The 144,179-nt window shown below is 41.1% G+C and overlaps 4 protein-coding genes and 3 long non-coding RNA genes across 14 annotated transcripts in view; 4 read left to right on the top strand and 3 right to left on the bottom strand.

Moving 5' to 3' along the window:
• LOC120736601 (sulfotransferase 2B1-like) overlaps positions 1-7,121 on the bottom strand; it is an 11,470-nt gene extending 4,349 nt beyond the window's left edge. Inside the window, exons 1-2 of one of the 3 annotated variants that reach the window (XM_040036842.1) lie at positions 6,820-7,121; positions 134-345 (exon numbers count right to left, since the gene is read on the bottom strand). In XM_040036842.1, the coding sequence (XP_039892776.1) occupies positions 134-345; positions 6,820-6,958 (351 nt within the window). In that variant the 5' untranslated portion in view covers positions 6,959-7,121. The other 2 variants (XM_040036843.1, XM_040036844.1) reach the window with 2 other exon arrangements.
• A 19,369-nt stretch (positions 7,122-26,490) lies between these two features.
• Positions 26,491-65,148, bottom strand: si:ch211-176g6.2 (ras-associating and dilute domain-containing protein). 2 transcript variants are annotated; one of them, XM_040036807.1, is made up of 18 exons: positions 64,373-65,148; positions 58,614-58,819; positions 57,188-57,362; positions 54,819-55,051; positions 53,415-53,836; positions 47,442-47,738; positions 46,929-47,321; positions 46,349-46,386; positions 46,037-46,263; positions 45,701-45,813; positions 41,775-42,039; positions 37,706-37,878; positions 35,516-35,660; positions 35,269-35,435; positions 30,183-30,678; positions 29,911-30,107; positions 27,389-27,528; positions 26,491-27,312 (listed from the first exon to the last, which is right to left on the bottom strand). In XM_040036807.1, exons 1-18 carry the CDS (start codon positions 64,498-64,500, stop codon positions 27,219-27,221), a joined length of 3,909 nt encoding a protein of 1,302 aa, XP_039892741.1. In that variant the 5' UTR covers positions 64,501-65,148; the 3' UTR covers positions 26,491-27,218. The 2 variants fall into 2 exon arrangements, with proteins under 2 accessions (XP_039892741.1, XP_039892742.1); XM_040036808.1 differs by having other exon boundaries at positions 58,614-58,816.
• Positions 48,086-63,987, top strand: LOC120736575. The gene is made up of 3 exons (XR_005696535.1): positions 48,086-48,268; positions 52,022-52,024; positions 63,977-63,987. It is a non-coding gene; the product is annotated as an uncharacterized LOC120736575 (long non-coding RNA).
• A 5,594-nt stretch (positions 65,149-70,742) lies between the features above and the next one.
• abcc3 (ATP-binding cassette, sub-family C (CFTR/MRP), member 3) lies at positions 70,743-129,249 on the top strand. Of its 5 annotated transcripts, none has more exons than XM_040036536.1 (31): positions 70,751-71,089; positions 91,667-91,843; positions 92,545-92,658; positions 98,272-98,409; positions 101,156-101,281; positions 101,527-101,588; positions 103,093-103,227; positions 106,080-106,328; positions 108,914-109,091; positions 109,256-109,417; positions 110,081-110,173; positions 110,300-110,503; positions 111,569-111,715; positions 111,808-111,895; positions 112,071-112,137; positions 112,217-112,343; positions 113,627-113,803; positions 114,026-114,193; positions 116,046-116,229; positions 116,324-116,432; positions 116,680-116,836; positions 117,013-117,220; positions 118,787-119,100; positions 123,278-123,477; positions 124,685-124,811; positions 125,775-125,876; positions 126,399-126,545; positions 126,636-126,794; positions 127,573-127,739; positions 127,821-128,015; positions 128,439-129,249. In XM_040036536.1, exons 1-31 carry the CDS (start codon positions 71,054-71,056, stop codon positions 128,548-128,550), a joined length of 4,629 nt encoding a protein of 1,542 aa, XP_039892470.1. In that variant the 5' UTR covers positions 70,751-71,053; the 3' UTR covers positions 128,551-129,249. The 5 variants fall into 5 exon arrangements, with proteins under 5 accessions (XP_039892473.1, XP_039892474.1, XP_039892475.1 ...); XM_040036537.1 differs by lacking the exon at positions 118,787-119,100 and adding an exon at positions 117,698-118,008; XM_040036539.1 differs by lacking the exons at positions 124,685-124,811; positions 125,775-125,876; positions 126,399-126,545; ... (2 more) ...; positions 127,821-128,015; positions 128,439-129,249 and having other exon boundaries at positions 70,743-71,089; positions 123,278-124,074.
• On the top strand, positions 77,731-83,780 carry LOC120736453. The gene is made up of 2 exons (XR_005696508.1): positions 77,731-81,073; positions 82,246-83,780. It is a non-coding gene; the product is annotated as an uncharacterized LOC120736453 (long non-coding RNA).
• LOC120736454 lies at positions 124,366-127,661 on the bottom strand. The gene is made up of 2 exons (XR_005696509.1): positions 127,550-127,661; positions 124,366-126,827 (listed from the first exon to the last, which is right to left on the bottom strand). It is a non-coding gene; the product is annotated as an uncharacterized LOC120736454 (long non-coding RNA).
• Positions 129,250-134,843: 5,594 nt separating the features above from the next.
• wfikkn2b (WAP, follistatin/kazal, immunoglobulin, kunitz and netrin domain containing 2b) lies at positions 134,844-138,084 on the top strand. Its single transcript, XM_040036542.1, has 2 exons — positions 134,844-135,410; positions 135,916-138,084. Exons 1-2 carry the CDS (start codon positions 135,225-135,227, stop codon positions 137,458-137,460), a joined length of 1,731 nt encoding a protein of 576 aa, XP_039892476.1. The 5' UTR covers positions 134,844-135,224; the 3' UTR covers positions 137,461-138,084.
• Positions 138,085-144,179: the final 6,095 nt, after the last annotated feature.

The raw sequence follows: 144,179 nt of genomic DNA, 5'->3' as shown, positions 1-144,179 counted from the left end.
TGCCAATTATTTATTATTAAGGAGGAGAAGCTGCTACTCTATAGCAGGAATTAAAGAGACCCATAAAACATCCCCTTTCACATTTAAATAACAGCTTTAATGACCCACGAACCAAACTATGTGGCAGACCTACCTTTGGTTTAACTTCAAAGAAGGATGGCGGCATCATGCTGTAGTGGAAGTGAGTTGTAAACATGCGTGGAGACGGCCTCTTTTCAAGGTTGAGGGTGAGGGCTCGATTCTCCTCCAGCCATGGAACACGGTCCCAGTTGTGGAGAGTCTCAACGGAGGCCGGATCCCCTCCGCTGATGATGAGAGGGAGCATCTCCTGCATCCATGTCGTACCTACAAAAAAGAAACAATCTCATGTTTTGATTTAGCTTTTATTTGGGCCTCCCAATATTAGAGCTATTAAAGTGTCATTGTACACCAACTTCCTAAAATACAGTGTCAATTTTGATTAAGCATGCCTCACTGCCACCTTGGTAACAACTTCAAGTTGTTATTTTGAAGCCCCTATTTCAATAAACAGAAAGAAACCATGGCTGTCACTGTCACGTCTACGCTGGCAGACGTGGAGTGGAGAGAGTGTGAGGACCTAAATGCAAGCATTGGAGAGAGAACAGAACTTGAACTGAAAGTGAGCCTTTGTTATGGCAGAGCAGAGCACAAACAAAAGCAAAAGGTGACAATGACTAAACTAATAAAACCTGAAAAAGAAGTACAAAGAAACTAAAGACCTGAGCACCTGAGATGTGGAAAATGGAACATCGAAACCTGGAGCATGTAAAACAAAAGCAATGGGAAAATGTGAAGCAAAAAAACCAAACCCACAGAGTCTACAACAAGACACAACAAGTCTACTCAGGAGGTCACCCGCAAGACAGTTCAGGGGGGCCAACTGCGTGGGAAGTGGCGGCGGCAGAGACGAAGTAGGTCAGGAGGCCGACTGGGTGGGAAGTGGCGGTGACAGCAGAGCAGGTCTGGAGTCCACCTTTCTATGGTATTAAGTGTGAGTCTTTGCCATCAAAGTGGCTGGTGTTGACATGACTTGGTGGATGGACGTGGACGGGCAGGTGTTAGGAATAACATGAGTGCAATGAGCACACATTGCGATGTGCTCATTAAAGAGTTGGCGCTCTGTTTTGAGGGTCAAATCTTCACTCAGCGCTTCGACTGAATTGAATTATCTTGATTAACATGTAGAGTGCAGAGGGTTTTTGCAACACGCTTACACATCATACTGGGCTGAGGGTGTCCGAACAGAATTTCCCAAACTTAAATAATAAATAGAATCAGTAGCATAATATTAATAATCAAGGCTAGTCAGGGAGGCGTCTTCTGTTATTCCAGGAAGAGGAGCAGATACGAGTTGAGGTCAGACGAGGAGAAGAGGAGAAGATCCGGCAGTGAGACAGCAAGACTGAAGAAGATAGTTATAATAATACATTTTATTGTTGTGGTATAAACTGTATGGCGCGACTTGAGGCAGGCAATGGCTGAGCGGGCTCACTGTGAGCCTCCAGCTGAAACAGGAGGCTGCAGGGGCTCGGCTGAGGCGAAACAGGGCCAGCAGGTGCAGAAACCTCTGGCTGAAGCAGAGCTATCTGGAGCTGTGCAGGGCACACAGCTGGCTCAGGATGCAGCAGCTGGGGCTGCGCAGCCCATGCAATCTGATCGGGATGGCTGGCTGGATGAACTCGCCTAGCTCCCAGCTGACGGAGGAGGAGAAGAAGGCTGCACTGCCTCCAGGAGTGCAGAGCCAGCTGAGGTCACAGGCTCAGCCTCTGGGGGGAGTTTCAGTTTCTGAGGAGCCCAATTTCACAGTCACACAGTCTCAGAATAAACAATCTTTGGAATTATTATTCCAGACCAGGGAGGAGTGGGAGTAACACAGTTCTTTAAGTCCTTAGAGCAGATGATTCTGTTTCTGAAAACACAGACTTTAAATTTCCAGGCTCAGGAGAAACGTAATCAAAGGTCGGAGAAAGTCCACTACAAAGAGGAAGCCGGAAACCAGGCTTTGTAGCCGGCTAGCTACAATCTTTATGACCACGACGGTATTCCTTATGAGTGAGAGGACCCAAACGCAAGCATTGGAGATGGAACAGAACTTGAACTGAAAGTGAGCCTTTGTTATGGCGGAGCAGAATTCAAACAAAGCCAAATGTGACAATGACTAAACTAGCGAAACCTAAACTGGGAGAAACCTTAAAAACAAGTACAAAGAAACTAAAGACCTGAGCACCTGAGACATGGAAACCTGGAGAATGGGGAAACACGAGACATAGAAACACAAGGGGAGATACGCAGATAATCCGGCAGCAAACAGAGGAAGACAAATGGCTTAAATACACAAAGGGATAATGAGGGAATGAGACACGGGAGGACAGCACAGCTGGGAGTACTCAAACATAACGAGACAGGGAGGAAGCAAACCTAAACACACTAAGCACGTACTACACAAGGAACTATCAAAAGAATCCAGGAAACATGAGACACAGACTAAGGCTACGTTCACACTGCAGGTCTTAATGCTCAATTCCGATTTTTTTGTCTGCTCGTTCACACTACAAATAAAATGCGACAGCAAACGCGCTCTAGTGTGAACGCTCAAAGCGGCTCGCATGCGCAAAAGAAGACGTCACACACAACGCGCTCTGTTTAGACCCAGAGCAAACAGTATTGTTTGACTGATGGCCTTAATATAAATACTTCGGATTTCACGTTTCCCAATTTTGTTATTTCCATAATAATGTAAATAACCTAATAATTATCCTTATTGCTGTTTTAGAGGAGCGGTGCTTCAAAGGATAGCTGCAGATTTCTGTCAGAATCTGCAGATTATGCAGTACAAATAAAATGTTCACGTTTCTCCAACGTTGTCTTCCCAGCAGTTTCACCGGATGGCCAGGAAGCGTTCACGATGTCTTATCGGGCGCTTCTCCGGCGCTGATAATTGGCGTCTGTCTTGTGTCAGTGACGTAAAAGACGGATTTAATGCGACTTGACCGTTCAAACAGCAGTCGCTTTCTGAAACATCGGATATGTATCGGATTCAGTACCACATAAGTGACCCAGATCGGATTTGAAAATATCGGATTTGTGCCGTTCACACTGTCATAGCATGATCGGTGTGAACGTATGACGTGGATTTGACACTGAGACCAGGAGATATGACTGACTAGGGAGAAGGATGGAACATAGTCTGGACTGAACACTGAGCTGCATGAACATAGAGAAAAGGGTGACTAGATATGAAATGTGGAATACAGCAAAGGCATAGAAACACAACCTAAATCCTAAAAAATACAGAAAATAACTAAGAAACAAGAAATACAAAGACTATGACATGAATAACACTAAGTCAAAGAATATTCAAAAACCAGAAAACATAAACCCTGCGTCCCCAGACCCAGAACCGTGACAATAACCGGGGTTTAGAAATGAGCGAGTTCCAGAATCTTTCATCTTAATGTAGTAGACCAGATATATGTTTCACTTACCTTGTGATTGTGCATATGGTCCGGACAGTCTGTGGGCATTTTATGTTCTACTCACGAGTCTGTTACTAAAAGATCTTTCTGTACAAAGCGAGCTTAATGCAGTATTCAAATATTTACTATAGGCCCACAGTAGTCAGCAGAAACTCGCTCACCTCATTTCATGACACTGGCAAACTTGAGTGTCAAATTTAAAAAAGTTGATGTCAAACATTTGTGCTGGTTTGTGCTGCAAAAAGTTTCGTTTGTGCTGCTCAGATCTGTCCTGCCATTCTAGCAAAACTGAATGCTGGCTTGACAATGAACCAGTTGTACACAGTTCCCTAAATATGCATTCTTCTCTTGTAATAATGAGAAAGCTTAAACTAAAACTACAATAAGCCATCCATTTTCTTCAGTTAGCACTGTATTTATTTAACTTTTTTAATTTTATCCAAGCTAAAGTCCCTGTCTAAGACAGAGCTGATCTAGTCCACTTCCTGTCTGTCCTTTTAAATCCATCCATCGCCTGCTGATTGTTTTTGGTGTTCACAAATACTTTGTAGAAAATATGTCCAAACTCTAATAAAACTTCACTTGTATTCCTCCGTTTTTGCAAGTAAAAAACACCATTCTGGTACTGAACATCACATTTTAAGTTGTAAATACACTGATTCTTATATCGTACTCTTCCAGAGTGCTCAAAGGACTCCATACAACATTCACCTATTCTCACAAGCACTCTAACTACATTCACACTGATGGATGCATCAGAGAGCAACTGGTTAGTTAACAGGAGTTAATATCTTGCCCATGAATACTTGATATGCAGACTGGAGGAGCCGGGGATCAAACCACCAACCTTCTGATCATTAGGTGACCTGCTCTACTAGCTGAGCTACAGCCACCCCCGGCTGCTGGTAGAAAAGCTCTGCTGTCTGTGGCTTTATGACTAAAACTCAACCGGATGTGGTGACATGATTCATTGTGTTAAAAGGGCAAGTAGCATGTAAAGTCATATATCTATTGTCACAGCATCTTTAACAAAAACATAAAGAAAAGTGCCAGAAGACATTTTTGAGCCTTAGTACCACACAGCACATTCATAGGGTATATAGGGTCAGTCTCTTCAGAAAAACCAGCCAAAAAGTGATTCTGTGATTTTTTTTTTTTTATGTTATTGCTCATCTTGATAAATAGAATGTACTGAAATTATTTTTACGAGGGGTTTGTACATAACATGATGAAAGGATGCAGGTATAATGCACTAATACAGGTACAGCTGCTCTGTGCCACGGTAACTGTATTACACTGTTCCAAAAAATAGTAATGTCAAATTATTTTACTGTGTATTTTACAGTTGTGTACTGTTTTTCTAGAATATCGTTACATTTACATAAGTAGACTGTGATCTGACACGTCACATGTAAAATAACATAACATCACTGTAAATGTAATAAAACACAATTTACTTGTTTTTTAGATATATTTTTTTATGCATATTTAGATTGTAAAAATACATCCAGAAATGTCTCCCATCATGCCTTGGGACATGTGCTGCTGTTTAGATGTTCTTGTTTCATTGTTTATGGTTACGTTACTTTAAACTGTTATCTTGAATGTTGTGTTTACGCTGTGGTGCAGCGTCACTGACAGTTGTTGTTTTGTAGAGAGAGTGCTGTACCATGAGTGACTTCTGTTGTGCTGTTGTTGAACCTTGAGGGACATTGTTGCACCGGCAAGTGTTTTAATAAAAAGCTCCTCCTACCAGCTTGGGGTTAAATAACAAGCTCAATCTCTCTCTGTGAGCTTCTTTGTTAAGATTTCTCTGCATGCCACAATGTAAAACATTGCACGGACGCGCTGTGCTAATTAAATATTTTGAAAAAGAAATGTAGAGGTAGGAATTGCAATTAATATAAATAACATGACGCTAAGCATCGGCCAATGAATGTGAACTAACAACAAGGTCGCGGGTATGGCTGCGACCGTAGGAAAAAACTCTAATATGAAGGCATTTTACTGTGAATTTCACAGTAATGTTCTGTTCTTCTAGAATATCATTAAAGTTACGTAAATAGACTTTGACTTCACATTTTGAATGTAAATTAACGTTAAATCACTGTAATGTAATACAACATAACTGTCATGATTATTAAATGTATCTGTCTGTGCATATGCATATTTAGATTGTTAAAATACATTCACAAATGTATCATGATCTCACAAATATCTGTCCGTTATTTGAAAGATTGAACTGTTGAATTCAAATGTAATGCTATGGAAAAGTATATAACATGATCCCTCTAAGCTTGTGTTTCATCACATAAGTATTATTATCATTGCTAGTTAGGCCGTTCGTGGCTCAAGAGTTGGCAGTTCGCCTTGTGATCAGAAGATTGCCGGTTCGCGCCCCGGCTCGGACACTCTCCGTCGTTGTGTCCGTGGTCAAGACTCTTCACCTACCGCCTACTAGTGATGGCCAAAGGGGCCGATGGTGCGATATGGCAGCCTCGCCTCTGTCAGTCTGTCCCAGGGCATGCAATCAATTATTATTTAAACCAACTGTTAACTGTATATTTCTGTACATTTATGTATTATGATTGATATTTCCACATTCAGTGACCTTGTTTATAGGTAATTTCATTGTTTGATCACGTAAAAATGTTCCTAATTTAATGTCTAAAAGCACTTGGAAAAGGCAGAATCCCATGTCAAATTAGCGCAACTAATTGTATTTTCATTACTGGAAATAACCGTATTTTTATGCGGGAGTTATTTTCTGTAATTATACGCTCGTATTTTGGCGCCCCAGCTGCCGGAATATTACCATTTTTTCAAGATGCTTTTTCTAACAGTGTATAAAACAGGTAATTTATGTATTTTATAACCCTCATACATTGCTTCTATAGACTGTAGTCAACTCAAAGACATTAGGCATAAATACACATGGAAGCATCGTCAATAACTTTGTGGCAGACGGTCACTGGTGATCCAGAGAAATGAGGTTCTCAGGTTTGGAGTGAATTGCATATATTTAGACGCCGGGCATGGACAGACCTGTTTCTGCCGGAGACTCAACGGACAGTCGGGGATGAGAGCTTTCCAACAAGGTCCCCACATTTAAAATAAACCCCACAATGAAATTTAATGCTAAATACATACCATTAACGTGGTCGCATAAAATGGAAACGAAGAGCAATCCTTGTTTTAAACGACGTGTTATTGCTGCTTATAATAAGAAAACGACAGGTTGAAAAATCCTCTTCCAGCCTACTGAAACAAACCCCTCTTTAGCATAAAAGAAACCATTTGCAGTCGAACCGCGATCACTCACCAGACTTGGGGTACGTTACAATAAGGATGTCATCCGGACGAAACGCAAACTCCTCGTAGTACCTGAGGCTCTCGGGCGGATGGAGACTTGAAGGCACATAGACGCCTTTGTACAGCGTGTATAACTCTGTCTCAGTCATGCTTCAACAAGCAGAAGCAGCTCACTGAAAACAGCTCTGAGAGCTTCGAGCTGAAAAACTGCTGGACTTTGTCTCAACTTAACGCACTATCACTGTTTTTGTAGCTCGAGACTGTAGCGCAACTCCCGCTTCTCCTGTGGTCTCGCGCTGGCTTCTGTTTGCGTCACTTTCCAACAAGTGTGCGATTCTTTGTCAAAGCCCAAGCATTCATGACCAAGTAATCATTGAACGATTCGTGTAAAATCTACGGACTTAGCAATACACAATATATTTATTTATTTTTCATTGTTTGTTATGATAATAGAGCTGTTATTAGAGCTGATAACAGAGCTTATAATATTCACAATTATAAGTCAGAGAGCCGAAAATAAAACACTGCCACGCAAGCTAAGACCCAAAACTTTATTTCACAGCTGGCACTTTAAAACGAGGATTGCAAACAAAGGCTGAAGGGAGGCCACCTCTGTACCCGAGGGAGGGCAAAAAACAGCACACTTCAAAGGGATCTATACACTGCAAACAACCGCATGTAAATGATTGGCACTGCAAGCAGTGAAAACCATTCTTTAAAAACCAAAGCTAGGTTGGAGCTCCGATTACAGCTCCCAGCCTGAACTTGGATCATCTCTCCCTGTCTATGTTCCCTCCGACAATAAAACAACGATACGGATCTTACAGAAACACCAGACCTCCCTTGGGATCTGATCTGGTCTGTGTTTCAGTGTTTTTTATGTGTAATGTCTTTACTTATATTTGTAAAAAGACTTTAGTGTACATGATTTGCAAAGGGCTTATATATAAAAATAAAAAATTACATGTTTTTAAAATATGTTTGTGTTATTGTACCTAACCAATCCCGTCCTTTTTGGCCACTTAAAATATCTTTATAGATCTATTGTTATATTTCTGCTATCCTTTGGCCGGATTGGTCTTAAAAAATACATTTTTAATGTCAATCAGATGTTGTATGGGTTAAATAACGGATATATTAAAGTCACTCTGTCAAAAAACTGATTGTGGCTTCTACCTTGTGACAGGAATGTTGTTTGTGGTTCAAGATAACTTGATATCATTCATGATGGATACATTTAATGTACGTTTCACATATACATAGGCTTAAAAGTTATTTATAGCAGTTTAAATTCAATCAATGACTTTTTGGCGCTACAATGGCAACTAAAGTCCGCAAGGACTTATAGGTGGCATCTTATTCCCAGCCCTATACTAAGTAAGGAAGGGAACTAGCCTCCCCTCGTCACACTAGAACACCAGTCCCCTTTCTATCTATCTTCGTCACCTCATCTATGAATGCAAAACTACCATGTCTGTCAAATGCGTTTGTTAGGTTTTGTGAGGTCAAAACCTCACAAAACCTAACAAAACCAAAAGAAATTAGCAACTAGGGCTAAAGAGTCAAACTAACATACTGACAACCCCCAAGAATATGCTTAGCCCCCCATTTTCTGCTCTTCACTTCCATTACTATACTCTTGCAAATCAGATCCCCCCTTAGTAATACAGAACCAAACTGATTTAGGTATAATGGAATATGATTTCCCTGTAATAACCAATACAAACCCACCTAATTTACCATCGATGCATTCAGAACCTTCTTTAGCACTTTCCAAGCCTCTGACAGATACCAAAAGGGTTGGGATGGACAGGCATTGGGCCCTATGCACGCCTCCTTTCCTGGAAATAAGGGCAATTTCACCATATGTGTGGACTACAGTCACACTACCAAAACCCTTCTCCTGTTACTGGAACTAGCAGGCTGAGGGAGAAGAGTGGGAATAACTGGGAATATGTCTGTGAAGGTTCTCAGTCATCCAGGTCATCGTAGTCTAAGGAGCTTGGAAAGAAAAGTAACAAGCAATGCTTCTGATTGTGCCAGAGCACATTTTGAACAACACCATGGGAATTTCGGATTTTACACAGGTGGTTGGATGTTACACTCTGGAAATGGAAGGAAGGTGAGTGTTATTAACCCTCTGTGGTCCACGCTGCACCTGCAAATCACATGACTGATATAAGCTGACATAGCAACAAGCTGCAGCCACCCTGAGTCTCTATTTCAGCCCACATTGAAAGTTCAGACTTTAAAGTTTTTAAATTTTAATTACAGGCCAGTAAATCCAGAGTTGTGATAATATATATAAGGCACGCTTTTTTCTAAATACTGTCATCACGTTTTTGTGTGTGTGTGTTTTAAGCGTTTTCTAAGGAAAGCACGAAAACAGTAAAGAAACACGTTTAGTGTGGAGTGGATTCTTAGTGTGTTGTGTTGTCTTGTGTAGTTGTTCTGTTGTGTAGTCGTTTTGTTTTGTGTGTCAGTGAGGGCACTAACTAATGTCACAAAGGCACATTTGCAACGTAAACACTGTCACTAAGTAGAAAACCAGCGGAGTGATACACCTCCTGTTGTCAGGCCTGCAGGTTTATCCCTGTGCTGTTCTCTGTCTTTTGGTGGACAAACTTTTTTTTTTTACTGGCACACATCATTTGTGGGGCATCTTATTGCAACACCTGATTGTTCTCTCATTTTAGTTTTAGTAATATTTTTAAATGGTTGTAGAAAAAAAAAACGGCAGGTGTATTGGCTGCATTTTTAGATAAATAGTTGTAAATGTTTACAAAATGTACAATTATTTTATATTTGCATTTCAAGTTATAAAAATTTACTCAAGATGTCTGTGGGGGTTTTTACAGTAAAAAATACTACTAGGATTTTAAGTTCTTTGTGTGATTTCAGATCAGTAATAGTACTATTAATAGTAATAGTAGTACTAATGCAGTATGTCAGTGAAAAACAACTAAATTCAGTTGAGCTGAAAAGAATGATACCAAACAAGGCGGGGGGGGGAATTAAACAATCTGAGGGTGAAATACAAAAGTAAACTCCAAAGGACTCAAAAGTGTCCGGTTGTATTTCAGACCTCAGTGGGTTAATCCAACAAATCATGAAAAATTAGGTTTAAATTTTTGTTCATGACAGTGCAGATTTCTGACATTTTGTGTAATTTAAGCTGTAACAATGTGACTGCTTTTCTAACAAAAAACAGTGTGAAACTTAAGTTAGATTTGTGTTTGTAAATGAACCGCCCCATGTTGTGTAGCTTTCTGGATTTTATACTTATTGGGCTACATATTTATTTATTATACAGGCTACACAGTACATAACATCAAAACTCACATGTTTTATGTAACTAAAGTGTGTAATTATGTGGGCTACAGACAATAATTAAGTTATAGTCTATATTTATATGAAAAACGTGTATACTTACTGCATTTGAATCATTTTAACCATATATAACCACCTACATGTGTGTTTGAAAAAAAAAAGGCTTTGATTTTGCCACCCCATTTGATTTCTTTGCCACCCTCATGCCACCCTAAGAAAATTTCTCTAGATCCGCCCCTGCTTAGAACTGAAGAAGCTTCTCGGATGAGAGGTGAAACGTCTTCAAGCAACTCAAAGAAGTCCAGACGCTTTTCTTTCCAAGCTCCTTAGACAACTGTGGGAATAGAAGCAAAATGCATGGGCTCCAATTTCAGGCACTGAACCGCTCTCCCTTCCACTACACCAAGTAAAACTTCCAGCTGCTCATCCCTCTTTGACTTTTGTTCTACAACTACATTACTATCCTGAGCCAAGTGGCCATTTCGCAAACCTCTAATAAGTTCCAATTCTGCAGTCAAATTTATTGCAGCCGCTAATGTTGCTGGTTTAGAACTGCTAAGAGTAACATGCAAAATCCTACATCCCACATGTGTAATAAAATGATCCCTTGCCAGCAAGTCTTGTGTCACATATGTGTATCATTATCAGTAGAAGTGTACTCTCCACATACCAGCCTATGTGAGGCAATGCAAAATTCCTGGACTGTTTCATTATGTAACTTCCTCCATGTAGAATAATTCACACAGTTCCAATCTTCACTATCACAAGGATCCAAACACCTCCTCATAGCATCTTTCAGGAGAGTATAATTAGTTTTAGATTAAGCGGACAAACCACTATAAACTTCATGAGCCTGTTCCAATTTTAACTTCTTCACATCTTCACGGTGAATATCCCATACGTTAATGCAACATCTGCATGCATGTCCATTTCATGTTTCAGAGAGTTAAAATATGAAATTGACACGGTGGATGCGATGGACTTGGCGTGTCTATTTATACGTTTTGCTGTGATATATATCCTACAGGATTTTCAATAAAATGTTTTTGTTCACAGTAAAAAATATTTCAAATTGTTGCTTAACACTCGAAGAACATTCCTGAAGGATGACTACACACGCATTCCTATTGGTGGAAAACACTGAGCTGAACAGATCTGTTTCGTTTGTGTGTTTGCCTGTCTTAATACGTGTGCCTGTATTTACATTGATGTTGCTGTGCATAGTATAGACAGGATATAGTCTGTGGCAATTTTATTTGTTTATTTATTTACTTTACTGATAGGTACTTTGACTTTATTGGGTATTCAAATATTTACTAAAGGTATTCAGTAGTCATCAGAAGGTCCTTAGTTTTCGGTCAAAGTACCCTGTCCCCATATACCTCATTTCAGGGTTACTGGCAACTCTGTTGACCCTTGTCCTTTGCTCTTTTCAGCTTCATCTGTGCCTTCTTTATTAAATTTCCATCTCTTCAAGTGCTCTCTGAAATTCCATTAATTCCCTCTTTGCACAGATGAATACATATACAGTGTTAGGGATGTCGCTGATGAACTAAACAGAAGCATTTGTTTTACAGTAGCCACAGCATTCCACACATTTCTCTTGCAGTGCACTGACAGAAAACTTTTCAGTAGAGCGTACAGCCCGATTTGATCCGGTGGGGGGATGCCAGATCAGGCGCCCCCATCCGGCTCTCCTCTCTCCTGTCTTGTCAGTTGTCTTACTTCTCTCTATTACCTTTTCTATCCCTTTGAAGAAGTGAGGCTCCTTAAATATTAAAGGGTAAGTATTAATTTTCATTTTGAACTGATAGAAGAAAAAAAAATTGTAGTTAACTAAATAGAAGAAAGTAGAAGAGAAATAACAATCTAACGTAAACCAGTGACACACTCTTGGGCCTGATCAACCTTGGCAGGGCCTTCCTGGATGGTGTCTAGTGATAATGGCTGAAACACCCAATGAATCCAAGGTCCACTACTGATGATGTGTCCCAAATTTAATCTTATAATAAGTGCTGTCAGCGTTAATCTCGTTAAAATGACGTTAACGGCATAACTGCATTAACATGGCATATCTCTGTTAGCGAGTTAGCACAGATCGCCCCGTGTGGGGCTGCATGGCGCTAACGCGTTAACGAGCTAACCGCGCTAACGCCTTCACACCTGCACAGACTATCCACAGTAAGGCTATACCTGAACAGAAAAGTGTGTCAAAGTGTGTGGACCGTGTGTCAAAATGACAAATGCTACACTGGTTTACAAAGGAATTCCAAGTTTACGTTTAATTTCGTAATTCTTATGTTTTGCGTGACTAGCAATCTCCGTACAGGTGTTCAGAATGTATTCTCCTGGATAAGACTTTTGATAATCTACAACCATTTTTTATTAAACTATGTGAGGTCAAAAGTATTGCTTGGCGACTGTCAACATGTTCTCTAAATGAGTACTTCTTTTCTTCTAGCAAACAAATCAAATCAAATCAAATCACTTTTATTGTCACATCACATGTGCAGGTACATTGGTACAGCACATGTGAGTGAAATTCTTGTGTGCGAGCTTCACAAGCAACAGAGTTGTGCAAAATACAATAATGTAAACAAGCAAAATACAAGAATGGCTACATCTGAAACTAATAAATATATGTACAATATATAATAGTATATGCATTTCTGGATGTGTATACTAAATATTTTTCTACGTGTGTGTGTGTGTGTGTGTGTGTGTGTGTGTACACATATTTTCCAAATTAAATAGAGTAAACAATAAATAAAATATATAAAATAAAATATACAGAGTTGAGACATGTGCAAAACAGTGGCGTTACTGTACAGTATGGAGTGCATAATGTTAAAGTTCCAGTAGTGAAGTGAAGCTGAGGTGTCTATGAAGTGTTCAGCAGTCTGATGGCCTGGTGGAAGAAGCTGTCTCTCAGTCTGCTGGTACGGGACCGGATGCTGCAGAACCTCCTTCCTGATGGAAGTAGTCTGAACAGTTTATGGCTGGGGTGACTGGAGTCCTTGATGATCCTCCCCGCTTTCCTCAGGCACTGCTTCCTGTAGATGTCTTGGAGGGAGGGAAGCTCACCTCCAATTATCCGTTCAGAGCACCGCACTACTCGCTGGAGTAGTGCAACAACAAGATGCAGGTTGTAAGGAAAAGTGAGGGGTAAAAATCGCCCTCCTCCAACAAGACAAGCTCCAAGTAAGTGAAGTACAGAGTGAGACTTTGTGTCGCCCACAAGGGATCAACAATGAACGCAGAGATTCATTTAAGCAACCAGGCTGATGTTGCCTGAAAGGTTCAGTATGTTTTTTTTTTGGTTATGGTGGTGTACTTATGTGGATTTTTAGCATGCGTACAAATGATTACACAACTCTCCAAATATCAGAAATACTAGAATATATATATGTACATGTAAGGAAGAGGACTCCCTTACTATATTTATTTATATTATATTATCTGTATAGCACTTTAGAGCACACCTTTCACTTTATTAAAAGCACCTTATCAAGCACTTTATTTAGCATGGCACTTTAAGCATGGATTTGCACACAAGAAGTTTAAATATTTATTGACTATTTATTGGGAATTTTAAAATCAGTTGGTAGCCTTATTTCAGATCCTGCACAGCTGCTCCTCATCAAGGAATGTGGTGGTTGTCTGTCAGGAGAGAAGAATGGTGATTGAGATTTTGATTAAGGTTTACCAGTAAGGAAAACTAATGCAAGTGTGTGTGAAATCTAGGGATAAAAGTGGTGCAAATAAGTGTTTGTAAGATAATGATTACTCACCTTTCTTGCCTGTGTCCTCTTCAAGGTGTTTGGGCAAATGTTTCCCCGGGGGTCCAGACACCATTTAAAGGTTCCGGGAGAGACCATTGGTAAAGAGAGTGTGGTGAATCTTGTTGTGCTTGGGTTTCTGGGTTTTTATAACATTGGGTTTGGTGTAACATTAAAGTGTGAAATATTTATTAATATGTAAATGTGAAAATGTATTTATGTATTTATTTATTCTTACCCCTCCTTGAATCGCTACCTTATCGTGGTGGAGGGGTTTGTGTGTCACAGGGATCCCAGGGGCTATGTTGTCTGGGGGCTTTTGCCCCCTGGTAGGGTCTCCCATGGCAAATTGGCCCTGGGTGAGGGACCAGACAAAGAGCGATTCATAAGACCTTTATGAAAAGGACATCGAGGGAACAGTTTACCCTGCCCGGGACAGGGTTACCGGGGCCCCGCCCTGGAGCCAGGCCCGGGGAGGGTGCCCGAGGGCGAGCGTCTGGTGGCCGGGCCTTAGTCCATGGGGCCCGGCCGGGCACAGCCCGAAGAGGAGACATGGGCCCATCCTCCCGCAGGCCCACCACCCGCAGGAGGCGCCATAGGGGTCGGGTGCATTGTGTGCCGGGTGGCGGCCAGGAGCGGAGGCCCTGGCGGACTGACCCCCGGCTGCCAAGACTGGCAATAGGGACATGGAATGTCACCTCTCTGGTGGGGAAGGAGCCTGAGTTAGTGCGTGAGGTTGAGAGGTACCGGCTAGATATAGTCGGGCTCACCTCTACACATGGCTTGGGCTCTGGAACCAGTCTCCTGGAGAGGGGCTGGACTCTGTCTCAGTCTGGAGTTGCCCCTGGTGAGAGGCGGCGGGCTGGGGTGGGTATCCTAATATCCCCTCGGCTTGCTGCCGGTACGTTGGGGTTTTTCCCGGTGGACAAGAGGGTTTGTTCCCTGCGCCTTAGGGTCAGGGAACGGGTCCTGACTGTCATCTGCGCTTATGCGCCGAGTGGCAGTTCAGAGTACCCAGCCTTCTTAGAGTCCCTGGGGGGGGGGGGGGTGCTAGAGGGTGCTCCACCTGGAGACTCTGTTGTCCTGCTGGGAGACTTCAATGCTCACGTGGGTAACGACAGCGAGACCTGGGGGGGCGTGATTGGGAGAAACGGCCTCCCTGATCTGAACCCGAGCGGTGCTCTGTTATTGGACTTCTGTGCTAATCACAGTTTGGCCATAACGAACACCCTGTTCGAACATAAGAGTGTCCATAAGTGCACGTGGCACCAGGACGCTCTAGGCCGTAGGTCGATGATCGATTTTGTAATCGTATCAGCAGACCTGCGACCATATGTTCTGGACACTCGGGTAAAGAGAGGGGCTGAGCTGTCAACTGATCACCACCTGGTGGTGAGTTGGATCAGGTGGCGGGGGAAGACGCTGGACAGACCTGGTGCACCTAAACGCGTAGTGAGGGTGTGCTGGGAACGTCTAGCAGAGGCCCCAGTCCGCGAGATCTTCAACGCACACCTCCGGCAGAGCTTCAACAGCATTCCGAGGGAGACTGGGGACATTGAGTCCGAATGGACCATGTTCAGCGTCTCCATTGCAGAAGCTGCTGCATTGAGCTGCGGCCGCAAGGTGGTTGGTGCCTGCCGTGGTGGTAATCCCCGAACCAAATGGTGGACACCAGAGGTGAAGGGAGCCACCAGGCTGAAGAAGGAGTCCTATCGGGCTTGGTTAGCCTGTGGGACTCCGGAGGCAGCCAACAGGTATCGACAGGCCAAGCGGAATGCGGCTCGGGCAGTGGCTGAAGCAAAAACTCGGGTGTGGGAGGAGTTCGGAGAGGCCATGGAAAAAGACTTTCGGACTGCCTCGAAGAGATTCTGGCAAACCGTCAGACGTCTCAGGAGGGGAAAGCGGCGCTCCGCCTGCACTGTGTATAGTGCTGGCGGAGCGCTGCTGACGTCGACTGAGAAAATTGTCAGGCGGTGGAAGGAATACTTCGAGGACCTCCTTAATCCCACTGACACGTCTTCCGAGGAGGAAGCAGAGTCTGGGGATGAGGGGAATGACCCGCCAATTTCCGGGGGCGAGGTCACTGAGGCAGTTAAACAACTCCTTGGTGGCAGAGCCCCTGGTGTTGATGAGGTCCGCCCCGAGTTCCTGAAGGCTCTGGACGTTGTAGGGCTGTCCTGGTTGACACGCCTCTGCAATGTTGCGTGGAGATCAGGGGCAGTACCTGTGGACTGGCAGACCGGGGTGGTGGTCCCCATCTTCAAGAAAGGGGACCGGAGGGTGTGTTCCAACTACAGGGGGATCACACTCCTCAGCCTCCCTGGGAAAGTCTATGCCAGGGTGCTGGAAAGGAGAGTTCGTCCGTTAGTCGAACCTCGGATACAGGAGGAACAATGCGGTTTTCGTCCTGGTCGCGGAACACTGGACCAGCTCTTTATCCTCTCCAGGATACTTGAGGGTGCATGGGAGTTTGCCGAACCAGTCTACATGTGTTTTGTGGACTTGGAGAAGGCATTCGACCGTGTCCCTCGGGGTGTCCTGTGGGAGGTGTTGCGGGAATATGGGGTGTCTGGCCCATTGCTACGGGCCATTCGATCCCTATACAACCGTTGCAAGAGCTTGGTTCGCATTGCCGGCAATAAGTCGGACTCGTTCCCGGTGGGTGATGGGCTCCGCCAGGGCTGCCCTTTGTCTCCGGTTCTGTTCATAATTTTTATGGACAGGATTTCTAGGCGCAGCCAAGTGGCGGAGGGCTTTCGCTTTGGTGGCCTCAGAATCTCATCTCAGATTTTTGCAGATGATGTGGTTCTGTTGGCTTCATCGGGTGAGGGCCTCCAGCTCGCACTGGAGCGGTTCGCAGCCAAGTGTGAAGCAGCGGGAATGAGGATCAGCACCTCCAAATCTGAGGCCATGGTTCTCAGCCGGAAAAGGGTGGAGTGCCCACTCCGGGTCGGGGATGAGTTCCTGCCCCAAGTGGAGGAGTTCAAGTATCTCGGGGTCTTGTTCGCGAGTGATGGGAGAAGGGAGCCGGAGATCGACAGACGGATTGGGGCTGCAGCTGCAGTAATGCGGACGCTGCACCGGTCCGTCGTGGTGAAGAGGGAGCTGAGTGTAAAAGCGAAGCTCTCAATTTACCGGTCGATCTACGTCCCTACCCTCACCTATGGCCACGAGCTGTGGGTAGTGACCGAAAGAACGAGATCGCGGATACAAGCGGCAGAAATGAGCTTCCTCCGAAGGGTGGCTGGCCTCTCCCTTAGAGATAGGGTGAGAAGTTCGGCCATCCGGGAGGGGCTCAGAGTAGAGCAGCTGCTGCTCCACATCGAAAGGAGCCAGCTGAGGTGGTTCGGGCATCTGACAAGGATGCCCCCTGGGCGCCTCCTGGGTGAGGTGTTCCAGGCATGTCCCACCGGGAGGAGGCCCCGGGGCAGACCCAGGACACGCTGGAGAGATTATATCTCTCGGCTGGCCTGGGAACGCCTTGGTATTCCCCCGGATAAGCTGGAGGAGGTGGCTGGGGAGAGGGAGGTCTGGGCCTCTTTGCTTAGGCTGCTGCCCCCGCGACCCGGCCCCGGACAAAGCGGATGAAGATGGATGGATGGATGGATGGATGGATGGATATTTATTCTTATTGATATATTGGATAATGTGGTGGAAGGTTGGGATTTAAGAATTTACCTGAGAGTGGAATAATGGTTTAGTCTGTGACAGCTGAACATATTTAAGGCTGCCAGTTGTCATTAGAGTGTGGATTTTTGTGCTGTGAAGAAGCTTGACAAATTAATTGTGGTAAGGAGAGCTGTATAGGAAATAAATTCTTTTTTGTTCCACTACACTTGCCTTGGTCCATCTCACTGTGTTTCCAGCTGCTAAGGGCTGCCCTGTTACAAGTGGTGTCAGAAGTGTGTCACTCATGCCACAGTGAGAAGATGATGACAAGAGGTGGAAGAAAGCCAGGCCAAGAGGAGCAGCCTGATGAAGGAGTTGGAGCTTCATCTGAGCTAGAGGCCATGGCGGCAACAAGCCCTGAGGACAAATTGGAGGAGTTGACAGGGTTGGTGAAATCTCTTATGTGGTCTCAAGCAGCCAGAGACCAAAAGTGGGAGAAGGATTTGTCACGTCAGGAGCAAAGGTGGAAAGGCATGCAGCATCAATTTCAGCAAATCCAGCTACAAGTTAACGCTGTAATTGATAAGCCTGATCCACCAGAGGTGCCAGCGCCCCCTACAACATCTGAAGAACAAGAACTTGGATTCAATGGTGAAAACATTCCAGTGGCCAGTGGGTCCAGGTCTTTAAGTGAACCAAAACTTTTTCCTCTGTCAACAGAAGATGACATTGAACATTTTCTGACTACGTTTGAAAGAATGGCAAACGTGTGTCGATGGCCCAGAGATGAGTGGGCTATTCATCTGGTTCCACTGTTGGCAGGTAAAGCCCGCACAGCCTACATTCTTATGGATTTAACAGACTCTGAGAATTATGATAAGGTGAAAGAGGCAATTCTGGCAAAATATGAGATCACTGCTGACACCTACAGACGCCGCTTCAGATCTCTGAAAGTTGAACCAGGTGAGACGCCACGTGAACTTTATGTAAGATTGAAAGACCTGTTTTCAAGATGGATTAAACCTGAAAAATCAACTGTAGAAGAAATATCTGAGCAGATAATTCTGGAGCAGTTTTTGAGAATGGTTAACTCAGAGCTGGAGATCTGGATACGTGAGCATGACCCGAAGACGGCAAAGGAAGCAGCTAGCCTCGCAGAGGTTTTTACTTCAGCCAGAAAAGGAAGCAAGAGCACCTACTTCAGCCGGGAGACCCACTACACCCAACCAAGTAAGTCCATTGGGGGTGAACAGGGTTCTGGTCAAGTTCAGGCTAGAAATCTTTCTAGTTCTAGGCAGCTCCCTTCTCATAGACCTCACAATGTGAAGAAATCCTTTAAGTCTTCAGTTCGGGATATTAAATGTTATCACTGTCATAACTTTGGCCATACACAACAATTTTGCCCTGCCCTTAAGTCTTTTGTGTGCAGTTCCAAGACCAGCCACAGAGCCGGTAGGAAAGAAAGCTTGTACTGTCCCTGTTTTAATTAATGGGCGTAAAGAGGAAGCTTTGCTTGACTCTGGGTGCTTCCAAACTCTTGTACATTCTAGCATAATTTCAGGAGAAAAGCTAAGTGGGGTTGGGGCTACAATAAGTTGTGTGCATGGAGACGAACACAGGTGCCCCACTGCTGAGGTTTACCTGACAGTGGGAGGTCAAACCCACTTGTTACTGGTAGCTGTGGTTCCCAGTTTGCCATATTCAGTGATACTTGGTAATGACATCCCCACTCTTTTTGATCTAATACATCAGTCAGATTATGACCCTCAAGTGAGTGCTGAGAAAGACATTCAAGGCTTAGGTGATGAATCTGGAAGCTCCCTTTCTCTAGATATGACAGTTGAGCCATTTAAACCCTGTCATGTAGTCACAAGGGCACAAAGTGCAAAGGAAATGATGCAAGAGCTACCCTTTTTTTTTGAGGAGTCTCTCGAAACAGAGGCAGGGAAGATTAGGAAGTCTAGGGCTCAGAAAAGAAGAGAAAAGTTCAAAGGCTCAGGGGAAAAGGGTACAGCATTGTTCCCTAAGCCAAATAACCAACTTGAGTTTGATGTTCCCTCAGATTTAGGTGCACTCCAAAGAAGCGACCCTACTCTAAAACCCTGGTTTGAGAAGGTAACAGAGGTAGAGGGGGCTAGTCAAGGTCAGGTAAGCTGTCTTGCAGACACTGTTTACTTGATTAAAGGAGGCATCTTGTACCAGAGAAAGGGGAAGTGTGAAGCTGTAGCACTCCCACAACAGTTAAGAAACAAAGTTATGGATTTGGGTCATTCAATTCCATGGGCAGGTCATATGGCTTTTCACAAAACACTGAATAGGATCAGCAGCCGTTTTGTTTGGCCAGGGATGTATGTCCAGGTTTCTGAGTTTTGCTGTTCCTGTGAAAATTGTCAGTTGACCTCAGGCAAAGGAGTAGCACGAGCCCAGTTGCAACCACTGCCAATTATTGAAACACCGTTTGAGAGGCTAGGCATGGATATCGTGGGCCCTTTAGAGAGGAGCTCCACAGGTCATCGCTACATATTAGTCATATGTGACTATGCGACACGGTTTCCTGAGGCCTTCCCACTCAGATCAATTAAAGCCCGTCACGTCGCTAATTGTCTTCTGCAGCTTTTCTCTAGGGTAGGCATACCAAGAGAAATTCTGACGGATTGTGGAACGAACTTTCTATCCAAGTTGTTGCAGCAGGTTTATAAGTTGTTAGGGATAAAGGGACTTAAGACCACCCCTTATCACCCCCAAACGGACGGGCTAGTGGAGAGATACAACCAGACTCTCAAAAGTATGCTGCGTAAGTTTGTCTCTGACACAGGTGCTGACTGGGATCAATGGCTGCCATACCTTCTGTTCGCCTACCGGGAGGTCCCGCAGGTTTCCACTGGCTTCTCGCCTTTTGAACTTTTATACGGTCGCCAAGTGAGAGGCCCCCTGGATCTGCTTAAGGACTGCTGGGAGGAATCCAAAGCAGAGGGCGAAAACATCACAGCCTACGTCATCACCATGAGAGAGAGGTTGGAGAAAATGGCATCATTGATGCAAGACAACAGGTCAACAAAACATCAAAAGACATGGTACGATCAGAAGGCCAGGGATAGGGTCTTCCTTCCAGGTCAGAAAGTACTGTTATTGCTTCCCACCAGCGATAACAAGTTGCTGACAAAATGGCATGGACCATATGAGATCGTCAGACAAGTGAGTAAAGTCACTTATGAGCTGAATATGCCAGAAAGAGTTAAAAAATATCAGACATTTCACATGAACTTGTTGAAGGAATTCTACAGCCGACAAGAGCCGGTCTATCAGTTACTGGTGCGTTCAGTTAAGGATGAGGAGGTGACTGAGAAGTTCTTTCCATCTAACATTCAAGTTTGTGCTTCAGTTGACCTTTCTCATTTGTCTCCTACTGAGCAGACTGATATAAAACCACTCGTGGACCCACAGCTCTTTCGAGAAACACCAGGCTTCACATCACTGGTTTGGCACAAGATACGGGTGAAGGAGGATGCACCCGTTCGACAAAAGAGCTACAGAATTCCAGAACGGTTGGTGCCAGTGCTGCAGAAAGAAATAAAACTGATGTTGGACCTGGGAATCATTGAGGTGTCAAGTAGTGAGTGGTGCAGCCCGATTGTTTTGGTACCAAAGAAAGATGATCTCCTGAGATTCTGTATTGATTTCAGATATTTGAATGTAGTATCCAAGTTTGATCCCTACCCAATGCCCAGGGTGGATGACCTGCTGGAGAGAGTTGGATCAGCAAGGTACATTACAACACTCGATCTGTGTAAAGGATACTGGCAAGTGGCTTTGGCACCAGAAGCGAGAGAGCTGACAGCCTTCAAAACTCCTTTTGGTATGTACCAATTTAAAGTCATGCCATTTGGGCTTCAAGGTGCACCAGCGACATTCCAACGATTAATGGACCATGTACTGAGAGATGTGTCAGCATTCTCTGCAGCATATCTGGATGACGTGGTGGTGTACAGCCAGTCCTGGGAAGAGCATGTCATTCACCTACAGAAGGTGCTACACTCCATTAGAATGGCTGGACTGACTATCAATCCCAAGAAGTGCTCCATAGCCAAGAGAGAAGTGGAGTACTTGGGCTTCGTGGTTGGCTCTGGGAAGATAAAGCCGCTAAGGGCCGCCCTGTTACAGTACATAACGTCAATGAAAATAAGCCTGGCATAAATCTCCTTCAGTTCCAGATGGGTCAGGGTTGTGTAGAGTGCTGTGGCTATGGGATCCCTTGTCAACTGGTTATCCCTTGTAATGGAAAATTTTAGCTCGGAATGTCAATTAACCTCATGTCCTTTGTTTATGAAGTCGTGCTTTGCCTCGTGTTCTACATGTCAACAGTATAACCTCCTTATAACTTTTGCCCTTAAAGAGACCAGGATGTAATGCAGAACACGTCATAACATAACCTGATTAACATGTATCTGCTGACTGTGAGGGGCAATGAACAGAGCAAGCTCCTGGCACGCAACCACCTACTGTTTCATAGATAATGCAAAAGTGGCTCATCGCATTGTGAGCATAGTGTGCTATGAGTGCGTCATGATACCATAGCGATAGAGCTTACATGTGAGATGTTTGTGTGATGCTATAAAAGAGGTGCATGACTATGCAACCATCGTGTTGGCTGTCTGTTTGCTCTTCCATCCGCATGGTAACAAAAGTATTGATTGCAACTGACTGTGTCTGCAGACTTTGTTAACAGAAAATTCCACAACAGGCAAACCAGTGTGGGTAAAATGTGGGTGGAATTCTTTAAATGATGTGTGATGTTACAAGTTTCTCAATTATAACATAACTAGCAAATCAGCAACGTGTAACTGGGCTAGTTCTAATTAGAGATGGCACGATACCACTTTTTTATGTCCGATACCGATACCGATATCATAAATTTGGATATCTGCCGATACCGATATGAATCCGATATAGTGTTTTTTAATCAACAAAACTGTTTTTTAAATATCTTGCTGCATTTTGTATAAGTTCATACTCAAGTTTAAAACAACAACTACACTAAAGCTATTCTGTTATACCTGTATGCAAAAAAAAATATTTCATAGTTCAGCAATACTGATCAATCTAATAAACTTAAACCTACACCATCCTCCCTATTCTGGTATTTTAAAGAGTACTTAGCGTAAATATTAAGCAACCTAACTAATAGGGTTCCAACTCCCAGCAACAACAAAAATAAATAAATAAAAAATAGGGAACCACCCTCCACCTCATGATGCTTAATCGACGTAATCAACCTTAATTTGATGCAGTGTGAAAAAAAATGCACAGAAATCAATTATTTTTCAAGAAATATTAAATAGATTCAACATCTTTCTTCAACAAAATTGCAGACTGCACAGATGGTACCTTCCCAAAGGAAAAAGTACTATAGCTTACTAGGGTATATTAGACTTAATAGTCACTATATACAGTAATTGACTTCTATTCATTTTACATCAAATTAAAACTTTGGGTGTAAGATTTGGATAATTATTTATTAAAAGCTAGACATTTTAAATGAGAATAAGAAAGAAAAGTATGTCTTTGTGCCCCCTTTTCCCTGTTCATGCCCTATCGGCCCCCCTGGCTAAACTTTGCTAGATCCGCCCCTGCACAGTTACCAGCCGTCAGCTACGTAGAAAAAGATCCTGGAGTAGAAAGTAATATTAAATACATTCTAACAACAGCTGATCAAGCTTAAACGTGCTGCGGTTGTTCAGCCGCTGGTTTCCTCTTTCTGGTGCAAAGTGGGCCAAAAACAAAGAAGAGAGACGGAGTCCCGACAGAAAAGCCGATCAGCTGATCATTAAGCAGTTTCATGATTGAAGTAGCAGCGAGAAGAGGCAGTCGCTTGTTAAGCTTAACGCAGGAATGCTTTACAAACATTCAGAGATGGACTTACACACTTGCTTTACTTCTCTCGGGATAACTTTGTCGGAGATGAAATGCCGGGTTGCTAGCGACAGGTCCCGCATGCCACAGCTGCTCTATCACGTGATGCATACTGCTCCGACGTGCTAACGTTCTGAGGTGAGTTACGGCCTGTTGCAAGTTTTGTGAGGTGCTTTCGTGATATTTAATGGATCGGATTACATTTTTTATTTTTCTCCGATATCCGATCCAGTAATTTAGGTCAGTATCGGACCGATACCGATACGTAATATCGGATCGGTCCATCTCTAGTTCTAATATAGCGCTTTTCTACCATATCCTGAGCACTCAAAGCATTTTCCACAACTTGTACATTCACCCATTCGCACAAGCATGTTTTTCTACTGTTTCTAAGTGCTTCCTACCTAACATTCATACTCCGATGGATGCATCGGAGAGCAACATGGGGTTACTATCTTGCCTAGGGATACTTTGCATGCACACTGGACCAGACTGGGATCAAGCCACCAACCTTCCAGTTAGTAGGTGACCTGTTCTACCAATTTATCCAATTCAGAGTATCAGTTGGGCTGGAGCATATCCCCACTGTGGCCATGTAGCCAATTACCAAAGGGATAACAGAGAGACAACCCTTCACACTGACATTCGTACCTTTAGCCAATTTGGAGTTACCACTTACACTAATGTCATGTCTTTGGATTACACAGTTGGAGTACACAGAAATGAGGGAATCTTGTAAATTTGATTTTGACTTGCTTTGAGGTGATGGCTCAAAATGTTTAATTACAATGAGGGCTCTCGGATCTCTGGGACCAGGACTCTGTCTGCTCTGGCTGGCCGGCTGCCTGCATGGTCATCGCTGAAGGCCCACTGTGGCTGCTGGGTGACTCCTGTCTGGGGCTCTCCTCAGCTCTTTTCTAGGTGCCCCTGTGGTGGTCCCCCTTTGGGCTCTCGTGCTCTGGGGGGCCTCTGGATGGCTATGGCCTGGATCTCCTCCATGTCTGCTTCATGTCCGGGGGGGGAGGACTATGGCTCCCCACATGTACTATTAGACACTTACATGGAGAAACCTTTTGAATACAAACACGCTCACAAGCACAGCTGTGCCCATGGTTCCTCACAGACACACACTGTCTGGGTTGGCTGCTGCCTCTAAACATATCGTGCATTATTAGTACTGTGTGCTGCTCAGTAACATGCAGTATTTATTTAGTGTTACTTATGCATATGTTGGTTGTTGCTATGATTACAGCGTCTTTTCTCTCTCTATCCCTCTTCTCTATTTTTCTTTTCCCTCTCCTTCTGTAAACTCACTTCCCAGCTTCTCTTTCCTTCTTTCTCTTTCCTGTCTCTTGGTTCTGTCCATTCTCATTTAAAAATTAAAAAAAGTATATATAAACATGTGAAGGAGAAATTTCCAATTATGATTGAAGAAAAATAAACAACTTTCTCTTAAGTTGAGTTTGATCTTTCTTTTTACAAGTTATTGATATGCAGCCATAGACAATATAAAAAATACAGTCTGAAAAAGTGAAGGCACTGCATAAGTGGCTTTTAATCTGCATATTTTATTTTTAAAAAAGGGGTTTTCTGCTTTTGTTTTTTTTTTCTCCACTTTTGCTGCAGTGATATAATCCTAACTGTTTATAGACACGTTAGCCAGTAAGAAACCTACAAACATTAGCACAATTTGTCATCAAAAAGGTGTACAACTTTGACATTGCGTGACAAAATCTTTGTTTTTCTTGTCCATATATAAATGCAAAAAAAAGAATGTCTGAAAATCTAAACACTGACATGTGAATGAAGGGCCAAGACATATACAATTAGGAAAAAACCCTTTGTTTTTCAAAGTATTCAGGACTTGTTCATGGTAAGAAATCCAGACCATCCAGTAACACAATGTTTTAGATGGTCTTATTTCAGATGTTCTCTTGACTGAAGTTTTGTCCATTTTCAGAGCCTTCTCTTTGACATGTACAATAAGAACAACTGAATCCACATCCTACATCTTCACTTAGTCGATATGTTTATTAGGGGTGCAACGATACACAAAATTTACGGTTCGGTTCGATACTTTGGTGTCACAGTTCGATATTTTTTCGATACAAAAAAATGTTCATGCCTCTTTAATTTGTCATTTATTAAAATTATAAATATATATTTTAACTCAAAAGTACAGTTTTTAAATTTAATGTTGCTGAAACAACAAAGTAATAAAAAAAATAAATATATCTGATCGAGAAATCACTCATCTTTGGAAAAGAGAGTTTATTACAGAGAAATGGCTCTTTCCAAAATAAAAGCTATACTATACGCTTCTTCTGGGCTATATTCTCAGCAGCATATTAAACATATCAGGTCCCCATAAGGAGAATCATGTGCTAACGGCTGTCTAAATGACTCGGGTAAAGTTTGTAGCATGCGTGCTTGTTGTTTTTGTCTGCTTCCACTTGTCTTTGCACTAGGATGCTGTCGGAGTAAATGTGCAGTCATATTCGTTGTGTTCCCACTAGTGCTGTCAGCGTTAATCTCGTTGAAATGACGTTAACGCCACAACACGGCAAATCTCCGTTAACGAGCTACCGCGGATTGCCCGTGCGTGGGGCTAGACGGCCAACACGTTAACGCGCTAACTGCGCTAACACACTAGTTCCCACCAATGTAATTGAGCATTGCGTGGCACATCCAACATACTGTTTTACTTTAGTCCATGACGCGCTTACCTTCAGGGTCATACGTCACATGAAAACCAAAATAGTTCCAAACGCCAGATCTGAATGAGGGTGGGGGAGGTTCAATTTGCCATGTTGCAAGGAGAGCTTAACTTCTGTCTCGCTAGCTTGCCCTGCGCTCAGTGAATCTGCGTTCGACTACTCCGCCTAGGCTGCACTGTCGAGCGCAGATCCACTGAGCGCTCAACACAGACAGCATTGTCAGAAGGAAAGTTGATAAAATAAATTAAAAATTTTGTATTGTTCGATACATATGCGTACCAAACCGAAAGCACTGTATCGAACGGTTCAATATCCATACGAGTATCGTTGCACCCCTAATGTTTATATGTGCTTTATTGTCATAAGTAGCAGATGATCATATGTCAAGAAGCCTCACTTCACTAACCCTCCAAACATTGCTGGAAGACAGATTTCTGTCTTCATTTACCTTTACAGTTGTTGCAGTGGTCTACATGTTAATTTTTTGTTTGTTGTTGTGTTTTTAAAAATATATTTGAATCAGAGTATGGTATATCAACTATCAACATGTCAACAAGCTAACTTACTTACTTCTGGATGTCTGAATGTTAAATGATATTGCAAAACCGGGGAGAACAGCCACGCTTTTTACTCCCAGTAGTGCCTCAGGGCTTGTCTGCTTCTTTTGAAGTGAAGAAATACTTGGACCCAGAAATGTCTAATGATGCCAGACTAAACAAGAGAGTTGAACTTAAATAACACTGTGAAAAATGTTCCATGTGTGTTATTGTATCAGCTTTCTTGTTCTTGTGGTGATGGTCTTGTAGTTGGAGAGAGCATGGAGAGAAAAGGTCTTGTCTTCTACCAATGGAAATGATAACGCTAATGTAACCTTGACCATACACAAAAAAGGACTATGATGCCACTGTGATGTAAATTAAAAAGCTGCAAAACATCTAAAACCTGATAGAAGATTGAAGATTTTCTTTAAATTGTCCATATCCTTTAACTTGAAAGTTCCAAAAGCTCTCAGAATCATCTTTAAGTGCTGATGGTGTGTCACAAGTCTCTCAGCAAATGTAGCGTCAGCACTCATTCTGTATAATCTTAGCCATCCAGTCTGATCTGGACACGAGTAACCTCAGTCTGGCCCCTGACGACTGGATCAGCTCCCTCCCGCTGAAAGAGGGAAAGATATGAAAACAAAGTTGCTCGTGCCAAATTCTTAAAATATGAGATATGATAGATTTCTTACTTTTGGTAGTCCAGTCCAAGAAGGCTGATTCCATTAACAGCCAAGATCCTGTCTCCTGGTAACAGCTTCTCACACCGGGCAGCTGGAGAGTCTGGGACCACTGCACGAATGAAGATGCCCTTCGCCTTCAAAGAAGTGTCCTGAAACATGAGGTGTCGAGTTCTCGATTAAACCAAAGATTTCACAGTTTCTGACTGTGAGGTTTTCAAAATGGTCCTTATTTTTACCTGCATTATATTTTTTATATATAAATGGCATGAAGTAATATAATTCATGCCACAATACATAATAATATATAGTTATTATGTATTATGTATTATACATATATTTTTAGTGTTACACATCTGCTGTTAACAACTCAAGTACAGTTGTCACACAGTGGAACTTTGTATTTATCTTTTATATTGGTTTTATTTTGATTTTAGCGTTTATTTGCGAGTGTAATTTTTATTGCATGATTTTATTCTAATGTTCGTATTGCATGGTTTTTAGTGTTTTATTCTACATTGTTTTAATCCACTGTGGATTGGCTGGGCATGGGACAATTAGCTGATAGGGACGGACTCCGGTGCAAAATGCGAATTGGGCTGGGATGTGATGGGCCCAGTGAAGGGACGAGAGGGGGACAGGAGGCTCCTCCTCGTCATTCTGGGATGAGGCTGGCGTGGAGCCCGCTCTGGAGAAGGAATTTCTGGCCTGCTGGTGGACCCATAATGAGCATTCATCTGGGGTTGTGGGACAATTACACCAAGGGATTTTAGTGCAAGTAGAAAATGGTATTTTTATGGGTTTTAGAATTGTTTTATCTAGTCTCCGTGGGAATTTTAGCATATGGAGAACATTTTATTGTATACTTTTTTCTTTTCTTTTCTTTTCTTTTTTTGCCTGTCCCATTTGGTGGCCACGGAGCAGAAGCCAGAGGGGGCTGCAGTGGCGTGCCCGCCGCCTCTGCCGGCAGCCAGCTGTGCCAGAGTGAACCGAGCCGCAGGCCCAGAGGCCGCAGGCCCGAGGGCCCCCTTTGCCCCGGAAGAGGCCTGACCGAGCAACAGGCACCAGGCCCCGCCAAGTAGTCACCGGGAGTGAGCTGGTACATACCTGAGCGCCCAGCCCCGGACACCAAGAACCACCAACGCACCGACCCCTGAGGGCATCAGTTACCGGCAGGGAGTGTGGTGAGGGGAGATAGGCCTTTGGTGTATACTTTTTTCTTAGTATTTGGGTTGTTTTATTTCTACTGCCTCGGGAAATAAACTGTTGCTGATCAGACTTGCTTCATCTTTGTGCCCTTGGTATCTGACTCGCTTGCTCCCCCATGTATTTAAGGAATCGTTCGTATGATATTCTGGCGCATCAGCTTTAGTGTCTGCGTTACACAGTACTGTACTCTGCTTCAAAGAAGCCAAACTTTAAGTGTTTTTGAGTAATAGCTGTCCAGACTTTCAGAAGCTCTTTCAAAGTGTTTCAGAGGATATCGGGCACATTTTCATACCTAGCAAAGAGTCATTTTAAATTGTATTTTTAGGCACTTCATTATTAGGTTGGTTGGTGGCTCAATGCTTACTCAAAACTTATTTCTTTTTCTTTTCATTGTAATAGCTGTAAAAGTTTACAGCTATGTTAGCAGAGATAAGATAAGATAAACCTTTATTAGTCCCACATCTCGGAAATTAGTTGTGTCACAGCAGAAAGTGGACTGTGCAAAGTAACAGCAGCAAAAAGAAAAATAATGGAATAGAATAAGATAAGAGAATAACATTTTTTTTATTTAAATGGTAAAACACAGTTTTTAAATAATTATAATGTTGCAAATATTTAAACAAGTTTAACATATTACTAATAAAAAGAAAAACAAAACGTAAAGCTGATTATTAACTCAGACAAAATGATAATCAGTAGCATGTTTGCTAGCTATTTGTCCTTATCCAGCAACAACTACTAAATTCAATCCTTTTTAATCACAAGATTTTTTTCCTGTGTGGGAAAATACAAATATTTAAGCAGTGAAAATTGAATTCTATTATCTCTTTCTGAACCTTTTATTATTATATATATTTTTTAAATCAAAATGTTTCTCTTTCCTCTTCCAAAAACATAAAAATGCTATTTATCTTTTTTTATTAAAATGAGCGCTGTGATGAGTATCGGGCCACAACATACATCGTCTTTATTGCACGATGGCATAACCATCAACAACCTCACATCTGTTCATTACCAGCATTTCGTACAAAGCTTGACCATACACAGCTTACTCCATACTCCTCACCACACTAACTCTATGTGCTAAAAGAGAAATCACTTCCTTCCTTGTTGCTAAAACCGATTCTGACGTACGATTGCAGTAACTCAGAGGGTATAGCAGCTGTGGTACAATTGTAATCTTTTTCATTTTCATTTAGACTTTTTTCTTGAAATAGATCTTCAACTTTACTCTTGGAATTTCATCGTCATAAAATTTTAGCTGTGCCATAGACTCTGCTAGCCCTGTGATGAACTGTCTACAGGTTAAATTCTCGTTGACTTACCCTTGTGTCTATTAGAGCAAGACCAATCCCTCTTTCACCTCGCTCCAGCTCCAGGCTAAAAACCTCTTCATCTGCTTCTTCTTCATCTCCGTGCTCCTCCTCTTCTTCTTTTAGTTCTACGAGTGTTTTCATATTGCTGCAATCGGACTTTAAGCGGTCTACTTTGAGAGCAGCTAAGCACTGATACACTAATCCACCTGGAGAGTAAAACAAATGATATGTTCAAAAAAAGACGCAGAGAAGAAACTAGGAATGGAAATGTCTTTCTATACCTTCATCATGTGCATCTACACCAGAGAGCCAGGGAAGTGTCTCATCATCAGACTTCATCCATTTGTCTTGGTCTTCCTTCACCTGATCAGTTCGACCTAGTATGAGGGGACTGTTAGGTGGGGTGAGGAGGCAGGAGGGGTCCAGGACTGACCTCCTCGACTCGCTGGTCTCAGTCTCTCTTGTCTGCAGCTCTAGATTTCTTAGCTTTTGGGACAAAATATTGGCACCAGAGGAGCTGAACTCATCCAGGTAGCTGGTGAAGAGAGGAAAGGGTGATGGTGTTGACGGCGATGACGGTGATGATGGTGATGGCGGTGATGGCGGTGGTGGCGGTGAAGGTGGTAAGGGAGCAAAGGTACTTGAAGGGGAATGGTGATTTTGGTCACTAGGCTCCCATAAGTTCAAATCAGCTTGTAATGTATTCAAAGTTTCTAGACTGCTGTTTTGAAGATTAGCCACATTTGTCAGGTTAGCCTCCATTTGAATCCTATCACCCTGGTGGACAAATAACATTAGAACAGCATGAATAGATACACCAATGAGCAGAAAAATAGCCACCATAGTATAGTTCATTGTAACATGATGTAAACGGTAAAAAGGGTGTCACCAGATTTATTTTTTATTGCATTATTGTCTGATGAAGAACTTGTGACTGTGAAATGTGCAACAAATATGCCTGTAGTGTTCGAGCTGTTGATTTTTCACTTTTAATGGTCACTTTCAGGCCTAACATCTGCCCTTGCTCTGGTATAAATATGTGATTAGCTTTCTAGTCTAAGGAGTTTGGAAAGAAAAAACATCTGGACTTCTTTAAGTTGCTTGAAGACATTTCTGTCATGTTTCGGTTGTGTACAGGCAGGAGAAGGACCCAAACGCAAAACTCACGACAACAAAATTAAACTCAAAAAGCTGCTTTATTGCAGAATGGCATGGAAAACTAAACTAAACTGGGACATGCATAAACTGACACGCACAGAAACACAGCCATGAGGGAGACTACGACACTGACAAAGAGAAACACAGGGTTTAAATACACAGAGGGATAACGAGGAAATGAGACACAGAAGGAGAGCACAGCTGGGAGTAATCAGGCTGGACAAGACAAGGGAAGCAAAACTAGAATCACTCACATGAGACATGGACCTTCAAAGTAAAACAGGAAACACACTGACTGAACTCTAGACATGCAAACTTAACAGCAACTGAGAAGACAGAACATAGGGACCTGAAACATGGGACAGAAAGGCACAGTAGACACAACGTGGACATAACAACGCCACAGGGAAAGAGTAAAACAAAACACAGAACCTCTTAGAAAATAAAATAGGAAACATAATGAAACGCAGACATGACTACATGAATTTGACAACATAACAGACATGACACACATGAAGGACAAGGGAGACTTAACAGGGGTTGGAAGACACAAGGGGAATCTAATAACAAAGAACTAGAAAAACTCATGAGCTTAATCATATAAACATCCAAATAAACTAAACTCAAAACACTGGGTCATAAGACCCAGGATTGTGACAATTTCACCTCTCATCCGAGAAGCTTCTTCAGTTCTAAGGTCGAATGGTGGAGAGTCCTGGATTTAAACCCTGTGGGAGTGTCCGCTGTAGAGGGTCAATGAACCCCTTAATGATCCTCTACCTAATCACACGAGCCAAGGTGTGAAAACGGGTGTGGGTCACAATCAGCCAAGGTTTCGGGTGAGCTCATTGTGAAGCCTAGCCCCACCCTATCATGTGATTTCCTGAGGTCAGATGGCCCAGGATGTGAGTGGGCGTTAAGGCGTCTGGGATCTCAAAACTGGATTATAGATGGCAGACAGTTGGTGTCGTAAACCACCGCCTCTGTTCAAAGATGGTCGATCACAGTGGACATAGATGGCTTCTTTCACTCCTCTTTCAAACCATCTGTCCTCTCTGTCCAAAATGTGAACATTGGCATCCTCGATAGAGTGACTTTGTCCTTTAGATGCAGATGGACTGCTGAGTCTTGTCCTGTGGAGGTGGCTCTTCTATGTTGTGTCATGTGTTTATGTTTGGTCTCTCCAATGTAGAGGTCTGAGCATTCCTGAGTATTCCTCGCACATACACTACATTGTTAATTTTGTGTTTAGGAGTTCTGTCTTTGGGATTAACTAGTTTTTGTCTGAGAGTGTTGCTGGGTCTGAAGTATACTGGGATGTCGTGCTTGGAGAAGACTCTCCTGAGTTTTTCTGATAAACCTGCTACATAGGGGATGACAATGTTGTTGCGTTTGTCTTTCTGATCCTCCCTAGTTGTTGTCTGGTCATCTTTTCGGTGCCTCTTTGCTGACTTGATGAAAGCCCAATTAGGATAACCACATGTTTTAAAACTCAGGAGAGTTTTTTCTTTCCAAGCTCCTTAGACTACGATGACCTGGATGACTGATGATTAGCTTTCTAGTTTTTCATACATGGAAATCATCGACAGATGTTTTAACGTTTAAACGGGCCCAGGCTAGCTGGGACTTCCAGTCTCTATGCTAAATGACTGTTACTCTCAGTGACTTAGTGTATAGCTATTAAATACTGGAATTTGAATATTAAAGACAAGCTGAAAGCTGAACAAGAAGTTTTTCTTGAAAAAGGACTGAGTGGAACTAGACTTTTTTTGTTGTTTTTCAGCTAGGGTTGCCAACTCCCTGAAAAATAAATAAGGGACATCGTGGCCAGGGCCAGGCAACCCAGTTCACCCTTCCCAGTGTGGTAAATTTTGTAGCTCTTTTTTTTTGTGTGTGAAATTATTTTTTAACCATTTGACTTGAATTTGATTTAAGCAGATGCATATTCTTTGTGATATGACCATATGGGAAACAAATGATCATTTAGCCATTTATTTTTAGCTCAGAATGACAACATTAACACAATAAAACAGGTCTCTTTCTTAAACAGAAGCCTGTCATGCTTAACTTTTGAGAATATAAGTAAATCTTTCTTTAAAAGAACTCTGTCCTGCTTAACTTAAAATTATATAAATTAATAGAAAACAATAGAACGAAAAATATTCTTGTAACAGTGCACATATAGTGCATTTAGTACAATTGGCTTCAGTTGAGGTATTATTTCAGCTTTTCTAATGCTAATCAGCTGCTCCTGTTTGTAAACCCGCTTGTTCCCATGATTACGCATCATAACTCATCATCATTATTAATCTATGTATTACTTTTATGTATTAGTCATCTATTTGTTGTAATCATCTATCCTTGCAGTTGTTTATTACACAAAATAAATTATATTATCACACTTCTGGCCACATAGCGCTGATATTCACTGCACATGTCCATATTAACCCCAATGTTTACATACCATATCTGCTTCTACCGTGGCCTGGTGGACAAAAAAATTGGTTAAGGGTTCCCCGAGCTTTCACGCCCCTCATGTTCTTCATGTGCCCACCACTAGAAGCATGCCTATGGAAAAAGTGCGCCGGAACACAGTGCAGTGCGCTTTAAAGGTGTTATCGTGCATTTTCCCAGCCAGGTGTTTTCCTTTTCCAATTCCTCCCTGTACTTTTGCAGCCTTTTTTTTTTTCTTTCTCTGAGGGGAACAAACATTGCTGCTCTAATGCTGGGCTTACACTGTGCGATTTTTGGCCCATTTTGAGACGATTTTTGAGTCGTGCGACCGATTTGGTGATCGGCCCGATTTGGGCCTTCATCGTGCATCGTGTAGTATACGTGGGGTAACGGGAAGCGATTAACACCTCACGACCAGCTCCCGATCATCAATCACTCGTAAGGGTGTCACCACAGCCGCTCACACTGCTCACGTGCAAACAGGTAAACGTCGGTGAAAAAGATGGAGCAGCACGGCTGTGCAGCGTGTGATCTGGACACAAGCGATGGAGGCACAACTTGTAGAACTTTGGAAAGCTCATCCGAGCCTTTTCGATGTGGCATCACAAAATTATCACGACCACAACAACCGTGAAAATAGTTGGATTTACACTGCTGCTCAATCACAGCTGCCTGATCAATGTTTTTCATTAGCAATTTAGCAAAGTTGATGGTGGTGGTGTGCGTGTCTGTGTGAGTGAAAGACAGGGAGAGCGAGCGACAGATTTTCTGTTACAACCTTCATTTTATGGACGCACAGTGTGAGCACTCAGGTCGCATCAGAGCATCGGGCGGTATAGTGTGAGACCCTGCATCGTGACCTACCAACTTCTAACCCCTGTGAGTCAATCGTGCAGTTTGAGCAGGAGCTGAATAACGTGACTGAAAAAAATCGCAGTGTTTGCCCAGCTTTAGGTGTACTGTCGTCCGAGACTTGCACCGCAGTGTCGGCGTTTGTTTCCCTGTTGGCCATGCTTGTTGTTGTGGTCGTCTGTTGTCTTCCGGTATTTTCTCCGTAAGCGACCTTTCCTCGACCAATGAGATGAGCGGTAATCTGAATTGTCATACTCGAATTGTCATAAGTGTGCTGTCAGCTCATTGGTCACAAAGCAGGAGAGGGGCTGGGAATTATGTTTTCAAACAAAGCGTTAATTCCATAAACATTTATAGACTACTTTTGATTCTCACTGTATTACGGGACAAAGTGCATCCCTTATTAGCTCAATACGGGACGTGTACTTTTGTTTCTAAATACGGGACGATTCCGTTTTTTAAGGGACGGTTGGCAACCCTATTTTCAGTTGAAAGCGACATTTTTTTTAAATAACATTCTTTCTTTGAAACCGATAATGTGGCTACCTGTTGAACATCACTTCTATGTGCAATCTTTGTTTAGCTCTTTGAATTTGTACTTGCTAAATACCCCATTATATATTCTAATTACTGGAAAGAAACACTCAGTAGAGCTAAGAAACCGGTCAGATCGACTAAGAACTGCTGAACTTTATTAATTAGCAGTTATTACTCCTAATTAGCAAGTGTCATCAGACTAACACTACAGACTAAGAAGGTAAACGCAGTAAAAATCAACATGGTTGGTTTTACACTGTTTGCTTAGTGGTGCTAGCGCTTAAAGGTTTCCAATCTGACTTTATGTGCAAACTTTATACTTTTATGCTTTATATAAAATATTATTTCTTTTTGTAATTTTCTTACCTTGTGGTCTTCAGCAGTTGAGAGATTTAAGGTAGAAATAAACTCTTTGAGCTTGTCCAGTTCTCTCCTCAGGGCTGAATCTGTTACGGCTCTTCTCAGTTGAAGCTGGTAGCCCACGTCTGGCAGCACCAGTGGATGGTGGGTGTCAAAGCTCTCAAGAATGTCAGCTAAGCAAGAAGACGGAGTGTATTAAAATGAAAAAAATGAAAGGTAAGATTATTGTGTTCACAGTACACTCACTTCTCACCTGTTTGGCGTGCTGCAGCTTGTTCCTGCACTGAAGGAGTCCAGGTGTGTCTACAAGGCGATGCTGGGCTATATAGACTCAAAAGATGGTTCAGCTGGGCTGGACTCAAGGCAGGATAGTCTAAGCGAAGAGAAACCCAAGTTTTCTGTGTACACACACACACACACACACACACACACACACACACACACACAGTGCATTAGAATGATTCTTCTACTACATTGTCATCTGTTAAGTTACATAAAAACTTTCTTTAAAAAAAGAAAAGCGCTATATAAGAAGCTGTACAAGTCAGTTGTCTTTTTTTAATACAGTTACAGCTGCTCAACGGAAAGGTTTGTATGCTGTTGTGAAAAGCAGCCATTTAAAGGTGAGTACCTAAAAACTGGGACCAACGACCTTAAGCCAGTGTCCCTCAAACCTGACTGGGGTGACCCTGATGTCTCGGTCAGCTTGAGCTTGAACTTGATGAACTACCCACATTCATCCACAGGTTTAAACAGAACTAGGCAATTTATCAACTGCACACAGACTGTTGAATCAGGGTTTAGTATACTTCCCAAGGACACTTCAATATGTAGACGGGAATGACCTTCCAAATATCAGACCACCCACTCTACCTCCTGAGCAGCAGTTGAGCTGTCGATCCATCAAGAAAGACTTTGGTCTGAAATGTTTTCGGTTGGGGAATGTCATTTTTCACAACAAACAAATCTTCAGCAACTGTGGGATGCTATCACATCGCTATGGACCAAAATTTCTAAGAAATGTTTCCAGCACTTTGTTGAATTAGTTCATGTTTAAATATGACGTTAAGCAAACACAGGGCAAGCAAGTAGATGCCTAACTACTTGCAGTATGTCAGTATGTGCAGTATGTCAGTTAAATACTGGAACGACTTACTTTCCCTGGAACAGTCTCTCACTGTCGTTCTCTAAAACCTAAAAGAGAATTATGGATTTGATCAACTGGTCTCTGAATGCTATTGACACCCTTTTCTCAACGAGAAGTTTGGGCTCGGGAGAGCCCGAGTGTCCTGGAGGGACTTTCCCTGCCGGATACACGATGGACGGGTGGCAGAACTGGAGGGTCATGTGCCTGGCGGGACTGTCGATCGAGGACGCTGAAGATATCTACCTATTCGGAACCATGATAACAGGGTTCTTGCTGATCGGAGCTGGCTTGGCCCTGACTTATCGGAGAAATAAGAGAGCCAGCTGAAGGCCTGCCAAGGTTGAAGTTGGCTGGAACAACAAAAATTCTCCATGATAACAGGATTGTTGTCAGAACTCTTTGTCCCTCCTTCAAGGCCACCTGGGTCCACTGGAGACTGTTGACCTTCGCTTAACCGGCGTAGTGACACTTTCTCTCAGCTGACCACGGGATACACACACACACGCAGGAAACATGTACACTGATACCGATACGCACTACCACCCTCACTCCCTCGAATCCAACACCTCCTCCCATGCTTACCTCCCATCCGATGTGGACAGCGGATCAGCTGGAGGTGCAATCGAAGATTGCAGCGGTCCCAGATCCAGCTGTACACACTGGAATCTTCTCCCATGTTGCTTGTCTGTGTTTTATTGTGTTATGGTGTGTTGTTATCTGTGCATTCCTGGATTATCCTTTTGTGTTACACGTTTCAATGTTTTTTTTTTTTCCCTTGCTACATAGCCTGACCATTCTCCCCAATGTGATGTTTGTGTATTGTATGTACGGTTGGCAAGGTCTGTCATCTCGGTTGTGGGCAACTGCAACTGACAAATAAAGGCTATCTCATCTTTCATCATCTCATCTCTCAAATTCTGTCCATAAAAATTATGAACAGAAGAAAAATTAGTATTCTCATTTTCCTTCCAATTTCTTAATAAGAGTTTCCCCTGCAGCTGGCCACGAGACACACAAGATTTAGAGGGAGGATTAGGATTCTACATTTTCAGCTTCTGAATCGATTGATTTATTACAAGATCTGAAATGAGAGTCAACATCAGGTCCTGTATACTGTAATGCAAACTATTTGAAGGAATAACACAATAACATTTTCAAGGTAGACGGTCATGCTGTCTACATCATAACTCCCCTTTCCTGTTCTGAGAAACTCTTTGCCATTTGTGTGTCTGGAGATTATTAACAGCTGAATAATTATAACTCTGCAGGATGCGGGTTTGTGTGTGTGTGTTTTACCTGCAGTAAATTCTTTCTAGGCGTTGCCAGCAGATTGACAGCTGATGAGAGTGTGTGTGTGTGCTCCAAGGCTAATTCTCCCAGTCCGGCTGCATGGGCCCAGTCAAGGAGCAGGTCAAGATTGGCTCGTATTCGCACACCTCTGGACCACTGATAGAACCCTGGCTCAGATCCTGTGTGCACAACAGTATTAAACATGTTTTATGTACTAATGTATAATGTACAGTAAGTTTAGATATTAGTCTCCCAACTATATATGCTAGAGGTGGGAATCACCATACATCCCACAATACGATATTATCACAATATTTAACTCACGATACGATATTATTGCAATTTTTTAAAATATTTTGCGATATTCAGATTCTGTACATACAGTAAAGGTAAACGTTATCAATATTCATTTTATCTAATATCAAAGTCTCGCACTCAGTCTTTCTCTCATTTCAGTTTTATTGTTGACAAACTGAACGGTTTGTATTACAGTCTAGTCCAACTGAACTGAATGCAACCATCTGGTACAATTATAGCTATTTATGAAAACTATGCAGCCCATTCAGCAACTGAAGAATTTGAAAGTAAATTAAAACAAAATATAATTTTACATTAAATAAAAAAGTTTTAAACTTAATTAAAATAAAACATGTCTTAAATTAAAATAAGTAAACTGTCATGTTTATTGCTGCCAAAAAAAAAGTTAAACACATTTGGACAGTGAAGGAATGTCAGGATTCTTGCTCAGAAAAAGGAACTGATCAACATGCTCTGAAGTCAGAGCATGTTCCAGTCCACAAAAACTTTTTTTGTAACAAAATATCGATTTCTGCTGTCCCTGTATCGATACATTATTAGCAAACAAAATATCACGATACTACACAGTATCGATTTTTCCCCCCACCCCTAATATATGCACAGCTCAGAATTGGGGCATCCTCCTAATGAGCTGAAGATGGTGTCCTGGGGGATCTCCTCCCAGATCTGGACTTGGGCATCACTGAGCCCCTGGACAGTGTGAGATGCAACATGGTGGAGGTCATTTTGTAGTTCTTGCAGTGCTCCTGCTGTTCCTCCTTCCACAAAGGAGCAGGTATCAGTCCTGCTGATAGTTTAATCACCTTTGACATCCCTGTCAACCTCTCCCACTTGTTTGGGGGTAGGGTTATTTAGAAGGTTTAATGAGTTTGTAATATGATTTTTTTAAAAATGTTTTTTTAAACTCTTGTGTATTAATTACTTACACACATGGTTATATTTTAGGCAATATGATAACTGAAAATGTAGAAATCTCAACTTCTCTTTATGTTGGTAAAAACCTGCTGTAACCTATTGATTTGTGGTTATTACAGTTGGGTATGTTTAGCTCTTTCATTTGTTTGTTGAATTATAAGAAACAGACGACTGCTGTCTTTATTGCATATTGTTAATTTCCCACAGTAGAAGCACTTAAGTTTAAGTCGGCACCTTCATACTTCAGAAGAAATACAAAGGAGACAAGTGAACAAGTTCTGCAGCCACTGCTAAATCTCTTGATGGCCACTAGAGGGCAGGGCAGTTACAGCTAAATGTAACTTCTGTTAGTACACAAACTTTCAGGCCTTAAGAACTTAATTATGAGCCAAGAGATATACGGGAAAAGATGCCAAACACGCTGTAGGTTTAAGCCATACATGATGCATCACAATCTCTGTGCCAGTATAGAAGAAAAGATGAAGTGCAAAGAAATTCATGACAAATGTGACTCAGTGTAAATGTTATTACAAAGTTAGGGCAGAACACTCACGCAGTTTTCCCATTTAATAGTAACAATCTGATCTTCTTGTGACTGATGAGGATAATTCACTAGTAGACGAAAGACTGAGAAGTAGTCGTGGTATAAACTGTGAAGACCTGAAAAGGTGAAATGATTCTGCTGACCTATAAAATTATCCACCTCACTTTTTACTACTTGTCAGCTGAGACTATCAGGAAAGACGACGCTCGAACCAGCAAAAATGTGTTGAAAGAACTTGAAGGCAACTATGTGAAACTACTAAAAGATTTTGAGATTTGGATAAAAAGTGAAAGCTACTGAGATTTCTCTAAGGTCATTTAATGCATGTCAAGAAAAAAAATGTTCCAGACTTTAACACTCTACATGTATAAAGGCTAATTTACACTATGGAGCCCTGCTTTTAAAAGCTGCCATATGTTTAACATAGTCTGTGAGGCTGGATTTAAGAAATAAGCCTTAATAGTTTTTAGAACATGTTTAGCGCCATCTTGTGCCAGTACAGAACATAACGTCACCGGGTTGGTTGGTTGCAGCTCACAGACATTTTTAAGTTTATGTTAACTAACTAGTGACAGAACCAATAACCCAGTGAAAATCAAGGAGTACTGAAATTGGAAAATCCACCTGCTAGCTATAACGTTTGGGGGCCAAGCACTTTATAAATGAGGACTGTGTGGAGGAGAGCCTGCTTGAGTTACCAGACTGAAAAGCTGGTGTCCGAAACCAAGCAATCAGCTGGCAAAGCAGAGGTCCGCAAGTTACGATATTTTATGCAGTAAATTTGTCTTTCTTTTCCAAGCACAGCCAAACAGTTTACAACATAACAGGTTACTACGTGTGCATCATACCACAAACCAAACTGTGCTTCTTACCGAAGCACAATCGGGGATCTTGACATCCATCAGCATGGACGTTATGTTAATCCTAAACTGGTGTGATGTCTGTGGTGTGACATGCTTGTAGTAAACAGTTTTTTCTTAAAACATAGTTTTTGGTCCGCGTCGGTTGGAATAATTGGTTCCCTGAAAGCAGAGACTTTGCAGAGTAAATAAATAAAAACATAACGACATACTCAGTTAGTGTTCGGCTTGGGGTTGTCACCAGTGATGACTTACTGGAGATTTATGCTTGAATGGGAATTCTACGCCATAGCTATGTTGTAATTAGATAGTGCTCTACTGTTTTTGCGTTTTGTGTTATCCTCATGACTAAGGTGTGTTCATTTTGACCTTGTTTTTTAATATCTCTGCAAAGTAATTTGTGACCTGTTTTTGTCTAAAAAAAAAGTACTCTGTAAGAAAACTTTACTTACTTACATAATTATTAACCACAAACCCCTGTGAAACACTGCAGGCAGCTTACGGCGTAATTGGACGTGCACTTCTCTATAAATTTAACAACAAGCTGCGTTAAGGCAACCCGCAGCGACTGTGATTGGCCTGTATCATCGATTCGACCTATGCTACTGTTTCACTGCAGATTTTGAATTTATCAGTGCAAGGGTAACAGTCATTGTCAATATAAGGAATAATAATCGCAGCATCAGCACAAGGAGTCACAAATGTCAGCAAGTTCCTGAAGCGAGATTGATGAAACTACGGGAATGGATGTGAGGGAATGTACAATGATGTGGAAAAACTTGACGGACAAATATGTTTGCCCCTAAAAAAATCTGACCACAACACATAGTGGGGACCCAGGAGGGAAAAAATTCCCAGCATTCCCACAAGCACCCACATAAATGCTGGCAACAGTGTTGCTGACTTACAGTAGATAGGTTACATTGTAGCTTCTACAAAGATTCAGCACAGAAGTCTAAATCAGGCTTTAAACCTCAGAGGGTTAAAGGTCGTAACTGGCTAACCAGACGTTACAAATTTGACCAGTAATTCTGTACATGCAGGTTTTTTTATGTTCTAGTGGCATCTGAAATTCAAGCGTAATTTAGAAAATGCTTCAAAATATTTGACATTAGTTATCATGATAATAGACTGAACAAGAATGTACCAGTTTCCAGGTTATCCAAATATATCTAAATATCTAAGGGGTTTGTACTTCTTTTATTTAGTGGTATTTATGTGCTAATATTAATTATTAGGTATCTTTGTCTGTGGGTTAGACTGATGCAGCCTATGAATGCACTTTTCTAACTCGTCACTGAGCATTCCTTTCTCTTATCCAAATATGGTCATCTTGCCTAAAAAACCTCTCAAAGGTTAATGCAGCAAACAGTGGCTACATCCATCTTTAATATAGTCTATGATACAGACACTGGAACACCCCAAGCAACCAGCGTACCTCTCTCCATGAGTGAGTTGAAGAGTGATGCATTGATGAAGTAGAAGAGGTAGCTGATGAGCTGAGAGGAAATCTCCGGGTGAACCTGGCAGTCGGAGACTAGTGTCAGGCACTCGGTCAAAACCTCCACCACCTGCTGGATCTCCCCGGGGACCTGCAGTCCTCCGCTACCCAGGACCTGAGCGCTTTCACTGGCTGTACTCAGGTCAGAATTTTCCCTGAACGGATTGCAATCCAAAAGTCCTGGCAGGATTGGGTAAAGGACCTTGTGAGACAGAAAACAAATGTGCAGCTTAGAGTCACTCAGTTTTGATGTGGAGCTGGCAATTGTTGATAATTCCTGTGGGTCAATTTGAGGTTGGAAAAGTTAACTTTGTGTGGTGTATGTTCTGATTAGCAGGATAAAATAAAACACGTAACCCCCTAACCTAGAATTCAGACCACCCACAATTTCCTGGCGTGTCTGTCTCACACTATAACATAGCTGATAGAAGACTGGGTAGACCCAACCAGTGCTCGCAGAAATAAAAAAGACAGAGTTTTTAACATTTCCTTCCTTTCAGTGAAAGGCCCTTGGTGTTCTTCAGGGCGAGCCCGGACAACGGCCGCTTTGTTCAGGCTAATTGTACACAGACATCTCCCTTCCTCTCCGATCTCACTCTTAGACCCACCAAGCATCCGAGGCCAACTCCAGCCATAGATCACATTCCTAAAAAGCTGAATATGGCTCGTGTGGGCTTGGCATTGCACTGCAAAAAGAACTGCTGAGTGAAGGGTTTTGAAGCAATCCACCCTGAGGAGATCAGTTTACTTTCACTAACGCTCTGCAGCTAGGAAAGGCCGAACATGAACAGGAGAACGTAACGACCACGGATCCCACTGCACATAAGACGCTGGAAATGGCTGAACAATAAAGCAAATAATCTTGCAAATGTTGCTGGTTGGAAAATATCTCTCAGTGGAATCAGGGCAGAGAGGATTTATTCACTCAGCAGCACTGGATTCTGGGATTACCACATGCATCCATGGCACGTATTAGCCTGGGGTAAAAAAACATAAAACTGCATTCATTGTGACGAACACGTAAACACGCAGTCTGCCCACAAGCCTGTTAAAGTGCGCCTTTATTCATCACGACATGTCTTCAGCTGCAATAGCTGCTCACCAGTGGCGCCTTTTGTTTTCCATCCCGCAGCAATAACCCTCACATCACATGGAAAGCCATGAAAAACTCCTAAATAAACAGAGATTTAAGAAACTTTTAGCATGTCTGCTCAGAGTTAAAGCTGAATTTGCTGTGATCTAGGAGGAGTTATAATGTTATCGAACAAGAGGTTTTTCCTGGGTCACCTTGTGGAGCAACCTGTCAGGATTTAATATAACTTTATACTGCCTCAGACAAGCTACACTACATAAAACGCTACTGTAGACTAACAGTGGTCACACCACAGGCCTCATGGCTCTGAGCTTTCTAAGTTGTGGCGTTCATGATGGATGACAAAACATGCCTGGATTAACAGGACAAGAACAGAAAGAAGCAAAAATCAAAGAAGACTATGTGAGAAGAAAGCGAGTTCAATCTGCCCAAACAGCAGAGAAATAACTTTATCCTCTTCTCTTTTGTCTAGTAATCAAGATTATGCAGCACAAATAATACCTCACATTAACCCATCCTTGGCTCATGAACGATTCATAGAATGGATTACAATAAAATAAAGTTTTAAAAGCTACATTCAGTTAAAATAAGATCTACGTGGTTTAATTCAATTCAATTTTATTTATACAGCACCAAATCACAACAACAGTTGTCTCAAGGCGTTTTATATTGTAAGGTAGACCCTACAATAATACATACAGAGAAAAACCCAACAATCATATGACTCCCCTATGAGCAAGCACTTTGGTGACAGTAGGAAGGAAAAACTCCCTTTTAACAGGAAGAAACCTCCAGCAGAACCAGGCTCAGGGAGGGGCGGGGCCATCTGCTGCGACCGGTTGGAGTGAGAGAAGGAAGACAGGATAAAGACATGCAGTGGAAGAGAGACAGAGATTAACTGTACTTGACTTTACCAGTCAATCTATCTTCCTTCAGCAATTTTAAGTTCACCACAAGTGACGCTGTACAAGATGGATAAAAAAAAAACAACAGCAACAGTATTTTGGTGGAGAAGGTGGCAGTTTGTTGTAATACCCTGTTAACATCTAAATATCTGGTCAAAACTGGGACAACTGGTGCTTTCCTGTGTCCCCTGAAGTTCTTCATGATCTGCTGTACCATTATATAACACAGCCGAACGAACTATTAGTTGCTCTAATTTGTAAATTGTTTTGTAGAGATAACTAACTGACAATGAAAAGGAAATTATAAATATTACCAGTTGATTAGTTAATTTGGATATACTCCAATAAAGTATTTTATAAGCAAAACGGTGCAGGAGAGAAGTTAAGGTGAACAAATTAAATTTTCTAAAAGGTAAAATTATGCATCATGTTAGAAATTACTATCTGTAGGCAGGTATCTAGACCATATCCTCCAACACTTTTCCTCTTTAAAGAACCAGGGTCATATTACTGAGTTCCTTCCTTCACAGGAAAATTGTTTAAGAAAAGAAAATTGCAGCTGCCAGAATTTATGTGAGACCTCTGTTTTTCTATCTTTAACATGTCAGCATGTCAGGCTGGCTAATGTCATTTGCTAATGATGTCTTGGATGTGGCCTAATACTTGAAAAGACAGAACTCTTTAAATCTGCATTGTTCGTTTGAAGCATCACAGTAACTGGAAGAGGAGACTTCCATATCAACTATCAGCTTAAAGATGTAACTGTATGACTCCAAAATAGGACAGTCTCCTGATTAATTTTTTTTTGGATGCTATTTTCACCCACACACTGAACTGGAAATTTGTCTGAAACTTTCCTGGGCAGAGCTCCATGGGTGTGGCGCTTTAGTGAAAGTGCACAACTGGATACTGTGGCTACAATAAAATATGTTTTTTCTCTTTTCCCAAGGAACACTGTGTGAATAAAGCACAACATAAATCAATACAAACATACAGAGTAAGAACTGTAAATGATTTACCTTTAGTGTCAGGAACTTGGAAAAATGTGCTTACTAGTTTTCCTTCTGTGAGATAAGTATGAACATCAGTCTTTAGTCTAGGAACTAAAATTGGACCTAGAACAAGGAGACAACTAGCCTAGCTTAGCATAAATAATGGAAAGGAGCTTGACTAACTCTTAAACTTCTAGAAAAATTAGACAACCATATACCAATACAGACATTTCACTTGTATATTTGAATTAATAATTCTTTTTTTTGCCTTTGGGAAACCTGGCCTTTTTATTGCTCAAGGTGGAATCATAGTTTACTAACAAGGTGCTAACTTACTGGAATACACTGTGTTTTCACTGGCATGAAACATCCAAACTAAGAAGGAAGAAAGAAAGAGTAAAAAAAGAAGAGAAAAACTACGAAGCTTGAAAACCAAAAAAAAAAAAAGCTAGGTCTTCATTACTTCATTAGTACAACTGTCACATCATACAGACATTTGAAACTTTGTTAGCATGAGAATATGTGCACAAAGTCCTTTCTCTACAAATAAAAAGTTGAAAGAAATGGTTCCTTGCTAACACACACACACACACACACACCTACACACCCACACACAGGCCCTTGGTGTCCCGCCTCTCTCCCATGTCACAATGCACTCAGTGTGGTCTGGCAGCATTGCTGCTCTGTCTGCTAGAAAACTACTGGAATGCTAACTAAGCTCTTTATTCTCAGCCATTTGCAATGGGTGGACCAGATGATCTACAAGTTGTCTATGCAGGTCAGATTGTTTCCTTCCAGTTAAACCAAGGACATATGTAATCAGCAATTTGTAAACCGCACCACTGAGTCACTTCCTTGATAGTAGTCTGTTACCTTAGTGAAGTAGTACACACACTGCTGAAAGGCGAGCATGATGACCTCCTCTAGGACAGCTATCGTCTCTTCGCTGGCTGAACGGACGCAGGACATCAGAAGCTCTAACAATACTGAAAGGTATACATTCAGAAACGCATAAATGTCATGTCATCATATGGTTGTTAATGTGGACTGTGCTTTATAATGTTACACTGTTTGGTTGCACTACTGCCCAGCATAAGCTAAATAAGGAATATTATGAATTTTAAATTATGCCAGCAGAGAACAAGCAGAATAGCTCCCCTTTAATTATTATTATGGCTACATGCTCTCTACAGCACCTAAACAACTAACCCAAGTTCTTTACTTCCTTGCTCTCATCATCTTCCCTCTCTGGTTCCTCCTTTTGTTCCTCCTCTTCTTGGGCTCTCCACTCCAGAATAAGAGGCAGCTGGTGCTGAATGAGCTGCAGCAGCTCCAGGCTGTTTGACATCCACACCACTAGGGGGTGCAGTCCAGGGATCAGCTCTTGGAGGCAGAGAAGAGTGGGGTCTTCTGGGTTTGAACCTTCGCACCTGAGACTGCAACACAGGAGGAAAGCTGTGCAGTGTTCTCTGTGAACTGTAATATAATTAGTGTCGGGGAAATAAAGAAAGCTCTGCTTACACTTCAGGCTGAACTGCAGCCAGCTCCTTGGTCTGCTCCTGCACGACAAGATTAAAAGTTTTGGAGTGACTTAAAATAGCAATAGGTAAAATTGTAAGCCAGAGCCATCTGGGGGATATAACACAGTATTTCTCTGTTCTTCAGATAGTAACTTAATTTAGTAATTCAGTCCTTGGTTGCTACAGTGAACAGCAGTTTGAGTTCCTAAGAAATGATTCCCTGAAGAAAGTTCTGCTTTGGGAAATTAACTTTTGGAACAGAATTTTAAGCCTGATTTTCTCCCTGCAGACACTTTCTCTTTGGTCTCGGTGTGCTCGTGCTGGATGCACTCAGCAACACTTGAAAGTGACCTCTCCTTTGGTTAGCAGTGAAGCAGATGATTGAAAAAGACTGTGTAAGCACATCATGGCGACCAGCTATGGATCTCTTTAAATATTAACCTGTGCACATCCTTTTTTAAACATGAAATCTCTGATTTCCTGACATTGAACACATCTGGAGCAACTTTTTTTGCTTGTTGTTGTTATGCTCCACTTTAAAATGTGGCAGAGCTCCTTATATGTTTTTTACTACAACTCACCCACATGGCACTCTGAACTCCACTTGCAATACGCAGCAGGAGCCTGCGTAGGTCTGACGTTTGAAGACAAACTGATGAATACTGAACACACATGCACAACAGGAATGCAACAGTCAATGGTGGTCTACCACTGATGCTTCCACTGCTCCCCATAGCAACAATCTCCTTCACAATAATGTCCTCGTCTTCAGCTGCATAGCTAAGAGTCAGACTGTGGCCTTCAGGTGATTTTAGAAATGGAGGCCCTCCGCTCAAGGGCAGTTTGCAGTTTGGGCTCTGGTAGGTGATGCAGGTGCTACAGAGGATCTTTTCGCTTGTAGTTGCAGAGGTGGTGTGACCTAGAGTCCAGGAGGCGGCAGACAGGCTGGGTTCAAGAGCATCACTGATCACTTCCTTTATTTTCCAGAAAGAAACAAGAAACATGAAACATGAAGCAGGATTTGCACATAAGAAAAAATCCAAATTGATTAAAAGTAAAAGATTTTGGTTCTTGTGAAGGTAATCTGCTGTTACCTTGTGCATTGAAGCTAGAGGGTCTTTGAAAAGAAACAAGTAGTGCTGTCCCAACCCAATAATATCACCAGAGCAAAGCGGTTCCTCATTTCTCAGCCCTTTTCCATTCTTAGTGACCACGGCATCCTGACACGGGCAGAGAACAGTGGGTGCAACGGCGCTGTGGCGAAGGAAGTAGCAGTGTCTCGGAAGAATATCAGCGGCAAAGAGAAGGATATCAGCCTTTGACCCTTCCTTGTGACCGCTTTGTTGACCAACAACAATATTTGGGCTGGCAAGGAGGTAGATGACAAAGTCCTGAGTGAAGAAATAAATGACAAGTTACCAAACAATCACCAAGAGTTCACTATATCTCATCTTCTCTCAAATGTATTACACCCTGTACAGTGCCGTTGTCTGCTGGTGCTTTGTTCAGGCATGCTCAAAGAATTTCTTTTAGTATATAAAGAAGCATTATGATTACCTGACCTCCCATGTGAGATTTTTATTTTTTTACTTTGGTATTATTGTTTTGGTTTTACCTGCTCTTTGATTACATTTAACTTCCAGATCTACTTGGTTTAATTCAATTTTATTCATACAGCGCCAAATCACAACAACGGTCGCTTCAAGGCGCTCTGTATTGTAAGGTAGACCCTACAATAATACACACAGAGAAAAACCCAACAATCATATGACCCCTGTGAGCAAGCACTTTGGCGACAGTGGGAACTAAAAACTCCCTTTTAACAGGAAGAAACCTCCATCTTAACCAGGCTCATGGAGGGGGGGCCATCTCTGGTGACCGGTTCAGGTGAGAGAAGGAAGACAGTATAAAGACATGCTGTGTTTAAGCACCAAAAGCTTTAGAATGGATCATAGTTTTGGTTCAAATCAGAACTTGCACAATGATCCAGTGACAGGTTCCAATACTTCTAATATAGCCTATGAATGGTTGCCTGAAGAGGATTTAGTGATAGTAGGAAAGCTAAAAAACAAGAATGCAAAGATCTGCTTAATACAATTCAATGACAAGTGTCTGCACAGTGAATGCTAGCATGCTGTACTTGAGTATAAACAGTGGTAAAAAACTGCATTTAGTAACAGAAAGGTGTGTCCACACAGGCAATGCCAACATGGAAATCTGTGCTGACACAAAATCTGTGACATTCAGTGACTTCAGTAGGGTTCAGCTTTTCTGAACTTTGAGGCGAGCAACGGAAGTGACTGTCACTGAGCTCAAACCATATTTTAATTACCATATGACAGGATTGTAAATATATTTGAGGGTTATCCAGTTATCCAGGCAATCGAAGTCTGGAATGTCCGCTATCAACCAACCATCAGCAATAAAGCAAATTGCTACTGGTGTGAATGCCATAGACATTCCAGACAGAACTCTGAGGTCTAAGTCATCGTAGGTGGAACACTACTATTAATGCTAACCCTAAACCTATATTTTAGAGAAGGTAAAAACTGATTTTTTTTTTTTTTTTTGTCTGATTAATTTCTTTGTACCTTGATTGCAGAGACTTGGGAGCACAATTTAAAGGTACAGTAAGTAATATTTTGACATTATTTAGTAGAAAAAAAGACCGTTGTACTCATAAATATACATTGATTAGTGTATATGTACATCTTCTAAAAAACTGATGCATTCTCACAAACTCGGAATGAATTCATTAAAAATACATGGCAGCGAGCGCTCCTGTGGGAATTTGGAGGGATAAGAAAAGATTTTACACACTGTACCTTTAATAAAAAAGAAAAAATACATCTTCTGATTGCCCAAGTTTAAGAAAGCATATCAATCACTGAAGAGCCAGCAGCAGTCTAGTTGCGGTTGAAGAATAGCGTCAAAATTAAAGTTGAACAGATGTTGCAGATGTTACTCTGTCATCAGCTCAAGGTGCTTCTTAAATAGCGCCTGAATGTCCTTGTTAGACTTTCTAGTAATAGGTTTGCATTCAAGAATCATTTTCTTCTGTCTATTTGCCAATTATATAGACAGTGGAAAAAAACAACAATTAAAAAAATCTTGAGAAAATTATGAGCAGAAGAAAGAAAAGCACACACTTCAAACCTCACACATTTGTGTCCACTGAGCTAAGTGCCATTATGTTCATGTGGTAGCATTACTGAGTTAATGATGCTGATCTGACACATGCTGCAAACTTCACAAACCAAAGGGTAACGTGAAGTCGGCTACATCGATCTTATATACACAGTTTGTGGTTAATCAGCAACATATCTGCAACATGTTAACAGACTGCATCTATTTGACTTTGTTTGGTCTGTAAAGAAGTAAAAAATGTTATAAAAAAAAGGCTCAAATCTGAGTAATGAGTGCTTTTGTAATGCTTGAGTTCATTTTATGGATAGTGCTGTGATCTGGAGACACAACTACACACTTTAGCCCTTTTGTTAATCACTAACAAAAAGAAAGATTGAATTTAGTGCATTACGTCAGTCCACCATCAGCTATGTAACAGTCTCCCTCAAACAAGCTTAGCAGTCTGATCATGTGGAGGTACTGGAATTAAAATCTAGATCCAAGCCTGATTAGACAAACAATGTTTTATTAGCCCCAGTGAGTGGCAAGCATAGTGTGTAGAGATTATTATGTTTGACATTCCCCTTGTGATGCTTGTGTTTTCCAACTGGACAGATTAAAGCTGAATTAATGCACAAATAAACTCTTTAAACCTTTATAATAGTATATCTTGGGGGTACATGATTATATTCTTATGAAGGGTATTTTGGGAAAGAGCTGTGACGCAGAGCTAAAGCACTGCAGAATCTGTGTATGTGTGTGTGTGCCTGCATGTGTGCGGCTGTTGGCCACCGTTAAAAAACCACTGGTAATCAGTCAGGAAGCAGTGCCAGGCTTGTCTTCTTCTGTTTCCTGAACAGTGTTTTTATACTGACAGTTTTTCTACGTGCTGTTCACTGACCTTCACAATAATGATTCTTTCCGCTGCCTCTCACTTTCACTTAAGAAAACAATGGATTTTACAGCACATGTAACACTGTACTTTAAAATGTAATGGTTTGCATATGGAAATATTTTTTAAAGAAGCTGAAAACAACGTACATGCAGCTAAAACTGTAGAGCAGTCTAAATTTACCGTTAGCTGAGTCTTGCCCAACAATTATACCTCATCGTTTTAGCTAACCACACCTAACAGAGGCAGAGCTACTGACTGACTATAGCGGTTTTTAAGTGTAGAATCTACCTAGCTAACTGATAAAGCAAGTTCTCGTTCTATGAATTTTATATAAATGCATTTCAACTTAACAACTCATTAAATTGTCTGGTGAAAACTGCATGGTGCTAAAAGGCTGAAGCTAAAACTGCCTATTCCAGTCAAAAGTTAGCATGCTCAGCAGTTGACATAGAAGACACAGCAACGTATTCCATTGTGTTACTCAATGAGAGTAACGTATTCTGAATACTTTGGATTCAGAATACTCTTAATATAAAATGAGTAACAGTAGGGTGGACATTAGTTGAGGCTGCACTTTATGCAGCGATTTCGTATAGAAAATTATTCGGCGCGTAAATAAAACAGGCCCGCGGCTGCGAACCGTAGTAAAGAGACCTCTGGCTAATATGTCGGGTTCCATGTCGGGCTCGTAGCCGAAAACTAGCTTTACTTTGTTGTCTGGGTCAACTTTGCTAACGAGAGAGAGAGCGAGGCGTTGAAAGGCTGCTCCAACGGAAGTTATTGTTTCGGAGGAAAACACGAACACAGTGTACAGTCAAGTCTAAATAGCTTACTTACAACTGGGCTCGTCAGGCACTCTTTTTGGCTGCAGTGGTTATTATTATATTTACATGTTCCATACATGCTATGGCTGTAACACTCTGCCTATTGCCTTCATATTAAATAATTTTTTGAATAATACTTTAAAAAAATATTTCTTCACGTCATTATGTGGGCCGCAAGTAGAGGTGGCATGGGCCCCGAGATTGAGACACAGGCATTAGAGCCTCTCAATGTGTGTTTTGTTTGCATTTCCACCGGCGTGGAATTACCAAAAATAGAGAGGGCATAGCCTAACATATGAAGCAGGAAAAGATCGCAGTGTAATCCCTTTATTTCGCAAAGTAACTGTACTCTGATAACCACCTTTTTAAACAGTAACTGTAATGGAATACAGTTACTCATATTTTGTATTTTAAATACGTAATGCCGGTACATGTATTCCGTTACCCCCAACACTGGAAACAGAATCATTGTTATAGTGAAAATGTAACTATGAGTACAAGATAAAATGTTAAGATCCATTCTGGCCAACTGCAAAAAAGTACAGTTTCCTAATCCTAATCCTAGAAAGTGTTACCATTCAAAACATCTTAAGATGTTAACATTACAGGGTTTGAGAAGCTTGCCAAACATTTACCTAACAGTTCTTTACTTGCTTGTCTCACTGTGTGTTAACAGACCTCTCTCAACTGAATTATAGTTGTTATTTATCTGTCTCTCTTCCACAGCATGTCTTTATCCTGTCTTCCTTCTCTCACCCCAATCAGTCACAGCAGATGGCCCCGCCCCTCCCTGAGCCTGGTTCTGCTGGAGGTTTCTTCCTGTTAAAAGGGAGTTTTTCCTTCCCACTGTCACCAAAGTGCTTGCTCATAGGGGGTCATATGATTGTTGGGTTTTTCTCTGTATGTATTATTGTAGGATCTACCTTACAATATAAAGCCAAATGAATTGTCTGGTTTAAGCTCCAAGAGGGACACAAGAAAAATGCTTTGCTTGAGGCTTCAGAATGAGACCTCACTAACCAATGGGTGACCTCACAGTGGCCTTGTCCATCTTATACATACAGGCTATATTTAGGAAGTGTGAGGTGAGCCCCTTTGGGGGGGTCAATGTAGTGATCATGCTGGTCCAGGACCAGGATAAATGAGGAGTGTTACATCTTTGCCATGCATATGGATAAAAATAATGCAGATTGCTCAAGTCCCAAACAGATGCAGATGATTAGCAGTGGCAAAGCCTAAGAAGAAAATTTAAGGGAAATAACCAAATGAGTTTCCCAATACTGTTGTCTGCCATTATTTTTTGTTTTTGTTTCTTTTGTGGGAGTGAACAGTTGGTAGTGTTACCCAAACTCAGCATCCGGGACAAACTTCCACACAGTAAGTAAAAACACATGTGTAGTTATTATGAACAGGACCATTTTTTTTAAATGTTGCACATACACACTTTTTAGGTCTGTATGTAGTGTACTGTTATGCTGCTGGTTCTGTAAACATAATATGATAGCTATTGCAACTTTTTAGAACAAATAAATGAGGGAGCTCTGGCAGTAGCAGTAGAGGACATCAAAGTTAAGTGGTAACAATAACTTGAAATATAGTTTGGGTTTCACCTTTCATGAGCACAATTCACAATTTTATCCCTGGGAAACTTTTAAAGCATTGATTACTTAACTATAAAGATAAACTTTATGTAATAGCTGAATTGTCATGACACTTTAATGCCAATTCAGCTTGTGTGCATCAGTAATGCTAATGCAATGACACTGTAAAATACACTGCTAGTCTAAATCTTTTTAGTGCGATCATATAAATAATGACCTCTGTGGTAAGTAAAGCTTGGTTGTTGCTGAAGGTTCTGAAGGTGAGGTAAATAAAACAGTAGCTAAAGTACACAGTGTAACCAAAAGTTTTTCAGTTTGATTATCACTTTCTGCATGTTTCCTGTCTTGTCCTATTGGCCGAAGAGGCAAATTGCCAGAAAAAATAAAACTGACATCAGATAGACCATTCCCTAAACGTACACTATTGTCTTTTTAGGGGTTTTTTATCATATAAAAACACCACTCACCCGCTACTAAACTCTTTAAATGGACGATTTCAACACTCGAACATGTAAAAAAGCCAAAGCACTGACAGGCATTGCTGTTTCCTACTGCTGCTGACATATGATTGGAAAACTGCTTTTCAGGGTCAGATGCAGAGCGTGTGTTTGGATATGATACCTGCGCGGGGTTGTAGCCCTGCAGCAGTAGCAGGTATGGACAGTCGTGAGGAGGGTGAATAGAGTACTGTGTGGTGTTATCGTCGCTGCTCTCTGTCTCCTCCCTCTCCGACTCCTCTACTTCCTGCTCGCCTCTCCGCCTTGACGGACAGAGGTTCTCTGTTTTGGCCCCCTCTGAGGGAGCTGCAAGGCTGTGAATGTGATTCTGTTCTGGATGCTCAAAGCTTTGCACTGACGTTTGATTCGGGCACTCGCTTTCATCCTTGACACGTTTTTCGTGATCTGTGTCGTGTTTGGTCTCTAAGAGGTCCATCTCACTTTTGCTCCTCCACAGTTTCTGGCTCCGGCTCATGGTTTTCTCTATGAGGGTGGAGGTCACTCTGGAGCGGCTCTTCTGCAGCTTACGAGCCTGAGCATTGATACCTGAGAGGGAGATGAATAAACAAATAAGAGAGCTGGGAATAGCGTTCTAACTACATCCAAACTGAGCTGCAGTAAAAATATACAGAGCTCAGGGCTAATGGAATGTGGTAATAGAGCAACACCCTTTTTTTTTTCTTCCTGAAGCAAGGTGAGGTGTGTGTGAATCTCGGTCATTTGTCCATGGTGTGTTTATGCCAGGATGAACACAGAGAAGCACCATACAGGAAACAGACCTCAGTGGAAAGAAAGACAGAGCTCATGGAAAAAAAGAAGAAAAAACGTCACCCCCGCAGCAGGCATCTACAAGCTGACACCGATAGAAGGCCATCACAAGCTGTGCCATTCATAAAAGCAAAACACATAACAGGACACAGTCTTACACTACGAACACAGCTGTGTCAACCACAGCTGGGGCCCTTAGTAGAAATGATTGTAGAAAATAGTCCAGCCAGTGCTGTTACAGTACCACGGAGTGTTTGTGTCAGGTATCTGTGGAAAGTTCTGGTGTTTTTCTTCTGTCGCATCATGCTTTGTAAGGCCAATTAGATATTGTAGCAGTGTAAATCTTTTACAGCATTTTGCAGCAAGCAGTGAAGTACAAAAGATAGGGTGTGTCACTGGAAGAAATCTAATTAAACAAGTGTGTCTGCGACATCAATTACATTTAAAGTTTTAAAGAACATTTTAATGGAACTGAGAGCAAATGTGATCCCCAAATTTGCAGCAGAAATTGAAAAGAAAGGAAAAAAAGAAATAGTAGACCTATTAAAATATAGCTTGGCCTATGTGGCTTGGCCTACTTTCACTGGAACAACAACGTGCCAACAAACCACATTTTTACTGTGAGAACTTTAAAACTGGGCTTAACACTGACAATGCTTCATTTACTGGTGAAGACTCCTATTCCAGGGCATGCACCCTGGTTCAGGATGTGGTATAGTGTGCAACGATAACTCCTTATTGCCCTGTGGCTATAGCGTACCAGCAGTGATGGTATCCTTCTCTTTGGATGTCTTCTCCTCTACTGAACTTCTCTTCTGGATTTCGAATCGTCTTGCCAAACCATCTCTGGGTTTCCACAGCGACTGCAGGAGGAGGGGTTTTTCATGGTCGCCCAGTACTCGGAAACCTTCTGTTCTCCACGGATGATTACTAATGGAACCAATGGTGTCACAGAGAACGTAGGACTCCGCTTCCTCCTTTCTCAGGCCATACCTAGATCACAGTTAGCCATGTTATCATCCTTTCAAACCCAGAGACAGAGCACTAAAACAGTAGGCAGCAACATTTCTCCTGAGACTGTCTCACCGTTCTGCCAACAATAATGGACAATATCATTAATTCTCTTGAGACTTTAACCGAAGCATTACATTCAGAAGCACTCAAGGTTTACGTTCGCTTGTTAGCAGCTAACTATGCTTGTTTCTTCACAGTGGGTTTATTAAATGTTTCTTGCGTAAAACACCCTTCTGCTGTGTCTAGAAACTAATTTCTTAAAAGAAGTGACAGCAAATTGCAAAACTTTATACTGAGCTCAAAAATGCTTAAATGCTCTGAACAAGTGAGAGAGACTGTTCTTGAGTGCAATATTAGCTCATCACCAAAAGCAACTGCTTTCACATAAGTGTTTATATACATTACATGCAGTACTATGTAAAAGTGCAACTAATTTCTTCTTTGCTAAGTTGTCCATTATGTGTAGACACAACACTGATTCATCCCTTGAATTAGATGAGTTTTTGTGCTTGAATGATTCATTTATCAGTGTTAAGTGGTAAACAAGTAAGTAAAATAAAAAACCCGAAACATTCCTCTGAAAATGTCAGGTACAAGGAGGGGACTGAATCAGCAGCTAACGTCAAGAGAAAAACTAAAAGACCTTTAGAAAATCTGGAGCTCTATTGCTAAAAACACTTACAAATTAAAAGAAAGTCTGCGTCTTACAGTACTGTACTAACTTTACAATTTATCAATGTAATTTTGACTGATAAACCTTCATAGACAAACAAACACAAGGTCAAATAAGTCAAACTGACTAACTTACTGTTTGCTAAGCCATTACGCTACTGCTAATGTTAGCAAGCACTGCCTGTTAACTGAATCTTCAAGCCTTTAATCCTGCTTCACTTTTTATGTAGAGGGCATCCAACCTAACTAATTTAACATACCATTGACAAACTATTATGTGTGCATAGATTTCTTAGCAACTAGTTGCACATTTGTCCATACAACAGAATTAATATTTAACTTTAGAGTTGTTTTGTGCTTGCTTGTTGAATGTTAATCCAATATTCACTTTCCTTTGGGCTTTAATTCGATTTCCATTTGCTCCTGAGGGAAATATCTGTATTTAAAGATGCTAAAACCCAACTTTGTTTGCCAGCTAGTTGCTAACTATGTCTGCCTTTGTTGCCGTGCATGTAGTGGGTTTTTAAGAGCTGGAAATGGGTTTGCTGGGAGTGAACCAAGTAAAAAATGCTTCAGGCTGTTAGAAACTCAACAATTAGCTCCAAGAGGCTAAAATGTTTGGTATAATTGATGGAAGCTGTAGAAACTAGGGGTGATTCTTAGTGGTTTCTTCACTGTTGGCACCATTTTTAACTTTACATATTGTAATGGGTCAATGGTCAACATTAAAGGAATTAATGCAGCTTTGACACATTTGTCTTCCAGATGTAACAGACCCTCCTTTTATTCTGTTTCTTTGAAGTAGTCAAAGCAGTATCTTATGAATATTACAATAAACCTGTTTTCATTACACAAAAAAAGAATTATTTGAGACTGTTTGCTGAACCGTTACTAAATGCATAATGTAGTAATGGCATATTTAAATGTCACTGCTGCAGAGAATTATTTTCACTAAGAGAAAAGAGTCATGATTTACTCCTTCCTCTACAAAGTGAATACCGCTTGCATTAATCATCCCATTATGTTTTTTGGCTGAAATATAAGCAAACGCTGACAGACACTGATTCTCTAGAGGCCGCCTCGGAGCTGGGCCACACTGGCTGTCTTTAACACAAGCCTGTGGTTTTCTCTGGTCCTTTTCAGCAATACTAACTCAGTGGCCCTGTGTGCACTATACTGCAGTTATAACAAACAGAGCAACGGGTCATACCAACTTTGTTCATCTGAAATATACAATACTAAACACAGAAACATAAATGCACTAACCTTTCATCAGGCACTATAGCCAGTCTATAAAACTATTCTGACTGCATTGATATACAAACTCCGCTCCAGCAGAAGAAGCATATGGATATACATAACTCAGCCAGGCTCATGAGCAAACACACAAAGCAGGCACATATGGCAGGCAGACGCATGTTCCCAGATAACACATGGTCTCACCGTTCAAGGGCCTCTTTGACGAGCTCTTTTGCACTGGAGTGCGTGGTGGCGAGGACGCTTTTATAGTGAGCTCCTTCCAGGATTTCATTTCCAAAGATCTTCAGGATTCCTGGGGCAGTTATCTGATTGGACAGCTCAGATGGGTCTTCTGCAATTAAAGCATCTGCAGAGATCACTGCAGAAAGGGAAGGAAGGTTTAATGCTTTACTCAGTTGTGGTTTGGTATTATCGATGAAAGGCCAAACTTTTACATGTGATTACAAAAATTAGTTTTTATTAAAGGAGCTCCATGTTTTATTCTTAACTCTGCTAGAGTAGCTTTGTATGATTCACATTTAGTAAATACTATATTTACTTTTTTTTTAACCTCATTCTTGAAGCCAGGTTAAGTCAGGTTTCCTCTGAGTTGCTGCCCATTAAAAAACAAAAGGTTTGAACAGAAGGTTGGTGGGGCTTCTGTGCTCAGGGCCAGTTTCGGTATATCTACTCTATCTTCACATCATATAGAGCCAAGAGTAGAAGAATAACTGTCAGAAATTGAGCGGATAGAACAGCCTGAAGCCTGAAAAAGTATAACAGGTCCCCCTTGATGGAGCATTAGTAAAAAAGCATGCAGTAAAACAAGTTTAATGCTAACTGATGCAGTTTAGGCTGGTTCCTCAGTTTCTCTTTAGCTGATTGTCATTCAAAACAATTTTAACCAATTTCAGAATGCATATTTGCATTTGAATGCACTTTGTTTTTGTGACTTTCCAAAAATTGAAGGACAATGTAATGAAAAAATATGGTGAAAATTAATGTACAGTAAGTGCAGTGGTTCCCATATAGCACTTTTTTACTCTACGTGAACACTCAAAGCACTATATAATCACACTAGCATTTATTTCTACATCCAGGTGCTCTCTATCTCACATTCTCACTCCAGTGAACATAATGGGAGCAACTCGGGTTCAGAATCTTGCCCAAGGACACTTTGGCTGGCTAGGAATCAAATTTCCTGCCTTCCGATAGTAGATGACCTGCTCTACATCCTGAGCCACAGCCCCTTACTGTACATCCATGACCCGCTGAATGAATATTCTTTATAACACAAACTGCACAACTGATGCAGCCAGTTTAACTTAGTGGTATTGTTTGATTTAATCAAAACAATTATTATTAAAATGAAAACAGCAGAGGCAGAGCTACTCTGACTTTTATTTTCTAAACTGGCTCAGCCTGCATGCAAGATTTTGGTATTAATCTAAAGCGCTTGCAAACTAGTGCCAAAATAGCTCTGATGATATCATTTGGGTCATCGTCTTGCACATCATCACTTATCCCAGAGCCACAAGTCATTTGTGCTAAAAAAACACTAGCTGTAGCATTAGCACAACAAATCCTGAGTGTAAACATGCAGGGAGAAAGTAAAGTCACTGTGACCTACTGCTTCCCTTCCTGGTGTGGACAGACAATGATGACTTGAGTCCTGCAGTCAGTGCCATGGAGCCTGAGGTGGAGGTGGGGGTGCGGAGAAAGACACCTGAGAGGCGGTGGGTGTTCCGACGAATGCGGCTTTTGCAGGGCTGTCTTATGGCCACGCCCTCAGCAGATCTGCTAGCAGATGAACTTCCAGTGGATGAAGCTGAACTGCTAAATAAAAAAGTAAAAAAAAGAGTGTTTGAGAAACATTTTGAACACTTACCAGCTGGAGGACTGATACAGCCTTTACAGAAGATCAAGGAAGACATGTTTGTGTCTTCAATCAATCAGACAATCATCAGCCACAAAAAAAGGGAACCAAAACAAAGATATTAGAAAAAGCAAATCTAATCATAAAGTATCATGTCCATTCTTGAAAGCAGCACGTATGCTAGGCACATACCGTTCTGACCGTAATGCAGTGCTGTCTGGTTTCCTTCACCATGCTTCTCTAAGCTCTCTTGGGACATGAATGAAATAACCAAGTGTTGCTTTACTTCTGACTGAGCCTCTAAGCTACTTATCATTATGGTTCAAAGGTTCTCTGCAGTTACGCCACCACTTGGGAATAAACGATTTTACATGTCTGATTGATAATCTTAGCACTCCTAGTTGCACATAAGCAGTTGCATTAGAGGATAATGAAAGCTCCTTCAAGTTCTCTCAGCTCAAAATGTGGGTTTATTTGTAGAAGAAATACGCAGTGGCATTTTTTTCAGTTTGGTCTTCAGCTTCTGAATCAGGCCAATAGTCTTAAAAAAAGCAAGAAGAGCACCAGTAGCTGAGCTCATCATAGTGTAGTGTGTGTAGTAGTGTGCAACAATACTGCAAGGCTCTAGCTGTACCAAACTTAAGTTCATGTGTCCATGTTGAATTAAAAACCACTTGCCTGAGCTTTTTCAACTTTGAACTGAACTTCAGTGTGACAGTATCATTGTCCATGTATGTGTTAGTGCAGCTTCACTGCTGGCATCTTTATGGTTGTGTTTCTTCAAGGGATAAGTCCCTGTAGAGCAAGGTGAATTTTGCTGAATATCTTTCATTTAAAACCTCGTTTTATTTTATGATGAAATACTTTTGTAATGGCTCTCGTTGTGTATGATACCTATAGTTTGAGTTTCCTGGTCTTAGCTGACAGGTTTGGTACCCAGTGTGGTCTTCTGCTGGTGTAACCCATCTGTTTCAAGGTTACATATGTTGTGCACTTGATTAGTGGCTATTATTTCAGTTTGTGGTCTTCTTATCAGCTCAAAGCAGTCTGACCATTCTCCTCTGAGCTCTGGCATTTTCATTTTAATCTCCACGCCACATCTAAAGTCACTTAAATCATCATTCTTCCCTATCCCTATTCATAATCAGTTTGAAATTCAGTAGGTCACCTTAATTATGGCTAAATGGCTAAATGGAGTTCCTGCAGTGTGACTGTCTGATTAGATATCTGTGTCAATGAGTGGTTGAACAGATGTATGTAAGAAAGTGGACGATGAGCGTAGAATTGATGACTCTGCCTCAAGGTACAAGAAATGTAAATCTTACAGTAACAGTTTATAGTGCAGCCTGTCAACTGTAATTAAATAATATTTCAATATATTTTATTTGAAATAACAATAGAAGTATATTTACATACAAATACTTAAGAAGGTAACAAGTCATATTCTACAGGAAACAAAGAAATAATTATGCGGTAAGTAAATTTAACTTATGTGGTTACATATGTAGAACAATTTTAAGTTCTACATAAGTAATTTTAAGTACTGTGTGATTTCCCTGTACTTTTTAGAGTGTGGCTGTATTTTAGAGTGGGATAACCTTGCCTAACTTACAGGTATTTTACAGAAAAGGAGACAGAAATGATCCTGTAAGTAATATGAAGTATGGCCTAACTGAGCTGTGTGCAAGTACCTGATGGTTTTGTGGGAAAACAAGTATTCATTAGTTAAAATTACTTACATACTACTTAAATTTACTTAGAGTGTAAATATTTCTTTGCTTCCTAACAAAATCTGACTTGTTGCCCACTTATTCAAGTGCACCTACCATTAAGTATTTGTATCTAAATATAATTAATAGTAATTTCAAATAATATACATCAAATCGTCGACCTTGGGCTGGAAACACCAATCTGCAGATGGATTCTAAACTTCCTCACAAACAGGCCCCAGGTGGTGAGAGTTGGTAATAGTGATGTGACGTTCTGTATCGAGGCTTCGAAGCGTGTGTCGAGTAATGGAGGGGGCGTTTCCGCGAAGCGCGTATCGAGGCTTGCTTCATTTATGGGAGGAGCTGAAAATGATGACGTCCGAAGCCTCGCTGCCCGGCTGTACCACGTGACTGGTTCAGGAAGCGGTTCGAACTTTGCCGCGAGCTATGACAGCGATATAAACCCCTCAGACCCCATTCAAAATGTGGGCGTTTGATGGAGAGTTGCGGTTAGTGAGAGTTAGAGACAGTTTGGAAAAAAAAGAAATCGCCTACGACCTGCCACAGTGGAGAAACTGTTGTTTTTAAATAAAAACCAATGATGTGTCCCCTAAACACTAATCACTGTCCTTGCCTCAATGTTACAAAAGCACAACCACTGTCCACACCTCACCTCACAGTATATGATCATTTCCATTTTAGGCATTTCCAAATAATCATTTTCCATACTGCCAGGATAAATATACACAGTATACTGCCATCACTACAATATAGATGTTTTACACACTCCTTTTGTTGTTGACATTTACAGGCTGTGTGCAAAATGCCACACTCTTCAAATTCATGCCAACGAATATTTTTACGTCCAGTAGGTGTCCTGCTAGAGCAAATGAAGCTTCAAGAAGCTTCGCGTTGGGGTGAACCAACTGGATGAAAAGCTTCAGTGCTTCATGAAGCTTCATCTGCCCATCACTAGTTGGTAAGCACACCTTGTGAAGTAGTCGGACTCGAACGTCAAGGAAGGTGGTAGGGAAGCAGACTATGCAGACATTTTAGGTTTCCAAGGTGAGCAATTTATTTGCAGTGAACTTAATTTGATGTATAACTTAACAAAACTTCCCCCAAATCAATTCATTTAACAAAACTCAACATAACATGGCTCTGGTGACACAGCTCACCTCTCCTCTCTCCTGCATCTGGTAGAGACTGGCTTTAAATAGGGCCATCAATTTCCCTCCAATTGCCCAGCCAGTACCACTCACTCAACTGAGGGATCTAAAACTCTACACAGATTATCTAAAAACACAAAACCTCTACACACTTCTAACATGCACATTTACACAACTAAATGGCAGTATTAACAAAAGGAAAAACATTCAACAAATCCCTTTAAACATTAACACAAACAAAAGGAAGCATCTCTCTGGAAAAAGAAACCCCTCCACTTGGTTTGACCTGACGATGTCATGTGTGACATGATCAGGACTTTAAAATGAGGAAATGCCAGGCAGGCGTTTCCCCACACCTGACACTCATGATGACTGAAAAGACAAACAGAGTAAGTATGAACAAATGACTTAATCTGTAACATAATAAAGTATAAAGAAACATAACTTAGTATTTGTCTTAATTTGCAGAATGTTTGATTTGCCGGCAACAAAACGCTTACACAAACAAACCCGGGATAGTGAGTGAAGCAATGTTACTTGACAAATAACAAATAATAGCAAATACATAGAAACAGAATAATGTGTACAATGTGCAAAAAAAAGGTAAACACATATGGGACAAATGGAGAGAATTGCAACTGCTTCTCCACTTTGTCACACACCTCCTCACCACTCATCCTAAACACAGATACGCCACAGGGTTGTGTGCTTAGCCCCCTCCTATATTCCCTGTTCACACACGACTGTGTTGCTAAACACGAGTCCAACATCATCATCAAGTTTGCGGATGACACAACCATCATAGGCCTCATCACAGGCAATGATGGCCTATAGAGAGGAGGTGATGGCACTGTACGAGTGGTGTCTGGAAAATAACCTGACTCTCAACATCAGCAAAACTAGAGAGATGATAGTGGACTACCGGAAACGACCAGTCAGAGAACACCAGCCCATCCACATCAACGGTGTCAAGGTCGGAAGGGTCAGCAGCTTCAAGTTCCTTGGAGTCAACATCACAGACGACTTCTCCTGGACCCTTCACACAGACACTGCTATCAGGAAAGCTCGCCAGCGGCTTTACTTCCTGAGGAGGCTGCGGAAGTTTGGCATGAACGCCAACATCACCTCAAATTTTTACAGGTGTGCAATTGAGAGCTTGCTGACCAGCTGCATCACAGTTTGGTACGGACGCTGCTCTGCCAGCAAGCCGTAAATCACTACAGAGGGTGGTGAAGGCAGCAGAGCACATCACTGGCACGAGGCTTCCTGCCATTCAGGACATTTATCTCCAGCGATGCCTCCGTAAAGCACACAGCATCATCAAGGACCAGAGCCACCCAGCACATCAGCTCTTCTCCTTGTTACCATCTGGCAGACGTTACAGGAGTCTGTCTGCTCGGACTACAAGACTCAAAAACAGTTTTTACCACCAAGCCATACGACACCCAAACCACAACACTTAAACACACACAACACAGTCCACAGGATGCACTCAGAAGCTAACTGCAGCTTCACAAGTACTCTGTTTAATCTGCACTGGTCACTCCACTTTATTGTTATTGATATTTATATTTAAAAGTGCAATACTGTAATTTTCTGCTGCTCATTCCTGTGCAATATCCCATCTGCCCTCCCGTCATATTTCTTTTCAAGATTTTCTTATTTAATCACTAGTGTACATATATTTATATTTATAGATACATATATATTTAGTCATCTTTTCTCTTTTACCACGTCTCTCTAATATTTTGCTCCTTACTATTTTTCTATTTTTTATTATTTTATTTTATTATATTTTATTATATTTTCTTCTACTGTATCATGCTGCTGAGTGACTGCTGCTCGTCAAACACATTTCATTGCAATGTTGACCCTGTGCTAACTTGCATATGACAAATAAAACTGAAAACTGAAAACTGAAAATTCCACTTAATGATTGTGCTTTTAGTAAATGGCTATATTATAAAGCATTACCACTCTTACAACTCTGGGTCTGTTTGCCATGGATGACTGCAAAACACTACGAAAAAAGTAAGAAGTGGAAAACTGAACTGTGAAATGCTATAGGAGAAGTAGACTGACAAATGCATGTGTGTATAATTTTAAAAATCTATGTAAAAACACGACTGAGCCAAAAATGACCCCATTCAGTCACTTGAAGTTTAAAATTTCCGATCAGTTCCTGTTCACAGTGACTGGGACTAATATTACATGAAATACAAAACATTCAAATCGGAAGAAAGAGACAGAAGTAAACTTGCACTTGGGGATACAAATGTTTTGTCAGGTGAACAATCAACATGGATCATCTGTTTTTGTTACAATTAAAGTCAAGTTCACAGTTCAAATACACAGACAGTCTGTCAGTGTGAATGTGGACCTCATGCTTTGTTATATCCAGTGGCTTAGGGGATCGCAAGTTCCAGGACACATCAGGATTGAATACATAACAGCATACAACAACATTCAGACAGCATGCCTAACAATACAATCAAATGACAGGAAGCACGAAGACAGAAGTAAAGGTGCACTGAGGCAGACAAAAGTTTGGTCAGGTGAACAACTTGTTAATTAAAGTGCATATGAACACAATTTTGCACGAATACGCATTTGTTAGCACGTGTTTCATACTCACTGCTGAGAGCCATCACTGGTCTTCCTCCCCAGCCTGACAAACCGTCTCTTTGGGAGAGCTGCAGGTAAGTTCGGGGGTCTTGGTGGTAGAGAGCGCAGCTCCTCAGAGGAATCTTTAATCCGACTCATTCCTGTCTGATCCACCTGGTGCTACGTTAAAGTGGTTTTATTCTAAATGATCAGAGAGGGTTATTCTCGTGCTCGACTGGAGAACAGCCGGTGTTGCCTTGCATCATTCCTGACATGTTCCATTCAGGAACCGAGGCGCAAATTCATCCAGCTGCTGCTTCATTTTCCGGAATAAGCGCTGCAGATGTTTCCAACCCTCATCCAGCTGTTGACGGACTGCTCAGTCCAACAACAGCGACGAAGCTTCTCCAGTTACAACTTCATCTCTTAACTGTCTCTGGGACGCTGACACGTGATCGAAATATATCTTACTGATGTCATTCCAGGGAGCGGACACATCTGATGAACACTGCTGCCATTATGACGTATCCTGTCCGCTTCCAAAGGAAGCAGCCTGTTTCAAATTCATAACGAACCCGCTCTCCAGATGTGTTTCGACAGCGCAACTGCCTGAAAGTGCCAAGGGTGCACACACCCGCCCACCCGCACTGAAACTTTCAAAATAAAAGCTTACTGAAGAACTCGTCTGACCTTTTAAATCCCAGCTTTCACACCATTGCACCGCTTTTCTTGCTGTGGAAGATGTGCTAAGTTCACGTCTGTGCTTGAAGCAGACAGAGGAACTCGAGCAGTGAGTGAATCCAAGATTTCTGTGTCCATCACTCCATCTTCTGGCTGAAAGCAGATCACAGCCAGCGCCCTAACCATAACCTTTTTCCTGACCTTAACCAGGACTTTAATGATGTTAAATAGCGTGTTTCTAAGCGATTTGAAGAAAAAGAGCGAACATGTGTAGATTGAGTCCACGCGGTTCTCATAATTCCTCATTTTCCCGAGGTCGTCATTTAGGAACGTGGTGGGTAGCCGAAAACGTAATATGTTGACGATTTGTCACCTAGCGTAAAATGTTACGCTTTGGGAGTGAGAACGTGTTGTTACAGCAGGATTTTTTTTATTTATTTATTTTATTAATGTAGGCTTAATATTCTAATTTGCAGTTCCGATTTTTTTTTTCTTTTACTCTTAAATCTACTAGATTCTACCTTTGCAATGATTTACCTTTCAAATTAGTCGTTATTTATCTAATACAGGTCCCTGGTGTAACCCCTCAATACCAACTAGTTTTGGACTGACTCAGTCCAAAAGTAGTCAAAGCCAAAGTTCTTCTGATTTGCTTTCCCACGAAAAAAAGAAGATTTGAACAGCAGGTAGGTTTCTGCTTGAGATACAGTAACATCCCCTCTTGTTGGTAACACACAGAGCTAGTATTAAAAAAAAGTGTTTAAAGCTGCTTTAGCTTTAAGCTTGAGGGATTATTTTTGCATATTATGTCATTACTGGAGTCTTTGCCCATCTTTAAGTGGAGCTATTATGGAAGAAACAATCATATTTGAGTTGTGAGCACTACGTTTAAGATATTTTTGTTAAACCTTTAATAACTAAAAAGATTTAGTGCTTGGTAAATCCTTTTTAGTTATTAAACCCTGAACCAAATTGCTGACTTATGTCATCAGCAGAGGTCCATGTGTGACAAGAAATGTTATAATGCTTTTATTCAGTGTTCTCAGTAAAAATATGCTAACGTATAAAACCAATGTGTAAAATTAGCTGATTGCCCTGAATGCTGTCATTTAGGTTGCTGGGTAGAAGACATTTCCTGCTATCACTGGCAAACTCACATCAGAGTGTATCACATGTGTTTTGTAGTTTCATGTGATTCCAATTTCGTATCAAAATATAAACAAATAAGAGGTGACTCAAGACTTTTGCACAATATTGTAACTGAGATTTAGTTATTCAGCCCATTACCCATAATGAGAGAAGAAAGTAGCTACACAACAAATAAGATCCACTCCATACAAAATTTCACTAGTGGATGTAAGAGCTAATACAAAATTACACTAGAATGATAAGATACAAGCTTAAAGTTGCTTTTTATGTTTTTCCATTCGTCCGTCAGGAAGTCCACCAGCAGCTGTTTTGTTTGAAGAGTTCCAAGAGCAACACCACGTGACCGTCGATTAGAGACATGACCACTAGATGGTGCACTGTGCGTTACAAATAACCGAGTGTAACACCCTGAACAGAAGCTCTGCTTGTACACTGACATTGTTTATAAGGGATTCAAAAAATTGAAAACCTTACATATTTCATATATATATATATATATATATATATATATATATATATATATATATATATATATATATATTCTAAACCCTGTATAGTAGTTATTTAATTCACGTTTGCTTCTTTTGTTCAATTCACAAAGGCCACTTTTCTCTAACTCATTAATTCACTTTAAACAAAAACACATCAAACACCCGCTGGTGAGCTGAAGAGCACTCCCTCGTGGTTTGCGTGGAAAGATAAATGGGCGGAGCTGTTCTGTATAGGCCCTTTTGGATAACATGACGCTTCTGATACCTGAATCTTGTAACAGCTCCTGTAGTGTAAACACTACGCAGGGCTTCCCCCGCATGTCACTGCAAGTTCATACCGTGCAGGTTCTCTCTCGTGTGGACTCGTTTACTTGCACTTCACTGGATAGGCTATCCATCTTATCGTGAGCAGGAAAGAATCCGCCTGTAGGCCAAGGTCAGGCTTTCTCAGTACATAGGAAGAGAACAGAAGGGCTTAAGATCTAGTAATCAGATCCCCGGCTGGAGAAGGAGGAGTGACACCTGCAAGCAGGAGACTTAAGAAAGCTTTACAGCCCATACCTCACAAACTTACCTAACAGTAGTTAAGTCAGTGCTGCTGTTTGCGGAACAATTAAAAATGCCTTTACTACACACAAATCTCCCTTTCTTTCACTATCTCCAAAACAGAAAACAACACATCTGCTGTGTTATGAGCCAAAATAAAGCAGAGCTCTGTGCTTATGTTGACTCTGACGTCTATAATTTGACCAGAACTGACCTGCTGGAAATGCACTGCATGACTCTGGTATTTTAATCAGTTTTGACAAAAACATTAGCTTACACAGCTTAATCAGAGGTGCCACTAGCAGAATTCATATATTACTGAGTGGAAAAAAACTAAACTGAAGTTGGCTGTGTTGGTTGGTGGAACATCTGATGTGGTGTGCACATTTAAACACAGATCCAAAGGGCTGAGACAATTAAGGATAATTTGGTGGACAAAAAGGGTGGATGGATTGACAGCTAGTTGTTTTTCTATAAAAGTTGCAAAAATTTTAAATTAAAGATTTTTAATTTATTACAGTGTGGAGTTACATATACTCCTGGGTGTGTTCAACAGATTGACAGGTGACAGGAATTGATGTATGCTGGTGGTTTTAACAGAGAACTTCACAGCTCAGTATCTCAGCATGACCAAACACTACAAATTTTAAACAACAGACTCGTGTGACTTTTTCCATCATTGTGGAACATTTTCATGCTGCAGTATTTTGTTTTGTTGTTTTTACCTTTCTTTACTTTTTTTTTTTCGTTTACAGTGTAAGAAAAAACTCTTGTTGTAAAGACAGTTGGGAGTAATGAACACTGTTTAAAAAAAACTTTCAGCCATAGGTAGCTTTCATAAATATTCAGAGGCAATAAAAGCCACCTAGCCACGCTGAAATGCCCTTGAGTGGGTTGCCATGACAACACCAGAAGCTGGTATGTGAAATCGTCATTTTGATTTCTGTTTATTTTCTTTTTGTTTATTTTATATTTGTGTACAATTATAGTGAAACACCACAAGATAATTTACAAGTTTATGGATGCATTTCTTTAAATAATTTTTTTCTGATAAAATTGTTGTCGAACAGTCCCCGCCTCCGTGAGTCACAGGAACCGGAAGTTGTGAGCGGGAGAGACAGAACGATAACACGGCAGACTTCAACAGTAGAATTATGAGCATTAGCTTTGCTAAGCACTTACGTACTCTGTTAAAGGGAACACGTTTCTGAGATGGATGTCATATGTAAAATTGAAATGATTTTATTTCTCTCTGTTTTTCACGATGCTTCAGCATTGTGAGAGGAAAATAAACTGAATTGTGGACGTTAGTATGAAGCGTGTTTTTTTGACCAGAGTAGATAGCAGTGTTTGATTCTGAGGTTAATTCTTAAGGCACAGAGGTGCATCTATGTTTATGTGGCGAACCAAATGTTGGCGTGGAGTGGATATTCTGAAGCAAAATCTAGGCTCTGATTGTTCACACACAGCAACACTGAGCAGCAGAGGAAATATTCAGGCATGCTCAGTAGCTGTACTTCTGCAAGGAGCCTGCTTTTTGGGCACTTATTTGGGACGTATTTGTTAAAGCTTTGATTCCTGTAAATAAGATAATAACTGCAATATTCAGTAAAAGTATTTTGACTTTCACTTTCCTTTCTTTGATTTGGCTCAGAATGCAGAAATCCGCAAATGAGCAGAGTGTAACTGCACAGAAGGGACGTTCAATTCATTTTTGTGTAGCTAACGCTGAATCACACCAGCAGTTGCTTCAAGCCGCTACGTACTTTAAGGTAAAGAGTATACTTGAGAAAATTCCACCAATCAGTTGGCCCCTTATGAGCAAGCACTTTGTTAGGATAAGAAGGAAAAACTCCCTTTTTACAGGATTAAACGTCAGGCAGATCCAGGCTCGGGGATGGGCATTCATCTGCTATGACTGTTTAGGGAGTGAGGGGAAAGAGAAAAGAAGAAAGCAAGAGCAAAGAGAGAGAAGGCAGAAATGTAACATTCTGTACTGATACAGAAACCACATGGCAGTGGTACTGAAACCACATCAGAGTACCACAGGAGCACCCACAGCAGTGTGAGCCTATAGTTGCATAACTAAGGGATGATTCAGGGATACCCAATTCAGCCAAAGTTGTATCAGACTGTTAGGTACAAGTATGCACTGTGCACATAATTTAACTGATGCTGAACCACTCTTGATATACAGTACATGCATTAACGCAATCAGACGGACAAACTGATAAATAATGTGGTACGCTTCAGATCATGAACCATTTCTCTGGCCTTTTGTGTGTGTGTGTAATCAGTGCTTTGCAGCTTGTTCTAAATCCTCAGGAAGTATCTGTGGAGTTGGACAATGAAGCAATCACGCTTCAAACGAGTTTTATAAGAGAACATTTGAAGACATTATGTCTCAGGTGGTTTATACAGAGCTTGACATGTTTGCCAATAGCTGCATACTCCATCACAGGGCCATACATAGGTAAAGCTGAAACACTTTTCGAGATTGTCTACCTTTCAGTTCATTTAATTTCAGTTGTTTTATAGGAGGAACAACAACAGGAAGAACATCCTTTTAACAAGAAGGCCTTCAACAGAACCAGGCTTAGGAAAGTGCAGCCATGTGCCATATCTGGTTGGAGATCAGAAGAAATGTGAGAATGACAGAATACTAGGACTCACTGATTTGACTTGGCCCATACATGAGCTTAAGGTCACAATACCTCAAACAGAGTTTATCTGTAGGACAGGAAAATGTATCTTATAATAACCTTTTAAGGATGTTGAACCAGTCCAAGAGGAAGTGTAACAGGTTTACAAGGTGGAAGGAAGATTTAAGGACTTTTATTTAAATACCTTTCCAGTCATACAGGTTTGAAGATATATTTGTTAGGTGTAGTCCTACTGTATGTTCTCTTTAAGTGCATGTGTCCATATGTAACCAAGCATCACCGTCACAGAGCTGTGCCCTCCAGCACACATCCGTTTTCTGAAATACACCATTACTTGAGGCTGCTTTTAAAAACAAGTGTTTATTTACCATTCATCAATTTCACATACAGTGCACTAAAAGGACTTAAATATTTTTTTAAACATCTCGGAGAGCTTGCTTTGTGTGGATTTAGGTTGTCTTCACTCTCTTCATCTAATAGCCTGATGTTGACATCAGAGCTCTGTGTGGGCCATACCATCTGTTGCAGGATAAGATTTTTATGACTCTTGCTGCATGTTTTCTAGTGGTTGTCATGCTGCAGAATGAATGCGGGACCAGTCTGGAGCACTTCACAATATGATCTCAGTGAAGATAATGTGAGCAACCCAAGCCCTCTTATCCTGGCCACAAAAAAATCTAAGTCAAAACCTTTTTTAAAAAAAAAAAACAAACAAACAAACCCATAACTACAAACTGTTATCGCGTGTAAACCCTAATGATCTGACTCGGAAGCTAAGCATTATTCAATACTGTCGAGTCATGTTGACCGTGCACGGTAAAAGTGAGACAGGGAGCAGCAAAAGGGGTGGAGCTCCGCAATATGTACAACCTTTTACTGTCACTAAATCCTCCAGCGAACTACTTCTCGAGCTGACTCTGGATGACTTCTCTCGTGGCAGTGCGGAAGTACCGGAGCAGTAACTGCGCGAGTCGGTCCACGCCGTGAAGAGAGAGGGGAGCGCGATACAGACACCCGAACCAACTCCGCTACAGTGCACTCGTATGTGTGGCATGTGACGGTTAGAGAGCGTCCAGTTACGAGAAGGAACAGGAAAGCAGGTCGTTTGGCTACAAAGAGCTCGACCTGTAGAAGGTGCACGCAGAGCTCTCCGGTGGTTCCCCGCCTCCCGCTGTGACCGAGATGGAGCGGTTGTGCGGACCAAAGCTTCCGTTCTGGGTGAGTACCCTTCTGCGCTCGGTGGTTTGTCATGAACATCGGGGTATACTGCAGAATACTCCCCTACCCCGGTGTATAGTTCGTTCACTACCAGGTGGTTTTGAACAGTGTTATGTCACCGGCTGCTCTTGTTTTCTTTCCGTCGCAGCTGTCTATAAATAAGCTTTTTCCCACCTAATAGCATTTACCGGTTTAATAAGCTCACAGTTAATGACACGGCGAACTGCGTGTTTTCGGTTTAGAGAAGTCGGTCACTCGTGCAAAAGAACACCTCATACATTGGATAAGTACCTGTCAACTTCTGTTTAATGGCTCTTGCGGCACTCCTTAGACATGTCGGGGTCTTTAAACTTCTCTAACAGTCCATAAACAGTAGCAAGATGATCGAATGGGCAAGAGCTACTAAATAGCTTGCTACATTAGCCTCACTGGGAATAAAGGAGGGATAAACTCACAGTTAAGCATCAGCACTAATCATTTTCCCACTGGGAATATTTTGGTGACTCTGTTTTTTTCCCCTTCTGCTGTTGATGATGCGACACTGAGGAAACTGAGGTCACGCTCGGTGTAGTGCGTCGTTTGTCTTATACAGTGGGGCAAAAAAGTATTTAGTCAGCCACCGATTGTGCAAGTTCCCCCACCTAAAATGATGACAGAGGTCAGTAATTTGCACCAGAGGTACACTTCAACTGTGAGAGACAGAATGTGAAAAAAAAAATCCATGAATCCACATGGTAGGATTTGTAAAGAATTTATTCGTAAATTAGGGTGGAAAATAAGTATTTGGTCAATAACAAAAATACAACTCAATACTTTGTAACATAACCTTTGTTGGCAATAACAGAGGTCAAACGTTTACTATAGGTCTTTACCAGGTTTGCACACACAGTAGCTGGTATTTTGGCCCATTCCTCCATGCAGATCTTCTCGAGAGCAGTGATGTTTTGGGGCTGTCGCCGAGCAACACAGACCTTCAACTCCCGCCACAGATTTTCTATGGGGTTGAGGTCTGGAGACTGGCTAGGCCACTCCAGGACTTTCAAATGCTTCTTACGGAGCCACTCCTTTGTTGCCCGGGCGGTGTGTTTTGGATCATTGTCATGTTGGAAGACCCAGCCTCGTTTCATCTTCAAAGTTCTCACTGATGGAAGGAGGTTTTGGCTCAAAATCTCACGATACATGGCCCCATTCATTCTGTCCTTAACACGGATCAGTCGTCCTGTCCCCTTGGCAGAAAAACAGCCCCATAGCATGATGTTTCCACCCCCATGCTTCACAGTAGGTACGGTGTTCTTGGGATGCAACTCAGTATTCTTCTTCCTCCAAACACGACGAGTTGAGTTTATACCAAAAAGTTCTACTTTGGTTTCATCTGACCACATGACATTCTCCCATCTGACCACATGACATTCTCCCAACCCTCTGCTGTATCATCCATGTGCTCTCTGGCAAACTTCAGACGGGCCTGGACATGCACTGGCTTCAGCAGCGGAACACGTCTGGCACTGCGGGATTTGATTCCCTGCCGTTGTAGTGTGTTACTGATGGTGACCTTTGTTACTTTGGTCCCAGCTCTCTGCAGGTCATTCACCAGGTCCCCCCGTGTGGTTCTGGGATCTTTGCTCACTGTTCTCATGATCATTTTGACCCCACGGGATGAGATCTTGTGTGGAGCCCCAGTTCAAGGGAGATTATCAGTGGTCTTGTATGTCTTCCATTTTCTGATGATTGCTCCCACAGTTGATTTTTTTCACACCAAGCTGCTTGCCTATTGTAGATTCACTCTTCCCAGTCTGGTGCAGGTCTACAATACTTTTCCTGGTGTCCTTCGAAAGCTCTTTGGTCTTGGCCATGGCGGAGTTTGGAGTCTGACTGTTTGAGGCTGTGGACAGGTGTCTTTTATACAGATGATGAGTTCAAACAGGTGCCATTCATACAGGTAACGAGTGGGGGACAGAAAAGCTTCTTACAGAGGACGTTACAGGTCTGTGAGAGCCAGAGATTTTCCTTGTTTGAGGTGACCAAATACTTATTTTCCACCCTAATTTACGAATAAATTCTTTACAAATCCTACCATGTGGATTCATGGATTTTTTTTTTTCACATTCTGTCTCTCACAGTTGAAGTGTACCTCTGGTGCAAATTACTGACCTCTGTCATCATTTTAAGTGGGGGAACTTGCACAATCGGTGGCTGACTAAATACTTTTTTGCCCCACTGTAAATATTCAGAAACCAGAGTCACAAAATTAAAACTCACCACAGAACACAGGGCACATTTTCTCTAATGTGGCTTCACGCTGATTTACCACAGAGGTAACAGCATTACAGACAGCCTACCCAGTGTCACACTGACACAAATGTTAAATACAGGGGCGGCTTGTCTATAAACTGTTATATGCTTTATGATAGAAGTAAACAGGTCAGAACGAAACATCAAAGCCAGCTGTTTTACCATTCAAATCTTGTCAGTGTGAGGTTTCAGAGCAAAAGATTCCCCCGCATAGTACTTCAGAACTCCCTTTTATAAATGCTGTGTACACGCTCATTCACACAAAGGCTAATTCATAAATCACCCGACAAGGAAATGAGCAGTGCAAACGCTGATTTTACTACAGCCATGTTTGAGCAATCATTTAAAGGGGAAAGGTGCACACTACACCTTTTGCAAACAGTGAGGGAACAAATAAAGCCCTCTCCCATGTGCTAAGGGGCATACACTCAGGAAATTAAAGGGACAACTAGTGACCATGGACGACAATGACGTTCGATGACTTGGAGTGACGACAGGCAAAATAACCTTTAGTAATAACTGGTGAACTGTTACCAACTTTAAAGTGAATGATTGAAATGACCATCGCTGGAATGGAAGGATCACACATGGTGACAAATTATAAGGCTGCCTACAGAAGCACATCTACAAGCGAATCGCTTTATATGTGAACGGGGGCTTTAGTAGTTAACCTGACTTGCACTGTGCAAGGGGATTACAACTGCCGTCGGTCTGTTTAAAGCGGACAGCAGCAAATAGGATAGGCAAATAGGCCTCAAGAGCGAGCCGGCACTTAATGTGAGATCCAACCAGATGCAGGTCAGCTGAGTAATATCACGAAGCAATCAGGTGCTAAACGCTGAGAATGGCCGTTTCAAGCCAAAATTTGATATTTGATGTTCACTTGGAGCTCATTGTGTGAGATTCAAAAATTTTGGATTTTATTCTTTTTAAAATTAGTTTTCATTATCTTTGGTCTGTGGTCATCTTTGGCTTTCTCTAGCTTCCTTTGTGTGTATATCACATCTAGTGTAACTACACCTGACTTGAGCCACCAGTCCAGCACCTGCTGGTTAACAAGCTTCTTCGTTTTGTGCTGTTTAGCAGTTGCTGGCACACATCCATACTAAACAGCCAGACAACCCCGCCAAAAGCGAACAAACAAAAAGAATCCTTTTTATCTGAATGGGTCAGATCGATGTTTATATGCACAACTGTTGGTCATCAATACACAATTTGTGGCTAAACCATGAAATTAAAGCCTTAAGAAGCTATTCGTTTAATGCTTTACAATATGGCTGCAAAATATTCAAATTAAAACAGCACATTGTAAATGGTCTTTCAACCACATGAAGTACATGTGGACAAAAAGCATCCAGGCAAATCTAGTGTTACTGAGCGTGGCTGTCGGTTACCTTGCAATGTGGTCATTTTGGAATCTGCATTCTGCAGTGAAGTGACCATTGTAACCTCCATGAGAGCAGCATATTACCGTCACCCACCCTGGGAAATACTCATCTGCCGCAATGTCACTTCTTTAAAACAGACTTCCCCAAACAGAGACAGTCATAGTAGTCAAAGCTAAATGATGACACTCTGTAGGCAGTGTTTGCATTCTCACAGAGGTGGGAAGTAACAAAGCACAAATACTAATAATCAGATTTTCAAAACAAGACTCAATACTTTTGGTTTAATTTGAGGGGAGTTATTTTGTCATGTGACTGCAGGCCTTCAAACATTAAACCGATTTAAGCCTGAACCGTAACACATGAAAGGCAATCCTGTTCATGTGTTGATCACCAAGGGATGTGGCATAAAAAACTGTGCCATAGTCAGAGGTTAAAGTGAGCCAGTGTTTCTATTTATTTTTTTGACACAACACTGGAACAAACTGTGCGTGGAAATACTCTTTTGTACAGGATAAACAGGTTAGTTTGCTGTACTGTGATGGATCAGTGCGTGACTGGTGCGCAGCAGCTGTGGTTCCATGATCAGAGTTAGGTTACATTAAGTGTAGCAGAGGAGAATCTGAAGTTAAGCTGATGATGCTGAGAATTATTGGGTATAAAGACATTATAAACAGTGTACTGTCAGTGTAGACGATGGAAATCAACCAGCACAGCTCATGAAACATCTGCTTAATTCAGGTGTGTAAACCCACAGCTGATCACAGCCTGTACACTAAGAAAATCTACCGGAGCTCTCAATAGAAATTATTGAGAGTTGTGATTCTTTTCCTCACACTGAGCCACTACAACAGATTTATTGGGTTCTCCACCTGCTGAAACTGCTTTAACCTCTTCTCTACGCATTTTCCTGTTAAGAGGCAAAGTCCCCCCACTTTTTTTTATAACATTTCCTTCTTTTTCTCTGTTCGTGTTACACTTACTGATTCAAACTGAGTGTATTTATTAGAATTAAAATTCAGGCAACTTTTTTTTCAGGCAACTATTAATATAACACAAGGTTCAATTAGCTTTGTGTACAAATAGTTGGAAAAAATATTCTTTAAGGAGCTACTTTTATTTTCTTATTTTGTGTACATTTCAGAACTTGTATTTTTTCACTTTTACTTGAGTAAAGAAGATGAATCATTATTTCTACTTTTACTGGAGTATTTTTTTTAACAGTACAGACATTCTGTACTTCTACTTAAGTACAGAATGTCTGCACTTCTGCCCGCTCCGCATTCCTAACATTAAAGCGGGGGAAATGAAACTCTGAACCGTGTTTACATTAGGAGCTGCAATCATGTTTTATGGCATTAAACCTGCAAGTACAGTGGGGCAAAAAAGTATTTAGTCAGCCACCGATTGTGCAAGTTCCCCCACCTAAAATGATGACAGAGGTCAGTAATTTGCACCAGAGGTACACTTCAACTGTGAGAGACAGAATGTGAAAAAAAAATCCATGAATCCACATGGTAGGATTTGTAAAGAATTTATTCGTAAATTAGGGTGGAAAATAAGTATTTGGTCAATAACAAAAATACAACTCAATACTTTGTAACATAACCTTTGTTGGCAATAACAGAGGTCAAACGTTTACTATAGGTCTTTACCAGGTTTGCACACACAGTAGCTGGTATTTTGGCCCATTCCTCCATGCAGATCTTCTCGAGAGCAGTGATGTTTTGGGGCTGTCGCCGAGCAACACAGACCTTCAACTCCCGCCACAGATTTTCTATGGGGTTGAGGTCTGGAGACTGGCTAGGCCACTCCAGGACTTTCAAATGCTTCTTACGGAGCCACTCCTTTGTTGCCCGGGCGGTGTGTTTTGGATCATTGTCATGTTGGAAGACCCAGCCTCGTTTCATCTTCAAAGTTCTCACTGATGGAAGGAGGTTTTGGCTCAAAATCTCACGATACATGGCCCCATTCATTCTGTCCTTAACACGGATCAGTCGTCCTGTCCCCTTGGCAGAAAAACAGCCCCATAGCATGATGTTTCCACCCCCATGCTTCACAGTAGGTACGGTGTTCTTGGGATGCAACTCAGTATTCTTCTTCCTCCAAACACGACGAGTTGAGTTTATACCAAAAAGTTCTACTTTGGTTTCATCTGACCACATGACATTCTCCCATCTGACCACATGACATTCTCCCAACCCTCTGCTGTATCATCCATGTGCTCTCTGGCAAACTTCAGACGGGCCTGGACATGCACTGGCTTCAGCAGCGGAACACGTCTGGCACTGCGGGATTTGATTCCCTGCCGTTGTAGTGTGTTACTGATGGTGACCTTTGTTACTTTGGTCCCAGCTCTCTGCAGGTCATTCACCAGGTCCCCCCGTGTGGTTCTGGGATCTTTGCTCACTGTTCTCATGATCATTTTGACCCCACGGGATGAGATCTTGTGTGGAGCCCCAGTTCAAGGGAGATTATCAGTGGTCTTGTATGTCTTCCATTTTCTGATGATTGCTCCCACAGTTGATTTTTTTCACACCAAGCTGCTTGCCTATTGTAGATTCACTCTTCCCAGTCTGGTGCAGGTCTACAATACTTTTCCTGGTGTCCTTCGAAAGCTCTTTGGTCTTGGCCATGGCGGAGTTTGGAGTCTGACTGTTTGAGGCTGTGGACAGGTGTCTTTTATACAGATGATGAGTTCAAACAGGTGCCATTCATACAGGTAACGAGTGGGGGACAGAAAAGCTTCTTACAGAGGACGTTACAGGTCTGTGAGAGCCAGAGATTTTCCTTGTTTGAGGTGACCAAATACTTATTTTCCACCCTAATTTACGAATAAATTCTTTACAAATCCTACCATGTGGATTCATGGATTTTTTTTTTTCACATTCTGTCTCTCACAGTTGAAGTGTACCTCTGGTGCAAATTACTGACCTCTGTCATCATTTTAAGTGGGGGAACTTGCACAATCGGTGGCTGACTAAATACTTTTTTGCCCCACTGTAGGTGGTTCCAGTCCTATTGGTTTGGCTTTGCAGTGACCGAGCAGTACAAAAAGGCTCAAAAGACATGCAAATCGTTTTGCACATGCCAGCCCTGCACACCATCTGCCAGAACTGTCTCCATAAAATCATCTGACAGCTGCTTTTTGGGGGCTTCCCCACATAATCTTCCTTTATGGATCAAGTTCTCATTAGATTGCAAATTTTAGTTCTTCTCAGCTTTTTAAAGACTTCCCTGTTGGTTTCAAAGTTGATGTTGAAAGTTCAGTCTCAGCACTGGACTCAGCAGTTTGCTACCACCTGCAAATCTTCATTATCGACTTGCTGTGAACAGTGTCATGCGAAATAAAAAAATGAAAATCACGTTTTTTTTGTTTTTTCTTAAAGGGAGAAATGTTTTATATAAACACTTTGATGAATATAATGTGTTACGTACTGTTTTGATAACCTCCCTTGTACAAAGTCTGTGTTGTGTATCATTGTGAGAATACAGCTGCTAACTGTCGTGTTCTGTCTAGTTGTGTGCTGCCTCTTCATGCTCGACCCCGGCCTAAACACTTAAACCAAATGGAGTATTTCTGGAAGCAGCAGCCCCTCTGACACAGACTGTCTCCTTATTTGTACTAGAATAGAGAAAGGAGGACTGCAGAATGTTCCTGAACTTTTCCCAACAGTGTTTGAAGTTTGAATGCGGAAAATGTTTTTTGGGTACACATAAAAAAGAAATATAGATAATAACTGTATGTTTCTGTTTAAAGTAAAATAGATGCATTCCAGTATTTACTATATTGGCTGCTAATAAGAAAAAAGCTTTTGAACTGATTACTTGAAAGATAATTGGAATTGAACACATTGATTAGAAAATGTCCATTAAGCCATTTAAGCTATTTATTAAAAGCCAGCGTTGGGAGTGACCACGAGGGACAGGATTGTAAATGAGGACATCAGAGGGACGACTGAGGTTGAGCAGACTGGGGACAAACTTTGAAAGGCGAGGCTGAGATGAGGGAGCTGCTAGACTGGAAAAGAGGAAGAGGACAGAAAGATTCATGGATATAGCAAAGGAGGACACGAGGAGGGTTAGTGTGATGGAGGAGGATGCTAAGGGTAGGGTTAGATGGTGGCAGATGATCTGCTAAAGGATACGGTTGCACGGTGGTGGATGGTGAATTTCCAGAGAAGCAGCTGAATTAATTTCAGGGACCACCACAACAATGACCTGACCAGACGGCCAAAAGGACTGGAGCTAGGTGGTTATCAGCGACTGGATGTTTTCAAGTGTGAGTGTTCTTGCAGCGCCCAAGTAAAGGGTACAGTGTGTGTGTGTGTGTGTGTGAGAAACTCTGCAGTTTCCCCGAGTTCAAAGTATATTTAAATAAATGAAAATGCCAGAACGTGTTCAGCAGTGGCAACAATAACTGATTAAGTGCGAAGAACTTTTCTGCCTCACAGCACTTTATTAAAACCTCTGTCAGTTTTATTAAAGTAAGCATCAAAGCTGAGGTTGGGCAGGTTTAAATGTGCATGTAATGGTTATTACACTAATGTCACCCTGATGTGTATTCGGCCAGAATGAAGAAATGCCCACTTATTGTAACCCATACTCATACAGGAGGGCGTAGCACAGTCAGACAGAATGCATGGTATGCAGCGCACACATTATCAGACTGATCCAAAGCCTATTTATCAGCAGCCTTATATACCAACAACTCAAACTGTCAGCAGCAGCTTGGATTACAGTTGAGTGCCGTGGGGAAGATCAGCCGTGCAGGAGCTGAGCGTCGTCTTCTCAAAGACTTTAAAGTGTAGTGTAAGCTGTTGTGTAAGGCTGGAATAGTTTGTCTCATGTGCTGCTCTTAGGCAGAGGTTGGATACTATGAGGCTGAAGCTGAATTGAAATTGAAAAAGAGGAAGTTCTTGTATTGGTATTAAACTGTAGACATCGAATGCGTAGCGGTTTTTGAGCTTTTAAACCCTTGTCACACGCTGCAGGGAAGTGAGAGTACTGATGAGGTGATGAGTCTGCAGATGTGCTTAGTGCATTCAGTGTGTCTTGACAAGACAAACTTACTGTGCACATTTGTTCTTCATTCATTTTTACATTATTTATTCTTCATTATCCATAAAAGTAAAGTATTGGCCTTTATGCTTTCTATCCTCCATCTCATTTGGTAGCCTTTTATAGCTATATAGCAGCTGACCATCTTAACAGTAGTAACCAACAGTTTAAAATGACATCCTATTAATATTTAATCACCTTATAACTGCAATCTTTAGATCAGCCTGCAATCCCTTCAGGTCTGCTGTGCAGATCTGTCTGCCACCAGTTGCACAGACAAAAGAGAGACTTCTGTTTTACCTCATAGCTTGTTGTTGACGTTGGTGTGCCTGCTCCAGGTTAGGAAGCCTCAGGATGAAAGAGTTCAAGTATCTCAGCCACAGTGGACTGGGAGATTGACAGATTGTGGTGAGGGTGAAAGTGAATCTGTTGGTTTATTGTATCTGATCGCCCACTCTTTAAAGAGTGGGTGGCCTCTCCTTTAAAGATAGCGTGAAGCACTCGGTCATTCAGGAGAGGCTGAGAGTGGAGCTACTCCTCCTCCTTGTTGAGGTGTTTTAGGCATGTCCCAATTGGGAGACGGGGCAGACACAGTGGAGAAATTGCATATCTCGGCAAGCTTGGGAACACCTTTACCTGGAAGGGCTGGTGGAGATGGCCAAGGAGAGAGGTCTGGGCATCTGTTTAGACTGCTGTCCCAGTGACATGGACCCAGACAAGCGGTAGAGGTTTGGATGGACGTAGCCCTGTGGTAACACATGAGGGCCTCCTAGCTCTATTGCCAAAGTCTATGTGACAGCACATTTGTGCCTTTTTACTTTTGGATTAGTCTGAGGAAATATGTTATCCTTAGTCGATTTGCTCCAAACTAATCATCCCTCCTCAAGTAGTTGCTGTACAATAGAACTTGATCTAAACTTTGTGACAGTGGTGCCCAATGGAGTGGAAGTTGCTTGTTGCTATTTGAAGTCTGATTTTTTTTTTTTTTAATTCCTTAAAAACAAATTCTGCTTTTTTGTTGTAGGAAAAAAAATGTAGTTACTTGTGTATTATGAGTTCCGGTATTTTAATGTCAGTTTATATCTGTCCACTCTGGCATGGAGAAGTAATGATGCCCTAGGAAAAATTCCCCCGATGCAGTGTCTACTTCCTGAACTGAGAGACTGCTAAGTCAGCAAAAGCTAGTAATCGAAACAGTTGTGACAAGTCTTGGTTAACAGCTCTGAATGAGTAAGGGAGGTTACAGGTAGGGGTGGGTTTTTATAATCGATTCATCGATTAAAATCGATTCTGGCTTGGATAACGTAAAATCGATTCATTAAAATCCTGAATCTATTTTTTTAATATAAATTTATTTTGCCCGAAATGCCAGAATCTCAGGTGACATCTCACAAAATTTCAAGAACCACCAAACAGTTAAGACAGTAAATGAGAGCAGGTACACGGATTCTGCACATAGACTTAAACACACAGCGCGACCCGCGGATCAGAATCAGTTAGATGTCGCCTTTCTCACGGTCGGGGCTGAAAGCCGACAGCTCGCTGATTCTGATCTGTCGGCGGGTCCGCGCTTTGTGTTCACGCCCTTTATGAGCCGATTCTAAAGCTGTTAGTTTGATGTCTCTCCAAACAATATTGACCGAACCAGCAGCAAAAGAAGATCCAAACGCTTCACATAAACATCGTCATGTATTCACTCTGACTTTTCTGTTTCTCTCTCTCTCTCTCTCTCTCTCTCTCTCTCTCTCTCTCTCTCTCTCTCTCTCTCTCTCTCTCTCTCTCTCTCTCTCTCTCTCTCTCTCTCTGTACTTCAAGAACAGTTTCCCGTCTAAAAATCTGTTTTCTTCATTATTCGCTTGCTTGTTACGCACAAGTCTACTGTTGTTTACAGCGCTGTCAGCCGCTGTTTTTTTCCCTTTTACATTCTTCCGAAAAGAAAACCTCATTTCTGCTGTTCAATACTGAACAAATTTAAACTTTTTAAAATTATTCAAAATGCAAAACGCTTAGCCGTGTCTCTAATAAAACCGCTGTAACGTCAGAGGTAATGTTCATATGTTGATTAATGGTTTGCTTTCGTTTTTGATCTACTGCAGAATATTTTTATAAAATCCCAGGCCAGGAAAATCACCTTCATGTTTTTCTGTGTTTTATCTTCAGCTACTTTGACACAAAGGCATCTGCTGTGACGCTCACACCTGTGATAAAGTCTTGCGTGTGTCAGCTTCCTTTTTATTGATACAAAAATATGTAAATGTACTGATCTGAATTATAATATTTCTGACTGTCAAAATTTCCCAGATTCAAATCGAATTAAATCGAATTAAATCGAATCGTGGATCGAATCGATTCGGGACCTTGTGAATCGGAATTGAATCGATTCTAGAAATCAGTGACGATACCCAGCCCTAGTTACAGGCTCATGATACCATGTTTTAATAAATGTGGTTCTCTGCGTGAACCCATAACGTTGTGGGTTTAAAGTGTAACAGCATTCTTTCTGCAGCTCAGAGTTCTTCATGTTTTCAGTTTTCTCTCAGCCGGCTGGTCCGATTTATCTTTCCTCTACGGTTTGCTGTATCTTCTTTAAGGCCCTTTGCCCCCCAAGTTACGCAACATATCTGTAAAGTATCATCTTTTATCTGCTCCAAATATGAAAATCTATACTGTAGTCTGCATTTAAGTTATTTCAGCAATGCCCACTATACAGACCAAAGATCCATGGGTAAAATGCTAATGTTTTCCATGCGTCGGTGTAAGCAAACACAGCCAGCAGCAGTTCCTGTCCCCCTGCAGTCTTTACTGTCGTCAGCCTCCCATTCATACCGCTGGACAGCTTTTCAGTGTAACAGAGAACAGATGGAGAGCCTGTTGATTTTCTCAAACCTCTAGATACACTAGAAAGCATAAGCCTGACTAAACTGTGTTGGTTGATGGTAATTCAAGTACAAGTACAAGTTAATACAATTCCCCTGCACAACAGTTGCAGTGTCTCAGTACCGAGTAATTCCCTTGCTATGGCTTTCAGTACTCTGGTGTATTGTATTAAACCACATGTAATTAGAGTATGAAACCAGAGCCACAACATTATATTTACAGTCATTAGCAACAAAATGAGGTTAGTAAAACAGGCCTAATGCATTTGCTGCACAGAGTGCAATTTTGTCTCCCCAAGGTAAAGTATACCAAGCTGTGTTCATACACATCTGAAGTGCAGTTTCATAACCACAGGAAAACATGCAAAGTGCTTGATCAGAATTACCACCACATCAAAATGGGCCTAATGCATTTAAAACTCAACAGTTACCATTTGGTAACTCATTTTTTCATACTCATACAGTATGAAAACTAAACTGAAATAAGCCAGGGTTTCTATTTCCTTAAGTCCAGTCTTTGTGCTAAGCTATGCAAACGACAGTTTTACAGATACAGATGTCCGAGATTTCCATAAGGAGATGAGCATGCACCACTTTGCTGATAAAAAGCAGTCTAAGGATTAAAATTCATTGTAAAATTGAAGGCTGGATCTTAAGCACATGTGGTTGTGTAAGAAAGTTAGATTGTGCCAAAACAAATCATATGATTGCATTGCTTTGGACATGTCGCTACAGGTACTTAGAAGACGAGCGTGCCAGATGCTTGATCCTTTTTTTGCCGTAGATAATTGTATTCTGTGTATCACTGTAAGTTACCTGATCAGGCTTGTTGATAATTTCATGCTTCTGAAAATCAAATGAACACTAAACCATAAACCAAAACACTGCATGTAAATGTTGAATAAGCTTGAGATTCACCACTTTCATAAATGTGTTCAAATGATGTCATTGGTTAAAAAAATACACATGGGGAAAATGGAAAAACATCTGGGAATGTGGCGTTAGGAAGTAGGCATATTCAGTTATTTGCTACTAGCATAACATGTACTGTAAGCACCAGGATTAAAAAGGATGAATTAAAAAAATTGGACGCCACCTGTGGCTCTGCTCCATTACTTCTTAAGCTGTTCAGCATTCCACTCTTAGAACAGTGTTTTATTGAATAAACTGCCTTAACAGCTCAGTGATAGCACTTTATAATCACCATCGTCATTATTAAATGGTGAACTGATAGCTCATTTAGCTTTAGTTAGTAGTTTTGACTGTTAACAGTTTCAGTGGATGATTTAAAAGAACAAATACTTTACCTAAATAATATTTATAGCTGTTCTTATGTTTTTAAGTATGCAAAAGGGAGGTGGGATGCTAGTGGAAAACTCACAAGACTCCAAATCTAGAGATGGTGGTCTGTGTCCTGCTTTTTCTTTTTCTTTTTTCCATATTCATTTTGCTTTTTGCTTGAGTTTATCTTCAGTTGATGTGTTGATCAAAGGTCCTACAAACCTTTGATATTAAATCTCTGGACACTTGAATGAACGGAAAGGTGCGTTAATTAAAAGAAAACAAAAAACTATTAGATCGTAAATGGTTACAGAAAATTAAATAGTAACGGAATTCTATTTTTTAAGTATGTATTTCGCTTTAGTAAAGTAATGGCAGTTAACTCACTTTTGAGTGATCAGCTGATCACAACCTGTGCAGAAAAGCTGCTTCTCACAATAGAAATCATTATCGTTGTGACCCCATGCTGCACAACCACTCATTTTTCACACCTTCAGATTGGTGGTAGTGGTGCACAGTCACCAGTCACCCTCCTACAGTGTAGTCAGAAGCAAATAGAGCGGATTTTCTCTGGTCAAACTAAGTGGATTAGCTGTACAATTATGCATAAAATTGTTATTCCTTGTATTGATACTATTCGATTATGACATGAGGTTTAATTAGTTTGGCAAAAATAAGCTTTTCAGTTTAACTTGAGTGAAGAAGTTGAATCGGTAGTTTCAACTTTTAGCTGAATGTTTTTTAATGCAAGTCTCTGATTCTGCTAGAAGAGGCACTCGTGTGTGCTTTTCCCACTTCTGTTATCAGTTTACAGCTAACAGTTTAATTTACTGTCAATCTATAATTTACCAACAGTGGCTATTTTCAGTGTCACTTCAAGTGATGTTCATTTGAAATCTTTTCATTTTTCATTTTAGTCTCAGTTGCAATATAAACCATTTATAAATCACCTCAAGTTTTGACAGTAAAATTGATTTTGACATGGCGACAGTCAAGTATTTTAGCAAAGGCCTTAATCATTTAGTGATGTGAAATGTATCGAAAAGCTTCACTTCAGTGATTTTGTGACTTGGATATTTAAGTCACAGTCCTGAGATTTTCAGTTTTGAGGTTGCTGACATGTGCTTGTCTCATTAAATCACTGAAAGGTTGGGGGGCAGATGGGGGTATGCAATAGAATGACTGTGTCACCATACTGAGTCATCTTAAAAGCACACGTTGCAACAAGTCTAAACAAATTAGACAGCGAGTCTCAGCGAGGAAAGAGCAGCTCTGACTCACTGGTTGTATTAAAAGTCAAACTGCCAGCATGTACAGTAGAGATTTTGTACTGCTGTAAGCTGCATTGCTCGTTGTATTTGAAAGTGGTAGTACTTGAAGCTCAGGTGATAAAGTGATCTTTATATTGCTCCATAATTTCAAATATAAAGCTTTTCACTTTCTGATATTCTGCAAATGATTTATTTGGATTCACAGGGTGTTTTGATTTTACAACATCAAAAGTTCAAGAAAAAAAGACGAGAGGGGGGCTAAAATTTTTGTTAAAAGACCTTTTAATTAGAATGTTTGTCATTGTGGTTTAGTATTTTTACTTTGTTTATTTGTTCATGTTAATATGGCATGAATACTGTCTTATTCAGTCTGTTCTATACTAGTGTTAGAAAGGAAGCCAGCGTGAAGTGCCTTAAACCTGCATTCTTTTTAATGGCCACCAGGATCTTGTTACTTGTTGCAGTGTCTTCTGATGTTGTTGATCAGTTTATGGCAGCGGCCAAACTTGCGGCCCACGTCACCCCTACTTGAGCTCATACATTGACCTGAAGAAATAAAATGCAATTTGGCCTTTGAAGTTACTTTTCTTTTTTTTCTTTTTTTAGGAAGGATTTGTTCGTTGTTGAGTGCAATGTTAAAATAAGTTCTTTAAAAAGCAACAAAATATTTAATATGGAGGCAACAAGCATGTGGGGAGCACAGACATGTGGAGGGATTGGCTGTGTTAGTTCAGTTCTTTGTAGAGAAAACAGTTTTCACTATCAGTCAGAAACTAATGTGTACACTTAAGTCTGCATTTTTACTTTGGTAAATACGAACAAATTTATAGCAGAAGTGCGGCCACGTGTGTGGCCAGAAAGAGAGGACCAATTTGTTTATTTGGTAGTTCAATAAAAGGCTTCAGTTGGTTAAGAGTGAGGGGAACATTGTGTTTGCATTTGCAGTTTTGTCTTCGTAGACAATATTTGAAATTTCAAAAACAAACAAAACACTAAATTTTCTGTGTTTTCTTTGTTTATTTTTTTGTACTACTTGAACAGCAAAGTTCCCTGAAATGAGATGACAGTGCCAGCAGTGGCCCAGAGCTCATTTAAGCCAGAGACCCCTGGTTTATGGTCTCATCCACTTGTTTTGGGTCAAACTGATCACTAAATCAGATTTAGTAATTCTAAGATTAAGAAAATAGAATTAAGCAGGATATTCTCATAGCTAATGACTTCTGATTAACGAGCGTGATTGACATGCAGAGTGACACAATTTTCTTCTTTGTGGTTTTAGTCAAAGATAACACGTTTCCTGATGAGTCGAGAGAGCAGCTTCTGTATAAATCAGATTGATTTGATTACCATGAAGCCGATGTACCAGGATGTTTAAGTCAAATGCCGCTATTGAATCTTTCCTGGCTCTTATCGCTCAGTGTGATCGGTATTACCACATGATGAGACTCATAAGGGAGAAAATTATCTGGCTTGCAGTTTAACACTCCGGTCTGCTTCTGCTTCTACTAATATTTTATCTCAGTCTTGTGAAAGAAATCCTCCTGCTCTCTGAACCTTTACATCTCGCCTTTTGTTAAAGTCTCAGCATTCAGGTCTTTAGTGCGGAGACAAAGTCTGTGAAACAGAATGAAGTCTAGTAGTGTCTTTGAAGGTTCTCAGTCATCCAGGTCATCGTAGTCAAAGGAGCTTGCAAAGAAAAGCGTCTGGACTTCTTTAAGTTGCTTGAAGACGTTTCACCTCTCATCCGAGAAGCTTCTTCAGTTCTGAGGTCAAATGGTGGAGAGTCCCAGATATAAACCTAGTGGGAGTTTCCCCCCACAGAGGGACAAAAGGACCCCCTGATGATCCTCTAATCGTCTGAGCCAAGGTGTGAAACTGGGTGTGGGTCCCAATCAGCCAGAGTTTCGGGTGAGCTCATTGTGAAACCTGGCCCCACCTTATCATGCGAATTCCTGAGATCAGATGGCCCAGGATGTGAGTGGGCGTTAAGGCGTGTGGGAAGGGATCTCAAAACTGGATTATAGATGGCAGAGAGTTGGTGTCGTAAACCACCGCCTCTGTTCAAAGATGGTCGCTCACAGTGGACATAGATGGCTTCTTTCACTCCTCTTTCAAACCATCTGTCCTCTCTGTCCAAAATGTGAACATTGGCATCCTCGAAAGAGTGACCTTTGACCTTTAGATGCAGATGGACTGCTGAGTCTTGTCCTGTGGAGGTGGCTCTTCTATGTTGTGCCATGAGCTTGTGAAGTGGCTGTTTGGTTTCTCCAATGTAGAGGTCTGGGCATTCCTCGCTGCACTGTACAGCAAGTCTAGTAGTCTGCCTTTAGTAGCAGCTGCAGTGTGTTGAAAGTAGCTTGTCTCTTCCCTTTCATTAATCTCCTGCTTGATAGAAGCCTCTGGTGTTTCTTAAGGCTTCTAAAACACATTTTGTTAACTTGTTTTTCCTTAATCAATATCAGTTCACACACAGAGTTGTAATATTTTAAGCTTTTACAGTTACAAAAAACAGTACCTAAAGAGTTGGGCCATAACTTTGATAGGCAGCAGCAGACGGTTTGTTTACTTTCAGGAACAGCATTCTTTTGTAGTGAGATTTTAGTTTTAATAGAACAACAAGGTTTAAAAGAAATGTTAATATGAGCTCTATGGTGTATTCAATGCATTTGTGATGATGATGTTAATTAATGGTCAATCATTAAACTTGGTATTTACTCAGTGCTTTTTCCACTGTGCACTGTGTGCACCCTGCAGCGGTGATATCTGCTTTTCATTTACCATTTGCCTTTCAGTGCAGTGCTCCATGCTGAGTGAGACCAGCAGTGTTTTACATACTACAATCTGAACACAAATAATATGTTGTCCTGCTGCTCAGGTTGACCTGAAGAAAGGAGAAATGGAGAGGAGGACCTATTAGTTGCTGTGTCATGCGCACATTTGCAATGCAAAGCATGCAGAAGTCACTACTTCATTTAGGTGAAAAGTAACATCTGCTTGCAGTAGTCCTCCATGTGTCAGGTAAACCTGAATGGATCATTTAAAAAAAGTTGTTTGTTCCAGAGAACCAGAGAAGAAGATTGGTGCTGTTCTCATGGAGATGGTTAGCTTAAATGGAAACGGGCGCTAACACAGTTGTATCCAGAGGTGACAACAGCCACCTGTTGACACTTCTCACTAATTAGCATGCCACACTTTCGCTTCCCTGTGTTATTTTTATAAAAAGTGAAGTTAAAAATGACAACTTGTGTGTTATACAGGGTTAAGAGCTTGGACTGGTTACACCAGTCCAAGCTATTGAAGCTGATATAATGCCATTAGCACCCAGTGTTCTTTGTTAATAATAATAAAAATAATGATGGATTGCATTTATACAGCGCTTTTCGGGACCCCTCAAAGCGCTTTACAATACCACTATTCATTCACACTCACATTCATACACTGGTGGAGGCAGCTAGAGTTGTAGCCACAGCTGCCCGGGGGCAGACTGACAGAAGCGAGGCTGCCATATTGCGCCATCGGCCCTTCTGGCCATCACCAGTTGGCGGTAGGTGAAGTGTCTTGCCCAAGGACACAACGACTGAGACTGTCTGAGCTTTATTAGCAGGGTTCAGGTTGTGCATACTGAGCATTTAACAGCATGTTCCCTCTATCTGTTTGTCCTTGTAGGAGCAGCAAGGTGTCCTTTTCTCTAAATGCTTCATTGAGCAGTTTAAAACCAAAACAATCCCAAACAGATTCCTTTTCGTAGTATTAACATTTTGATAAATCTTCAGCAAATCTGGAACTTTGGATTCTTTGGACCCAGACCGAGAGACTAGTTGGGGATTCCTTGGCAACGTCAACTCACTATGGAAGAAAGTGTATTTCCCCCTGCAGTTTGCAAGTGGTTACTACAGGTTGCTGTCTGTCGCTGGGTGATATCAGTGACAACAGAGTTGCTCCACAGAAATTCTCCTTGTGATTGCTAGCAGATTACCTAACTTAGGTTAGGGTTAGGGTTAGAGGGTTAGGGTTAGCTTGCATAGAAGATCATTGTTTGCAAACATTTGCTAACTAACCAAAGAGCGGTTGTGAAACTAGGAAAAAATGTGATGCTGACCTGAAATGGAGTACGTTTACCTTCAAAGTAAAAGCTGCACCTTTTGAAACATGTTTTTTCAGTAGAAAGGACTGTGTGCAGCAACCAATGCATTTGCAGGGCGGTCTTTAATGCACCAACACATGCCTTCTTACAACCAATTTCATCTAGTAAGAGCTAGGAAGCTGCAACCACTTGCCAGTTGGTTGGAATTGGATTTTTCCTAAAAGACTGGCAGTTACAGCGGGTCACTGACCTGTCTGTAGGCCTGCATGATTTAGAATAGTTTGTTTTCAGGTTTATATTGATTAACCACTGAGTGAAATATTTTTTATTTTTAAGATTATTCTTTTGGCCTTTTATGGATAGAGACAGTGTAGCTAGGCAGGAAAGTGGGGAATACTGCTGTCCCATCATACAGCATATGGTAAATGGCCAGTATTTGTATAGCACTTTACACTACATTCAGTCATCCACCCATTCACACACTGGTGATAGCAGCTACACTGTAGCCACAGCCACCCTGGGGCGCACTGACAGAGGCGAGGCTGTCGGACACTGGCGCCACCGGGCCCTCTGACCACCACCAGTAGGCAACGGGTGAAGTGTCTTGCCCAAGGACACAACGACCGAGACTGTCCGAGCCGGGGCTCGAACCGGCAACCTTCCGATTACAAGACAAACTGCCAACTCTTGAGCCACGATGGTAGCATACGGTCACCTGCTCACTCACTGAGCTACACCAGCACGCTGAGTAAAATAATTTTGCTGAAGTTTTGCTGCAGCTTCTTCCTAAAGTTGATGTTAAACATAACAGATTATTATCTCTATGACAATGTACTGAAGTAAATGTGTATCTGATGGTAAAATACAGCTTATTGTTTTGGCTTGTGGACTTTAACGTCCTGTGAGTCAGAAAATTCATTTCTGTTTGGACTGTGAAATGGAGAAACCCTGCTGATAAACAGTACATTCACGGTCTGAGAATTCTTTTAGTTTCCTGTCATTATTGGAGCTAAAGTGCATACATTTTTTTGTGGTAAAAACTGCAAACACACACTGGGAGAAGTTCATGAATTTAGGTTTAAAAATAACAAGTTTATAAGGCTCAGGTTCACGGTCTGGGAAATCTTTAAGAAGATTAGCAGAACCACTGGTTTCACTGCTCACTCTTGAGCAATGTTAAGACTATCTGAAGTGGGGAGGGACATTTTACAGCCACACACACATGTGCAAGCACACACTTAGCCATGCAGATGGGCGTGGCAAGGTATGAAGAGTGGTTAGATGCTGGCAGCTGTGTTTATCTTGGTTCGATCTGTGGGTGGGCCTTCAGCCGTGTGGGAGCACCATAACTGCATTGTCAGAGTTGCGTATCTGCGAATGTTTACTTAGCGTTCTCCTCCGGATGTCCTCTGGGCTAATCAGATATTGTTCTTCAGCTGCAAGTAAATGAGTCATCTGTCTTTGACACGTCACGCTAAAGGTTTTAATATTTACACATTATCCGAAGTGGTGCCCACTTTGTACATGTTTCTTAACCTCCACTGCTACTAATGCAGGTGCACTGCACTCTGCTTTCCCGTCAGTGCAGTGTGTGGACCAGTGTCGGCTCATCTAAAATAGACGCGGACTGATTTATCAATCGGCAGATATTATTGGCCGATAGGCTTTAATCTTAAAGTAAAAAATGTTGGATGAAAAGTCAAAATGACAAGGTGAACATTATCCACAGTATTAATGCACGTTTACCTTACAAAATAAAGTCCTGTTGGCGTTAGATAAATAAAACTGAATTGAATGCAGTTTACCCATATACCCATTATGATCGTGAATATTATGGTAATTTGGAGTTTTTAAATATCCAGTTCAAAGAAATTATTAAAAGTCCCAAATTATCCTGACATTTATCCTCATACTGATTGAATTTGAGTTTGATTATTAAGGAAAGTGATCAACACAATGCCAGGTTACTTTCACTGGATATATATATATTTATATATGTGTGTAGTTTAAATCCAAACATCAGATATAAAACAAACAAAGAAACAAAACTTTCTTCCACTGGGTAGCTAACCAACTGGTCACCTTTGAAGTTATAGATTTAATATTATTGCAGGCCAACACATCATGTTTTCCTGCCCCCCAATTTGTAGCAATGAGCAGATGTTTACTAAGAGTTTTAACTTAAGGAAACCAGTTGGTGTGATTAAATTCTGTGGGTTGTGGAGGTGGGATTCCAGCTTGTGCAGTTTAGACAAGGTGTTAGCTTTGTGGGTCTTTCAGTGAGATGTAGGTATGTAAACTAAACCGCTGTTTTCTTGTGTCCACAGGTATCCAATCGGACATTTAATTCCAGTTGGCCTGACCTCCCAGAGTGTTTTCAGCTCTCTTTTCTCTCATGGGTGCAGTGCATCTATCTGTGGGCTGTCAGCCCAATCTACATCTTCTGTCTCAAGAAGAACAAGAAAGGATACATCATGATGTCACTTTTGAACAGGTTCAAGACGGTGAGAGAGCGTTTCATACACTCATCACTTTAGTTTATTATAGTTCAGTGTATGGTAATGTCACATAGTACACATTATTGTGTTTAAAACTAGTTGGGAGGCACTGCAATATGTGAGATTTTGCAAGATAATTCGTATATTCATGTCTATAAAATAAAAACCCGAGGGTCCAATACTGAACCATGTTAGATTCAACATTTATCTTTCATATATTCACGTTTAGTGTCTATAAATTGTACATTGTGTTCATTTATTTAAATAATTACTGAATAATATGTGATCTGTTTCTCATATATGGTATAACCGCAGTACAAAGAGGAGCATTTCATGTTCTATGAATGCAGTTTTTAAAGCCTCTTTTATGTGTTTGATTTCTAGTAACGTCCTGCAAACTAAGGTTGCACTAGAGTATATCAATTTTAGTAACCGAGTACTTTGTTTCTCTGTTTTAGATGGTTAAATGATTTTCAGGTTATCATACATGTTATCATATATCATCACATTAACTCGACCAGCAGAGAGTGTCTAGAACTTGAAGTATAAATAAATATATTACAAACTAACTAATGAACTAAACCAAGCACAAGACTGGCCAGAAATCTCCTCATATTTTGATGGCTTTGACTTCTGTGTCTTATTTCTTTGTTTTTATATAATTCAATGTTTGTTTTCTCTCCCTTCGTCTCTCGGTTTGCTCTCAGGCATTTGGCTTTTTGCTGTGGATTGTGTGCTGGATAGATCTTTTCTACACATTGCACGAGGGCAATCAGCCGCCCATCTACTATGTAACCCCACTCGTGCTTGGCATGACCATGGTGAGGATCATGTTATATATTTATATATATATATATTTTTTTTTAAGTCACAGTGTGAAAGCAACATTGATAGATTATAGTTTGTTTGTTTTTTTGTTTTTTTAAGAATTATACAAATGTTTTTTTGCATATTCAAATACAGGCTGATGTAGGCCACATATACAAGAGATTAATATCTGAGTGATAAAAGATAAGAGTCACGGAGACTGGCTTGCCAAAATGACAGCAGCTGTTCGTGTGATGGATAAAGTGAAATAGCAACATGGGCAGTTAGCTTGCCTTCAGTGCTCCAGAGGTGTTTTTACATGACTGTAACAGAAAATCGAAGCTGACATTACACATCCATAACCAGCTGTGGCCAGTTAATGTGTGATCCGAATCTTTGTTCATGTTCACATGCACACACTCAAATACTGCGTGTGGGTGAAAGGCTGAAATCCTTTCTCTTAGCTTCTTCTAAGCAAGTGTGACTCGGCTATGAAGCACAACAAAATAAGTCAGTTTTGTGTAAACAGAAACGTCCACAGAGATGTGGAGGAGCCTGTATAGACAAACAATGTGACTCAGAGCTTAAGGAGCGGGAAGCCTCAAACTTTTTTTTTTTAATCATCTTAAGTGCAGTTATGGTCTAGAATAATAAAACAAAAGAGGAAAACGTAGCAATCACTGTGTAATTCTGTGTCCATTTCCTGCTTATGTCTGTCCGTGGGCCAAAGCTAAATTATTTGGTCTTTGTCAGGAAATCCAAAGGATCAGTATTTCAGCTATTTATTGTTTGATTTCCTGAAGTAACAAGAAGTGGGAAACATTCCTGTATCGCTGTACTTCAAAGACACGGGTCACAAACGCACAAATGTTTCTCCCATTGATACATTTAAGACATAATGCCACAGTAAAGACTTCCCTGTTTTTTGTTGTTGTTGTTTTTAAAAAAAAAACAACAACAACAAAAAGAAAACCAAATTAAACTAGAAAGTGCATTTTCTGAAGAAACTGCAGTGTGAATGCTTGAATCTGAATGCACTGAAATGAATTACTTGCTGAATTTAAGTTAAAAATTTTGAATTAGATGAAAAATACAGAAATTTGCAGCTGAAAACAAAAGTGCTGAACTGCTAAAAGCTGATATCCACACAGAAGAAGTTGGAAAATAGCTGAAAATGTTTTAAATGTAAATTAGGAAAATCTAAGAAATGAGAAAAGAAATTTAGACTAAGAAAAACAAAAAAGAAAACATCTGAATGAATATTAAAAGTTTATATTCTTTGAATCACTAAATGACTCAAATGTGATCCCTCCACTTTGATTAACACAGTTTAAAAAGTTTAAATGTCTGAGCTTTGAAAGACAGTGTTGGAAAGAGAACAACGATGGCGACATTTTGAGGGTAAAATGATGGCTTTAACTCTGTGGACACAGCAGCAGTTGAAAGAGAAGTGTTTAAGATGAATCTTGGCAGAGTGGCAGGCAGAGCTCGTTAAGCAGGCAGGTGTGAGCCTGGTTGCTATAGTAACTGCACCCAATGGCTCCATACACACGCACACAGACATGCGCCTCACTTTTGCTGCTTAAAATGAACAGAAAAGTCAGGCCGAAACAAATCGTTCCCAAATGAAAAGTATAGGTCGTATTGACGTAATTCTTTCACCGTGAGCGGCAGCAATGTCCAGTCTACCGAATTCTCAGTTTTCATGCCTGTGGAGTTTATTATATGGACGTGGTGACAGTGTAAAGACACCATGCTCTTGTGATTTTCAAACGAACCTTCTGAGCCATTTTAACATTAGAGTCTATGGAAGAGTTGGAGGGAGGAGGCTGTGCATTGGTGACATTTATGAAAGAACCATAACACCTAGTACAATAGTAAACACATTGGATGAAAGAGGACAGCGATGGCTACATTTTGAGGGTAAAATCATACCTGTAGCGCAAACGCTGTGGACACAGCAGCAGTTTTAAAAAAGATTTTAAGATTAATTTTTTTGCTCCTCTCACTCTAGCAGTTGAGCTGTCTCACTCTAGCCCCAACATTCCGTCCCATACACACCCATTATAAACTCTGAAACGGGTGAAAAAACATCATGAAACTTAAACTGGAACTGAAGAAAAAGTATAATAGATATTGAAAAGATAAATACAAATTGAATAGTTGAATGTCTTGTCTTCGTTTTAAAGTTTGAATGGTGGCTCTATGTCAATGTATGTGGAGGTAGTAAGAGTTTAAAAATGAGTGAGTTGAATGAGAATTTGAAGGGTCTCCCCATTGAAATACATGGGAAATTTTTGTTGAAAAAAGTTAAATAAAATTAAAAATATAAATGTTAAAAATGAGAAAAATAGAAGCACACCATTCCAAAAGAAGAGGAATCTAATGGTGTTTGAATGGTTTTTCTAAGTTGAATGGTTTTGAAGGAGATAATCGGCGAAAAACGTACGGAATAGGAAATAATAATAATAAAGATTAGAAGAACAATACTGTGAATGCTTTTCAAGCATTCACACTAACTATGAAAGAGAAAAGGGTTTCTCACACTCATATATGCTACTTTGATTTGAAATCCCTGTAGTTGCATCATTCCACACTCATAAATGTACAGGGTTTGGCAGCAAAACTTTAGACTTTCTGATGGTTCAGCTTTTTTCAACTTGCAGTCATGGACACTATAGACACAATAGAAGAGGGGTGTCCAACTCCAGGCCTTGAGGGCCGGTGTACTGCAGGTTTTAGATCTTACCCTGAGTCAACACACCAGAAGAGAATAGAGATGGCCATAAAAATGCCATTAAAACAGTCAGCTTCAAATGGAAATTCTCTGAACTGATACAATTCACCCAAAAAAATACACAAAATATTGATAAAAGATATGCACAGTGCCCGTGAGACCATGAAATGAATCCTAGACTCCACACTGAAGCCTCTTTGCCATCATGTCAGACGTGCTAGATAACATGCTAGAATTTCACTCACTAACTGCAGCAGTAACTTTGTTGGTGGCCTTTTCTATTTGTCAGATAATGCCAATAAAATGCTCCAAAAACCATCAACACCACGGACACGTTTAAAACCTCTCTAAGAGCCTTACCAGCTACAGCTGCCTAACTTGGCAGACTTGCAGATAAAACAACTCCTAACTGTGTAAGCCTTGACAAATGAATGGGTGACTTATACAAAAAAAAGACAATGATGCCAAAATAGTTGTTAAGTAAGGGAAATTAGCAGGTTGGTCAAAACATGCTTTGGAGTGTTGTAATGTTGTAAAGTTGGGTGTTTTAACACAGGAGTCCATGGGACTGAGCGAGGCTCTGGAGGCGATTTTAAGAAATGCAGTTTTTGGTGCAATTTTTAGCTCATTTGGAGCTAATCAGTATCCCTGTAGTGCTTTCATTTGAGCCACAGATCAAGACAGACTGGAGGAGCGGGCATTGAGTTGGGTTTTCAACTCCTGATTAATTTACTAACTCATGTGCTTGATTAAAAGATACATTTTGTTGTTTATGAAAGGTCAAACATATATATTGTTCAGGCAATATACATTTTCCCATGTGGTTTAATGTTGTTAATGTCCAGTAAATGAATGATCTGTTAGACTGTTGATGTTACCTCTTTAAATCCCAAACTGTTAAAAACAAAATGCATCCATCAGTGTGATAAGTGCTCAGATGCAGTTATCTAAGATTGGACCAAATAAACCAAGATGCAGAAGTGAAGGTACTCTGGTACATTTCTGCACATGTGCAGAAATGTCCTTGTCACACTGGATACAGCTGGCAGTCTTGTGATAAACAGTTTACACCATCGTGAAGTTGTTGCAATTTCAAATGTCGCATGTCTTATTCCAAATCAAAACAGTGTTTTTTTCCAGGATGTAGAAACAAATCTGAAACAGTTTCTGTTTCTTAAGGCAGTAAAAGGAAAAAAGTCATATGCACTCTTTTTTTTTTTTCCTTTCTCCAAACAAATCCATTAACCAGGCCAGTGCTACAGACCTGAGGCCAGATACTGTGTAAATGGTGATACTGTATTTTTTTCCAGGTTCCTCTTAGACAGGAAAATTGTATTTCGTCTCCCCCTCCACAGCAGTGGAATGTTCCATCACTTCAGTTGTTATTGTTGGCATAAATTTACTGTTTAGAGAAAGTTTTCTAGGTGGAAAAGGTGATGAAATCCTTTAGAACCACTAAAAGTCAGACATGCACACTGCAATGGTTGCCCAAAGTAAAATTAGACAGGAAGCACTGAAATGAAACACGTCACGCAGCAGCAGGAAATGAAAAAGAAAAAAAGTGGACTGAAAAGATGAGAGAATCTTTTCAGTCAAAGACATTGAGGTTTTCGGTCTGCACTTTAAAAAGGAAAAAAATCCTGAATGGTGAAAATAATGTAGCTGTGAGGTTTAAAGAGCTGGCCTTGTTGATTTGAGGTGAAAGAATTTAATAAAGGCAGAAAAATCCTTACAAAAGAAATCGACTGCAGCAGAACATTTTAATAATGACTTTGCTCATCCTCTGAAACTTTAGCATGTTTTTTGGTGTAGATGTTCATGAGTCTTTATGACCTTTGTGCCTTTTTTTTTAATCCTGTGATAAATATTTGCCAATATTTGCTTGACAGACTAAGTTTAGACAGGAAAAAGGAAAAGATTACTTGCTAAACACAGGTGAGTCACATCGGCTAAAAAAAGAAAAGGCTGTGTGTATGGACAGCATTGCAGTCCATCACATGCTTTTTACATCCGGAAATGTGCAATAGTCTACTAGGATCCAAAATTTCATTATCAAAGGGTGAATGAGAAGATGTATGGATGCAGATGCACTTTCCAATTCACTGTCTGTGTAGCCACTGCACTAAAAAGACACCGGCTGTGCATAACTCCTGTAGGCGGACTAGAAAGTAGGATAACAAGAATGAGTAAGTGTACCGAATGTCCTGAATGAGGACATCCTCAAAGGAGCATGCAGCTTATTGGATTCTATCAGTTCATTTGCTCATTAATAGCTTAAATACTTATTTACGTTACACTGGGACTTGGTGCAGCCTCTGGGTTCATCATCTGTCTGAAATCAGCTGTGTTAGTTTTTCTCCCTGTAAGCCAACTCTCTTCTGATTGGCTGCCCCTTGAAAACAGAAGATTTGAACAGTAGGTAGGTGGAGCTCTGATGTTATTATTTTAAATTTTGAGCATGTTTGATATAAGGATCCACCTCTGAAAAAGTCTATAACAGAGGATGAAAAGCAAGTTACGCTTTCACTCTTAATTTAAAGACTGTCCTTAAATTGGTAATTAGCACGAGTTTGATCTCACTGTCTTTTTTAAAAGTCTGTCTTTACCTCTCCATCACCAGAAATAATGTAGCAGAAGCTGACTGAAAAGCCAGATAGGAAAACAGTGAAGCGGTCCTCCTGAAGTAAACTGCCCTGAGTGCTGCGGTTCCACGAGGAGCATATCTAACCCAAAGTTGAAACACTGACCCAGTTTGTGTGTGGTTTACCTCACATGCCCTCAGTTATTCTGTCATGGCTAATCTAATACCGTCTCTCCCTCTGCCCCTCACCCCTTCCCAATACTTTTTCCTCTCTCTGTGTGTCACCCCCACCCCTTCCTTCCCTCTCAGCTGTTGGCCACATTTCTGATCCAGTTTGAGAGGTTACGCGGGGTCCAGTCCTCGGGGGTCCTCTTCATCTTTTGGTTGCTGTGTTTGCTGTGTGCCACCGTGCCTTTCCGCTCCAAGATCCTACAGGCTTCCAGCCAGGTGAGAACATGCCGTTGCCCTCAAATACCTTTTACTTATCTGCCATCATCTTCTCTGCCTGGTGCCCTTTTTTCACCCGTCTGAATCTCCTTCCCCCAGTCTTGTTGTCTTAAGAGTTGTTTTGGAGTTTACAGTGGGTGGATGCTCTGGCAGGGGTTAGATCAGGGCACCACTAAGCAAAAAGGGAATAGTAGGCCTGTTGTTCCCAGTGTACTTATCTTACCTTCAGTGTGCACCGCTCACCAGCGGAGCTGCAGCTCACAGCAAACAAACCCTGCAGGGAGTATGGAGCTGCGGTGGAGACTGATGCAGAACGGTTGTTTGTAAGCGCTGCTGACCCAGTAGTTCTGCGAATTCTGGTTTTAACAATTGCAAGGCTCTAATCTGCAGGACTTGCATGACTCCCAGATAAGCTTCCCGTCCATTAGAAGGGAAATTGATTAGTGACCCATTAAACTGTTGTACTACAAAGGCTGAAAACTGCTGTTTTTACACAATAAATATTCATGTCAAAGTTGATTGCAAGTTGTGCACATGATGAGGAATGGTGCAGTTTATTGAATAATGCAAGATTTTAGACCTGAGTGTATTTAGTGTTATTTAAGGCAGCAAAAATCAATATTTGTTCATAATCATGGCGTTATGAATACGGAACAAAACTGCTCCTAATAAAAACTAGACTGTGCATTGCATTGCAGCATTTTTAATCTTTGTCTTTACTGGTTTGGTCCATTCTTACCATTTATAATCAGGTACCATACACTTGGTACTGCCTAGTGAGAATAGTGGACGATTTAGCTGCTGTACAGCAGATGTTTCTGTTTGTGGCTGGTGTCGTTTAATACTCAAAAAGATGACCAGCCTCAGTGTTGGATATGAAAGGCTTTGATGTCTGATATATGTATGCACTTTATTTTAAATGGTTGACTCAAGTAATTCTTTTTTTCACGAGTTAATATTATTGTGGAGAACAGAGAATGGAATGACTGTCATGTGGAGAATGTTAATCTTGTATAAAATCTTTAAGTGATATACTTGTTTTCTGTTATAAAAAGGTCAAAAGCTGTGTTAACGTGCACGTAATGATGGGATTATAGTCAATAATCAGAGTAAGGCTTACCCCAATTAGCGTGTTTACATGGCTTCATATTCACATTTTTACATGTGGAGGATAATCAGATTTATGGCTAAATGTGTCCCCCAGTGACCCTCAACAAGGTTCTGTCTCATCTCTGTTTCTTGGTGCCAGCGTTGATCTCTCCTGATAGCTGCAACGTAGCGTGCTTTCTGAATGGTAAATACAAATTCACTGCACCAGACAACATTCATGCGTTTGAGATCTTCAGATTCACATCTGTTGTGTCAGTTCATGGCAGACCATCTCTCCCCAACCAGTTGCGGCAGATGGCCCCGCCCTTCCCTGAGCCTGGTTAGATGGAGGTTTCTTCCTGTTGAAAGGGAGTTTTTCCTTCCCACTGTCGCCAAAGTGCTTGCTCATAGGGGGTCATATGATTGTTGGGTTTTTCTCATGTATTATTGTAGGGTCTACCTTACAATATAAAGCGCCTTGAGGCAACTGTTGTTATGATTTGGTGCTGTATAAATAAAATTGAATTGAATAGTGGCAAAAAAGGGGGTGCCTGATTTTTGCAGACTTTTGGCTTTTGTGATACTTTCTCCTCTGTGTGGATGTTTAGTGAATGGAAAAGCCATTCTATTACCTTGTAGGGTTGTTTAGCCTTTGAACCAAATCCTAACCTCAGCACACTGCTGTGCTCACTGTGACAATGCTTATTTTAGCTGCCAGTAGTATTGTACTATTGTACACACATACAGATCCAACGGTTCTACCTCCATTCATATGTCAAAAGGTGTTTACATACGAATATCCTGCGGTCAGCTTCCATCCATTCATGCGAATGTTCCTAACACCCACACACTTACAACTCATGCTTACCTTTCTCCTGGATGATCATAGCAATGCATGGGTGGGGCTGCCTGCTGCCTGACTGCCAGGGGTGAATTTTACATTCATCACCAAAGCAGACATAAAATATAGGACTTGAATAAGAATTTAAGGAAGGTTCTTTTTTTAAATTTCGATTTACTTTGTCATAAAGCTGTAAAATTGCTGTAAGCAGTAACTCATATCATCATGTGTCACAAAGAACCTTTTGCACACAATGACAACACCCAGACACACCTGTGAATTCTGATATAGCTGCAGGTCTGAAAGGTGCAGTCGAGGAATAACATTGTTCATTTGTTAGAGGAGGTTATGACAGAGGGCCGCCCCTCCCTGAAGCCTGGTTGCTCTGGAGGTTTCTTCTTGTTAAAAGGGAACTGGACTTTCCAGTGTCGCCAAAGGCTTTCTCACAGGGGGTCGTGTGAATGTTGAGGTTTCTATATAATATTGTTGGGTCTTTAGCTTAGGATTTAAACGCTCCTTGAGGTGACTGCTGTTGTGGACTGGTACTTCAGGGACATGGTGTGTTTTCCAAAAAGCCATCTCATCCCAAAAACTGATAAAAGCTGATGTCTTGTTTTCAAAAAGAATAGGATACACACTTGTTATAATTAGGATCTGATATTGTGAGCCTTAGGTTTCAGCATTTATTTTTCATATATATTGGTTTAAGTACAGACCTCATTTTAAAGGAACAATGAAAACAATGCAAGAGAAGTTTCCTGCACATGATTCAAATTCATGATGTGTCTGCGTGTGTGTTCTTGTTATACTTTACAGGGCGAAGTCACAGATAAGCTGCGGTTCACCACTTTCTACTTCTACTTCAGCATGGTGGTCTGTGAGTTCATTCTCTGCTGCTTCAACGAGAAACCTCCTCTCTTCTCCAATGTTGTCACTGACCCTGTGAGTCATCGATCACAGTCCGCTCATAAATAATTTTTGTGTTTTCCTGCTCACACCATAAAGTCAGTGTTCTGAGTAGCTGAAAGTCTGAGCACGCTCCGGGGCAGCTCTGTGCTTGTTAAAGCAGGTCACACAGTCACACACTGAATTCAGTTGTTACTGGCTTCTCAGTATGTCCTCTTTATCCTCATTTAACCTCCCTGGTCTCATATTATGCGCACTCATCCTCTTTTCCCCTCCCCCAGAATCCTTGCCCTGAAGCTACAGCAGGTTTTCTCTCAAGGATCACTTTTTGGTGGTTCACAAGGTAAGCTAACATTGCTGTCTGCCACCAAACCAACCTCCACAGACCAACAGTTTGTGGTATACACTAAAAGTTTTGGGGCTTTAAAGGCTCTGAGGTGTTCGTTTCTCCATCTTTAGACCCTGCTATTCATTTTTCAAGCAGTTTTTGTAGTTCTGTGAATATAGTAGGACGTGCTAGTCTGTTAAATCTTTAGTTTGGGGCTTTTTCTCAAGATGGATTAGCCCTCTTAAAACAAGAAAAATGTTTTAGGATAATTTAAGTCAATCTAATTTATTTGGACTTATCTCACTTAGCTTAGCCTGAGAGTCATTTGGCTTCATACTATTGTTGTTTAGATTAGCGCTAGTTTCTCCTTTCCTTTCTCCTTTTTTATTGCAGTGATCATAAACGCAGTGAAACTGAACAAGCAGTGTCGACTTACCTCGACCACAGCTGGTGGTAAAATGTAAAACGTTTGCAGTCATAAAAAACAAACCATTAGTGCAGCTTGAATGAAGAAGCTTAGAAATCGCTGTTACTTTTGCTGTTAGCTTGTTCCATGCTATGTTAGCTAATCCACAATTAATAATATATGTCATTATGTTAGTGGCTGTTTACACAGTATTCACTGTGTTCAAACATGCAGAATGATAAAAGTGTGATCTTTGTTCACATCTCTCATAGTGACTGCAATTGCCATGGTAATAAATAAATGTAAGGTCATCATAAACCATGCTAACATTCCTTCATTCATATTAGTGCTTCAACCCTTCAGTCCTCTTTTTAATGCACACATACTGTGGCTATATTATTTAGTATTGCTTGACCTCAACTTTACCTAAATGTAAGAGTTATTTACTCCTTCATTGTACAGTTTATTGGTTACAGTTTATTAGTTGTTTAATACCTTTTGAAGAAAAAAAAGAAATGTTGCTGGCACCGTTACTCCATGCTACAAATATTGTTTCCTGATAATTTTTCATGAATCACTATTTAGCCAAACCTGTCACTAAAGAGTTTGTTTACTTACTATATCACATGATGTCAAAACATGAGGGTAGTTTGCACTGTGATTATAATTACGTAGTTAATAATGTAGCTTTTGCTTATTTAATACTGCAATATCATATTATTATTATTATTATTATTATTATTATTATTATTATTATTATTATCTGTTATTTTTGCATAGACATGCAGAGAGACTGTATATGCATCTCTGTGGGGGGGAAAAAACATGAGGCCAGTTTCCGGTGAAATTCAATCCAGTTATACATAATGATCATTAGCTAATTCAGTAAACTCAATTAAGTATTTTTGAGGACAACATGTATTGGTAAGATGGCTCTGGGATAAAGAATTTTAGTGTTACATGTTGGCAATGAATCAAAGCAAACTAAACAGAAAAAAGAGGCAAACATGCACTTTAACCATTTAGATAATGTCTCATTTGTTTCAGTCACACTTGTAGCAATGAATTGCTTTAATGTAACAGATTGAATTAAGTTGCTGCTTCTCTTCCCAGTATGGCTGTAAAAGGCTACAAAATGCCCCTGGAGGCCAAAGACCTGTGGTCTCTGAACAAGCGCGATAGCTCCAAAGTCATGGTGCCCAGGCTCCTTAATGAGTGGGAGAAGGAGGAGGCCAAGGCAAAGTTAAGGTATGTTAAACTTAAAAGCTTTGAGCTACACTTCAGTTCTTTGTGTTTTGCTTAAAATAAGACAGGCTTTGATGTCTTTTAAGGTGGTCTTACACGATAGTTCTCCAGGCTTCAGACTAAATCTGGAGAACTATCTTCAGTCACTCTTAAGGAAGATAAGCTGTGAGAAAAGGCTGCAGACTTATAACTAGGCTGAAAATCAGTGTCCATGGGTCCGATAGAGTGATGAATCCATATTTTAAATTCTTGCACTGTCATGGTTTGGGGCTGCTGGTGTTGGGGGTCATGAAAAAAAAAAAGGCGGTCATACCAACTTGACTTTCAAGCTCATCAGAATTGTACAAACCCCTTTTCACTGGGATTCAACCGGCCTGATGAGCTGAGGAAGTGTTGTTCTAAATGGGGAATAGTTAAAAGGCCTTGATCTGATGATTGGAGAAGGCTGATGCTAGAATAAGGTCTTAGCAATTTCAAAATGTTACTGGAAGCCAAGCAAGGACACGGACAATGTGTTGTTTTTGGCTGCTAACTCACCAGTGAGAGCACGTTCTGAGCCAGCTGAAGATGGGGTAAGGGATGCTGAACAGTGTCCACCTTAAGTTCTCTTCATGGCTCAATGACATTTACAAAACTTTTTTAAATGTAACATAGTCCAATGATGCCGGCGCATACAGACGTATGCAGCGGCTAATATTGCACCTTTTTGTGTTTTTAAAGCCTTTTTACTTTGTCTTCCTGCAACACGCTGACTTTTCTGTTGTGTGCCTTTCTCTTGTTGTGCATGTATTCCTCTAGACCGTTTACATTTCTCCTGTTTGTCATTTATTCCTGCTGTCTGAGCAGTGAGCAGTCAGTGAAAACCTAAGAGTTCACATTTATAAACTAATTTGAATTTCTATAAATGCTTTCTTTGATCCACGTAATGTGAATTTAAAAAAAGCCATAGCTGATTGTAGCCCCGGGCTCAGGCTTTCAAAGGAAGGGCAGATTTATTAGTTCTTTGTTAGACTAGAAAAGGGAAGGGATGTTGTCGTAGAGGGCAGAGCTCTTTGTGTATGGTTGTGCGCGTGCAGGCGTAGGTTCATTCCTTTTTGCACAAGTGAAACTACTAGTACATTTGTAACCCTAGCAGGAGGGTATCAGTATCTGAAGCTACCACACACCGTTTCTACTTTAAAGAGTTGTGGGAAACTCCACGCACACAGACTGCAGCAACAACTCACACAGAGAGCGTCTGCAGGCATCAGAGAGGATATACGAAATGCACTGCAACATTATAAAGGAAAGCAGCTCGTTTGTAGTAACGCTGCTCTGATGTTTCCTGTACGTTTGTGGAATATCTCGGGCTTTTACTGTCAGAGCTTGTGAGGATTAAGTCCACCTCCCGCTGCTCTGCAAAGTGAATGACTTTTCTCATATTAAGGATGCTGCATTCTATTCTTTTGAGTTTGTTCAGCTTCATGCAGGAGAAATTACTTTCCTTGCCTGCCGGCTGGGAACAGCATTCCAGCTACACGTTGTACCGCTTTAGCAAACACGCTTGACAACTTTGCTGAACTCCGACCTCTGTCAGGCCGCTTCCTCTTTCTGTGCAGTTTTCCTGTCTGTGCATTCTTCTTGTAAAATGAGAGGGAACAGTTTGGTTAGGGCCTTTTCAGTAGTGACCTGGAAACCTGTTTCATGTTAACAGTTGTTTGCTGAACTGTAGTCTCCCTTCACTGCTGTAATCAGACTCCTGTGCTTTAAGCTTGTATTACACTTTGTGTAGTATGCTGAACAAAAGTTGTCTGAGCTTCTTTTGAGCAAATAATGCCATTAATAAAATTTAAGCAAATGCAGCCACCTGAGGTTTACGTTAGCATAGGTGGTAACCCTATCCACACCATAACCCTGTATTTGGGAGGCAAAAGGCAGAATTGTCATTTTTTTGGAACAAATGTGAATAGTTTTTGATGTGTCAAAATTTACGCATTCTTATGGAGTTAGTTAGATTTAGTTGTTGGGGTTGGACCTCAGACGGTAAAGCTATTTAAATCCAATGATAGTCAGGAGCTCTGGCAGTTTAATTTACTTTTTCGAAACTCATATCAAATTATTACTAGTAATTGTTTTGAAATATTTTAAAAATCTGGAGACAAATATTTTGCGAGCACAGCACACAAATAGAAAATCTTCTAACATAAGACCTGTAATGCCAAAAATGTATGAGATTTCATGTGAGGCGTAGCATCTTCTAGTTTCTGAACTGTGCCTGTGCCTAGCATGTGGCTTTAACGAAAGCCAGTGCTGACCCTGAAAGCCTGCTGAGAAGGTTAGCAAATCTTAAATATTTGGCAGAGGGAGTCAGACACATAACATGCTGCTTTATCAGTATGAGAGTGCCACTTTCTGCTGCTGTAGTTAAACAGTCAGGATATGTGTCATTAAAGAAACTTAAGTTAGACTTTTCCTTCCAAACGTTTTGATCCAAATTGTTGTGCCAATTATCTGTTCACAACAGATGTTATTCAGAAAAAAGCACCTCTGTATCTTGAGTAACATGTTATCTTGGCCTCACATGATTCAATCACTATGCTTGGGTCCTGGTGAAGGTCCAGTGCAAAAGCCTCTTTCTGCCTAGTTCAGGGGTTTCATCCTGTTACTGGGGAGTCTTCCTCCCGAGTGCTTGCTTCTAGGTGCCATCTGATTGTTGGGTTTTTTGTATTATCATAGGATCTTCACCTTACAATATAAATCGTGAGGTGATGATTTGGTCATGATTTGGTGCTATATAAATAAAATGTAATTATTTTGAATCTCTTGCTCTTTTTCTTTCATTCCCATCCTAAATACCCAAATCCTCCCCCCTACAGTGAAGAGAGTGTGGCTAGCCAGGCTACGTACGCTAAGCCCCCGCCGTCAACCACCAACCACATCTCAGGAGGAGGAGAAGGCGAAAGCAGCCCAGAGGAAGTAGAGGTGCTGCTGTCCAGTAAGAAAGTCGCGCACCAGCCATCCTTCCTTCGCGCCCTCGTCAAGGCCTTTGGACCCTACTTTCTGATTGGCTCAGGCTACAAGCTCCTGCAGGATATCATCACCTTTGTCAACCCACAGCTCCTGAAGTAAAGACAAAGATTCTACTCTACTATTGCGTGCTCTCTTTACTACAGCACACAAACAACTATTGTTCCAGTGTTGTGGAATACCATTTCCAGGACAGATTTTTGCATGCTGCGTTTGTGTTTTTGCATTTCGGTCTTCTTTATGCAGAGCATGTTAGCTGTCTATATTTAAAGGCGTACACTGGCCTTGTTCAGGATGCAAACTCCTCATGTAAATATGTTTCCTCTTTATGCCTTTAGTAGCCCAGGGTGCAAATTCAATGATAGGAGTCTTTCTCAGAAATCCTTATCACTGTGTAGATAAGCTATCAGAGATGGCTTCCCAGATAGTTTTCCTGCGTGTGTCTTTTGTGGGACTGATGTGTTTGAACATTCCCTCCTGACACTGATATATCATTCTTACTTGCGGCACAGTGGGGGGAAATTTTAATTTCAAATTTTCTGTCCTTTTATTTGACAGTTATCTTTTGATAAGACAGCTTTTTCATTTATTTTTGTAGTATGCCCAAGTAAAATCCTAACTTAATGTTAAAGTTCCAGCCTCTCCTCTATGGAAAAATGGATCTCAGGATTTAATACGATGCCTTATATGTAAAATAGAAAAACTAATTGTGAGCCATTTTTAGAAGTTAATACCGTCTGAGAAGGAGAGGGAAGAAAATAGTGAAGGGAAAACTTTACAGTCCTTCCAAACATTCATTAGAATGTCGGTGGTAACGCCATCCAGTGATTCCTATTTATATTTTACATGTACAGCATGTTTCCTTTCATAGAGATGCTGTTGTTGCTTGTTCCAAATTTTGTCATGTTACAGTCTTTTTCAACATTTAATAAATTCATTGCTCTGCTAAAAATTCTACACACAGTTCCCATGATGACAAAGTGGGCAAAAACTTTGCTTGGAATTCTTTTAAATTTACTAAAAACGGAAAAAGTGCATAAAACATGCACATAAGAATTAAAAGCCTTTGCTCAGTACTTGAAGCACTTTTGGTAGCCTCAGTGACAGCCTCAAGTCTTTTTGAGTATGATGCCACAAGCTCAGCACACCTTTCATTCTTGTTTGAAGAACCTCTCAAGCTGAACCAGTTTGATGGAGCGCATCAGTGCCCAGCTAGTCACTTACTGGGGCACTCATTCACAGAGTGGTCTCAAAGCCATTCCTTTGTTATCTTGGCTGTGTACTTAGAGTCATTGTTCGTTTGGGTGAAAATCCTTTGTTCCAGTCTGAGGTCAGGAGTGCTCTGGAGCAGGTTATCATCGAGGATGTCTCAGTACATGTCTGCATTCATCTTTGCCTCGACCCTGACAGGTCACCCAGGTCAGCAGGAACCTTCATCATGGGGTATTGTGTACAGAATTTTGTGGTAAAGAAATGAATTTAGTTCATTTTGGAATAAGGCTGTAACGGGACAAACTGTGGAGCAAGTAAAGAGCGCTCTTCAGATGCACTGTATTTATAATCAAACTTGTAAAAGTAGTTTCTAAGAGTATAACCACAGTAATAACAAAACCCTTAACCAGAAGAAGCAGTTGCCACACACTTAAACATTAAAGACAACTATTTTATCCCTCATGTTCAGCTTTGACATGCCATTGAGCCCTTTACTGGTTTATATACTATGCTATACTATGAAAAATCTACTGTTACAACAGGATGTACCTGTCATTCTAGCTCTGGCCTTTAAGCTGCCTTTACATACTGTAATCACCCATGGAAAGAGCAGATAATCTGCAGATTAAGCGTATCTATCTCAGGTTAAACAGGTTCTGTTATTTGTCCCTATAGCACGAAATAGCAGTCCTTCTGGAATGTGAAATTAGGGAAGTTAGGGAGTGTCAGGAATAAGTGAGTTTCTGATATATAGTATGTAAAGCTATAAAGGTGACATGCTACGCCAAATAACGTGTGTCCTGAGTCGCTAACTCAAAAAGATACAAATAAGTCTAGCTTTAAAAACTTTGCAAGACTAATGAAGTAAAATGCACGAAAAGTTAAAACAGACTAGAGTTTTGGTTTAGCTGAGATTGCGGGGAACGTGACTCGCCTTGAGGGCAAAAGCATGAGCACAGTTTGAACAAAGGAGCTTCAGGTGATTGTCGGAGGACATTCCAAGTCTCGTGAGCCTCGTGACTTCTGTGTCCTCGTAACGGTGTCAGAGGACGGCTGATTAAAGAACATGTTTGATTTGGTCTGATTTCAACAGGCGAGCACAGAAGAAATTAGAGGCCTGGGAAACAGTGGTGTGTTGACACACTCACACCATGAGTCAACAAAGCCGCTAAGGTCTCTGCTAATGGTAACACTCTTTTGTGAATGCCAGACTTTTTTTTTTTTTTAATCTTTTTTTTCAGGTGTTGAAGGTCAGCAGTTCTTCCCAGTATTTTAAGGCCATAGTTAAAGAACAGATGTCTGTACAGTCCAAACTGTAGGATACCTGGATCATAGTGCGCTAAATGACACTAACATTTTGCAGTGTGTGTCTGCATGGATGGAGGATGGAGGGCTTACACAGGAGTTTAAAATTTGGTTATTTCAGCTTCATGTGCTTTAATCAAATTATTCCTCTTCTTTATCTTTCCAGGATGCTGATCTTGTTCATTAAAGAAAAAGATGTTCCTAATTGGTGGGGGTACACGCTGGCCTGCCTTATGTTCTTCACGGCCCTGCTGCAAACCCTCATACTCCACCATCAATTTCAGTACTGTTTTGTCACTGGCATGAATGTGCGCACTGCTGTCATCGGAGCTATCTACAGGAAGGTATGCAGGAAACGATCCCATTAGATTTTTTTTGTTCTGCAAACAAATTACATTCATATTTAAATTTAGAAGGGAGAAATCCATTGCTTCATAGGAAATATTCTTGTGGTGTTAAGGGTTTTGTTCCCATATCTCCTGTTTTGCTTGTTTTTTTTTTTTTACAGGCACTAGTGATAACTAATGCAGCCAAGCGTTCATCTACTGTGGGAGAGATAGTCAACCTGATGTCTGTGGATGCGCAGAGGTTCATGGATCTGACCACCTTCCTTAACATGCTGTGGTCTGCCCCTCTTCAGATTATGCTGGCACTATATTTCCTCTGGCAGGTACATGCACAGATTGTATTTGTGTTACACTGAGTCTTCTCCTTATGCCAAGGGGACTTTATTTAATGCACTCATGAGAATAACAGCTAAAATTTACTGTAATTCGGAAGCTGTCTGACCATTGTCTGTCACTGAGATCACCTTCGTCATCTTCCAAGCTATGACTTCCATTCAGCAGCCTGTCAGAAAAATTTGTGGTTTGTTTGGTAAGAGAGCCTCCTCAACCACCACAAAGGTGAGGACAGGTAGGAAGTGAAGGGCTCAGGAGGAGCTGACCAGGCAGAAGAGCCGCTGCGGCAGACTTTGGTGTTGGCAACAGCATGCCAGTACCATGATGCAACAAAACCTGGGAAGAAGAAAGAACCCAGTTGGTTTAGGAAGGAATCTGAACAGAAACCTGCACAGCTAGAGACAGACTGTGACAGCAAGGGGTGTGGGCTCAGTGGGAGAAGGGAATGGACTGGAAGGTCTCGTGGTCAGAGCTGTGGCAAGCTGAGCCACACTGGATCAAGTTCTTTATCCAGTCAGTCTACAGTTTCCTCACCAGACCGTGGGAGGTAGTGGTTATCCAGGACCTGCCACGTTTTTATTTACACTCAGGAGAGTTCTTCTTTATTTTGTATCATAAATTTAATCATTTGCTGACTCTTGTTTATTTTACAGATCCTCGGTCCATCTGTGCTTGCTGGGGTGGCTGTTATGATCATGCTGATCCCTTTTAATGCATTTATCGCTATGAAGACTCGAGCCTATCAGGTATTTCAGTGTAAAACAAACAGAATGAGACATTTACACAATTGATTTGCTTAAAAATAAGTCCCCTTTGTGTTTTAAGTATCAAAATTCACAAGTAAAAACAGCTGGTCTCACCATCATCGTCAGGTGGAGCAGATGCAGCACAAAGATGCTCGTATCAAGCTGATGAACGAGATCCTGAACGGCATCAAAGTCCTCAAGCTGTACGCGTGGGAGAGCTCCTTCAAAGAAAAGGTCCTGGCCATTCGGCAAAAGGAGCTTATCGTGCTACGCAAGACGGCCTACCTCGGAGCACTGTCCACCATGGCCTGGACCAGTGCGCCTTTCCTGGTAGGCTTCCCCCAAATGTCTGCAAGAAACTCATGAAGTAAAGTTGACTACACAGTAAATCTAAACAGGATGAAAACTTGTTCAAATTTGACAGTTTATTGTTATGGCACCACTATAGGTTTCAGCACTGCTTTTTGTCTGTTATGGTTTGTTAGTAAAAGCCTTGACAAAGAGCTTTGTCAGTTTCTAGGTCAGTTTTTAAAGTCATATTTTAGTAACTTTACTGGCTGGAAGCTGCTTTACATTAACATGACTTTCATTTCCAACTTGTATAAGAATGTCACATGTTGGCATTATTATTAAGAATCTCCTCGTTAGGGGGTTTTAGGCCTTGATATGAAAATATTTGGATTAAGATTATTTGCAGATACGATCACACTAACCCCATTTGTTTGTTTAGCATTTACAGTTTAATTTACATATACATAATTTACTCGAATGATTTATGATGAGTCTAAACATCTCCCATCAAAGTTTGTTAAGCAGTCTGAAAAGCTCTGGATAAACCTACAGTGACTAAGTATTCTGGTGCACTCGGGGCCACCACAGAAAGTTTGTGTCCCAATTGCAAAAGGCTAAAATATTAAGAAAAGTGTGATTTTTGAGACAATATTGGAAGAACCAGAGTGCTTCTAGTGCTTCGACTTTCACCGCTCAGCAGGCGTCTTTCTGCAGCGGACTAACAAAACCACAGGAAACTGAACTGAAGCACGTGTATATATACACATGGCCTTACCCTGAGGTCAAGTTTCTGTGCAAAGAAAAATGGAGAAAAGTCTTCATATGGTGTGTGAGCAGCGTTCCTTTTCACATGTGCTCATGCCTGCAATTGTTGTCTTCTTTAGGTCACATTTTGTGGACGCATGTTTTATTAGTTGGGTAAATGAGCACTTCAGCAACCAGAACAAGTGTATATCTGTGTCGATGATAATGCCTTAAAGGTGCTGTTGATATTTAGATCCTTGCTGAGTCACTGACTGTCTGGCATCACGGCTCTGCCTCCTCTCTGCATTAAACCGATGAACCTTGATGTCTGAGTGGTCTGCTTTTCCCATGTGTTTCCAGGTTGCCTTGACAACATTTGCCGTGTATGTAACTGTGGATGAAAAAAACATCCTGGATGCGGAGACGGCCTTCGTGTCGATCTCGCTTTTTAACATCCTTAGGTTTCCCCTCAACATGCTTCCCCAAGTCATCAGCAGCCTGGTACAGGTGGGAACCTTTTTCACCTCCTGCGCTGTGTTCGTGTTTCGGGTTTTCTTTAGCAGAATTCATTGCATGCATCTGTTTATTCTACATCTCAGGCGAGCGTCTCATTGAAGAGAGTCCAAAATTTCCTGAGTCATGATGAGCTGGATCCAGATTCCGTAAACAGGAGCAACACAGTCACAGGTGAAATTAAACACTTGGATTAACTTGTCAAAACTTTGCTTTGTCTAGTCATTTAGATTACATTATGCTTGAGTGCAAGTTCACCGTTTTCTTTTTCACCTAGTGACTCCTGCCTGGCCAGTTCTTGGATGACTTGGATTTTTTTTCTCACTTGTGTCATTTTGTTGCTCAACAGAGTTTGCAGTCACGGTTGTCAATGGGAAATTCACGTGGGGCAAAGACGACGCTCCTGTTCTACACAAGTATGCTACGAAAGCCACACATCGTATTTTTATATTCACCGTATTTGTTTTAGTAAAATATTTGATTGTGTGCTTGCAGTATTAACGTGATGGTGCCCCAGGGCTCCCTGCTGGCTGTGGTGGGCCATGTTGGCTGTGGGAAGTCTTCCCTGATCTCAGCATTACTGGGTGACATGGAAAAAGTGGAGGGAGAGGTTTCTGTTCGGGTAGGAATTCCCCTAGTGTTTTTTGAATAACATACCGGGAAGCAGCAGGTGGTTTTGACCCAGTTATTGCAGTTTTCCTTCCTGTAAAGTTTCGCCATTTGATATTTTCGTGTGAACATTGGATCAGTTGGCCAGATGTAAAATGAAACGGCTCGTGTTTAATGATGGAACCATCAAATAGTTGTCATCAAATGTTTTTGCTCCTTTTGACGCAACTTTGAGATCTTACTTACTAAAAAACTCTGATAAACTCAATAAACTCGTTTTTAGATATTTGTCCTCTGAAAAGATGCGTTTATTTACTACTGCCAAGTGACAAATAAACAAAACAGAACAGACAAAACAAGCATTTTCAATTTCCCGAATATCGCTGGCAGAATGAACATTAATATCTGAACTTCTACAAATGTTTTTCATTTTATTGAATGTTGATATTTGCATAAACCTCCAGTTTATGTCTGAAATGTTGCAGGTAAACATCAACACAGATACTCAAGAATGAAAAAAACGACCGTAGCCATTGTGCCTAAAATTAATGACGCTCTTTGATCTTTGTGGTTCAGTAACAGTAATGGTGGGAAAATGGACGGTCACTGTGACGACACTATGCAGCTGCTTTAAAACCAGACGTCAAGCACGAGGAGTGGCTCTGACAAGTTGCTCTGTTTTAGATAAAGGACACAGAATATACTGCAGCCCATAAAGTCTTCAGGAACCTTTTTACCAAGATTACAAAGCAAATGAGCTGAGGGCCGCTCCCTAAAGGTTTCTCCATAAGCTGCCATAAGGTTGCCCCGTGCTTTTCTTTGAAAATGATGCAGGTTTATGGGACTTGGCTTCAATTTTCTCATTTTTTAAACATTTTTGTTAATTAAAAACAGTCTACATAATACATTTAAGACCATTATTAACATAAACGTGTATTTAATATATGGGTACATTCATTCTTTAAAATATTGCAGACAGCGTTCATAAGAGTTTGAAGAGTTTGACATTTTGGGAAAAAAATGAGGAGAGCTAGCAGTCTCTTAGCTTAGCTTAACTTAGGCTCAATTCTGGAAGTAATAAGTAATAAAATATAAAATCCAGTTAGACAAAAAGGAAGTTATAACTTAGTACTGTAAAGCTTAGTCTTGAGTGGAATATATGTGTATATTATTTTGCACATCAGTCCTATTGCAGTGGGAATCATTTCTAGAAAATGTGGCATGGTTTATTCTGACAATAAAAGGTTTCCTATTTGAGGAAGTGAGAAGAACCTGGTTGTTTGTCTCTATCCTCAGGGGTCAGTGGCTTATGTACCTCAGCAGGCCTGGATACAGAATGCCACCCTGCGGGACAACATCCTGTTCGGGAACCCGTACAATGAGCAGAAATACAATTCTGTCCTGGAAGCGTGCGCCTTAACCCCAGACTTGCAGGTGCTGCCTGGAGGAGACATGACTGAGATAGGAGAGAAGGTACAGAAGCACAGGGAGCGAGTTTAGTCTCCTTGATTTTAATTTTTAATCTCTTTCTGCATCTGTTTTATTTCCAGTTTCTCTCAGCACTTGTTGATGACTTTCATCAAAGATCTCTCCTGAATTTATTGGATACTCGTTGCTAATGTAATCAGGCTTCCGATTCGAGGAACTCTGATATAAATTCAGCCTCGGCCTTTTTATTTGGTTTTTGTCCTGCAGGGCATCAATCTGTCTGGTGGTCAGAGACAGAGGGTGAGCCTGGCTCGAGCTCTGTACAGTGATGCTGATGTCTATCTGTTGGATGATCCGCTGTCCGCGGTGGACGCCCACGTGTCCAAACACATCTTTGACAACCTGATCGGCCCAGAAGGGGCTCTGAAGGGCAAGGTGAGGAGACTCTAAACCCAACTTCTGTCCTGGTTAGTTGATGATGTAAAGGTTCTCTGTAAACAACACAACCAGTAAATATGACATGAATCTTTGTTCTATTATGTTGTAAATGAACTGCTACTTTCGGCTCAGTTTTACTGCTGAAGTCTACTACTACTAAGTGTCATTCACCCAGTCACACACAGCGTTTTATCTAATATTTGCATACACTCACACTCCGTTCAGTAACTTACACGCCGATACTTCCAACACATGGCCTGGAGGAGCTGGGCATCGATCCACCGGCCCTCTGTTGGTGGACATCAGGTGGTTGTCTGGCTCTGTGCCGGAATGCGACCGTTAGAGTCTGAACAGTTTCATGTACTTGTATTTATGTACTACTTTCTTACTCTTCCTGACCACCCAAGTGCTTTAGACTACCATTATAAACTTCTGCAGTTCAGTGTGAAACGGACAGCCTCGCAGAGCTGTAATTTTATCAGAAGAGGAAGTTGTCTTATCTTTCTACTGGACAGGAAGTTTTATGAGGTTTGATCACTTTCCAATCTGCTGATTTTTCATATTTATGACACCAGTTTGTAAAAAGAGTAACTTTGTGTGGCAGCGTTCTGCTGGAAGTAGTCATATTCAGAAGTTACTGAACCTGACTAACAGCTGGCCTTCAGGTTTTCTTTATTTATATACTGTACAATGCAGTATCTAATATAGTATGTACAGTTGTATCTTTTTCTCCCTCATTAGTAAGATGCTACTCACTGTTCTCTGCCGGTTCATTAGGTTTTTTGGGTTGTTTTTTTTTTTTTTCCTTCTCTCTTTTGTTACTTTAAAGAGAACTATGAACCAAAAGTGCATTCAGCTAAATTGTAATGGCTGTAGCTTTTAAAAGTAGGAACAAGAACCTAAAAAGTACACAGCGGTTCAATATTTTTTTTTTAAAAAATGAGGGGAAGGGTGTGGAGACCTCTGCCTTTTGGTGAAATTAAATGCAGGTGTTTCCTGTCAGGTGTGAGTGTGCATCCTGTATTTATTTAAGAAACAGGGATGTATGAAAAGGAGAGTTGAAAGGAAATTATGAGTGCATGCACACATGTCTCTGAGCTTCCCAGAAGATGAGTTGTTGTGATAATCTTCTGAGATTCAATCGTCACACATGGCTTTGTCACCTCAGTGCTTTCTAGGATTAAATTGCTAGAAGTTGAGAGAAGTTTATTTTTGGCCTCACCTGCTTCCCATCACCCAGATTCAGCAAATTCAGGATGTTTTTTTTTCCCCCCCAAGTACCAAATCTCAGAAAAACCTGAGTCATGCAGCAAAACATACATAACACAACAAAACAAACATAACTTGCAAGTCATTCTTCATCAGAACGGTCAAATACAAAAGAAATCGAATGTTTTGGAACAGCCAAGTCAAAGTCCTGACCTTGTAATAATAGAAATACCATGAAAGTGAATATCTGGAATCCAGCTTGCTCTAAAGCTCCTCTAACCTAATGTGCAGGACAGATCGGCGGTTCCTGCAAATGTGGTTTTCGAGGTATTGTTGCACAAGGCTGTACGCAGAAAATAAGCGCTTGGGATCACGTGCTTTTTTCCCCCCTCCCAGATGGACAATATTAATTTTAATTTAATTTTACTTTTATTTAGAAAGAGGGACAATACATATTAATGAACATAACAAATGTAAATATGCCAGATTATAGCCTTGGGCTAAAGGATGACCTTCCTCAATAATTAAATCACTAAGTCTAATATTTTCATTTTCGGCAGTTTAATTGGTCTTGTTCATGCAAATGGTAATTGTCATACTGGTTTATTGCATGACAGAAGTTTCTTGTGTTTGACTCCAGACACGCATCCTGGTGACACATGGCATCAGCTTCCTGCCTCAGGTGGATAATATAATGGTGATGGTGGATGGCCGGGTGTCAGAGATGGGCTCCTATCAGGATCTCCTCAAGCAGAACGGAGCATTCGCCGAGTTCCTCAGAAATTATGCCCTGGAGGATATTATGGAGGAGGATGAGGCCAGCGGTACAGCATTTCCTCCCCTTACATATCGCCTCATGTTGGTGCAGAACGGATTGATGGTTCAATAGTATCTCATGCTGGTTTTCTGCTCTCACAGATGAGATCATTGAAGATGACGAATTGTTCCCTGATGACGCCCTTAGCAACCACACAGACATGGTGGACAGTGAACCAATGATCAATGAAGCAAAAAGAAGTTTTATAAGGTAAATTGAAAAAAACTGGATATTTAAACTTGGATGAGATAAAACGGTTGTTGCATAAACTCCAAACTTTGTCTTTTTTTTATCAGGAATTTCTCAAGAATTATATGAGCTTTTTAAAACATTAAGCAAATTGAAAAATATGGAGTCATTTTGCACAAAATAGCAGTTGAATAAATGCATTATCGCCACCAGTTATCCTGACCCTGTTCAGTAGCGTGAGCTCATTGCCCTGTGCCCCTTTTTACAGGCAGATGAGCATTATGTCCTCAGACGGAGAGAACCCCAGGTCCCGTTCAGTAAGGAGACATGGCTGCAGCCAGCGAAAGCATTCAGAGTCGCAAGACAAGAAGAAACCGCGCGAGATGGAGAAACTCATCCAGGCAGAAACGGCAGAAACCGGCCAGGTCGGTGCATCATATTTCAATTCTTTTTAACCTTCAAATATATAACTGCTCATTTTAAAGTTCTCCACCTTTGATCTTCCGACCCACGACTGCTCAGCGTTCACTGCAACATAGCAACCTGGTATTCACTGGTTGGACCACATCGACCCCTGAATTATCTTTTGTTTTGATCCCAGGTGAAAGGAAAGGTGTACCTGGAGTACGTCAAGGCAGTCGGACCACTGCTGTCAGTGGTCATCTGCTTCCTGTACGGCTGTCAGAGCGCTGCCTCCATCGGAACAAACATCTGGCTCAGCGAGTGGACCAATGACGCCGTGACGAATAGCACCGCGGAAAATGTTCAGATGAGGGTGGGGGTGTACGCGGCACTGGGGTTTGCACAAGGTAAGACACGCTGATGCTGAACGTTTATTTAAATGCATGTATTGTATGCGGAAATGCAAACAGCTGCCATGTCGGATTGTTGAACCTGAATGCCTACTTTATACTTCCACTTCCACCCTCACAGCTTTTTCTTTGTGTTTTACTGAAATAATCGGAACAGATTTGCTTTGCAGCCAGTTGAAATGCTTCTCTTTTGTACAGTAAACTCTGGAGAGATGCTGTGAGCCAAAGGAGAGTTAATCTGATTACAGCATCGTTAACTGGAATACACTGAGCATTGTTCTTGTATACAAGAGACATCCTTTTTTTTTTCTTTAACTGCGGCTCCTTTCATGGTGAACTGCTCCCCTGACTACCTCACATTCAGGACAGAAGCTGCCCATGTCTATTTATAACAGCTGCTTTCTCGTTCTACAGTGAAACCTTCCTCCCCCTAATCAATTTTTCTTCTGCTCCTGTGGTTTAACCTAATCCCAGGTATCCTGATCATGATTGCTTCCTTCACATTAGCCATGGGGAACATCGGTGCAGCCAAGAAGCTGCACTTTAACCTGCTCACCAACAAATTCCACACGCCCCAGTCTTTCTTTGACACCACCCCTATAGGACGCATCATCAACCGCTTCTCCAAGGACATCTACGTGATAGATGAGGCTCTGCCGTCCACTGTGCTCATGTTCCTGGGCACCTTCTTCGTTTCTCTCTCCACTATATTAGTTATTGTTTCCAGCACACCCATTTTTGCTGTTGTCATAGTACCCCTGGCTGTCATATACGTCTTTGTCCAGGTACTTGGGTGGGGTCGGGTGGCAGTGTGGCTCACGTGCCAAATGTGTCTCAGTTCTTCTTTTCCTTGAAAATGTGGGGCTCTTCCTCTTCCTCAAGTGGCATGCTGCTTGCATGTTTGCCGCAGCAAAATTTGTAACCGTCAAGTTTGGCTTGTTTCTTTCCGTAGCCTGCAATGTTGTCCATGATGAGCACCTCCTGCTGTCATTTTTTCCTTTTCAGTTGTAAATTCACTTTGCTCTTTCTCCACAGCCAAAACACTTCCTGTCCTGCCTGCAGCTTGCTGCGATGCACATGCACATGCACACACCTCACAGATCACGCTCCTAAACTGTATCGTGAACAAAATCAAAGTCACGTCAGTCAGTTTTTAGTGATCTATACCCCCCTCTAGTGGTGAAGCACTGTTAACACAACTAAATAAACTTTATTTTTATCTAAGGCCAGTGTGACCTCACCTTCTTAGGTGAAATGATAGCAGTATCTCACATTTCTCTGTTGAAGTTAATGAAATTTTTAATTATTTAGTCTTTTAAAATTTCCACATCTGGTAGTTTTCCATTGGATATTAAAAGTAAGCACCATGTGCACAAAAGGGAACATTAAATGAAAGAATATGATGATAAAATGCCACTTATGAGGTGTATAAGTGGCACCATTGAGGACTGACTCTGGGAAACCTGCACTGACACTGAAAGTTGCTGTCTCACAGGCTGCTCATCCATTTAACGCAGGCGTTATTGTGTTGTCACACCTGACCCCTCCCCTCCTGTCTCGCAGGTGCGCTGCTGTTGATTAACTGCCTGCTGTGCCGGGCCTACAGTATGCTGCAGGCAGCCAAGCTCACACACCGCAACTTACTTCAGGGGGTCCTGCGAGCTCCGCAGGGCTTCTTCGAGAGCACCCCTACTGGGCGGTTACTAAACCGCTTCAGCAAAGATGTGGATGCTATAGACTCCCAGATCCCAGACAATATTGACATATGGATGCGCACTTTCTGGTACACACTGAATGTGCTGCTCATATGCTGTGCCCTCACCCCAATGTTCCTCATAGTCATAGCCCCGTTAATGGTGTTCTATTGGTGGGTTCAGGTAAATAGGAAAAGAGTCTGCTAACTCATTAATATAACATGCATGTCTGCGAGTGCTGTTGAGTGTGTGTGTGTGTGTGTGTGTGTGTGTGGTAGTAAACAGCTGCATGTGTTTGAGGCAGTGATCGTTGCTCGTCTAGATTTAGTTGCTGTGTGGTTTGGTCTAGTCCAGTAGTCATAAACTGTTGTGGCCTTAGTCGCTCAGTGGCCAGTCTGTAGTTTAAGACTGCGTGAGCCGTAGTTATTTCAGTTGTTTTATGGGTTTAAAATGCAGAAAAACGTCAGTTAAACTGTTTTTTGCTGTAATCAACAAATGTGACTTGGATTGCAGTTAGTGCTGGGCAGTATGACCTGAAATATCTATCACACAAGTATTTGCACAGTAGATCATGTTGTTGTTGTTCTTGTTATAGTTACTGCATGAACACATCTGACCAATCACGTCACTGCATTTGGCACTCGTATCTCAAAGCGCGCACTGGTACTGAATATAGACGTGGTAAAATAATAGTACTTTGCGAGAAACACAGCTGTACGTCTCCAAGTCAGTCAGCTCTGTGAAATGATTTCTGTGTCATCAGATGCTGTCCCAACAATGCTCAAATAGCCCCACTGACATGCTGAGATATGTATGAAAGCTTCAACTCTGGAATCAAACCATGAAATTCTCCCCGCCGCTGCCTTCTCACGAGAATCGGATAAAACCAGAATCTCAAGTTTCTTCCTTTTCTTCTTCACAAACTTCAGGACCAGCTCGTTTCACGTCCACGTTATTTTTTTCAGTGAACTCGTTCAGTTCGGTGTGTGTATGTTACAAGTTCATATCTGAAAAATTCAGAATTTCGTGTCACTTTTTGCAACACACTCATCGTGTAATGGGCTTAATTCCTAAAATTCCTGTCAGTTCTGATTCAAGAATCGATATGATGCCACTTTTCGTCATTTTAGCAAGTCAAATAACAAAAAGTTTTCACGCCAGTGCTCCTGCATACGAGCTTGTGAGTGAAGCTTTGAAACACATCACATTTATAAGTTATTCTTCTAAACTTTGTAGCCCAAAAAAACACCTGTTAGCCTTGAGAAACGTCTCTGTGTACCAGATATAAAGGTATACAGCCCAGCACTCGTTACAGTCGATCCACGAAGGCAGGGCTTCTCTTAGGGCAGAAATAATATTACTAACTGCAAATCAGATGTGGATAAAGAGCCGTGCATGTTTTTCCTGCTTTTAACATCGTTCAGTGTGTCAAAAAGAAACTTATCTGTTCCTCTGCGAGGTTTCATAAAGCAGTAAAGAACAGTTTTTAAGGAATTTTATTTTTCATTTCGCAAAACATATTTGGGCCTTTGCGCTTTAAATTAACTGTCATCGTTGGCCTCATACAGATATATCTGTATCATCATATATGTTGTCCCATATACACCACAAAAAAATATAATTTTGGCTAAAATGCTGTCAGGTTATTTCAATAGATGTGTTGGCCCCAGCCTTGAAGGATCCAGTGTAATTTGGTTCTAGTTTGAGAGCTCGTATTACTTATTAAAAAGCTCATGCATGAACTACATTTCTTTATTTACATCCTGTTTTTTAAACAATCACATGCACAAAAGATGAGTGACTTCACCGAGGACAGGGCAAACATTTCTGCCGTGAGAGCAGCCCTTTCTAATCTGTTTAGTGGTGTTGGTGTCAGCAGCAGTGGTTAGTGTTGGTGGTATCTCTCTATAGTGTTCAGCACTGCTGTGTTAATATACGTTTTAATAAATGCTACGAGATATAATCAACACTAACATTCACAAAATCAATTTCTGCTGATTACGTCGTCAGTTTTAAAGCCTCATAGAGGTGGTTGTCTCAGTGCTCAAGCAACACTTTGTTGCCTATATGGAGTTAAAGGACAAACTAACAATTTTAACACATGGTGTCCTTTTTACTTTTCTGGTATCAGGGTTATCTCGGCTTTCTATTGCATATCACAGGTTTATCTAACTCATCGGATGAAATTGTGCAGTGTCAGCCCTTTGGCTTTCAGTTAAGTGTGCAGGCATTTAGTTGAAGGCTCAAACAGCTGTTCAATAACTAGGTGACTAGAATATGAATGAGTATGAATCTCTTTTTGTCAGGTGCCAACTCACTACAGGTTTTTCTTATAGGATTTTGAAAGGCTTTAGGACAGGGGTGAGCAACTCCAGGCCTCAAGGATCCTGCAGGTTTTAGATGTCACCCTGGGTCAAAACTCCTGAATCAAATGATTAGTTCATTACCAGGCCTCTGGAGAAGTTCAGGACATGTTGAGGAGGTCATTTAGCCATTTGAATCAGCTGTGTTGGCTCAAGGACACATCTTAAACCTGCAGGACACCGGCCCTCGAGGCCTGGAATTGCCCACCCCTGATTCAGGATAATACAGTTAGGTCTGGAGGTGACTGGGAAGTGACACAATTTTCACAATTTAAGCTCTCTGATGCCACAGAAGATGTAGTAGATGAAGAAAGTTGTCTGTTAAACTTCAATGCTTGGCTGAATCTGAGTGAGCCCAGCAATGTGAGACCGTGTTTACGTAACAGCCTGTCGGCAGAAAATATAACTGCATATTATCCACAGAAGATTGGAAATTAACACTAACATTTCCAGAGTAATCTGACCCAACAGAAGCATGTAGATGGAGAACAACATGCGATTCTGCCAGTGCAACAAAAACGTGAGACATTTCAAGGACAATGATTCAATTCAATCCAATTCAATTTTATTCATACAGAAATTGCAGCAACAGTCGTGTCAAGGCGCTTTATAGTGTACGGTTAGATCCTACAATAATACATTCAGAGAAAAACCCAACAATCATATGACCTCCTATGAGCAAGCACTTTGGCAACAGTGGGAAGGAAAAACTCCCTTTTAACAGGAAGAAACCTCCAGAAACCTCAGGGAGGGGCGGGGCCATCTGCCGCGACCGGTTGGGGAGAGATTCACCTGGCTCCAACTCAACCTGTGATTTTAAACCAGTGCCCAATTCTTTTTAATGTTGAGACTGATCACTGGTTTGCACCTTGTGGTGAACCCTCTATATTTACTCTTGTGGCATCTCGATTTACCATAGGTGTGGATAATGATTTACGGACATCCTAAAGAGTGTTATCTACGTTTTTTGTTTTTTTGTTTTTTTAACCATGGAAGGAATCCTGAGATCATTCATCCATTATCTTTGTTTTCCGCAGATGTTTGCAGATGTCTTTTTTTTTTTTTATCTTATTAAGTACACATTAACTATTTTAGAATGAACTAAAATGTTTATTAAGCCATTAATCTTCCTACAGTCCATCGTAGTCAAAGGGAAGCCTGATTAAAGTGGGCACATTTAGCCACATGTTGTGCCATGACCACATGAGGTATATACGTCTCATATTCTAACCTTTTCCTGTGTAACTAATGAAAAAATATCTATAACATAGGTTACTTATCAAGTCATATTTCACATCATGAACATACAAAACTGTCTATACGATTTATTTATTTTTTAATAAATAAAATTGCATCTTTCATTTCAAATGTGGCATAAAGGGCAAAAATGATAAAAGTTGCGTCACTGCCCAAAGATTTCCTTACCCTTGTCTTTAAGGGAATATTCTGTGTCCTCACTACGTGATACTAACTGCACACTCACACAACTAATATCAGCTTAACAGTAACACTAAATGTTGTTCCTGCAGCTTTGTCATGGCATCCACTTTGCATCGCTTGTCTCTCTGCCATATTCGTCTTTAATCTCACTGTGTTCAGAAACTATCAAATACTCAGAAAAGCAGAACTATCGCTTCAAGCTTCTAACACTTTCAGAAATATTACGGCTGTTTGTGTGTAAATTTGATTTGGATGCAGATATACGTGTAATGAAAAACAAAACACCTGCAGATAAAAATCACCTGTTCTGTCAGCTCTGCGGATTTTATCAGTGAATCTTGTTATTTGTATTAGTTTAATATGCTTAAATGCTTAAAAGCTCAGGGTCAAATATCTGCAGTTGTTTTGTTAACATAGGCTTTCTTCATTACTCTGTGTGGGTGTGCGTGTGTATGCGTGTGAGCCTGTATTTGCATCATATTTAAACATATCTAAGCACGTGGAAAGCCTTGTTGTGTTTTAACATTGTCTGTTTTTCTCCCCCTCAATGCTTGTAGAGATTTTACGTTGCCACGTCTCGGCAGCTAAAGCGTCTGGAGTCGGTCAGCCGCTCTCCCATATACTCCCATTTCTCTGAGACCATCACTGGCTGTAGTGTAATCCGAGCATATGGCAGGCACTCTGCCTTTGTTCTGATGAGTGATATCAAAGTGGATGAGAACCAAAAGAGTTACTACCCTGGTATAGTTTCAAACAGGCAAGTATCCTGCTCCAGCAGAGAAGCAGCTGTGTTCCAGTCTTGAGTTCTTGTGTCGCTCTGTGCACAGCCACTGCATGTAAAAATTCTGCGTCTCTGTTTGACTGATTCTTTCTGCTTTGAATTTTGTTTCAAATTGTCACAATTATGGCTGCACATAATCTGTTACTTATGGAGCCCCTAAAGTTCTATAAGGTGGGTTTTTTAAAAATCTCATTGTCTCGTGTGCACAAATGGCGAATATCTAGTGTTTATAACTATAGGAAGGTAAGGAGTACTCGTGCTCAAAGACTTCTTCTCTTCTATTCAGCCTTAAGTTTGAGTGACAAGATGAGAAAATCAATCCTGCTCGTGTCTGTAGGTTTATTATGGTTAACTACAACGACTGTTTAAACTCAAATTGCACAGTGAAATTTTGTTAGCTTCTAACAAAGCTTAGCAAATCGTTTGCACCTGTGTGCAGCTTTTATGATAAGCTAAGCTAACTGGGTGTAGCATAGGTAATATTCAACTCAATTCAATTTTATTTATATAGCGCCAAATCAACAACAATCGCCTCAAGGTGCTTTATATTGTAAGGTAGACCCTACAATAATAGATACAGAGAAAAACCCAACTATCATTTGACCCCCTATGAGCAAGCACTTGAGCAAGGCGACAGTGGGAAGGAAAAACTCCCTTTTAACAGGAAGAAACCTCCGGCAGAACCAGGCTCAGGGAGGGGCGGGGCCATCTGTTGGGGTGAGAGAAGGAAGACGGGATAAAATACATGCTGTGGAAGAGAGACAGAGATTAATAACAAGTATTGTTCAATGCAGAAAGGTCTATTAACACATAGTGAGAAAGGTCAAGGTCAATATCAAAGTTCTCACCTGATCCTTTTTTAAGAAAAAAGCAGATTTTCTAACATCTGTCCATCTTATTGGAAAGATGGCGTTAATGTGAAACACTGTCTGAGTGCAAAGAGTGAAAAGCACAAAAGGAATTCACACACTGTCTATACACACATAAGAAAATATACTGTACTTACTACAGTGTTGCTCCACAATAAATAATATTTCTAAAGCTTGTGGCTCTATCAATGGCACTGCCCCTTGTATCCCAGTAATGAGCATAAGTCATTATTGTCGTAACACGAGGTGCTGAATTATCCCGTGTTTTAGTTTCTCAGGTGTTCTTAAGGTCAACTGCATCCGCTGTTTTACAGGTGGCTCGGAGTGCGAATTGAGTTCATTGGAAACTGCATTGTGTTGTTTGCTGGCCTGTTTGCGGTGACAGGAAAGGACAGTCTTAGTCCCGGCCTCGTGGGTCTGTCGGTGTCCTATGCTCTACAGGTACTACTACAGCTATTACAAGAATATGATCTAGATATCTCATTTAACCAGTAATAATGTCACTTTATAGCATTTTTTATATTTATAATGCTTTCTCAGTAAAGCTGCAGTCACTGGTATTTTTACCATGGATCAAATCGGTGTTTTATCCTCTTAGCCTATTGTTTGCTTGAAATACAGAGCGCTATAAGTGTTCTCAGTATTGCCTCTTATCACTTTATCAGTTACTTTTAACTTTATGAAAACTCATGTTTGTTGTTTAGCAAAGCATCTTAATTCATTTCAACCCCTATTACTTCATAATTAGTTTCTGCATTTATCCTTTTAAATATTTTATCATCTGTGCCTCACAGTTACTACTCTTCTGATCTATAATGTGCTTGAGAAATTTCAGTGTTTACAGACTGTTGCTTAAAGAAGAGGGGGTGTTGCACAGTGGTAAACATGGATCTGTCTCTGTATTTTTGAGATATGTTGCTGTCATTAAATTAAGAATGAGCTTCATTTTCTCACTTAAAGCAGATCATTGCTTCCTGAATGTATCTATATTTTACTCTGTATCACAATTTTATTGGATGGGGTTGTTAAGTAACATCATTTATCCTTTTGCTCAGTTTTAGCTAATAAACCTTACTTTACTTGCATGCTAACGCTTCCCTTGAACTTCACCAAATATTATACAGCTTTAATTGAATGAAGTTATATGTGAATAAGTCTTCATATTGTAAGTTCAGCTCGTTAGTATCTAGTTGAGCTGCTTCACATTCATGTGAAGGGCCTACTTGTTTTCTGCTCAATTTAAAACTTTTTCCTTTTCATTTTGTCTTAATGTCTTTTATGTAAGTCATTTTTTATTTACAAGGCTCTGGAAGTTGTTTTGCTTTGCCTTACTTTGCTGTAGTGGACACACAGTATCCCTTATTGTAAATTTCTGGAGTGTTTCATAAGGCATTGTTTCAATAGGTGACCATGTCTTTGAACTGGATGGTGCGGATGACTTCAGAACTGGAGAACAACATAGTAGCAGTGGAGAGAGTGAAGGAGTACTCTGAGACCAAGACAGAGGTATGTCATGAATCCCTTTAAGCACCTTTCTAATACTCTGTGAAGATGGGACTGTTCATGTGTTTGCTTTTAAAGTGGTGTTGGCTTTGTGCTACGGTTAAAATGTAGGAATTTAGCCACGTTAAAAAAAAAAACCTGCCTTGTTGCTCAACTTTGCAACACAAGACCTATAAACTGTAACTAGTTCCAGAAATGTTAGCTTACCTGCTGCCAACAAGGGCCCCTCTGTTGCAGAGAAACAGGGCACTTATACTGTACAGAGTGTACTTTTTCAGTAGCCATCACAGAAAGTGCCCCTTCTGTGCATTAGTTGGTGTAGCTGTTATTGAAAGCCTCTGTTTGAAGCATCCGGTGCATCCCAGAGGTGAAATAAATATTTGGCAGCTCCGAGTGGCTGTGCAAAGAAGTACAGCTCTCTGACTTCTTAGCCTGATAAACAAATCCGTTCTGGTCCAAGCCAAATAGGCTAATGAGTTGCTCAGAAAGTTTTCCTACCATGAAGAGCTGTGTTTGTGTTTACAGGCCCCCTGGGAGGTGGAGGACAAGAAGCCCCCACCTGAATGGCCCATGCAGGGGAATGTGGAGTTCAACGACTACAGCGTTCGGTACCGAGAGGGACTGGACCTCGTTCTGAAGGACATCACGCTAAGAGTCAAGGGAGGAGAGAAGGTGTGGGGAGGATATGCCGAGATGATTTATTTATCAGTGCAGAATAATGGCTCAGTGGGGTGTTCAACACAAACGTGTGTTTCTGCGCAGATCGGTATCGTAGGTCGTACGGGGGCCGGCAAGTCTTCGATGACGCTCTGCCTCTTCAGATTGCTGGAAGCTGCGGGAGGCGAGATCACCATCGACAACGTGAAGATATCAGAGATAGGCCTGCACGACCTGCGGTCTAAACTCACCATCATTCCACAGGTACGACTGTCAAATTCTGCCTGAATGAAGCACCTGTATGTTTGAAAAGGATTATATGTCAGTATTTGTGCTAATAATCTTAATTTTTCAATGAAATATGTACAGTTTAGATCTCATACATCAACAGGAAAAAAACTAAACTAAATGATTCAGAGTAGTAATTACAGTATAAAAAGCATCTATTTACTTCTAACACTTATTAGGGTCTGGTATAACTCAAGGACCAAATCTTTTAAGCCAATGCGGACATAGCGCAGTTAATATTATTAACTGTGATATCTGCTACTGCTGTCTCAAGCTCTATATTCCACTATCTCTAGTCGGGAAACATCTGAAATCACCAGTCAAACAACCCCCTGTGAGCAACCACTTGGCAACAGTGGGAAGGAAAAGCTCCCTTTTAACAGGAAGAACCAGGCTCAGGGAGGGGCAGCCATCTGCCTGTTATTGTAAAAATGTTCAAAGATTATGTGAAAACAGCTTGAGTCACATAAACGGGGTTATTTAGATTGTTGTTATGTTGACTGAGGCTCTGGAGACTGCTAATTCTTAGTTTAGTTGCTGATCTGTCTGTGTGCTGTAAACTAAAGCTAGTGCTTTGCACCTTACCAGTGATACCCACCACCACCCTGCACCCACCCAAGTTCACCCTGCCACTCTGTAGCATCGAATAATATCAGAGTGAGAGCCCAGCTGAATGTCCATCTGTCGGTTTTCCTTTCCAGCCAGGGTTGTGGTAGCTTATTCCTGCTCACCTGTGTTTCTGTGTTTGCCTCAGGAGCCTGTGCTGTTCTCTGGGACACTGAGGATGAACCTGGACCCTTTTGAGAAGTACAGCGATGAAGAGTTGTGGAAAGCCCTGGAACATTCTCACCTCCACAAGTTTGTCAGTAACCAGGCAGCAAAACTGGACCTCGAATGTTCAGAGGGAGGAGAGAACCTCAGGTACGTTCAGAGACAAAGAAGCACGGTGAGCAAGGCTTGTCTGTAAATGCTGTTTCACTTACTGGATTTTGGTGTCTCCAGTGTGGGCCAGAGGCAGCTAGTGTGTTTAGCTCGAGCCCTCTTGAGGAAGACCAGGATCCTCATCCTGGATGAAGCTACTGCTGCTATCGACCTGGAGACAGATGACCTCATCCAATCCACCATCAGGACTCAGTTTGAAGACTGCACCGTCTTCACCATTGCACACAGACTCAACACAATAATGGATTACACAAGGTTAGTACCTTACCGATTACTTTGCAGGGAAAATGCACCACCTGCTTTTCCTTTTTTCTGTCATATATTTATATGTACTGTTAGAATGGTGAACGCTCATAGACGATGGATATCCTTAGTATGGTCATCTCAGGAACAAAACTGTGGTTGTAGCCGACCTGCTGTTCAACTCTTCTTTTTTGCAAGGGAGAGCCATTCTTATCATCCTTGGCTTAAAGGGAGGATGCCCTCAAAGAGAATGTGGCTAAAACATCTATTATTCATTATTTTGAATCATGCAAAGCTACTCCAGTCAGGTCCCAGGGGCAGAAATGGGCCACTTTAAAACTATTTTAGAAATAGCTGCTCATTATTTTGAAGTAAGTGAGATTTTTAGAACCGTAACACACAATACTGATGCTTCCTCTTCCTCTCTTCTTACAGAGTGCTGGTGTTGGACAAGGGACGGATAGCTGAGTTTGATACTCCTACAAACCTTATATCTAAGAGAGGAATCTTCTACGGCATGGCTAAAGATGCAGGACTGGCACAGTAGAACTGCCTTTTTGTCCCGATGTTGTAAACCAGAGTCTGGAATTCAGCTCAGTTCACTTCAGTCTGAGTCTGTTTGAAACCTGGCAGTGGAACTGAAGAATACTTTCTGTGTGCACTTGTTATCATTTTCAGGAACCTTATTGCTCTCTTTGAATGAAGCCTGAGCTCCTCTGCAGACTTGGGTCATTTAGTAGTTGGGTCAAGTAGTTGCAGCGTCTGTCAAAAACACATCAGGACATAAACAAATGTTTCAGTAGGAAGTTTCTGGCTCTGATTGTCCTGCAAGTAAAAAAAGCCATAAGTGCAAATGTCATTTGAGCCAAGTCTGCTCTCTAGTGCCTTCTGCCAGTGGGATAAAGAAAGCCAGTGAATGTATCGTTTTCTAATCGGCTCTCTGCTGCAAAACAAACAACACGACAACAAAAAAGGAGGACCTTTTTAATGTCATATTTTCTACAAAGAAGAATAATGTGCCACTGTACCTTTCACATGAGAAAAACCCTACATTTTTGTGATGAACCCACTTATTTTTGTACTGCACTATTATTTAAGCTACTTTTAAAGAATTGTCTTATCTAGGGACGTGTGCTCAGTTACTTATGTGATTCTTCTGTGAACCAAATCTATAAAAACTTGAATTATGTACCACCAAAATATGTAATATGAAAATGCCTTTATATATAAAAAAGGAAGAACGAAATTGTTGTGCTGTTTTTAAATGGTGCTGGGGTATAAAACCTTCTGATTTTCATGGTTGTCATGGTTCCAGATGGGATTGTCATTTGCATGCCAAAGGGTCAAATATGATATGACTTTAACATTTTACAATCAAGATATTTGCTTTTTATGTTAAAGAGGCTGCTTGGGGTTTATTTTGTTTTAGCCATATGTCTGATTTTTTTTTTTTAAAAAAATGCTGCCTTTCAAATGAAAACCTTTACGTTTTTCCACTTGGGTGTGGAACCTTTATCCTAGATGGGTTGCTGTGACCTCGTGGATGCTAAGAGATTAATGTGCTCTGTTGTTAGTTTGGGCACATAACAGGTTTGTTGTAAACTGGTTATTCTAGCCCAGGTGTGTCAAACATAAGACCCAGAGGACTATATTAACTATATTTTCTTAAGAGCCACCACAACCCTATCTGCAGTTTTACCCATATATTTCTTACAAGTCCAAAGAGCCTTTCTGAACTTCTTTCATTTTCTACAGCAACTTCTCTGTGATGCAGAAAAACCTGAATTATAGAGGCCCTTAATTTGTGCAGCTAAAGTTCTTTACACTAACTGTGAAGGGAAGCTTCACTGGTTGCGGCGGCAGTTGTCGTCTGGCACTATGGAAATGAATGAATTGGTCCAACCCACTTAAGGTCAAAGTGGGCTGCATGTGGCTGAGATGAGTTTGACATCCCTCCACTAACCCAATAGTGAAACTGAACGGCTTGTTGGAAGATTGACTTGTTTTTTGTTTATCTGAAAAATGTATTTAGAATTACTCATATTTTAAGTCCAGCCAATCCTGCTTACCAAGTCTAAAATGTCACACATTCATATCAAGTGTTCTTGTTGTTGGTTGCAACTCGTCACATACTCACAACACTGAAGAAGATTTCATAACAGAAACGCCACAACAACAGAAAAACCTGAAGAAAATAAAACATAATGCGTATCTGAAAGGTTACCATCATCTTTTGGGACATTTGTGATAAAGATTTAATAAATCATCAGTAATGATAACACCATTGCAAGAAAATGTATCATATCAGCTTCTGCAGGAGTCTTTGTTTAGTGTCTGATTCTAGTTAATCTCAAAGCATCCACCAGATTCAGGGTGACTGTCGAGGGCCGGTGTCCACCTGAATGAAATGATTAGTTCATTACCAGGCCTCTGGAGAACTTCAAGACATGTTGAGGAGGTAATTTAGCCGTTTAAATGAGCTGTGTTGGATCAAGGACACATTTAAAACCTTGAGGCCTAGAATTGCCCACCCCTGGTCTAGGGTTAGGGGTTGGGTTAAAGCCCACCCCTTTAAACAACCAAACAGAAAAGCCTTTAAAAACAAACAAAATATTAATAGGTTTAAAAAAAGGATGGTTTAATTCTTGGGTTTTTCTACCAGATGAGAGTTCTTCGAGGACCTTATTTGTAGAATTTAGGAGTAGTATGTAAGTGGGAACTTTTTGTGTGCACATACATGCAAATGTACCAGTTATATACTACTCACATGGGTTGAAGTGTGCAACTATTTTTTCTTCCACATTTTTGTGGGGATATTTATTGGCAAAGATAATAAAAGACACCCAGAAAGTCCTTTTAAAGTTACCAGCACCAGGGTCAATCCGTTTGAAACTCGGGAATACAGGTGTGGTAGAATGAATTATATGAAGTGAAACTTGTTAGAGTTAACCTTTAAGCAAAGGTTGCATTGACCTGATAAAAGGGGATGCAGACAGGACTTTCAGAATATCTTACACAGCGGCCTAAAAATCCAAATGGGGTCTCAGTGGTCACGGGGATTACTGCTTTGGAAGGCAAATCAGTTCTATAATTGGTTATGTGACTCTGGAGGAGCCTTAGTTTAAAAAATGTATGCTGATGATGTCCAGAGGGTTGTTCCATTCAAATTGTGGCTAATGAATCATTCCCATGTAGCCTTGTAGTCAGTACAGATTTCTTAAATTAGATCTTTTACATATTTGGAATTTTTTTTTCAGGTAAAACAAAACAAGACTGTTTCAGTTGTGCTTTGTGTGAGTGTCATTTATACAGTGATGCAGCAAAGTTTTTTTTTTTTTTACAATTAAGAAGAGACAGTGTTGCAAATCACCAGTTTTTGGGGGGTAATCTACCTAACGTCAGTGCCAGTCATTATGTAATTATTCCAACCATCCACTAGAGTGTGCTCACACTCAGTCAGCAAGCCAGGAAAGTGACTGTTGCCCCAACTTCTTCACTTAAAACTGAAGGAACTTGTGTTTTTTCCTTAATGTATCCTAACAGACAAAAATATGGTAATTTTACTACAGTGCTGGTAGAAACTAGTACAAAAATACAATAAATTAAAATCTAATAAGACAAGAGAGTTAATGTAAGAGCTTTCCTAAGTGTGGATCGAGAGGGATTTGTTGCTTTTCTATTGTTTTATACATTGATTCTGTGGATATGTTATTGGAAATTGGGTTGTCTGTTCTCAGAACTGATTGGGGATTAAGAGAAAGTAGGAAGAGAGACCATGACGAGGCAAAGAAGAGAAGTTCACCTTAGATTCCTTACAGCAAGATGTCTCTTGCCCCACACACAGAAACACTGCAGTTAACATTTCTCAGTATTTTTCCCTGGCACACACCTTTCTTTGTCTCCAACATGCTAAAACTGATAAATGTTGATAGGGCGGCATGAATGAAAGCTGTGCTGCCAGCTTCCTTGATAAGGTCCCTGCCTATTGGCACAGATGTACAGAATCGGACCCAGAGGTGAGAGGAAGATTAAAAACAACTTTAGCACAACAGTGATACAGCAAGAAGGTTTGAGTGTTATTTTTTGATGCCTTGTCAGAATGTTGCTCAGTATTGCTCAATATCGGAGTACCAGACAGAGCAAGATGTTCTTTTGATATGTCTAAGCCACCCACAGATGTCAGGAAATTCATAGAAGAGGCCTAGATTTTTGAGAAATGCATAACTGGTTTTAAATTGAAAAATGAATAGGCTGACATTAGTCAGATTTTACTGTAATATAAAGCTAGAGTCATTTTCCTGGTAGCTTCTTTTGGCATATACACTGTAGATGTGTAGGTGGGGGTGGCTGCATATATAAGAATCAGTCCATTTACCATTTGTAAATGAGGGGCCACAACATTAAAGGTCGCCACAGCAGATGGATGATGATATGAGATAATGTGTAGTGTTTGATTTGGCACAGATTTCTTAAAAAAAAGAAGTATATATATATACTTTTTTTTAATGCCAGATGCCCTACTTCTGCTGATATCTCTTTAACCAAACATGCAGATGTTTGCTAAAGATGCTGAAGTCAAAGTTGTTTCTTTGGATTTTGTTTTACTTCACCAACCTGTTGCTAAATTCTTCAAAATACTTTTTAAAATTTTTGTACAACCCAAAGGTCTAATGTCAGCCAGCTGAGCTTCATTACTGGGGTAATCTCAAAAACTATGATGATGTTTTGTCTCTTCAACTTTGACAGGTGTTGACTTTAATAGTCTAAATAAAAAAACTGATATCAAAGCTTGTAATCCTCACATAACCTCTCACCCGAGGGCGTGCCATTTCATGATTTTGTAATTTTCCTGACACCTGGGGAATTTTTGTGATTCTACAAAATAAGCTTATTATTTGTAGCCCCAAGATGTGTCTGGCCTTACTGAGTTTGACAACAGTTAACAGTTTACAGTCCTCCCTCATTATGAAACCTCTCATTTGTAACTCTTTCTGTCCTGGGGAGAGCGACAGGTATTTTCACCTGTGTACACGCACACATTTTGCTCCTAGTGAATATCCTATAACAATAAGTACAGTAAGCTGCCCCAACCACAAACACATATCCAGTAAACACTAATATAAGGTGACATAGTGAATCATGGAGAATATGGGAATATGTTTTTTATGATTAGCACTGAAATGGACCTAAAATAATCCTTCTACAGGATCCGGAGCATGGCAAGATCCAGATAAACAAGGCTTTATTTATTAGCTTGTCATACACACACGCACACAGGTTTACACAAAAATCACCACGTCTGCATGAAGAACAAACAATCTCCTGCACACATACTTAAACTCAGCATGAGTCCACCGTTATTGCACTGGAAGGCAGTCTAATAGCTACCCTGTCCTCAGCTGAACTGTGGAGGAAACGGTTTACACAGGAAAGGACTGAAGAAATGATAATAACAACTTCATTCATTAAACATGGTGCCAACTCTCACGCCCACTGCAGAGCACACCTTCAAAGTATTTTTTTTCCCCGTTTTTGAGTTGCACTGTCCTCATCTCACCTCTGCTGGTTTGCCAGTCGGACTTGTTAAGGAACGAAAAGCTGGACTCATGTTTTCTATTTTAAGTCTTGGATATGAACCCAAACCCAAATGAGTACTTACGTTTTGGGTGATAACCTGTTTCAATGCTCCAATTAAGCTTTGTTCTTGTCAAATAATGTCCTCAAGCCAAGAGTCAGAGACCGTTTTTTTTTCTTTTCTGGAATTTAAGAACAAGTCTGTACATTTGCATAAATTCAAAGTAATCCTGTGTACAAAGACATGCTTTGTAGGATGTATGCAGACGGCTGAAGAATGTGGACTGTATAAATGGAAAACTGTGCTACGTGGAAAATAGAGATTGTTGTGCAACACCAGTCACGTATCACAGATTGCATGCATTTACAGAGACAAGAAAAAGTCCACAGAGTGTGCAATGTATCAAGCAGGTAGAAGCATGAACTTGTACATGGCTAAAATGGCTTTATTGAGCTCAGGCTGCAAGTTATCATGTTTTACACAGTGCAGAAAGTCTATTAAAGTGAGGAACAGTATATAATCAGCTACGTCAGTGTGTTTCATGGAATCCCAATGAATGCAATCACATTGAAATGGATTCTGTTTATAATTGCTGTTATCGACATTATCATTATGTCTAACCTGAAGGAAATGTACTGCATTTATTAGTGCTGATCACAAAGTACTGCAGGTCACAATTTCCCTTTATTTGGCCCATTATAGATTTTTACAAACAGTTGTCTTTAATATTAAGTAATGAAAAAATTAAGCATATTAGAATAAAATTATAACTATGACATGGTTTTGTTTTCTTTAAAAATGCAGTATTTTCCAAGAGCATATTGTGTTTGTTAAAATATGTGTTTCAACATCTGTAAAAAAAAAGAAAAATCCTCTAAATGATTTCACCCAGATAAATTTAGCTGTTGCAAATATGCTTAAATGATGAACAGTTAAAATATGAATCGTTTAAATTTTCATAATTTCAGCTGTTGTCGTTTTATTTTGTGCAAAAGTGACTCATTTTTCTTATATATGTATATATATATGTGTGTGTGTGTGTGTGTGTGTGTGATATAAGTAATATTCTAGTATGTAAAGGCAAAGTACATCACTTCTTGTTACCTGTAAAAACCGAACACGCAGCTTTAATTCAAACAGTCTGAATGTGTGTTAACATGTGTTTTTTGTTGTTTTGCAGTCGTTAAATAATAAGAACTACATTTTTTGTAAGCTGAAAAATGCCTTTGAGACTTTTTTATTCCGTGCGTCATAGCGCACGGTGCGCCCTGGCGCCGGCGGGGACCGCAAAGGGTTAAACGGGGTTACCAGCAATCCTTTTCACAGGCAGGTGCCCCGCCAGCTTTTCGCTTTTTTTTAAGCTTCTTTCAACATCTAAGGAGAAACTCATAACTGTCATTTTGCGAGTTACTTGGCGCGTCTTGTTAGCAGCGATGGCGGAGGGTTGGTGGTATAAATAGAGAAGTGAATTTATCAACTGACACACATCGCACGGACTCTGGAGACTGATGCGCTTTGACTCGTTTGCACACCTGCCTTTATTTCGAGAACAACTGATTTACAGCCGGATCACAGAAACACACATTACTTTGTTCGTTTGGTTGTTTTAACTTTCAGCACTTGTTGAATTGCGCGCCGCTCTGAAGATGTGGTGGATGCTGTTTCCGCGCTGGATCTGGTTCCTGACGTGTGTGTCAGTGTGGATGGAGCTCCAGGTCGGAGTTTTGACCCACATTGACTATACGCACGGGGGGATCTGCCCCAATGATATGAACCCCAACCTGTGGGTAGACGCCATGAGCACCTGCACACGAGAGTGTGAATCTGACCAGGTAATGTCATGGCAGTAACTTGGAATGAAAGCTTATCGTGGTTTGTTTTATTTTTTGTTAATAGTGCATGTGGGATTTTCAAATAGAGTGAACAAAAAAGAAAGAAAGAAAAGTCAGGATATCTATATTATTGTGATGGTAGTGTGCCACATTGTTTGATGTCCTTGGTTTTGTTTTTTATCAAATTGACTAAACTCAAAATACAAGTGCACGAAAATGATGACAGACTCTGTAATTATGACTGTAGAAAAAGAACAATTACACATTTATTTACTTTATTAGAATATGTGCCTTACTGGTGCAATATTTCTGTTTTATTTCTATTTAATTTGTAAATATCATATCATGCATGACTCTTTCTAGTTGTAGTTATTTTTCAGCTGCTTCTGTTTTAGGTATGTAAGTTGCTTTTGACTTTTTTAACTGTTTATATCTCACATGGAAAGTTTAGTTTTGTCCCATCTTGGATTCAAAGCACTTTCCCCCCCCCCTTCTCCTCTTGCAGGAGTGCGAGTCCTATGAGAAGTGTTGTCAAAATGTGTGTGGGAATCGAAGCTGTGTGGCAGCCCGTTATGTGGATGGAAAGAAGGGCCCCGTGGGAATGCCAAAGGAAGCAACCTGCGCCGGTTTCATGTGCACTCAGCAGGGCTCTGAGTGTGACATCTGGGACGGTCAGCCGGTGTGCAAATGCCGGGACCGCTGTGAGAAGGAGCCACATTTTACCTGCGCCTCTGACAGCATGACCTACTACAACAAGTGCTACATGGATGCAGAGGCGTGCTCCAAGGGCATCACCCTGACTGTTGTCACGTGCCGCTTCCATCTGATGTGGCCCAACACAAGCCCTTCTCTCCCCCAGGTGACCACTCTCCGGCCAACCACTGCGACCCTTCATGCGACTATCCCACCCACCACCGAGCCTCAGCCACCTGTACTGATCAGCAGCCCCACTCCACAGACTGTGAATGTCGGGGAAACGGCAAGCTTCCTGTGTGACATCATCGGTCGCCCCCGGCCTGAGATCACATGGGAGAAGCAGATGCCTGATGGGGTAGAGAGGGTTCTCATGAGGCCCAATCATGTTAGGGGTAACATGGTGGTCACAAACATCGGTCAGCTTGTCATCTATAACGCCCAGCTGCGCGATTCAGGGGTCTACACCTGCACGGCTCAGAACCCATCCGGTTTAGTGCAAGCCAAACACCCATTCACTGTGCTGCCCACAGAGTTACACAGAACTCCTGAACCCAAGAACCAGACCCGCTGCCTGCCTGACGAATGTCTGAAACCCCTTGACAGCGCAGAGGATTGTGGGAGTGAGCTGCAGAAAGTCAGCTGGTACTACGAGTCCAAATCCAACAACTGCTTCTCCTTTACACACTGCCACAACAGCAGCCAGCAGCCCAGGAAGGTGTTCCAGACATACGAGGAGTGCATGCAGTGCTGTGGTCCAGAACTGTCAGGCCCCTGTGGGCTCCCCACCCTGCAAGGCCCCTGCAAGGCATACGAGCCGCGGTGGGCGTACAGCACCACCCTACAGCAGTGTCAGTCCTTCATTTACGGAGGTTGTGAAGGAAATGACAACAACTTTGAATCTAAAGAAGGCTGCGAGGAGATGTGCCCCTTCCCCAAAAACCAAAACTGCAAGGCCTGCAAGCCGAGAGGCAAGATGGTGACGAGCTTCTGCCGCAGCGACTTCGTCATCCTGGGTCGCATGTCTGAGCTGACAGAGGAGAAAGACTCAGGCCACGCCCTCGTGACTGTGGAGGAGATCTTCAAAGATGAGAAGATGGGTCTCCGCTTCTTTGGCAAGGAGCCCCTTGAGGTCACTTTTATCAACATGGACTGGAACTGCCCATGCCCCAACATCACAGCTGCTGCTGCAGAGGGCCAGGTCATCATCATGGGCAATGTCAGCGATGGCATGGCCATCCTTCAGCCTGAGAGTTACGTGGGAGCATCTAGCCCTCGTCGGGTACGGAAACTGAAAGAAGTCATCTCTAAGAGCACATGTGACATTCTCAAAGCGATCACCAACAGCCCTCAATAGGGCTAATATCTGTACATAATGTTAAGCTGTTATATTCTGAACATTGCCCACAGTACTGTCGAGATCTTTTGAGCATTCTAGCTACATTTGGAGTTCTTAATGTTTCACTATGATGTTGTTTATGTTTTGTGTTGTCAGTTTGCAGGGAAGCATTTCTTTGTCCAGCCATTGGAGTTATTAACCCAAATGCCATGTAAGTGAACACAGGAGAGTTACCTTACTCTGCCCTCCCTCATATCCTCGCTGACCTATGCAGAAATATAGCTTGTAGACGTTTGGCATCAAAGCATGAAACAATTTGAACTCTCCATTTTAAATACTTGTTATGTGACCAGGAACTTTTAACATCCTAACATTTACTCGGTTTGGCACACCAGGACATGTGCCATACTGCATATGCAGTATGACTGCATAGATTTCATCCAAAAGAATGAGTTGTAAAATATTCTATTTACCACATTTTCTCCAAAGCAGCTGCTCATTTTATATCGTCCTTCTCTTATTTCTTGGGTATTTATTACCATGGAAGCTTGTCTTTGATTTTGTACCTCACATCCTCTCTGAAATCAAGTGGACTTTTGTATTTTGTGTAATGTATAAAGAAAATAAACACTTGGGATCTTCTCTTTCCTCCTCATTTCTTGTCTTGTAACACCATATTATGAGGGATTATAGGGCGCAGTCATAGCGATCTTACTTTTTAAGGCTAACAGGAGTGCGGAACCAGATTAGCTTTTCAGCTCAGTTTTGGTGCCTTTGTACCTGTTGTGATGACAGACAGCAGCTTCTCTGTGTACTGTACCTGTGTAGCTCCGCTGACAGGTTGTGATAAAAGAGACTTGGGAATAGCATATCCACAGTCCACCCTGCCCCCCTCCCCATCCCTGCAAACCTCCAAACAGAACCCATCCATTCCAAACACCCATGTGGCATTGTAAAAACTTCACCCTATTTTGTTTTGCCTCCATGGTCCAGCCTAATTGGGTAAGGATCCCAGGCCGTAAACCTCAGATCCACTCCCATACAAGAGTTATGTGTTTCATGCCGTGCCAGCCGGCATCTCTGGGTTACTAGGAAAAGGCCTTGGTGGGCTTCGACGAGGGTGTTCTACTTCCCAGATGAGATTCTGTTTCTCCCATCCAGAGCGGTGATGGAGGCAGAGATCAGCCCATGTATGGTGTTCCTTTACTGGCAAAACCCCCCGGGAGGTCAGACCTGCACTTCAGCAGCTGTTGAGTCTCTAGACTCTGAAAAATATTAGATCTGCAGCACCTTGGATCACATCAGAAAGTGATATAAACAACACAAACACAAAGTTTGCCAACCTTTTATTGCTCTCTGATACGCTGTTAATTCATTTTAGAATCTCTCAATCCCTCATCCCATCCACTATGGACGGGATGACATTACAGACAACTCCTCAGGACACTGAGGTCTGTGGGTTTGACTGCTTCATTCACATAGCTGATCTAAAGATAGTTTAATTTTTGGTATGTTTTTGCAGATTCTCCAGATTTTGACAACTAAAAGAAAACTAACTGTATGGATCAAAATGCTATTTTGGAAAGATGGCCCTTTAGAAATACAAGTTAATTATATATACCTGATAACTGATTAAAGGACTTAATTACGGAGATTGGGGCCTCTATATGCAAGTATAGCTGTACAAAAAGGGTGTAACAGGGGAGTGCAGGGTGGCACCTCCACATCTTGTGCAAATTATCAATTCAAAACAAGATACTTTTAAGTTTTGAAACATGGACTCTCATAAGCTACATAGTGGTTTTGCTTACTCCCTATAATTCCCTAACTTCTGCACATTGCAAAGAAGGGCTTCAAGGCACAAGACAAAACAGCCATGTTTCTTAATGTATATTTAAGGAGTCAAGCAAAGCTAGCAAAAGCTGTTTTTAACTGTATTGCTTGATTGCTTGGTGCACAAGTTTGAAATTTTGGATTTTCTTCAATCCACACAAGGTGAAAAGCAGGATTTGGTTAAATTTCCCTTAGCAAGACTCACCTTGACCACATTCTTTTAGTAGCCATCAATGAGGTTCTGATAATCCTAGTTGGATATTTGACCATTCTTCTTGACAGAATTTGTAGAGTTAATTTAAATTGGTTGGTTTTCTTTGTTCAGACTTGGCTTTTAAGCCTAGTCCATACATTTTCAGTAGGGTTGAGGTTGGGGCTTTGGGAAGACCACTGCAGAAGCTAATTGTTGTTATATATTCCAAACCAGTTTTGATTGTTTGGGATCGTTTTCTGTTGAAACACACAAACTGAATCAAACTTTCAACCAACTAGCTGTTGATTTGACATGAAGTTGAAGGACATGGAAGTAGCCCCACTTTTCCATTATTCTAACAATATTCAGTACAACTGGCAGCAAAACAGCCCCAGAGCGTGATGCTACCACTACCATGTTTGACAGTTGGTCTAATTTTCTTAGGTTTGAAAGCCTCAGGTTTACTCATCCTCCAAATATAGGTCTTCTCATTGTGACCAAATTGCTCACTGTTTGTTTCATGTAACCATTAAAGTTTTCTCAAGACGTTTGGCTCATCCATATGGGCAGCTGCACATTATAGTCACGCTTGAAGGTGTTGATTTTTGGCAGGATTGAGCCATGGTGGTTCCTTGGTTGTTCCTGAACATCCTAACCAATTTATTCTCATCTGAGGGCAGCAGTTAAGGTTTTTGTCCAGAACTTGGTTAAGTGCTGAATAACTCTCAGAACCTGCAGTTATTAAGAAATGGCTCCATTAAGCTTCTGGAATAGCCTTCCCAAAGCTCCTGCTTCAACCCCACTGAAATTTTTTTGAGTGTGCTAACTGTAAACCAAGTAATTAAAATGAGCTCTACAAATTCTACCAAGATGAATGGTCAAGTATCCAGCCCGGATTATGTCAGTCATTCCACCCAAGAAAAAGACCAGTTCAAAGAAGTCACTGAAAGGTCTAAATTACCATGATATTCAAATCTTTTGTTGGATTATTCTGTATGTGTGTGGTTGTCACCAGGGTATAGTGGTACTTGCTTGTCTGCATAGTTTTACATCAATGACCAATTCTACATGGACAAAAAGATAAAGAATGAAAAGCTGCATTAAAGAAGAGGGTTTATCATTAAAAGAAAAGTACTCATATAAATTCAAATGATTGCATAGTGAAAGAATGAGTTAGAATGCTAACGTTGATTTCACAGCTATCAGCCAGAACCACTTTTCACCCAGTAATGCACATTCTTTTAATATTTAAGGCAGTTTTTAACGCTCCAGAACTTTACATAGAAAGGTGAGGGTTTGAATCATGAACCTTCGCAGAGCTTGGATACAATGCACAAACCAGGCAACTACATCATAGTGTCTCCAAAATGGGAATGCTTGTGCGTTTTTCACAGTCAGTAGTGGAGGGTCCTGTAAGTGAAGCATATCAGGGTTATGTGCATGAAGATTTGAACCACAATAGCTTTATGCTGACAGGTCAAAACTGTTTCAGTGGTGCACAGAGGACCAAGTATAACAGTCAGGGTTCTTCATAATGCTTTCCTCATGAGTGCATACCCACACTACTGTCCCTTTAATTTAGTTTGGATTAAGGCCAAGCAGGTAAAACCAACAGTTCATCTGAGGAAACTAGCTCAACAAGCAAACAAAAAATCCCTTAAAAGAACCGCAAAAGCCATCAATTATTTTTCTTCTCTTCTCATTTTCCAACCTATGTGCATTAAAAAAACACCTTTAACTACTTCAATGCATCGTCTGAGGTCTACAAAAGCACAATTTATTATCAATTAAAATTCAGCATATTTGAAACATGTGTGATCCTTAGTTTTCAGGCACTCGCAGACTTTTATGCTGTTCTAATTTGAGCTGGGCCAACTGAAAGGGTACAAGAGTTATGCTTTGATATGCTGTGCAGAATTTTCACTCACGTATTTTTTTCTCCCCCCTTTGCTTTCTCTCTGGCTTTGCTGATTTGATGGGGTCACTGCGTTCACAAGCTCGGTTCACACAAGGCCGGAATAGTCGGTGTGGTCTGCGTGAGTCTCAGATGTAGACTTGCATCAGGGAGAAAGGACAGCACAGGGAACGGAGACTAGGACAGCAGGGCCGGTTACACTCTCTGTGTGTACATCTATGCGGTGCCTTCACGTTGTCTATCCAGAGCAGATTTGGACAGTAGCACCTGTGGAACAGATCAGCTAGCCGGGTGGTTTAAGACCTTTGATTCATGACCTGCATCTGTTATGGTTATATCATTTCGAATGTCTATTGAGAAGATACAGTGGCCACTCACACGCATTGACTGGAGATGAACGGGCTCTCCGTGGCAGTATATCATCCTGGAGCAGGAGCAGCTGAAAGGTCTGAAGCTGGTAGGTGGTAGCTGATCTAAAGCTGAAGCGACTGTTAAATGCTGTCACTACCCTGAATCACAAACATAGGTGGCCTTGAGCGAAGTGTTTCACCACAGGCCCTTCTTTGTCAAATGTGACAGACTCTCTGATGATGATGTCTGAAAAGGCAATCACCGAGTCCAGGCCAGGAACAGATTACCTCACATCACGGCATTTGTCAAGTCTTCTGCTTATATTCTTTTTTTTAAATCTCAATCTAAAAATGCTATTTAGCTTTGTTCTGTTTTCTCTCTATCATTGTAAGGTTTTTACCCTACAATGTAAAGTGCCTTGAGGCAACATATCTTTTTTTTTTTCCCCAGGTCACGTAGGGACGACCTAGTTGACAGAAGTGTGGGGATCTCAGTTTGTTGGCCCGGTTATGTGGTTCTGTATTTGACGAGGTTGCATGCACCACAGCATCCTCTGGTGTTGACTGCAGCTTGTTTTCATTCAGATTTTTCCTTTGCTACCAACACAAAGTCCAATCTAAACTAAATATATTAAATGTATGGAAATATGATAACACATTTTCTCCACACATTCTGTACTTTGATGTTGTTTAATCTAAACGCTCAAGTTGTTACATCAGGATTCTGCTGTAGTCACTTAAATGTTTAACAGCAGATACCATTTCCCTGTAATCTGAAATTTTTGTGCACAATAAATTGAAAACTACATTCCCTTGTTAAGGGTCAATAAGGGAAATGTGACTCCATTCAAGCGCAATGGTGGCATAGAAAGCAATGCGATTTGCTTCCTCTTCCAGTCTGCATGTTTACTGTAATCATCTTTAGACAAGATACTGAACTCCTGACATGTGAGTGCGTGCCTAACTGTTAGACTTGGGAACAGAATAAAAGTGCTGGATGACTGAGTGAATGAGGCTTGTAGCAAAAGGTTCTGGTCCTTTGCTTTAATTACCGCCACAAAGGAGGTTATGTTTTTGGTAGCAGTTGCGTGTGTGTGTGTGTGTATCACCTCTACAGTGTGCAGAGTGGGGTCATGTTAACATTCCATTAAATTTATCTTATCCACCAAAGTTTTCAAGGTTGACTTAAAAAAGCCTCATAACACAGAAATAGAGTCCTACAAGTGTGGTGCGTATTGTCAACATATAGAATGTAGTGTATAAAGATCTTAAATATCGTGTTATATTTGACATCTGACCTCGCCTTCAAGGTCAAAAAAGTTCAAACTTTCATAAAATATCTTTACTGCCTGTGTTTGTGTTTAGGAAATAATACTGGTATATGGGGATTCTAAATATCACATTGCACAATCAAATATCATGTCATATTTGAACTCTGACCTCACTTTTATATTACATGTCTGCCTTTCTTTCAAGTTGACCCCAAAATGCATTATATCTTTAAAAAAATTACTTTCAAGAGAAAGAGAATGAGATGCCTATTTAGTTTGAAATATACTGTGGTATAATATTAAAAGTTATATAAATAAGTTCAAGTTCTTCATGTCAAGATTTTTCCACTGCATGTCTTTATCCCGGCTTCCTTCTCTCACCCCAGCCGGTCGTGGCAGTTGGCCCCGCCCCTCCCTGAGCCTGGTTCTGCCGGAGGTTTCTTCCTGTTAAAAAGGAGTTTTTCCTTCCCACTGTCACCAAAGTGCTTGCCCATAGGGGGTCATCTGATTGTTGGTTTTTCTCTGTATGTATTATTGTACAGTCTACAGATACTGCTATTCAGCGTTTTTTTAAATTATTGCTAATATATATTTTGTAACATATTGTGGCGAGCTCAGACAAGGAGGAGACGGAGGTATCGTTTGGTCTTGCTTTCCGTGAGCTAGCCAGGGAGCACAGCCGTTTATTAACATTTGCAGAAGAACACTGCCGCTAGCTAACTGCTCAGCGCGGCAACAACAACAACAACACACAGGGCGCCCTCTGACCCCGGAAGGACACACCGTCGCAGCGAGAGGGCGTCACCCATCACTATGGCAACATAAACAAAATATAACTGTACAAACAGAACCCCGAACAGCCCTGACCCGCTACATAGCCCCCACCTAAGGGGTCAGTCGTCCCCGACGACCCCATTACCCCACACAAAGTCCTACAAATGTCCAGGTGCCTTCTTTTGGCGCACCGGCCGGTCACGACCGGCGGGGGAAAAGTCACTCGGGTCAGAACATGGGGTGCCACCATCATCCCCTGCCCCGGCGTCTGCCGGAGCGAGCGGTCGGTACGGTGAGAACCTGTCCCGGTGCAACACCACCATGCGCCCCGGGCCCGGCATGCGGATACGGTACACCACGTCTGTTAGCCGCTCCATGACCTCCGCCGGCCCCTGCCAGTG

Source organism: Simochromis diagramma, unplaced genomic scaffold (assembly GCF_900408965.1).
Source record: "Simochromis diagramma unplaced genomic scaffold, fSimDia1.1 OVJJ01000371.1, whole genome shotgun sequence".
Lineage (NCBI taxonomy): Eukaryota > Metazoa > Chordata > Actinopteri > Cichliformes > Cichlidae > Simochromis > Simochromis diagramma.
This window is presented reverse-complemented; position numbering and strand designations above follow the sequence as displayed.

Coding starts and splice junctions, on each gene's coding strand:
- si:ch211-176g6.2 (XM_040036807.1), bottom strand. CDS start 64,500: ATGAGTCGGATTAAAGATTCCTCTGAGGAGCTGCGCTCTCTACCACCA. Junction 37,879..41,774: donor CAACTCACTCATGGAGAGAG/GTACGCTGGTTG, acceptor TTGTGCACACAG/GATCTGAGCCAGGGTTCTAT. Junction 35,436..35,515: donor AGCTGCAGCACGCCAAACAG/GTGAGAAGTGAG, acceptor CTTCTTGCTTAG/CTGACATTCTTGAGAGCTTT.
- abcc3 (XM_040036536.1), top strand. CDS start 71,054: ATGGAGCGGTTGTGCGGACCAAAGCTTCCGTTCTGG. Junction 111,896..112,070: donor CAGGAGCAACACAGTCACAG/GTGAAATTAAAC, acceptor GTTGCTCAACAG/AGTTTGCAGTCACGGTTGTC. Junction 126,795..127,572: donor AACTCACCATCATTCCACAG/GTACGACTGTCA, acceptor TGTTTGCCTCAG/GAGCCTGTGCTGTTCTCTGG.
- wfikkn2b (XM_040036542.1), top strand. CDS start 135,225: ATGTGGTGGATGCTGTTTCCGCGCTGGATCTGGTTCCTGACGTGTGTG. Junction 135,411..135,915: donor GAGAGTGTGAATCTGACCAG/GTAATGTCATGG, acceptor CTCCTCTTGCAG/GAGTGCGAGTCCTATGAGAA.